Source organism: Ranitomeya imitator, chromosome 1, assembly GCF_032444005.1.
Source record: "Ranitomeya imitator isolate aRanImi1 chromosome 1, aRanImi1.pri, whole genome shotgun sequence".
Classification (NCBI taxonomy): Eukaryota; Metazoa; Chordata; class Amphibia; order Anura; family Dendrobatidae; genus Ranitomeya; species Ranitomeya imitator.
The window spans coordinates 1025395110-1025539288 of NC_091282.1; the positions used below are offsets into that span (position 1 = coordinate 1025395110).

General features: G+C 41.7%; 1 protein-coding gene across 1 annotated transcript; it reads right to left on the minus strand.

Annotated features, from left to right (window-relative positions):
* Positions 1 to 7228: 7228 nt before the first annotated feature.
* On the minus strand, positions 7229 to 118944 carry FREM3 (FRAS1 related extracellular matrix 3). Its single transcript, XM_069743587.1, has 24 exons — positions 113919 to 118944; positions 113027 to 113116; positions 76922 to 77068; positions 67561 to 67791; positions 66998 to 67123; positions 65808 to 66059; positions 55084 to 55233; positions 45448 to 45657; positions 44629 to 44826; positions 43352 to 43516; positions 37912 to 38094; positions 37370 to 37500; positions 37045 to 37203; positions 34850 to 35153; positions 33764 to 33895; positions 33297 to 33628; positions 32269 to 32461; positions 30644 to 30748; positions 30384 to 30511; positions 24048 to 24182; positions 23816 to 23942; positions 13501 to 13688; positions 12147 to 12293; positions 7229 to 10105 (listed from the first exon to the last, which is right to left on the minus strand). Exons 1-24 carry the CDS (start codon positions 118942 to 118944, stop codon positions 9581 to 9583), a joined length of 9384 nt encoding a protein of 3127 aa, XP_069599688.1. The 3' UTR covers positions 7229 to 9580.
* Positions 118945 to 144179: the final 25235 nt, after the last annotated feature.

The following is a 144179-nucleotide window of genomic DNA, read 5'->3' on the forward strand; positions in this document are numbered from 1 at the left end:
GGGGGAGTTGGAGTATGTGGTGAAGATTTTGGATTCTCGTGTTTCGAGACGGAAACTCCAGTACCTGGTCAAGTGGAAGGGTTATGGTCAGGAAGATAATTCCTGGGTTTTTGCCTCTGATGTTCATGCTGCCGATCTGGTTCGTGCCTTTCATTTGGCTCGAGAAAAAAGGAATGTAGTCAGCTTACCGGTCTTAGACGAAATCCCCAGACCTGCCAACGCCCAGCACGGTTCGGGGTGAGCGCCCACAGCAAATGAAGACAAGAAGAGAAATGATCCAGCTGGAGGTGGAGGCAGTTCAGACTTTGTGAGACTTTATTATACAACTAAAGGATCCTCCTCACTGGTGTGCCAGGTGTTGGCTATGTAAAGATTTTTCTTGTGGAAGAATTTTTTATTGCTTTAGTTGTATAATAAAATCTCACAAAGTCTGAACTGCCTCCACCTCCAGCTGGATCATTTCTCTTCTTGTTTTCATTTGGCTCATCCTGGTCGGCCTGGGGGCTCTGGTGAGGGTTCGGTGACCCCTCCTCAAGGGGGGGGGGTACTGTTGTGAATTCTGTTGTCGGGCTCCCTCCTGTGGTCATGAATGGTACTTCGGCTGGTTCTGTCCATGGACTTCCTCTGGTGGGTGTTTCTGAGTTTCCTTCCACAGGTGACGAAGTTAATTCGTTAGCTGGCTGCTCTATTTAACTCCACTCAGATCTTTGCTCCATGCCACCTGTCAATGTTCCAGTATTGGTCTAGTTCACTCCTGGATCGTTCTTGCGACCTGTCTTCCCAGCAGAAGCTAAGTTCCAGCTTGTATTTTTTTGGTTTGCTATTTTTCTGTCCAGCTTGCTATTTTTATTGTTGTCTTGCTTGCTGGAAGCTCTGGGATGCAGAGGGAGCGCCTCCGCACCGTGAGTCGGTGCGGAGGGTCTTTTTGCGCCCTCTGCATGGTCTTTTTGTAGGTTTTTGTGCTGACCGCAAAGTAACCTTTCCTATCCTTGGTCTGTTCAGTAAGTCGGGCCTCACTTTGCTAAATCTATTTAATCTCTGTGTTTGTATTTTCATCTTTACTCACAGTCATTATATGTGGGGGGCTGCCTTTTCCTTTGGGGAATTTCTCTGAGGCAAGGTAGGCTTTATTTTTCTTTCTTCAGGGCTAGCTAGTTCCTTAGGCTGTGCCGAGTTGCATAGGGAGCGTTAGGCGCAATCCACGGCTATTTCTAGTGTGTTTGATAGGATTAGGGATTGCGGTTAGCAGAGTTCCCATGTCCCAGAGCTCGTCCTTTATTATCAGTAACTATCAGGTCATTCAGTGTGCTCTTAACCACCAGGTCCATTATTGTCCTGACCACCAGGTCATAACAGGCGTCATTACTGTGCGCCCTTTGTGCTGAAATGTGCTGCGCTTCACAATACATGCTCAGAAGACTGCAGCATTGGGTGGAATGAGGAGCGGTGAGGATTGTATTTTTTTTCATATCAGTGACTGGTAGCCATAATACAGCATGGATGACCAAGGGGAATGCATGGTAGTCTTTGGAGGATCATGGGGAGTGAATTATATTTCATGGAGGACCATGGGGGGTGCTTTATATTCTGTGGAGGACAATGGGGAGTGCATTATATTCTATGAAGGACCACGAGGAGTGCATTATATTCTATGAAGGACCACAAGGAGTGCATTATATTCTACGGAGGACCATGGGGAGTGCATTAAATTCTATGGAGGACCACGAGGGATGCAATATATTCTGTGGAGGACCATGGGGAGAGCTTTATATTCTATGGAGAATCATGAGAAGAGAATTATGTTCCATGGAGGACCACGGGGAGTGCATTATATTATATGGAAGATAATGGGGGGTGCATTATATTCTATGGAAAACCAGGGGAGTGCATTATATTCTATGGAAGACCATGGGGAGTGCATTATATTTTATGGCGGACCAAAGAGAGTACATTATATTTTATGGAGGATCATGGGGAGTGCATTACATTCTATGGAGCACTATACGGAGTGCATTATATTCTATGGGGGACCATGGAGAGTGCATTATATTATATGGAGGATGATGGGGAGTGCATTATTTTCCCTGGAAAACAAAGGGGAGGGTTATAGGATAGCTCGCCCCCAGCAGTTCACCTCCGGGTACATTTCACCCCCTGCAGTTCGCGCTTGTTTGTAGTTGTGGTTCATGAATTCCCATCCATCATCAATCCAGAGTGCTGCACTTTTGTGACATATTAAATCAACTGTTTCCATCTGACGTCACGGGGACCCGCTAGCCTGCACTCCGGAACCCAAGGAACTGCAGCTGCGACAGGTAAGTATCATCCTGGGGGCCAAATGCTAGGGACGGAATGTGTGGGGGTGAACGGTACCCAGGGGCGAACTGCTGAGGGTGAACTGCTGGGAGCAAAACATCCAAATTCCATATTTTATGGAGGACCATGGTGAGTGCATTACATACTATGGAACACCATGGGGAGTGCATTATATTCTATGGAGGACAATGAGGAATGCATTAAATTCTATGGAGGACTATGGGGAGAGCATTATATTCTATGGAGGACCATAGAGAGTGCATTATATTTTATGAAGGACCATGGGGAGTGCATTACATTCTATGGAGCATCATGGGGAGTGCATTATTTTCTATGAAGGACCATGGGGAGTGCATTATATTCTATGGAGGAACCATGGAGAGAGCATTAAATTCTATGAAGGACCATGGGAAGAGCATTATATTCTATGGAGAACCAAGGGAAGAGCATTATGTTCTATGGAGCACCATGGGGAGTGCATAATTTTCTATGGAGGACCATGGGAAGTGCATTATATTTTATGGAGGACCATGGGGAGTGCGTTATATTGCATGAAGTACCATGTGGAGTGCATTATATGATATGGAGGATAATGGGGAGTGCATAATATTCCATGTAGAACTATGGGGAGTGAATTATATTCTGTGGAGGACCATGGGGAGTGCATTATATTCTATGGAGGACCATGGGGAGTGCATTATATTTTCTGGAGGACCATGGGGAGTGCATTATATTTTATGGAGGACGATGGGGAGTGCATTATATTTTATGGACGACCATGGGAAGAGCATTATGTTCTATGAAGGAGTATGGAGAGTGCATTATATTTCATGGAGGAAGATAGTAAGTGCATTTTATTCTATGGAAGACCATATGAAGTGCATTATATTGTATGGAGGACCATGGGGAGTGCAATATTATATCATATTGAGGACCATCAGGAGAGCATTATATTGTATGCAGGACCATGTGGAATGCATGATTCCATATGGCGGACCATGGTGAGTGCATTATACCATAAAGACGTCCCCGTTGAGTGCATTTTACCATATGGAGGACCATGGGGAGTGCATTATACCATATGGAGGGCTATGGGAAGTGCATTATACTATATGGTGGACATGGGGAGGGCATTATACTATATGGAGGATTATGAGATGTGCATTATAGTCTATATTGGGCCCATTACATTTTATGGAAATCTATGAGGGGCCATTATATTTGGAGGGCCGTGTGGGGGCCATTTTACTGTTTGCAAGCATTACAATGCAAAGCCATTATATTGTAAGGAGGGCTAGTGCGGTCCATTATACAGTGTGGAGAGTTGTGGGGCCATTATACTATATGTAGGCCCATTATACTGCATAATGCTGGGTGGGGGTCACAGTTGGGGGATCATACTATGTTGGAGTCACCAAACTATAGCTTAGTAGTTGAGGTGGGGTACAGAAGGGTCATTATATTATCCATATAGAGGAATTCACCATGGAGGTATCGTACCGTGTTTGGGGGGCACTTTTGTTGGCATCATACTTTATGAGGGAAATGAAAGCCGAATCTAGGACCTCAGCAAGAGGAAAATTACTTTGCAAATGCTGCAAAGTTGTGAAATATGGTCTGCTGCGACCCAGACAAATATATACATATATTTTTTGAGGTGGCCAATTAGAACTTCTGCTATTGGCCCCCATGCTTTCTATGTGCGCCCCTGCCTTGCAGCCATTTCTGTGTGAGAGTAGTGTGCCTAAAAAACATACTCTGCACCCATGTCTGTGCAGGTAGTGTAACTAAAAAATAGTTATACTCTGCGCCCATGTCTGTGCGAGTAGTGTTCCTAAAAAATAATTATACTCTTTAGATGTGTCTGTATAAGTGGTGTGCCTAAGAAAAGTTATACTCTACAGCCGTGTGTATGCAAGCAGTGTGCCTAAAAATATTTATGCTCTTTACCCGTGTCTATGCGAGTAGTGTGCCTAACAAATATTTACACTCTGCACCCCCGTATGTGCAAGTAATGTACCTAATAAATAATTATACTTTGCTGCCATGTGTGTGCGAGTAGTGTTCCTAAAAAAATAGTCATTCCCTGTGTCCATGTCTGTGCAAGTACTATGCCTAACAAAGTTATATTCTGCAGCTGTGCCTGTGTGAGTAGTGTTACTAAAATAGTTTTACACTGCAGCTGTGTCTATGCAAGCAGTGTGCTTAAAAATAGTTATAGTCTGCAGCCGTTTCTGTGTGAGCCATGTGCCAAAGCAATAGTTTTTCTCTGCAGCCGTGTGTGTGTGCAAGTAGTGTGCCTAAAAAATAGTTGTACTCTGCAGCTGGGTATATAGTGTACAGGTAACACACTGATTCACCAGTGACATCTCTTGTTGAAGTCCTTCATATTCGCTTTTCTTCTTCATCCAGTGCAGATCACCATCACTTCTTCCAGCCAGGACTCGTTTCTGCAGAAAATAACACACAGATATCTAGAGCATCACTTCCAGAGTACATGCCCCACTTTTCCCCCAACTTCTACACTACACAGCTGAATACAGTGATGCACCCTCCATTAATATATAATTAGTTAATATACAACCCATGATTCCAAATATAGATTGTAATCCAGCACTGTGCCTTCATACATAGACACTTTCCCCATTAAATTAGTATATAAATTAATTAGCACCTGTACTCTTTCCCCCAATTCAATACCAGTCACACTCCTGCATCCTCAACCCCGACTTTGTACCTTCCACTCCCCGATTCATTATATTTAGATGCCCCCATCCTCCCCAATTCATTATGTCATGTCCTCTCTCCCACCCCACCCTCTATTCATTATCAACTGCCCGGACCCTCAATTTATCATTATTTGCTGTTCTCCAATTCATCCTCATTATCATCATCAACATCATTTGCTGTCCCTCACCCTCAATTCATCATCATTTACTTTCCCCATCCCAAAGTCTCAATGCATCATCATTTACTCCCTCACCCTCAATTCATCATTATTTGCTCTTCCAACCTCCCAAGTCATATTTGCTCTCCCCACCCCACCATCAATTCATTATTTGCTGTCACCACCCCATCTTCAATTCATGATTTGATCTCCCCACACCCCACCTTCAATTCTTCATTTGCTGTGCTCACCCCACCTTTAATTCATCATGTTGTCCCTATCCCCCACCCCCAATTCATCATTATTTGCACTACCCCACTTTCAATACATCATCATTCACTGTCCCCAATCCCACACCTTCAATTCATCATCATTTGACGTCCAAGGGAAAGCTTATTTTGCCGAGATCTGCACCGCCGATGGTGGTGCACTGGCGCACAGCGCCTTGTTGTACTCTAGGGCCCGTTGAGTGGAAGCAAAATAAGGGGTGGCTGGGACCAGGCTCCCACTCTTCTGCTCACTTGAAACCCTACAGCAGTAAGGGCAGAAATGCCCTAATGGCGGCCCTGCCCATGTTATTCAATACGGTTGATCAGATGAATGATTTCTCAGTCCATCTGTGTGCCACTAATTACATCTGAGTTTCATACACAAGTCTATGGGTGGGAGAAAAAAAATTGGATTCCACATGTACCATCCAAGTGGCTTCCAATTTTTATGGAGAGATTTCTATTATAAACCTAGGAAACTGTCATCATGTATATGGTTTAATTTAGTTGTATGAAAATGGATCGCACACAGATATCACATGAACATAAAAACACAGCACACAGATGAAAATCTGATTAAATTTTTTTTTTTAAATTATCCGAGTTTTCTGGAAGAAACTCGGACAATTTTTCATACTCTCTTCTGCAGACACCAATATAAGGAGACAGTGATATTTGAGTTGGAGCCTAAAAGAAGTGAGATAGGAAAGAAGACATATATAAAGTACATTCATATGTTACTTGAAAATGGATGCACATTAAACACACAAAAATGTATATTATATTGTCATCTTCAAATCCTAAAATTGCCATAAATATTCCTGAATCAGTGTTCCCATAGGAGCAGTAAAATACAATACAAGCAAATGCAATGATAGAAATTGCATAAAACACATTGTACAGTAATCCCTGTAAGACGGATTGTAGTCATAAATAGAGATATTGACTAATAAGACATTTAAGAAACACATTTAACAAGAGCATTTTGTTTTAGCACCATTGGCAAAAGAGCATTTTGTGTCTTCAGTCCCAATATATACTACATATCATTTATAAGGAAGAGTCAGCTTTAAATACCATTTCAGATTTGACATCTAGACAGTAGTGTTGAGCATTCCGATACCGCAAGTATCGGGTATCGGCCGATACTTGCGGTATCGGAATTCCGATACCGAGATCCGATACTTTTGTGATATCGGGTATCGGTATCGGATCAATAGGGATGTGTAAAATAAAGAATTAAAATAAAAAATATTGATATGCTCACCTCTCCGGCGGCCCCTGGACATCACGCTGCTAACCGGGAGGCTTCTTTGTTTAAAATGTGTGCCTTTAGGACCTGCGAATGACGTCCCGGCTTCTGATTGGTCGCGTGCCGCCCATGTGACCGCCACGCGACCAATCAGAAGCCGTGACGTCATTCGCAGGTCCTCAATTTCTAGAATTAGGAGTTTAGTGAATGAGAATGACGTCGCGGCTTCTGATTGGTCGCGTGCCGGTCACATGGGTGGCACGCGACCAATCAGAAGCCGGGACGTCATTCGCAGGTCCTAAAGGCGCGCATTTTAAACAAAGAAGCCTCCTGGTTAGAAGCGTGATGTCCAGGGGCCGCCGGAGAGGTGAGCATATCAATATTTTTTATTTTAATTCTTTATTTTACACATCCCTATGGATCCCAGGGCCTGAAGGAGAGTTTCCTCTCCTTCAGACCCTGGGAACCATGAGAATACCTTCCGATACTTGATGTCCCATTGACTTGTATTGGTATCGGATATCGGTATCGGCGATATCCGATATTTTTCGGGTATCGGCCGATACTATCCGATACCGATACTTTCAAGTATCGGACGGTATCGCTCAACACTACTAGACAGTAAAGACTACATACAAAATTGCTAACAATAAATGTTAATATTAGTAAAAAAAAGTTTTGAAATTTGGCATGCATTCTAGCAAGGTGTTGCCATGTGATTTCTGCATTCCTTGTAGAAAAACTTTGGTAGACATTGATAGAATGTAGACTAGTTCCAGTTCATCAGATCTGAGCTGTATTACAAGCTTGGTCACAAGACAAGTATAGGGTAAGAAATGCAATGAGGTTAAGAAATATCATCTACGTGAAAAGTTGTATATTTAAGTTAAAATGACAGTCAAAAGTAAATCTATGTTATGCTTAAAATTTTTTATAGTCATCAATAGGCAAAGAACAAGGGGCTGGTTAGATACTTTAGACCAGTGATTCCCAACTTTTCTGACCTTGAAAGCCACATTCAACTCTGAGAGAGGGTTGCGAGCCACATCCAGCTCCTGCCCCCTCTCAAGGTAGTGGCAACCAAAGACCCTATTATGGCTATAATGATAACCAAGACTTTCCACAGAAATCACTCCGAAGCAGTATACCAAGATCCAGGGGTTTCCTCAATAGCCTCATTCAGTATTCTCCCACCCAGCACTCACAACACACTGTTCCCATTCAGCTTGAAGCACCTCCTCTGACAGGTAATATCATCCTGCTTCAAGTGTACCTTACTTATATTATATCTATACCTCTAAGACCAGTATATTTGCATCCAGATCAGCTCTTCTGTGCAGGGCTACTTACATAATTCACCATTTTGACATGTGCTTTTCACACCTGTTTGCTAGACCTGGAGCTAATGCACCAAGTTGACAGACAGCCACGAGCCATAGTTCACGGGATGTCGAGCCAGATGTGGCTCCTGAGCTACAGATTCGGAACCCCTGCTTTAGTCAATCTCTTTTCTGAAAATAGACCATATGGAAACAGTTGATTGCAAAACCATTCTACTACTGAGACCCCTAAAAGCCCCCAAACACATTATATTGAATCAAAATAGAAATTTGTTGGCTAAGATTGAGTGATCGATTTGACCGACTGATGTCGTCATTTAAAATGAAGTCAGCCAAGTTTGATTTTTTTTTTTTGCCAAAAAGTCGGATAAAAGATGTTTAGTTCAAAGAAAGATCATTCTGAAATATTTTTTCGACAGCCGTTTGTCTATTTATGTTTTGTTGTAGTTTCTTGTACTTTTTACAGAGTCATGGCTTCCCTTCTTCGAGCTAGACATTTTATCTTTATAACTTCCCATGGTCAGGTGTGTGAACAGTTGGACTTGGAGATAGAACCCTCCCAAATAGTCATAGTGGGATGGCTTTCCCACTTTTTTTTTTATATAAAAATAGTGTTAACTAAGTACTCTGTTATTTACATTTACTATTACTATTTTCTTATTTACTTAGCAAAAGATATATGCTCATTTTGTTTTTTTGCTTGGGTTTTATATGTAAGGCCAGATTGAGAGACTATGAAAATGAACTGAAATGTGTGTGGCTGTGTCAACATTACAATAGTTTGTTAAATAACGATTCAATGATCAACATTCACTCTAAGAATAGGTGTACATGGAGGTTCCTGATCAGTTTTTTTGGAGTGGATCAACTTAAAAAACACCTGAAAAATTACTTGAGAGACTCTTTTCTTTCCTATTCTATTGTAAAACAACTTTGCTGATCGTATATAGAGTGTTTTGAGCATTTTTTCTCTCTTCAGGGTTTGAAAATCACCAGGAGGAAGGAAGGAAAATGCATGTCACTTTTCAAGACTGCTAAGGATGAATTAAGGTCCAAACTAGGCACTATCCAATCAAAAGGCTGCAAAAAAACTCTTCAAAATCACTTCAAGAAACTATTCGAGCAATGAAAAACTCCTCCAAAACTCCTGAAAGAAGGAGCGTTTCTTGAAACGGTTTCCACTTGAAAACAAGACATTTTTGAATGCCTAAAGAATTGGCTATTGAACGCCTCAGTAATATACCAATGTGATTAATCTTCCAAAGTTAGAACTAACTGAGAGATTCCTTCCTCTGGCTAAAGAGTGGAAAGGGACCTCCGAAGATCTGCAACAAGTGACAGATAACACAAGAGATTATTAAATCGGTTAAAATTGTTACGCTGCCAATGAGTAGCCCATGTTTCAAATTTTTTTGAGAAATTTGCAGGGAGAAGCAGATATTTTAAAAGGACTTAAAAATATCAAAATGTAAAGGCACATAGAAATCAGAGGTATGTAAACTTCATGTCCGATCTTCTATACCTCAGAGCTGTCACTGCTGCTGTGTCTAGTGGTTACAGTCTCACGGCTATTGCAGTGACTATTGGAGGTAGTCTCTTTCTTAGAATGTGAGAGTTCTCTACGTTTTAGAAGCACAACAACGATAACTGTAGTGCAAATCAGGAGCAACAAAGCAGCTACCCCTCCGATGACTGGCATCAAAGTGCCCTTTGTATCCTGTCCAGTAATTTCTAATGCTGGTTTGTCATACAGTCCACCACCTGGTAATGTGTCCTTGCTGGACACCCTTTTTAAGTGTCTTAGAGTAATGTGCCGGATGTTGGTTCCTCTGTTGTTTTCTGCACCAATATCTTGAGTAAGTGCTATATCATCTTGATTTGCTCTTCGGCTTCTCTTCACAAGCAACTGATCATTTCCAATGGCTCTGCTACTCAGCATGTGGTGGTAATCCACGCTACGCTTTCCAATACCTCTGTTGGCATTTTCTCTAGACCGGACTGTATAGATGGTATGAATGAACCATTCACGGCCAGCAGCCACCTAAGTATAATCAATAGGAGAAGACACATTTTACTTCTTGAATATTAGAAAACATTTTTTTCATTGTTTTAGCTTTACATAGGCACACATCATACTGCTTAAACAACTATAGTTGTGTTTCTGAAGAGTAAAAAAATGGAGATACAGTCATGGCCAAAAGTATTGACACCCCTGCAATTCTGTCAGATAGTACTCATTTTCCTCCTGAAAATGATTGCAATCACAAATTCTTTGGTATTATTATCTTCATTTAATTTGTCTTAAATGAAAAAATGCATAAAGAATTGTCCTAAAGCCAAATTGGATATAATTCCACACCAAACATAAAAAAGGGGTTGGACAAAAGTATTGGCACTGTTTGAAAAATCATGTGATGCTCTGTCCTGTGTCCATGTGTGTACCACATTGAGCAAGGAGAAAAGAAAGAAGACCAAAGAACTGTCTGAGGACTTGAGAAACCAAATTGTGATGAAGCATGAGCAATCTCAAGGCTACAAGTCCATCTCCAAAGACCTGAATGTTCCTGTGTCTACCGTGCGCAGTGTCATCAAGAAGTTTAAAGCCCATGGCACTGTGGCTAACCTCCCTAGACGTGGACGGAAAAGTAAAATTGACAAGAGATTTCAACGCAAGATTGTGCGGATGTTGGATAAAGAACCTCGACTAACATCCAAACAAGTTCAAGCTGCCCTGCAGTCCGAGGGTACAACAGTGTCAACCCGTACTATCCGTCGGCATCTGAATGAAAAGGGACTGTATGGTAGGAGACCCAGGAAGACCCCACTTCTTACCCAGAGACATAAAAAAGCCAGGCTGGAGTTTGCCAAAACTTACCTGAAAAAGCCTAAAACGTTTTGGAAGAATGTTCTCTGGTCAGATGAGACAAAAGTAGAGCTTTTTGGGCAAAGGCATCAACATAGAGTTTACAGGAGAAAAAAAGAGGCATTCAAAGAAAAGAACACGGTCCCTACAGTCAAACATAGCAGAGGTTCCCTGATGTTTTGGGGTTGCTTTGCTGCCTCTGCAGTCCGCTTGACCGTGTGCATGGCATTTTGAAGTCTGAAGACTACCAACAAATTTTGCAGCATAATGTAGGGCCCAGTGTGAGAAAGCTGGGTCTCCCTCAGAGGTCATGCGTCTTCCAGAAGGACAATGACCCAAAACACACTTCAAAAAGCACTAGAAAATGGTTTGAGAGAAAGCACTGGAGACTTCTAAGGTGGCCAGCAATGAGTCCAGACCTGAATCCCATAGAACACCTGTGGAGAGATCTATAAATGGCAGTTTGGAGAAGGCACCCTTCAAATATCAGGGACCTGGAGCAGTTTGCCAAAGAAGAATGGTCTAAAATTCCAGCAGAGCATTGTAAGAAACTCATTGATGGTTACCGGAAGCGGTTGGTCGCAGTTATTTTGGCTAAAGGTTGTGCAACCAAGTATTAGGCTGAGGGTGCCAATACTTTTGTCTGGCCCATTTTTGGAGTTTTGTGTGAAATGATCAATGTTTTGCTTTTTGCTTCATTCTCTTTTATGTTTTTTCATTTAAGACAAATTAAATGAAGCTAATAATACCAAATAATTTGTGTTTGCAATAATTTTCAGGAAGAAAATGAGTATTATCTGACAGAATTGCAGGGGTGTCAATACTTTTGGCCATGACTGTATGTGAGAAAAGCAGTGAATATAAGGACAAACATGAAATATACTGAAATTGAACTATGATAGACTTTAAATGTGCAATCCACTACAAAGCCTATGTTAGTGTTTAATCAAAAAATAATACTCACCTACCAGACTCACTAGTCATCCATACTGCTGCTGTTGTTCCCCGCTATGGTCAACAGCGGGGGCATCAGGTGACAGCTGTAGCTAATCAGGCGGAAGAAACTGTCTCTTGGTTCTTTTTTGTGCTCTTGATTGGCCGCAGCAGACACCTGATGCCTCTCATGGAAGAGGAAGCCAGGGTGCATCCATTTATATAATATACTGGTGTAGTAAAATATAGCATGTGTTATAATAGCACAATTATAACAATTATTCACCTGGAAAAGGGCATCTGACGAGAGACTAAATCCATCCGATCCCGGCTGTTTCACAAGGGGCAGAGCTTCTGGACTATCAGCTGCTAATTTAGCATCGAATGGAACATTTCCAAATATTTTCTCTTGGGTTTCTGGCTGAGCTTTGTCCTGTTATGGAAGTAAGTTAGAAATGAGTCTTACAATAGCCTTTGCATCTTTGAATTATCAGCCTTGTTCTACAGTAAATGCTTGTGCAGAAAGGAGTGAGGTTTTGGACAAGATGAAAGCACTTGGAGGTTACCATAATTCTAATGTGTAATGTCCATGCTTATCCATTCACTAAAACTAACACCGTTTATTTTATTTAACTGCAAGGGCTTGCTTATTTTTCCACATAAGAGAAAAAGTGGTCCTAGTTTCATCACTGGTTTTGTTCAGAGTTTTGGTGCAAGTTTCATCAGTTTTTCTCGGATGTGAAACAAGCAAAAAGAAGTATCTCCACCTCTTCCTATCTAGCAGTCTGTAAAAAATGAACAGCATTCGAATGCTGTCCGATTTTTTTCATGGACCCATAGACTTGTCAATTTTGCTCCTACACACAGATTAAAGGGAACCTGTCACCCCCAAAATCGAAGGTGAGCTAAGCCCACCAGCATCAGGGGCTTATCTACAGCATTCTGTAATGCTGTAGATAAGCCCCCAATGTATACAGTGAAAGATGAGAAAAAGAGGTTAGATTATACTCACCCAGGGGCGGTCCCGGTCCGGTTCTAGTCCGATGGCCGTCACGGTCCGGTCCGGGGCCTCCCATCTTCTTACGATGACGTCCTCTTCTTGTATTCACACTGCGGCTCCGGCGCAGGCATACTTTGTCTGCCCTGTTGAGGGCAGAGCAAAGTACTGCAGTGTGCAGGCGCCGGGAAAGGCTCCGGACTGGACCGCGATGCCCATCGGACCAGAACCAGACCGGGATCACCCTGGGTGAGTATAATCTAACCTATTTTTCTCATCTTTCAGGATACATCGGGGGCTTATCTACAGCATCACAGAACGCTGTAGATAAGACCCTGATGCTGGTGGGCTTAGCTCACCTTAGATTTTGGGGGTGACAGGTTCCCTTTAATATCAGACATGATTTTGAGTGAACCACTCAGTCTGCAAATCTATTCAGCCATGTGAACAGTCTAAGTACCAGTGCGATCCATAAAAAACACGGATAGAACTCTTATGTGAAAATCGCACATCTTAATGAGCCCTTACACTGCTATAAAAATGATCCTATTGACATAGTAACATGTAATTACATTGATTGCACGTTGGGCACTGTAATAACTTCAATAGGTGAGGGAATTCATTTAGATATGCTCCGACATACCAGTATCTTAAACCTATAAAGTAAGGTAGAAGAATCAGCAAGACATCCATATTCCTTGTCATCTGGATTGTATTTGGGTACATAACCATCAGCTCCGGTACACAAAAATACTTTCTCAATGCTGCAGAAGAATGAATCTCCAAGATTTTGTACAGGATCCACCATGACACGTCCATAGATTGTAGACCCTTTATTGAAAGAAGAGAAATAAAAAATTCCTAATAACTCATGAAATACACCATTGTATTAATAATCAAAACAATAAAAATTAAGATAATATAATTCAGTGGGTCTGCTTTGTTTCCAGAGATTACACCATTCTTATCCATGACTGTAAGTGGTACTGGAGCACATACTTAGAGCTGATCTACAATACAGGACATAATTAAGGAACTCTGAAATGACAGTTTAGTAAGAATCAGGCCGGGGTCACACCTAACATATAAAAATACAGTCTGTTTTTTACGGCCAAGATATGCAGAAAAGTTCCTGAACAGTGATCCGTATCCAATTCGAGTATGCGATTTTTTCTCCTAAAACTATACATGTGTCATCCGTATAGCATCCGTATGGCATCCGTACGGTGAGATTTTCTCGCCGGCTTGTAAAATGAACATAGAATGGATCCATGGGCTCAAATATTCGTGAAAACATATATACAGTCTATATATATATATATATATATATATACTAGCTGAAGAGCCCGGCGTTGCCTGGGCATAGTAAATATCTGTGGTTAGTTGTAGCACCCCACTTCTCTTATTTTCCCATCACGTCTCTCATTTTCCCCATCACATCTTTCATTTTCCCTCTCACATCTGTCATTTTCTCCCTCACACCTCTCATTTTCCCCCTCACTCCTCTTATTTTCCCCCTCACACCTCTCATTCCCCCCTAACACATGTAATTTCGACCTCACATCTTTCATTTTCCGATCACTCCACTATTTTCCCTCAATCCTCTCATTTTGCACTCACACCTTTTCATTTTCACCTCACACCTCTCATTTTCACATCAGTATATACATGTTTGTCATCTCCCTTATATATAGTATACACCTGTATGTCATCTCCTGTATATAGTATATACCTGTATGTCATCTCCCCTGTATATAGTATATACCTGCTGTGTGTCATCTCCCCTGTATATAGTATATACCTGTATGTCATCTCCTGCTATATATAGTATATACCTGTATGTCATCTCCTCCTGTATATAGTACATACCTGTGTGTCATCTCCCCTGTATATAGTATATACCTTCATGTCATCTCCTACTGTATATAGTATATACCTGTAGGTCATCTGCTCCTGTATATAGTATATACCTGTGTGTCATCTCCTCCTGTATATAGTATATACCTGTATGTCATCTCCTCCTGTATATAGTATGAACCTGTATGTCATCTCCTCCTCTATATAGTATATACCTGTGTGTCATCTCTCCTGTATATAGTATATACCTGTGTGTTATCTCCCCTGTACATAGTATATATCTGTATGTCATTTCCTCTTGTATTAGACCTCGTTCACACGTTATTTGGTCAATATTTTTACCTCAGTATTTGTAAGCTAAATTGGCAGCCTGATAAAGCCCCAGCCAACAGGAAGCCCTCCCCCTGGCAGTATATATTAGCTCACACATACACATAATAGACAGGTCATGTGACTGACAGCTGCTGGATTTCCTATATGGTACATTTGTTGCTCTTGTAGTTTGTCTGCTTATTAATCAGATTTTTATTTTTGAAGGATAATACCAGACTTGTGTGTGTTTTAGGGCGAGTTTCGTGTGTCAAGCTCTGGGTGTTGAGTTGCGTGTGGCGACATGCATGTAGCGACTTTTGTGAGATGAGTTTTGTGTGGCGACATGCGTGTAGCAACTTTTTGTGAGTCGAGTTGCATGTGACAGGTTAGTGTAGCAAGTTGTGTGCAGCAAGTTTTGCACAAGGCGAGTTTTGCGCGTGGTGAGTTTTATGTCTGGTGCCTTTTGAGTATGTGCAAGTCTTGCGTGAGGCAACTTATGCATGTGTTGCAAATTTTGTGCATGTGGCAATTTTTCTGCATGTGCAAGTTTTGCGTGTGGCGAGTTTTCCATGAGATGAGTTTTGCACTTGTGGCGAGTTTTGCGTGAGCCTAGTTTTTGCATGTGGCGAGTTTTGCGCGTGGTGAGTTTTGAGCGGCGACTTTTGTGTTTGGACTTTTATGTGGCGAGGTTGGTGTATGTGTGGTGAAATGTGTGCTGAGGGTAATTTGTGTTCAAGCATCTGGTAGTGTGTGGCGCATTTTGAGTGTGTTCATATCCCCGTGTGTGGTGAGTATCCCATGTCGGGGCCCCACCTTAGCAACTGTACGGTATATACTCTTTGGCGCCATCGCTCTCATTCTTTAAGTCCCCCTTGTTCACATCTGGCAGCTGTCAATTTGCCTCCAACACTTTTCCTTTCACTTTTCCCCATTATGTAGATAGGGGAAAAATAGTTTGGTGAATTGAAAAGCGCGGAGTTAAAATTTCACCTCACAACGTAGGCTATGACGCTCTCAGGGTCCAGACGTGTGACTGTGCAAAATTTTGTTTCTGTAGCTGCGACGCCTCCAACACTTTTCCTTTCACTTTTTTCCCCATTATGTAGATAGGGGCAAAATTGTTTGGTGAATTGGAAAGCGCGGGGTTAAAATTTCACCTCACAATGTAGCCTATGACGCTCTCAGGGTCCAGACGTGTGACTGTGCAAAATTTTGTTGCTGTAGCTGCAACGCTTCCAACACTTTTCCTTTCACTTTTTTCCCCATTATGTAGATAGGGGCAAAATTGTTTGGTGAATTGGAACGCGCAGGGTTAAAATTTCGCCTCACAACATAGCCTATGATGCTCTCGGGGTCCAGACGTGTGACTGTGCAAAATTTTGTGGCTGTAGCTGCGACGGTGCAGATGCCAATCCCGGACATACATACACACATACACACATACACACATTCAGCTTTATATATTAGATATATATATGTATATATATATATATATATATATATATATATATATGTATATATATATATATATATATATATATATATGTAATTGAGACACATGCAGTATATATATTTACAGTGGGGCAAAAAAGTATTTAGTCAGTCAGCAATAGTGCAAGTTCCACCACTTAAAAAGATGAGAGGCGTCTGTAATTTACATCATAGGTAGACCTCAACTATGGGAGACAAACTGAGAAAAAAAAATCCAGAAAATCACATTGTCTGTTTTTTTATCATTTTATTTGCATATTATGGTGGAAAATAAGTATTTGGTCAGAAACAAACAATCAAGATTTCTGGCTCTCACAGACCTGTAACTTCTTCTTTAAGAGTCTCCTCTTTCCTCCACTCATTACCTGTAGTAATGGCACCTGTTTAAACTTGTTATCAGTATAAAAAGACACCTGTGCACACCCTCAAACAGTATGACTCCAAACTCCACTATGGTGAAGACCAAAGAGCTGTCAAACGACACCAGAAACAAAATTGTAGCCCTGCACCAGGCTGGGAAGACTGAATCTGCAATAGCCAACCAGCTTGGAGTGAAGAAATCAACAGTGGGAGCAATAATTAGAAAATGGAAGACATACAAGACCACTGATAATCTCCCTCGATGTGGGGCTCCACGCAAAATCCCATTCCGTGGGGTCAGAATGATCACAAGAACGGTGAGCAAAAATCCCAGAACCACGCGGGGGGACCTAGTGAACTGCAGAGAGCTGGGACCAATGTAACAAGGCCTACCATAAGTAACACACTACGCCACCATGGACTCAGATCCTGCAGTGCCAGACGTGTCCCACTGCTTAAGCCAGTACATGTCCGGGCCCGTCTGAAGTTTGCTAGAGAGCATTTGAATGATCCAGAGGCGTTTTGGGAGAATGTCCTATGGTCTGATGAAAGCAAACTGGAACTGTTTGGTAGAAACACAACTTGTCGTGTTTGGATGAAAAAGAATACTGAGTTGCATCCATCAAACACCATACCTACTGTAAAGCATGGTGGTGGAAACATCATGCTTTGGGGCTGTTTCCCTGCAAAGGGGCCAGGACGACTGATCCGGGTACATGAAAGAATGAATTGGGCCATGTATCGTGAGATTTTGAGTGCAAACCTCCTTCCATCAGCAAGGGCATAGAAGATGAAACGTGGCTGGGTCTTTCAACATGATAATGATCCAAAGCACACCGCCAGGGCAACGAAGGAGTGGCTTTGTAAGAAGCATTTCAAGGTCCTGGAGTGGCCTAGCCAGTCTCCAGATCTCAACCCTATAGAAAACCTTTGGAGGGAGTTGAAAGTCCGTGTTGCCAAGCGAAAAGCCAAAAACATCACTGCTCTAGAGGAGATCTGCATGGAGGAATGGGCCAACATACCAACAACAGTGTGTGGCAACCTTGTGAAGACTTACAGAAAACGTTTGACCTCTGTCATTGCCAACAAAGGTTATATTACAAAGTATTGAGATGAAATTTTGTTTCTGACCAAATACTTATTTTCCAGCATAATATGCAAATAAATTGTTAAAAAAAACAGACAATGTGATTTTCTGGATATTTTTTTCTCAGTTTGTCTCCCATAGTTGAGGTCTACCTATGATGTAAATTACAGACGCTTCTCATCTTTTTAAGTGGTGGAACTTGCACTATTGCTGACTGACCAAATACTTTTTTGCCCCAGTGTATTTAGATTTCATACAGAGCTAGATAGCATAAAAGCCGGTAATTCAATTTTGCCGGCTTTGCTATCTCCTTATCAAACCCGACAGGATATGAGACATGGTTTACATACAGTAAGCCATTTCATATCCCTTAGATTTTTACATATTCCTCGCTAATAATGTTAGTAGTGAGTGTGTGCAAAATTTGGGAGCTCTGGGTGTTAAAATAAAGGGTTAAATCACAGAAAAAACTGGCGTGGGCTCCAGCGCAATTTTTTCCACAAGAGTGGGAAAGCTAGTGACTGAGGGCATGTATTAATAGCCTACATAGGGACCATGGTTATTGGCCCCCCTGGCTAAAAACATCTGCCCCCAGCCTCCCCAGAAATGGCACATCTGTAAGATGCGCCTATTCTGGCCACTCTCTTCCCACTCCCGAGTAGCTGTGGGATATGGGGTAATAAGGGGTTAATGTCACCTTACTAATGTAAGGTGACATTAAGCCTGGTTAATAATGGAGAGATGTCAATAAGACACCTATCCGTTGTTAATCCAATAGTAATAAAGGGTTAAAAATACACACACACATTATGAATAAAGTATTTTAATGAAATATATAAACACATTGGGTTTTAATATCTTTATTGTATGCTCAATCCACCTGACAACCCTTGTTCTTCTGAAAAAAAGGAAAATAAAAAAACAACAATATCCCATACCTGTCCGCCGTACAGTCATGTCCCACAGGGTAAATTCATCTGAAGGGGTTAAATAAATTTACAACCAGGAGCGCTGCTAATGCAGCCACCCCTGGCTGTAAAAACTGGAGAATGAATGGAATATAGCTTCATTGACTTGCGGTGCTGCGCCCCCTGGTGGCATAAACTCATGTGAACTCTAGCGTGAAAAAATATTCAGAAAAACTCTCACGTTTTCCCACTTTTTTCCGTGATTTAACCCTTTATTTTAACACCTAGAGCTCCCAAATTTTGCACACACACACACTACTAACATTATTAGTGAGGAATATGTAAAAATATAACAGATATGAAATGGTTTATTGTATGTAAACCATGTCTCATACCTGTCGGGTTTGATAAGGAGATAGCAATAGCTGGCAATTGAATTACCGGCTTTTCTGCTATCTAGCGCTGTATTAAATATAAATATACATATATTAGTGATGAGCGAATATACTCGTTACTCGAGATTTCTCTAGCACGTTCGGGTGTCCTCCGAATATTTTGTTAGTGCTCGGAGATTTAGTTTTTATTGCCGCAGCTGAATGATCTACATCTGTTAGCCAGCGTAAGTACATGTGGGGATTCCCTAGCAACCAGGCAACCCCCACATGTACTTATGCTGGCTAACAGATGTAACTCAATCAGCTGCAGCAATAAAAACTGAATTTCCGAGCTCTAAAAAATACTCCAAGCGTGCTCGGGAAATCTTGAGTAACGAGTATATTCGCTCATCATATATATATATATACAGTACAGACCAAAAGTTTGGACACACCTTCTCATTTAAAGATTTTTCTGTATTTTCATGACTGTGAAAATTGTAAATTCACTGAAGGCATCAAAACTATGAATTAACACATGTGGAATTTTATACTTAACAAAAAAGTGTGAAGTAAGTGAAATTATGTCTTATATTCTAGGTTCCTCAAAGTATCCACCTTTTCCTTTGATGACTGCTTTGCACACTCTTGTCATTCTCTTGATGAGCTTCAAGAGGTAGTCACCGGGAATGGTTTTCACTTCACAGGTGTGCCCTGTCAGGATTAATAAGTGGTCTTTCTTGCCTTATAAATAGGGTTGGGACCATCAGTTGTGTTGAGCAGAAGTCTGGTGGATACACAGCTGATAGTCCTACTGAATAGACTGTTAGAATTTGTATTATGGCAAGAAAAAAGCAGCTAAGTAAAGAAAAACGAGTGGCCATCATTACTTTAAGAAATGAAGGTCAGTCAGTCCGAAAAATTGGGAAAAATTTTAAAGTGTCCCCAAGTACAGTTGCAAAAACCATCAAGCGCCAAAAAGAAACTGGCTCACATAAGGACCTTCCCAGGTCTTTTGGTCTGTACTATATATATATATGTGTGTCTCACTGACATAAATATATATATACTATGTGTAGACATTTATTTTAGCTATTCTATTCTAACCTGTCAGTGTGATTTTACTGTACACCGCGCTGAATTGCCGGCTTTTCTATAGAACACCGCTGCGTATTTCTTGCAAGTCACACGCATGGTCCGTGTGTAACCCGTATTTTTCTCGCCCCCATAGGCTTTCATTGGCGTATATTTGGAGGAATACGCTGACAAACGCAGCATGCTGCGATTTTCTCAGCCCATAAAATACGGCCGAGAAATATATGGCAGATAGGAGCTGCCCCATAGAGAAACATTGGTCTGTGTGCAATGCATTGTTTTTGTGCCTCTCCCTCGTCAGTATTCCTCTCTAGTGTGACCCCGGCCTCATAGTTGTCCTCACAGGTAGTCCACAGCATGTTTAGCTGGACCTTGAAACATTCAGTTACATCTTCAGTTGGTGGAATTGGCTGAGCTCATGACACAGACATGAAGGACTTTCTCATATTTTTCTGCTTTACTTGTAACAAGAGACAAATGATTAAATGGGTAGGACTATTTTTTTTTTTTACTATGGGTCTAATGGACTGGCAGGCAGGTAGCTGCTTCACATCAGCAGAGCAGCCCTTCTCCTTCCGGGTTGCTCTGTCAGCGGGAGCTGCTGGCTTCTTGCTGATTGACAGCCGGCGTCCCGCAGTTAGGCATGACATCAGCAGTAACATCCCATCACCAGGACAGAACTTCCAACGTTTCCATTACAGCGTACTATGTATTTTGCAGGGAGGGTCTGTTAAACCTGCTGAAGGAAATTCAAGCATAACACCCAGAGGAGACAGGTTCTGACCCTTTCACTGCCATCATCTGAACTCCAAATGAGTTTGTTCTCATCAATGTGGCTGAAGGCAGACTAATTGACTGGAGAAAATCAGGGGACTTGAAGCCACTTACATGCGTCTTTTAAAGGAATCAAGTCAAGTACGCTAATAAAGTGATTTGCAAAGTTTCATAACTTTCCATGCTGGACAAAATTCTATATTTGTATAAAAAAAAATTGTTGTTCTTTAAGAATTGTGGGGAAATACTTGCTTTTAATATTGGAAGACTACCCTTAAATTGTTGATAATTTCTAACATACAAGTAAATTTGTACCATACAAGTTAACTTTGAATTAATGTATCACTATATATGGTGCAATATTAGTATGGTTGTTCCATGTGAATCATTTTTGGAATATCTATAGTAAACAGTAAATATCCAATAGATAAGGTCCCACCACTGGGGCACTTATCCATCTTAAGAATGAGGCCACATTGCATGCTCTCAGCAATAGAGAGGTGACCATGAATCCGCAGCTCTCTCCAATGGGGAACTTTGAAGATTGCAGAGCGTGTGCTAAAGAACCTCTTCTTAAGATAGATGCAAGTGGGACCTACGGTTATAGGACACTTATGACTAATTATTTTGATATGCCATAAATGTCCCTGATGGCAAAAACACTTTAAAACGCTCTCAGGGAATATATTGATCAGGCCAAAATCGCGGACTCTCCCTTAATATGTATGCTGTTCACTAAAGAATATTGGGGGGCAGCAGAAATTGTTTGTTTTTTCTCTTAAAGGCACCTCTGAATGTGAGATATGTAAGGTTTTCGCATATACGGGTACCTCTCACAAAATTAGAATGTCTTCAAAAAGTTAATTTATTTCAGTTCTTCAATATAAAAAGTGAAACTCATATATTATATAGAGTCATTACAAACAGACTGATCTATTTCAAGTGTTTATTTCTGTTAATGTTGATTATTATGGCTTACAGCCAATGAAAACGCCAAAGTCATTATCTCAGTAAATTAGAATACTTTATAACACCAGCTTGAAAAATTATTTTAAAATCCGAAATGTTGGCATACTGAAATGTATGTTCAGTAAATGCACTCAATACTTGGTCGGGGCTCCTTTTGCATTAATTGCTGCATCAATGTGGCGTGACATGGAGGCGATCAGCCTGTGGCACTGCTGAGGTGTTATGGAAGCCCAGATTGCTTTGATAGTAGCCTTCAGCTTGTCTGCATTGTTGAGTCTGGTGTCTCTCATCTTCCTCTTGACAATACCCCATAGAGTCTATGGGGTTAAGGTCAGGCGTGTTTGCTGGCCAATCAAGCACAGAGATACTGTTGTTTTTAAACCAGGTATTGGTAGTTTTGGCAGTGTGGGCAGGTGCCAAGTCCTGCTGGAGAGTGTGTAAATGACTGCCTTCTGGACATCTGTCAAGTCAGCAGTCTTCCCCATGATTGTGGAGCCTACTGAAACAGACTAAGGGACCTTTTTAAACACTTAGGAAGCCTTTGCCGGCTTCTTTTTGTTAATTATTCTAATTTACTGAGATAATAACTTTTGGATTTTCATTGGCTGTAAGTCATAATCATCAACATTAACAGAAATAAACACTAAAAACAGATCACTCTGTAATGACTCTATATAATATATGAGTTTCACTTTTTGTATTGAAGAAATGAAATAAATTAACTTTCTGATGATATTCTAATTTTGTGAGAAGCACCTGTATGTATTTTCTCCTCCGTGCTCTAATCACTAAAAATAGCTTGCAGGAAAAACACCATAATTTTCAAGAAGCATTATTTTTGACATTTGCAAAAGTTTTGAAAAAAGGAGTCATCATTACTTTAGAGTCACATAAATTGCAACATATTAAAAAAAACTAAAACATTATTCCACACAATACAGTTGCAGTTCTCTATGATACCAAAGGTATGTGCACACATTGTGCTTTTCCGGTGGATTCCGCTTGAAACCCGCCTGAACAAGCGCTGCGAAAACTGACGCAAAAAGTGAACATAATGAACACCGATGTAAAAATTATATTGCTGTTCAGTCTTTTGTTACTTCTTTTAACCGCTTCAAGGTTCAGAAACTGGTTAGTGGTTAGTTAAAAGGAAGTAAAATGTTCATTCTTCGGGTGGAAACTGCTCCCAAGTTATAGTTTAATGAATAGAAAAATGAAAAAAACTACTGCAAATCTGTCAGCAAAGCCGCATCAGGTAAAATACTGCCATCTTTTTCCTAAAACGGATTTGCCTAGGTATACCTCAGTGTCTAAAAGATGTTGTGTGCACGTAGCCCAACAGTAGGAGACTTCTAGTAGCTCAGTAGTTATGTCACACTCAACAACATGGTAACATGGTGTGCCTAAAGGGAACTTGTCATCTGATTCATGCTGCCCAAACGTGGGCATAGAAGAAGTTTTAGGAACGTTTCCCAGATCTGCTTTTTAGGAGAAGCTGGCGATACCAAATATTGCAAAACCATGTATTTTTGCTACTCTTTAACTCACCAGACAACCTGTTTAAAAACAATTACAAAAATACTTGCTGTATGGCAAAGAAAGAAAAACACAAAGAACAAAAATGGAATACTCAGAGGAGCAGCAGGAATTAAATAGGAGCAAAAACTGGTCACTTATGACCTGGTGACAGGTCCTCTGTAAATGGTGTAAAGGCTGGTACTGACATCTCACCTTCAGAAAATGCAACATCTGTTCCTTCACCAAATCCCATTGAGCCATCCGATAACCACAGTTCTTTCTTGGACAGTAAAAACATTAGCGTATTCAGACTGAACTCTGTGGACACGGGATCACTGACCTGCAATACACCAGTATGTGACGTAGATGTGTGTTTGCATTTCTAAACAATATCATACATTTAACCTACCAACATATACTATTTAGGCTGCGAGCTGCCCCTTACCTGCTGAAACCTTATATCGATGTCAAATGTGATAGGCTCACGAGGGTTGCATATAGGAGGTACGGTATATTCTTGGTTGGGAGATGCACTACAAGTAATAAGCTTTACAGTGTATGTTCCCGAGTAATCACGTACCTAAAAAACAGAGAAACCACAATTTAAAAATATAGAACATGAATAATAAAGTATATGAGTAACATAATTATATACAGAAAACAAAAAAAAAGCACAGTATAACCAAAAACACTGTTGCAAAAAAGATCACAGTAGACAGCAAGTGCTAGTAAAAAGATGGAAAAAAACTGGGTATTTGGTTGATACGTTTTTTGCAAAAAATGTATATTAAGCCGCTCTACCAAACGTCAAGGTATACCCAAATCAGAGCAGTCCTAACTAATGTATGTAATCCCTATTTGATGTATTTAAAACCTGGTCATATGTACAATACCTGTATGAGCAGGATCCTGCTAACAATGATATAAACTGCCATACTACAACCGTAGGGTGAATGCAGTAAATGCCCCTATTCATTGCTCCACACATAAAGTCATATACAGCTATCAATGTTGTGCCGTCTCCTACAGACAGGGTGACTGCAGCTTGACTTCCGGCTGGACTACTTGTGGACTGAGGGTGGTTACAGAAGTATGGAAGACTGTGTCAGGGAAAAACACGCTCTTTCTCCTCTGTATAATATAACAGGTGCGCTTTGGTGTATTGCAAATGTATTTCAAGTGCACAGAATATCAGGAGCACTAATGTGAATGTTGTAATATGAATCATTTTATAGACTGTTTTAACTACTGCTGTTGTGGAAGACTCACATGTGCTTTGATAAAGGTGCAATGTGTTAATTTATTAAGGATAAGGTTAGGCGTGGACATCTTGGGGCTACGGGCTGAATTAGGTACAGCAGAGCGTGCCTTTACCACTTTCCAGAAAGGGAAACCGGACTGTGAACCATATCAGAAAGGCGCATCGGAACACATAAAAGCTGCGGAGCCGGACAGAGTATCTCAGGGGCAGGGGCATCCCTATAATGGGGCAACTTGAGCTTGTTGCCTCAGGCGGCGCCACCTGCTGGGCGGCAGTGGGAGCGCTCAGTGCAGGAGACCCAATGCACAAAGTCCTGAGCGTTGCTCCTGTGCAGAGCTGCGTGCCGCCTCCAGCACTGGCTCCTCCTCTGTCTTCTCTCCCCCTCACCCTCTGGCTGATCAGGACATCGGCAGTGAGGGACAAAGCAGGAGGAACTCGGAGCCAGAAATCTCCTCAGTGTGTGACAATAAGGCTACGTTCACACTAGCGTTATGCTAGTGTGCGTCGGGTTAGCGTCAGGCGACGCAGCGGCGACGCACGCGTCATGCGCCCCTATATTTAACATGGGCGCATGCGTTTTTGTTTGTTGCGTTGTGCGACGCATGCGTCTTTTTTGCCGCAAGCGTCGGACCAAGAAAACGCAACAAGTTGCATTTTTCTTGCGTCCGATTTTCGGCAAAAAACGACGCAAAACGCAGCGTTTTTGCGTGCGTTTTGCCGCGTTTTTGCGTGCGTTGTGCGTTGCGTCGCCGACGCAGCGGCGCACAACGCTAGTGTGAACGTAGCCTTACAGGGGCCAGTAGGTGGCAGCGTCACAAATTGATGCTGCCCCCTCCTGGCTCCAGATGTAGGGCTGCTCCCCACCCCAGCCCCCTCCATTCCTGAGACTAGCTGCTGACGCTGCCTGCTGGTGCCTCTTGCACTGTCCCCTCCATAACTCCTTCCTAGTTCCTCTGAGATCACAGGAGGCAGTCGGACCAGAGGAGGAGGAGGAGGGGGAGATCCTGCCTGCACAGACTCCTAGAGGAGGCAGCAGCTCCCTGTGTCCTCTGCCCCTGGTGACCTGGGATGGGGCGAGCAGTGACGGCTCTGCTGCAGCACACGTGAGTATATGAAATGTCATTTATAGGGTATGTAATAGTGTGTATAGTGTCTGCTTTCCTGTGTGTGAATGTATGCAGAGGTTTCTTGTGTATCTAATAGTGTGTAGTGTACAGTATGTGTGTCTCTGTTTATAAATGAGTGTATTTGGCTATACTGCCTGTGATTCTTGAGTATGATGAGGCCTGAACCCACAATTGTCTCTGCTTGGCAGGATCCCACATAATAAATTCCCCCCAATAACAATCATTTGCATATATCCAGCACAGTGTAACCTGTGCACTCCTGAGTATCTGGAGTCCTGTCCAGTAATGTGTTGGGGTGCAGACAGTGTGGTGCTGGTGTATGTGATTTGCGCTCCCCTGAGTATCCGGAGTCCTGTCCAGTAATGTGCTGGGGTGCAGGCAGTGCGGTGCTGGTGCATGTGATGTGCGCCCCCCTGAGTATCCGGAGTCCTGTCCAGTAATGTGCTGGGGTGCAGGCGGTGCTGGTGTATGCGATGTGCGCTCCGCTGAGTATCTGGAGTCCTGTCCCGTAATGTGCTGGGATGCAGGCAATGCGGTGCTGGTGCATGTGATGTGCGCTCCCCTGAGTATCCGGAGTCCTGTCCAGTAATGTGCTGGGGTGCAGGCAATGCGGTGCTGGTGCATGTGATGTGCGCTCCCCTGAGTATCCGGAGTCCTGTCCAGTAATGTGCTGGGGTGCAGGCAATGCGGTGCTGGTGTGTGTGATGTGCGCTCCCCTGAGTATCTGGAGTCCTGTCCAGTAATGTGCTGGGATGCAGGCAGTGCGGTGCTGGTGCATGTGATGTGCGCTCCCCTGAGTATCCGGAGTCCTGTCCAGTAATGTGCTGGGGTGCAGGCGGTGCTGGTGTATGTGATGCTATCAGTGCAGATGAGCGCTGTGCACTCTGGTACCCGGCACCTGTATGTTCTGCAGTTATCGCCCCTCACATTATCACACCTCAGCTAGAATGTCCGCTCTGTGGAACATCTCCTGAAGGTTCGTGCAGGATTCCAGAGCTCTGGTCATTCTAGCAATGGACCTAATAGTCTGGGCAGTGGTGACCACGGTCATTTCACAATATATAGATGTAGTGATGAGTCTGGGTTTAGGTTCCTCTCTGACTGAGAATCATGTCGGTTCTGTGTGGGCGGCTAAAGTCTCCTTTTTTGTTTGACTAAACTATTACAGATAGGACACGCAGGCTGATATCAGATTTCTGTTGAGAACAATATGTATTGCTGACATAGCACAACGACCTAATGACTGCGGTGGACTCTTTTGTGCAGTTCCTCTGTTGGATAATGGTATTAAGTTAAATGACTTTCATCAGAATGTCGGCTTAACCTGGTCCAATAATCTCACGAGACAATCGGAGCACACTGAGGAGAAGATGGAGGAAAGAATTCTCTATCTTCTTTATCTTATCACTTTGCGAAAATCAGACTGCACTCAGATGTCATCAAAGTGCAGTCCAATGTTCTGCCCCCACTCACTGATTTGAATGTTTGCATGCCGTCCAATATACCCTGCTACTCCGCATTCTGTGATTTTTTTTTTCTCCTGACAATTCAGTATGAGAAGAAGACACTAGTCCTCTAGAAATCACATCCTCACTATGGTTCTCCCCTCCGCAGCGTTATTTTAGGTGCAGTGCAGGTTTTGGGACTTCCGCATCACCACAGCATGTTCATTTCATGCTGCGGAGTCAGAAGAGATCGCCATCGGGTGAAAGCGGGGAGAAGATGCAGACCGTGAGTACAGGGCAGCTGTTCACCCGAGGGTTCCCACCGGTCCGGAGACACTGCTTCCAAGACGCAGCCCCTCCAGATGGTGAGCACATACCCCAAGACTATGTTCACACACCCATAGCACGCTGCAAAAGCGCTGAAACGAATTGGTGCTCATTCTTTCCAAATCGCAGCAAAACCTGCGCAGGTTTCACTTTCTGCAAATAAAACCAATGTGCGTTCTCAGCTATAAAACATGCAGGTTCAGATGAGCATAAAACCAAGGTAAAAATGCAACAAAACCTTGCATGCGTGAACACAGCCTAAAGAGGAGGAGAGAGTGGAGAATACAATTTATATACTTCATTCATTGGCCAATAGACCTGTCATAGGGGGGCACCAAAATCTCCTCATTTGCATTAGATGTAAACAATTTTCTCAGGAAATTGTCCTGTTCTAGTCTGTATGTTACCGGAGGTGAGCCCCTTATACCACTATATAGCAGCTTAATATGCATCTTGGGGGTCACTGACTTCCTTTTTACGTAGTGGTGTTACCATTTTTTGGAATGTAGAAATTTGGAAGTGGACAATACAGTACGTGGGCCGGTGGGGTCTAATGCTATAGGGCCCCATCATTTCTATGTACGCCCCAGGTGCAGGATGCATTGCACCATTCACATATGTCTCTGCTGCAGGTCTGACTGGTCATAACTTCCACACCACGTCCAATGTCACCCCTTGGTACATACAGGCATCCAGCCATGTTTCTCCCGAGCGGCGTTTGGTCGGTGGCGCTCGTCCCCCTTCCCGCTCTCACATCCCTCGCCCAACCCAATGGGAAGGCCCCTATTAGCCGCTGACAGCCCAGTGTGTGGCACTTGTGATTGGCTAAGCGTTTCGGGACACGGAGGTGTGGTCTGTTATGGTGACAAACCATTTTTAACCGATTTAAAAAATTTACTACGGGGGGGGGGGGGGCGCCATTTTGCAGTTTACCTCAGGCAGCAGAGAGGCTAGGTTCACCCCTGCTCAGACCAGGAAGGGTTAACTCAGGGTAAAAAAAGACGTGACTGTAACATCTTACTGTGCTGTGACCAAGGAGGAAGTCGGGCTATTCAGTAAAGTTTGGTCATTTGAAAAGGATCCAGTGTCTTCTGTTCAATGTGCGACTATTTCTGGATCTGGAACCGAGGAGTCAGCGATGGATTCCGGCCAAACCATAAGTGTGTAAGGCTGCGTGCACACGTTGCAGATTGGGTGCGTTTTTCTTGCGCTTTTTCTGCGCAGATTTGTGACAAAACATGATGCCAGCAAAATCAATGAGACACTTGCTGTGTCATGTACACGATGAGTATTGTTGACTTGCAGATTTGGTGCAGAAAGTAATCTGCAGTATGTCAGCTCTCTGTGCGTTTTTCACAACTGACTTCACTCAAATCAATCAAAAACGCAGGCAAAAAAATGCATCCAAACCTCATCAACACTGCATGTCTTCGCAGCTGAATTTTTCCTGCCGGGAAATGCAGAAATGGTGCAGAAATTTTACTCAGCGTGTGCACATACCCTTATAACGTACCCACAGCACAAGGATAACGGGACACTATTTACTTGTGGGGTTCCAGGGTGTGGGAACACAGCAGCCCCTCGCCCATGACTACCACCCTGCACACCTTACAAGTAGATAACAATATATGTTAGAATCTTCAGTGATTTCATGTACACATTTTTGGTTGTCTGCAGTTTGGTACAAGTTCCACTAGATGGAGCCCTGAAGCTTTACAGCGCTCAACCAGAACTTACCGCACGTGTCATAATAAGCTAAACCCAATCAGCCACATTCGGCTCCACCCCTGCACTGCCCCTAATAGTATGATAAAGTCTTTCGCACTGTACACACTTATCTTAGTATTATTATTTTAATGATTGTAGATTTTTTTTTAATATCACGATTTATCTTTAGTAAAGTACTAATAATAATGTAGAAATGGAATAGCGCACCATTTTTTATATACGCACCCTTCCCTTCAATAGAGATGTTATAGTATTACAGTATAGGTGCTACTATGATCACGTGATTATTCTTCCTATATTGCCTGGATGTATGGGACCAAGTAATGATTGTTAAAGCGTTTCCGCTCCTGATCATGCTCCCAGTGTGTTAAATATATTAAGAAAAAATTATCCTTATCTCCTGGACTTACTTACATTGCTTTCCAATATTATAAATTGCTTTATGAAGCATAAACTATATTAAAGGGAAACTGACACATTGTACATGCAGTGTGATCTGTGGACAGTCTGGTATAAAGAAGGAGAAGATGAGCAGAATGATGTAGACATTTGTTTGAAAAGATTCCGTATAACTTGTATTTTATTAATTGAGACTCATATGAGTCCTGTAGGCGGTCCTACGCAGTGACTGACAGCTATCACTGTATGTACGTCATACAAGGAAGGCTGCCAGTCACTGAATAGCACCGCCCACTGGACTCCTAAGTATACAAACACCAGGGACTTCAATGAACAAAATGCAAAGTTAACTGAATCTTTTCCTACAAAAGTGTCTATCAACCTGATCAGTTCCTCCTTATCTGTCACATCCTGCCTGTGAATCAGATTCCATTTTCAACATAATAGGTTCATTTTTTGATCACTAGACTTATTTTTTTTTTCCAGCTACTTACGGCAAAGTCTGAAATAAAATTCCACTGCTGCACAGGCTGCCGGAAGCTGGGCTCACTGCGAAGAAGGTTCAAGGTAAAGGTGAGCTCAGGATGGTCAGCAGACATGACCATGGATGTCAGAGAAGTACCTGGGCAAGGAACAGTGACCAATTCAATTAACACCGTACGAACAAGGACATAAATAGTTATTAACAAGTGAAGCAAAAATGGTTCCTGCTTCTTCTCATCAGGCATCCTATACAAGAAGCTAAAGACCTTACCTGGATGAGACATGACTAGCTGTCCTCGGAAGCGAATTTCAGTCTTAAAGTTCACCACCAGACGACCTTCTTCATTAATGCGCATGCTGGTTGGGTAGAGGGATCCTAAGGTATACATGTAATTATTAATTTCCATGTGTGGATCACTGTATGTACATTAATGTATAGACAAATGCTTGGTATAGTGATAGTTGTAGACATTAAAATCTACAGCATGTTCATCATTGCACAGATATTTTTTCTTATTATTTCGCTGCCTCGGAGTAACCTTCAACTCTGCCCTGTCCTTCAAACATCCAAGCTCTTTCCACTTCCTGTCGCCTCCAGCTCAAAAATATCTCCAGAATCCATCCTTTCCTCAACCATCAATCTACTAAAATGCTTGTGAACACCCTCATCATCTCCCGCCTTGACTACTGCAACATCCTTTTCTCCGGCCTCCCTGCTAACACCCTTGCACCTCTCCAGTCCATTCTTAACTCTGCTGCCCGACTAATTCATCTCTCTCCTCGCTACTCCTCCGCTTCCCCCCTCTGCAAATCTCTTCACTGGCTCCCATTCCCTCAGCGTATCCAGTTCAAATTACTAATACTGACCTACAAAGCCATCCATAACCTGTCTCCTCCATATATCTCTGAACTAATCTCCCGATACCTTCGCTCACGTGATCTCTGGTCCTCCCAAGACCTCCTTCTCTCCTCCACACTTATTCGCTCCTCATCCAACCGCCTCCAAGACTTCTCCCGAATATCCCCCATCCTCTGGAATTCTTTGCCCCAACACGTCCGACTATCAACCACATTCGGATCCTTCAGACGGAAACTGAAAACCCATCTCTTCAGGAAAGCCTACAGCCTGCACTGACCCCGCTGCCGCCGTATCACTATCGAAGCTACCGCCTCACCAACACCGGAGCTCCTGCAACCCTCAACCTACTGTCTCCTTCCCCATAATCCTGTAGAATGTAAGCCCGCAAGGGGGGTCCTCGCCCCTCTGTATCAGTCTGTCATTGTTAGTTTGTTTACTGTAAGTGATATCTGTAACTTGTATGTAACCCCTTCTCATGTAAAGCACCATGGAATCAATGGTGCTATATAAATAAATAATAATAATAATTTGCTTCTTATTAAATGCAAAGTTAAGCAACTTTGTCAATAGTCTTCATTATACATTTTCTACCATTTTGCTGCTGCAGAGTTTCTGTAAATCCTTTATCTAGCTGAGTGCTTGGCAAAAAAAGATACAAATCCATCAGAGCGTCTGCTTCTAATTTTAATGGCTCGCTGCTCCCCCACTCTATTCTCATAGTCTCAGAGATAACATCAAAGAGATGTTCCTACACAGATTTTCGCAGCATGGAGAGGGGAGAAAGTATTCGAAGGTAGGCAGGAAAAACAGGTGAAAAAAGGAGGAAAACAAACAAAGTGGAAATAGGTGCAGGACAGAAGCTGTGCTGATATGTTAGCTAATGAAGACCTCAGCACCTTGGCATATTTCCAGCCTATATTACTGAGAGAGACACTTCTTCAAATGAAAACATATGAAAAGTGGATCAGACTGTAAATTGCTTACCTGTGGTGCTGAAAATGAATAAAAAAAAAAGATTATTAAATATTGACTCTTACCTTGTAGTTCTGATTCTGGAGGGCTGCCTATTCCATCATTCCATAAAATGGCCGTATCATATACAAATGTCAACCTCAACTCAGACTGCAGATCAAAGTGTTGCCAGCCACCCACTGCTGCAGGTGAATGGAACACATAAGAGACGTAGAGAGGCACCCGCAGGGTAACATACGACTGGACCAAGTTCAACACCTGTAAAAATATCAACATAACTATAAATATTCCCATGATACGGATTGTTATAGACAACAGTCATATGTTCAATGTCCTGCTTGGTGTATACCGTATAAACGGAAGATTAAAATGGACACTGCCATAATCTTATCTAACAAATTGCAATAAGGGTTCTGGTGGTCTGTACATTTAAGGGATATGATTTGTGTAATGTGATTTGAGGTATGTTCTATTGAAGGGTATTGTCTGGGGTCTGTAAACAGGAATGGTCTACGGTTGGTGAATACATGGGTGGTCTGTATGGAAAAGGGAAGGTCAGGAGTCTAAAAACAGGGGTTTTACTTATGGACTGTTTTTATAAAGGAGGTCTTGTGTGTTTCATATTCAGCTGTCCAGAAGGATAGTGAAATGTTGTTAACATTTAGAATTGATCTCTTCCGTGGGTGTACTCATTTGTCCCTAGTGGGTACTTGACTTAAAAAGGTTAAAGGATACTGTTCTATAGCACCATACAAAGACTCCTACACAATTTCTACAATGTGACTAAGTGCTGATACTTACTGTACCATCATATTCAACCACCTTTTACATCAGTTCCTGTCCACTGTGGGGTTTACTATCTAACTTTTTTAACCTAGTCACACAAGTGACAGTTTCATAATAAACCAATTACCATACTAACAAGTTGTTGTAGTGTTGAAATAGCGCTACGTGGAAAAATCCACATAAAAACATGGAGAACATGCAAACTCTGTACAGCTGTGGTCCTGGGTCAGATGTATGGTAGCAGTGCTAACCACTGAGTCACCATGCTGGATGCAGGTGACCTGCTTAAATATATATTAATACTCACCTGGCCATCAGTTCCTATAGTACCGCTGCAGTCTGTCAGGAGCTCAGACATGTCGTAGTAGCTGTTGAATTCCCAGAGACAGGCTTCCAGGTTGAGGTTTCGGTAGAAACGCAAAGATTTAGATGATCTCAGAGCAGCACTATACTGGTATGGGGATGTTTCACCTATTAGTTCATCATTTTTGGTGTTCTCCGTGATGAATCCGTATTTGGTAGGAACTTCATTGTAGTCCAGGAGGTTTGAACACTTGTGGTTACCAACACGAGTGCCATCAGGACTGAGAGTCAGTTCAAAGTTGGACATGTGTCTAGTTGACACAACCGGAAGCATACCTATGATTTAACAAGGATTCATTAGAGTTTGAACAATTTTTGAACCAATAGCCATACAGTAAGATGTATGCTTATTGTTACCCCTAAATAGGCTGATGGGATATTAAGAACCAATGTACAACATGGAACTCATACCATCCATATGTGGCATTGTTACAGTCAGCTTTATCAGATTAGGATGATCCGTATCTTCAGGGCCAGTGTACCGAATTTTCGCAGAAAAAGGTTCAGCACCTACTGTTCCTGGAACACGTGGTTGACAAAGGCCTTAAAGAACAAATATAATAAATTAATCCTAGTGAAGTTGGCAAAAATGTACAAAATATGAGGTTCATTTTAATCTGTACATAGAAAGTACATCATATTATTGCTAGATCATACGGGGGAACTGTGCTCGAGTTATGGCACAAGTATTTTGTACAGAAAGACGTGTGACTTTTGAACTTTTTACCACTCTTCAACAAAAGGTGGGACAGTGGGAAAGTGCTTGTGCTTAACCTGGTGAGTATGAGGCCAGATTTGTGAATTGCAAAATTTTAAATTTTAAAAAATTTTTAATTTTAAAAAATTCTCACTGCCGCAAGGTTGACATAAAACTGGCAGAAAATCTCTTTATAGAGGTGTTATATTTAAAGATACTGCAAATATATGAAACATTTTGCCTCACTACTCTCTTAGAGTATACACTACCTCACCTTGTCTTCAAAAATAGAGAAGATTAATGGAAAACAGAGCAGAATATCCTGTTCAGGGTCAATGCTCATATAAGCATGGCTTCCAAGTGTTGCCAAATTTGATGTATGACATGAGCAAAGAATAAGGACCATGTTGACTTGCTGCACCTTCTTTTCTTTTTTTTCTGGGTAATATTATTAGTATTTCTATTCCCATAAACCCGCCTTTTAGACATACGGTATAATTCTAGACTTGTGTAATATTTGTACATTGTAGTTTTCTATTATAACTTGTTATAGCAGAAAGCAGCTCCCATAAATATCATTTTTCACTGTCAAAGCATTGTTGGGTCTAATTTGACTAACAATGAAAGGATCAGTCAAGTGGACTACCCTATGCTATACCCAGTGAATCAACGGACAATAAATAAGAGAAGGCAGAAGAGGTTAAAAACGTCTTTGTCTTTCCTCATTGATGTCCCACTTGTCTTGAATCCCAGATCTTTAGCTATATGATTTATAGAATACTATATTGATTTTCACTAACCTTCATCTCTGCTGACGGTGACTATAGGGCTCATCAGTTCTAGACCAGGATCTCCATTAGCATTGACGGCCCTTGAGGCACACTGAACCCTGGAACCGGCATGAAAGTAGATGGAGTCTAAAGTGATTGATTTGGTGTCAGTAAAAAAGGTATTAGAATCCACTTCTCGCATAGGACTGGTTACCCCATCACTGCCACTAGGTGCGCTGACCAACCAACGATACTGAGTAAGCGTGTCGTTAATATTCTCTGCAACGCAGATGGAGCCTGTTTTGTCATAGTCTGAAAATTTTGGATTGCATGCCTAGGAAACAAGAGATGTTACCAGTATGTTAATAAATCAATCAAAATATCAGCTTGTGTCATTGAAGTTACTCAACCTATTATGCAGATTAAAGGGGTTATTCATGACTGCCATATTGGTGACTTGTTGTGATCACTTGAAGTCTGACAACATTGAAGTGAATAAGAGCTGAGCCCAGCACATGGGAATCGTGTACGGAGCTGTGGTGTTCAAACTCTGAACTTCATGTACTTCCAGTGCTATGGGACCTATTAAAAGGTCATCGGTGATCTGGTAATCATGACCTGTCCTAAGAGTAGGTCACCATTGTAGACAATCGCTGTAAATAAATATACACTTTAAAGTAACATGTAAGTACAATTTTCCAGAAATGTTCTATTATATTTACATTTTATTCATATTTTAAAGCTAAAACAGTAGTTTGTCTATTTTTCAAAATAAATACATAGAAATGCATTTGTATATGTGTATAGTTCTAGACAGCATAGTTGTAATTGGGTCGTTATATTTTGGGGGCCATAGTTCCCTCAGCATCCTAATGAAGAATGGTTATAAAGAAGTGTGCAGTGACTACCTAAAGCACCGCTCCAGCGTTGTTTTTATTTCACCAATAAAGTGGTGTCACTAATCTAAGTTCCCTGCCCCAGGAATATACTTAGCAGTCAGTAAGACCAGACCTTACTTTGACTTCCACTGTTAACTGCCTTTTCTTAATTACATTTGGAACAGAGGAAAGGACAACTTGAAAACGCTTTGCTATCTTCTTATTGCCTTCTACAGCTTTGTGGGCCTCCACCATTTTCATAGTGCTAGACACCTGCTTAGAAGAACCCATGGCTGCTCTTTTTTGGGACAAGGTTAGAGGAGGCTGGGTTTTTATAAAGCTGGGAAACTTGCATCACCTGGCCTTTCCTAACGATGATAGTGAACAGGTCATAATTCTAGCAGGCTAATTAAGGTCTGAAACGTTGGTCGAACTTATCTGAGAACACAAATCTCCAAGGGTGCCCAAACTTTTGCATTGGCCGATTTTCCTTTTTGTAATTTTTAAAATGTGAAAATGACAATAAATATATACCGTATATATTTTTTACCTAAATTACAAAGAAAGTGTGTCATCTTTAACTAGCACTTTTAGAGATCATTTGATCTTCAACTAGTTTAACTGTTTACAACAACAGTAATTTTGACCAGGGTTGCCCAAACTTTTACATGCCATTGTAAGCAACTGTACATAGAGGCATTTTCTGTGACAGAGAAGAAAAATCATAGGAGCAACAATTCATAACACTGCTTATACCACCTATAGTAAAGCCCTTGAGGCGAAAAAACCAAGGTGCTGTGCATGCTATGTTAGGCTACTTTCACACTAGCGTCATATGACGCACGTCGCAAACCGTCGTTTTGCAGAAAAAACGCATCCTGCAAAGTTGTCTGCAGGATGCGTTTTTTCTCTATAGGCTTGTATTAGCGACGCATTGCCACACGTCGCAACCATCGTGCAACGGTTGCGTCGTGTTGTGGCGGACCATCGGCACCAAAAAACGTTGCATGTAACGTTTTTTGGTGCGTTGTGTCCGCCTTTTCCGACCGCGCATGCGCGGCTGGAACTCCTCCCCCTCCTACCCGGAGCTCAAAATGGGACAGCGGATGCGTTGAAAAACTGCATCCGCTGCCCCCGTTGTGCTGCGCTTTGACAGCATGCGTCGGTACGTCGTCACGACGCATTGCATCGTGGCGACGTACGACGCTAGTGTGAAAGTAGCCTAAGGCGAAAATGAGAAATAACTACTGAGAAACTGAACTACTTCTTTCCTGTAATTTGTATAAAATTGAAAATCCTTTTTTTATGCAAATTAAAGTAATATCTTACCAGTTTCAATAAACTTACCGTTACACACACTACAGGGTAACCAGTTGGAGGACTTGGATTTTCTTTTGATTTAGTGGTATCGTCGTACATTAAAAGAGAAACAACTTGGGGAACAGCTGGGAAAGTCACATCAGCAACACTATCCATTTCTTCAATGTACACAATAGCTTTGTTCATCTGCAAAGATACGGTATATAACATGACTGGTAATAACTTTGCCCGATACATGGATTTATAATACATATTTGCAATGTATTGTATACTGATTTCCTTCCGCTAGGACTTTTTTAAGCTCAATTCCTCTCTTTTCCAAAAAAAAAAAACAACACTGCAAGGTTCCTACCTGGGTTTCAGCCACCATGTTATCATCCGGTTTTAAATGAACCGTGAAAGCTTCACGCATTTCTCTTTGCCCATCATATAATATTTCTAAGTCAACAAAATGTTCAGCGTCCCCTTCTTTAAACTCAATGTCTGTGGAAAGAAAATGTCTAAATGAAGATCTAATACCAACACAGGGTCTCTTGGCTCCTCCGCCCTCGATGAGCTGTATTGCAGTGTTGTCCCACTTGAGATACTGAAAACAATGAAGAGGATCATTGAATAACATAACTCTTATTAGGAGCATCTAGAAGACCCCTTCCTCTGAAACTAAACATAGACAAGCTGCTTTGGTCCCTGATCTCTAGGCCACATCATTCTTTCAAGATTCATCTTTCTACTTGAATAAGGTTACGAATATTAGGATCATTACTCAGCCTGGAGATACTTGTAGCTCATCTGGTCAGTCAGCTTCCTGGACGACGAATAGGAATAATAAAGTCTCATATTACATTTAATGATTGAGAGGTGATAGCATTGAATATATATAGATACATTCCATACCTTCCGATAATGGGTTGTAGTCTTCACCAGACGTGGCGGACCCATCCTTTGTGTGAACTCTTACAATGGAGACTTTGGAACTGTCACCAACACGCAAGATTGGGATCTTCACAACAGCGATTTTTCCTACTTCCTGAGGCTCTTTAACACTATATTTCACTTCTGAAAATCTAATGATCGGTTCTATAAAATTCCACAGACATCAAAGAAGCAATTATTATACATCAAGCAATGTAACAAACAAGAAGCAATTAAAAGGCTCATACTTGGAAAAAAAACATTGTATGTTAGACATCAACATTTGTGTCCAATTCCATGAAATGGTGAAAAGTTTTTTGTGTATATTTTCTTAATTGAAATAAAGTAGATTCAGTAAAAAAAGAACGCTATAAGCTACTTTATAGACTACATGACTAGGACTTTGTTATCCTAAAGAAGTTATTACAAATGTTGATATTACAACTTATGGTAAAAAAATGAGTTCACTGCACTTCTAATTTTCGATTTTAATTAATACTTTTTCAGCCTAATGGGAGAAACACCAACATCAAGGATGTAATTTACTTGGAGATTTTGTTGCAGATTTCACCAGACTCCATTACAAAGCATTAGGCAGGGTGAGATACACAGTGAAAATTGCACAAGAATGAGCATGGTACAAATGTAAAAATCCCCAGTATACTATTTTTCATGCAGGTTTTATGATGTTTTGAAAACCTTACTCACTGGTGTTATGCTATGAATTACTGTGGATTTTCAGTGTGGAATTTACTCTGTAAATTCTGAAAGTGTGAACATGGCCTAAATATCCCTTCACTATCTGTTAAAATATAGGGGCAATAAAAACGCAACAAAAGCAGCATCTGTGGAAGCATTCTTAGGGCGCAGTATGTATACACAGCGTACTTTCACGAGGATTCTACCTAGAAAAGAGCTTAAAGGGAACCTGTCACCCCCAAAATTGTAGGTGAGCTAAGGGTACCGTCACACAGTGGCATTTTGATCGCTACGACGGCACGATCCGTGACGCTCCAGCATCGTAACAATATCGCTCCAGCGTCGTAGACTGCTGTCACCCTTTGCAATGTACGACGCTGGAGCGATAATTTTATGACGTATGTGCGATGTAGAAGCCGTTGGTGACTATGCGCACATCGTATACAATATCGTGCACACCTTTGTTACACCATGCGATCATGCCGCCACAGCGGGACACTAGACGACGAAAGAAAGTTTCAAACGATCTGCTATGACGTACGATTCTCAGCGGGGTCCCTGATCGCAGGAGCATGTCAGACACAGCGAGATCGCTGGAACGTCACGGATAGATCGCTGGAACGTCACAAATCGTGCCGTCGTAGCGATCAAAATGCCACTGTGTGACGGTACCCTAAGCCCACCGGCATCAGGGGCTTATCTACAGCATTATGTAATGCTGTAGATAAGCCCCCGACGTATCCTGAAAGATGAGAAAAAGAGGTTAGATTATACTCACCTGGGTGGGCGGTCCAAACCGATGGGCGTCGCGGTCCAGTCCGGGGCCTCCCATCTTCATAGGATGACATACTCTTCTGGTCTTCACGCTGCGGCTCCGGCGCAGGCGTACTTTGTCTGCCCTGTTGAGGGCAGAGCAATGTACTGCAGTGCACAGGCGCCGGGAAAGGTCAGAGAGGCCCAGCGCCTGCGCACTGCAGAACTTTGCTCTGCCCTCAACAGGGCAGATAAAGTACGCCTGCGCCAGACCCACAGCATGAAGACCAGAAGAGGACGTCATCTGATGAAGATAGGAGGCGCCAGACCGGACAGCGACGCCCATCGGACCGGACCGGGACCGCCCCTGGGTGAGTATAATCTAACCTCTTTTTCTCATCTTTTAGGATACATCAGGGGCTTATCTACAGCATTACAGAATGCTGTAGATAAGCCCCTGATGCGGTGGGCTTACCTCACCCTCGATTTTGGGGGTGACAGGTTTCCTTTAAAGGGTATTCTGAAATTGTCTATTTAATAGCTCAAAACAAAACAGCCTCCCTAGTTTCTTTATGTCCTGGTTTCTTGCCGGGTGGATCTCCCCCTTGAGTGACGGCTCTGGTGAATAGTAGAACTTTAGTAGAACTATAAAGCTCAGCACAAGTTCTGCTATAACACCTTTGCTATTAATGGTTTGTTCTGAAATCAAAACTGCTATGACTATATATTAACACAGAGATAATTAGGCATTGTAACCCCTTCCTGACAGGACGGTTTTTAGATATTGTGGGTTTTTTTCTCCTCCCCTTATTGCAAGAGAATTTACTTTTTTATTTTTCCGTCAATAAAGCAGTATCATGGCTTGTTTTTTGTGCGATGAGTTGTACTTATGAATGACACCATTAATTTTAACATGTACTATACTGGAAAGCGGGAAAGAAATTTCTAAGTAAATGAAAATAGCGAAAAAGCATAATTCCACAATTGCTCTTTAGTTTTTATTTACAGCATTCATTGTACGGTTAAAATGACATGGAAATATGATTATCCAGGTCAGTGTGATTACGGAGATTCCCAGCATGCAAAGTTTTTGTTATATATTAGTGGTGAAAAATAAATTAGAAATTTGTAAAAAAAACATTTTGATCGTGTCACCATTTTCCAAGAGCCATAACAGTTTAAATTTTCAGTATATGGAGCTTTTTGAGGACTTGTTCTTTGTTCTCTAAGTAGATGTTTCTATTGATATTAATTTGGGGTAGATGTTTTGATCATCTCTTATTACGTTTTTTGTGTTGTAGTGGCCACAATTCTGTCTCTTTGATTTTTTTCTTGTTTCTCCTTTCACCAATCAGACTTTTACAGTTATACAAAATATGGATATTTTTTATTTTTTTATGTTTATTGGGGGAAAAGGGGTTAATTTGAAATTTTATATTTTACTATTATTTCATATTTTTGTAACCCTTTTTTATCACTTTTCTCTGAATTTGTTAGTCCTCCTTGAAACTGCAATCATCTGCTCACTTGTGCTATATAAGTAATGCCACAGTACTGCGGTGTATAGCAGAAATTATGGACTCCTGTGAATGCTAGTCACAGGCTGGCTTTCACAGGAGGCAGGAGGATCATAATGACAGGCACAAAAGGTTTTCAGAAGAATCGTCTGTCATGGCAATGGACTGGTGCCCTGTGATCATGTCACGGCTATGCCCCCCCTGCTTGGTGCCATAAATGTCACTGTCACAGATTAACAACGGGATTTGACAGGATAACTGCCGCAGCCATTAGCTTCTCTACTGGAATGCAACTACTGCGCACTCTGACCGGAGGCTCAGTCCCATGTAAGCAGCTGTACATTATAAAAGATAAAAGCTGTCATTGCAATAGAATAACAACAGGTAAAAAAAGCAAGTCATTTGCAAACTTGCTTATTCTCATGCTGCCCAACTGATTAAAGCAATTTAATTCAGAATACCTCTTTAATAAACATTAAAAATAATGGTCAAAATTATTTACTGTCCATATATTCTGTCTTTTGTACTTTCTTTCAACCATTTCAGGTTTCAAAAACTGTGAAGGAGCTCAAAGAAGGAAACTGACCATTTTTCAGGCATGAACACATTTTCAAATGATAAATACCAAGAGAAAATAATGAAAAGAGAAAAGTCATTTTTTTCATATATAAAATAGTGGTCATTTCCAAGTAAAACATGCCTGAAAAATGATTAATCCCATAGTCCTATATTTACAATGGCTAAAGTCACTTCGACATGGAGCATGAACACATTTTCAAATTATAAATACCAAGAGAAAATAATGAAGTGAAAGAGAGAGTATGATAGTAAAACAATAAATTTATTCAGAATTAGTTCTAAAAAGTGTATTTACACATGGTAAAAAATTAGACAAAAAGCGGGGGGGGGAATGGAAACCTCCAAATACCAAGGGAGGCACACCACCATCTCACACAGTCCTGTGATACTGACAATGATCCAAACAAGCAGCGAAATAGATAAAATAATTTTAACATATGTGTCTAAACCTGTGAGGAATAGCTTAAAGGATCAAAAAGTAGTATGCAGTGCACAGGGTTAACTGACAAATGGTAATGTATAACCTATAACCTTAGAAAGGACGCATACCTATAGGACCATACGCATATGTACCCAGGGTATGGGCATGTATTATGCTCTAAACCATATGAGAAGTGAACTTGGCACTATATATGCGGTTGGAAAATACGGTACAGCGCCAATCAGGATGTAGTGGATCAAGGTAATTTACCTGAGATAAATAGATGTCAGGAACCTGGACGTGACAGCAAGATAGTGTGGAGGCCTCCCGCGCCCGACAAGCGCCGTTTCGCAATAAAGCTTCTTCAAATGGGGCGCGGGAGGCCTCCACACTATCTTGCTGTCACGTCCAGGTTCCTGACATCTATTTATCTCAGGTAAATTACCTTGATCCACTACATCCTGATTGGCGCTGTACCGTATTTTCCAACCGCATATATAGTGCCAAGTTCACTTCCCATATGGTTTAGAGCATAATACATGCCCATACCCTGGGTACATATGCGTATGGTCCTATAGGTATGCGTCCTTTCTAAGGTTATAGGTTATACATTACCATTTGTCAGTTAACCCTGTGCACTGCATACTACTTTTTGATCCTTTAAGCTATTCCTCACAGGTTTAGACACATATGTTAAAATTATTTTATCTATTTTGCTGCTTGTTTGGATCATTGTCAGTATCACAGGACTGTGTGAGATGGTGGTGTGCCTCCCTTGGTATTTGAAGGTTTCCATTCCCCCCCCCCGCTTTTTGTCTAATTTTTTACCATGTGTAAATACACTTTTTAGAACTAATTCTGAATAAATTTATTGTTTTACTATCATACTCTCTCTTTCACTTCATTATTTTCTCTTGGTATTTATAATTTGAAAATGTGTTCATGCTCCATGTCGAAGTGACTTTAGCCATTGTAAATATAGGACTATGGGATTAATCATTTTTCAGGCATGTTTTACTTGGAAATGACCACTATTTTATATATGAAAAAAATGACTCCACATAAATGACAGAGAAGATGACTTAGAAGACGCTTGAGGAAAATCACTGCTCAGGTACTTCTGAAGCGTCATCTGATTCAAAAACTATGTGTATATGCTGGCATCATACCGTTAAGGTGCTCATACACATCTGTTGGCCAAAGGCTCATTTTTCCTACAGCTGTGCCATCCTACCCCCCATATACATGCAGATTCTTGTCAGCCGGGCGTGCAGGTAAAACTAAAGTATTGGGCATTGCAATTTAACATGACTGATCCTTCTTTCCTCTGACATGATTTAGTAAAGGAATGACCTGATTTCTATATGTCTATATATAACTAATAGTTGTATGCTGTGATAAGATAACCACAAGCAGACATTATCCATCAGCGCATAGGAAAAGAGTAACTCACTGTCTTCTACGTCCTTTATCTTCATCAGTGTTTCTTTTTGATCTCCAACTGCAGCTCCAAATTTGGAGTCACTTTTCGGCGTCCCCAGAACTAGTCTGAATTCTTCTTCCTCTTCATAGATTGTATCATCCATTAGTGTTACAATACATGGCTTCTCAATCTCACCTGAGGAAGTATGCCAATAAGATTCCATGTTACTTAAGCGGAAGCTATCATTAGAAAATGACTTACTGTTTAAATCAGCTTTTTCTGTTATATGTACAGTATATATATAAAAAATGGCAATGGTTTTATTTATCATATTATGATGTTTCTTAAAAAAAATAGTATTCTTGCAATTTTCACACTGGTAACTGAGACTTTTTTTGAACTCTTACTTTCTGTCCTTTCAGGAAATATTTATAGCAAGTCTTCATGTTATCATGAGCAGGATTTTAATTACAGGTAACACGTCTTTACACAACTGAAAGCACAGGATCCAGAAAACGCAATAGGTGATATCTCAGATAACCCTGCTCCTCCCTCTCTTCACCGTGGCCTACGCAAAGGCTCATTAGACACTTCATAAAAATGATAAAACCTGAATCCCATCATTGTGGCTATATGCATGTGTTGTTTCCTGAAACAATAGGATGCCAGAGTGGACAATGTGAAAACTGTGAGAGTTCTATTTTCTATTTTTAATGCAGATTGTGATAAAGAAAACTTCTAAAATTAAAAAAAAAAAAAAAAACATTTAGCACAAAACCTCAGATAAACAATCGGTCATTTTCTGATGATAGTTTCTCTTTAAAGAATATAATGACTTTAACATACTAAGGCTAGAACTACAGGCCTATATTTGTCATGGGAGTATGAAATTGCTGTGTCGCATTGCATCTGATGATTTCCCATGTTGTCACATTGCGATCTGCGATCTCCTGCGACACAGAAATGCAAATGTTTACAAGTACGTTGGATTTTCTGTTGCTGGTCAGAAATTACACACACTTACCATAGAATTCAGTGTAAGTCACATGCCACTGAGACTTGTATGCGACTTATCTGCGATTTGGTCATTTTATCACAGTAATATCAGAGCTCTAAAATAGTCGCATGACAGCAAGTCACAGACAGCTTGCACAGATGTTTTTCGTTGCGCGAATTGTCTTAGTATGGCTGTCATGTGACTCATGTCCCCGCGTAGTTCTAGCCATACAGTGTAAAGTGTTAAATGCACAAGTGAATTTGCATCTTATACATAAAAAATACTCTGATAGAAACGCTGTGCAAAGTACCTGGTAGAAATACCACCAAAGAGTCCTCAGTATTTGGCCTTTCCTCATAGTCCAGTGTAACCTGTGCAGAGCCCTGTCGGGTGTAACATCGAACTGAAGATTTTTGGCGGACATCACCACTTCGGTATATGATAGCTGATACTTGCTTATCCTTCTCGTTCACAAAATATACTGGCTCCTTGAACTGCACCTTAGGCACTGCAAGTAATACATTGTTAGGAATTTGATATAATGGCAGTGAAAGTGCTAAAGTGTACATACAGGAAAGGGCATTTAAAAGTAAGATATCAATTTTGGAAATTCAGATATGATATACAATGCAGTAATTGTATCAATTTTGTACCAATAAAGCATCATTCCAGCATTATTTTCTCTATTTCACTTCGGGAGTGGTGTCACTAATATAAGTTCCCTGTCTCTAGTAATATCTTTATCAGCTGCTGTCTTCTACTGTTGTCAGTGCAGCTACTGATGTCTTCTGCAGTTTGTGACCTCACTCCAGTGAATGCTTGTCGAGACAAAGGTCACTTTTCAATGTAAATCTATGAGAGCCAGAACGAGGCCCTCATACACTTACATTGAGAGCTTGTGACTGTTGCCTCTGACTTCTGGATGATGTATCAGGGGAAAAGCGGCACTGAGAAGAGCAGAAGACGGCAGCTGGTAAGTATTTTACTAGGGGGAGAGAACTTATCGATACAACTCCAGTGGCGAAATAAAAAAAGAAAATTATGGAGTAGTGTTTTAATATGTATCATATGGAATCCTCAATTTTTTCAGTATTATACAGAACAGGTTATTTCATGTTAATCAACTTACAGTCCGAGATGGTGTCATTAATTGTGACGGTGGTTTTGCTTGGCTCTCCAAGTGCAGCATTTACAGGCATACGAAGAACTAGTTCAAACTTTTCAAGACCTTCTAAAACAGGTTGGCCCAAGTCATCAAGGATGGTCACTCGAAAACTTTGCACGTTCACACCAGGGGCAAAGTCAAGATTTCTACTAATGCCAACGTAATCTGTTCCGGCTGTATGGTTAAGAGAATTATGACTTATTAAAAAAGCTAATACAACTCGTCACTCCATCTTGTTATATTCACAACATTTTAAATATTATCATATGTAGAACTGGTTCTGGAAATATGTAAAGAAAACAAATTTTCAGAAAATACTTTGCAGATCATAATAATAATAATAATAAATTATAGATGAGCAAGTTGCGGGATATGCAATTTCCTTATTTCGCAAGAATTTTCCCACGAACAGAAAAACGTATGCTTTTTTCAATTTTTTTATAAATCAGTGAGAAGATTTGTTTGCTCCATATTTTTGTGCATGGTTAATCTTTTGGAGTAAACTATGACATTTATAATTGTACACCTACACAAAAATCACTAAAAAAGTTGCACGGACCATAGTTGTTAAAATTGGTGAAAAAATACATTTACTGTTTATTGCAAACATTTTTATTATACATAAAAAGCTAATTTGCACAAAATTTTATATGGCCGTGTTACATTTGATACATTGGCCTCCTACTATTTTTTATGATCAGAGATATAAGATAATAGCATCCCCCAATGGGTGAAAGTGCATCAGCTGTCAGCTGTCCAGTATAGCTGACACCTTGCTGCCAGTAGTTTTAAATATGTTGAGGGTGCTGTTTTTAAAATGGTATCACTTTTTGGGGTTTTCCAATCTAAAAGTCCACCAAAGTCACTTCAACACTGAATAAATCCCTAAAAAATAGGTTTTGTAAATTTCCTTCAAAAATGAAAAATTTGTGCTATATTTTTAAACCTTTTAACATCCTAACAAAATAAAATCACATTTTTCAGATGGTGGTGATGTAAAGCAGACATCTGGAAAAAGTTATTTATTAACTATTTTGTCTGGCATGACTCTCTGGCTTAGGCCGGAGTCACACCATTGTATAATACGGACGAGTGCTATGCTATAAAAAAATCGCATAGCACTTGGACAAATGTTAATCTATGGGGCAGCTCCCATCATCGTTTTTTTCTCGGCTGTATTATACGTGAGAGTGAAATTGCAGCATGCTGTGATTTTCACCATATATCGGCCGAGATTCGCCAATGCAAGTCTATGGGTGCAAGAAAACCACACCACACGGATCAGCAGTGTGACTTGAGAGAATTACGCACCGGTGTCCTTTCCAAAAACCGGCAATTCAGTGCGGTGTACAGTAAAATCACACTGACAGGTTAGAATAGAATAGATAAAATAAATGTATACACATAGTATAATATACCGCTGACGTCACTGAAGCTGCGCAGACTCCCCGCCTGACCTGCGGTGAACTGACAGTGTGGAAAAATGTTCAGAAACTTTCCCACGCTAATGAGTTCATGTCCGGTCAGGCAGGGAGGCTGCACAGGCAGCTTTTCATTCTTTACACAGTGGTTTACAGTTGGAGTGGTAGCATTAGCACCGCTCCCAGTTGTAAACTATTTAACCCCTTGAGATGGATTGCAGTGTGGGACTTGACTGTACCACAGACAGGTATGGGATATTGTTGGTTTTTTATTTTGGATTTTAACAGAAGAACGAGGGCTTCGCTTGGTTGAGAGTGTAATAAAGATGGAAAACCTGTGTGTTTAATTATTACATTAAAAGACTTTATTCTGCATGTGTATGTAATTTTTAACCCTTTTATACTATTGGATTAGTAATGGACAGGTGTCTTATTGACACCTCTCCATTATTAACCCATTTACCCCCAAGGGTGGTTTGCACGTTAATGACCAGGCCAATTTTTACAATTCTGACCACTGTCCCTTTATGAGGTTATAACTCTGGAACGCTTCAACGGATCCCAGTGATTCTGACAATGTTTTCTCGGGACATATTGTACTTCATGACATTGGTAAAAATTCTTTGATAGTACCTGCGTTTGTTCGTGAAAAAAACGGAAATTTGGCGAAAATTGTGAAAATTTCGCAATTTTCCAACTTTGAATTTTTATGCAATTAAATCACAGAGCTATGTCACACAAAATACTTAAGAATTAACATTTCCCACATGTTTACTCTACATCAGCACAATTTTTGAACCAAAAGTTTTTTTTGTTAGGGAGTTATAAGGGTTAAAAGTTGACCAGCAATTTCTCATTTTTACAACACCATTTTTTTTTAGGGACCACATCTCATTTGAAGTCATTTTGAGGGGTCTATATGATAGAAAATACCCAAGTGTGACACCATTCTAAAAACTGCACCCCTCAAGGTGCTCAAAACCATATTCAAGAAGTTTATTAACCCTTCTGGTGCTTCACAGGAATTTTTGGAATGTTTAAATAAAAATGAACATTTAACTTTTTTTCACAAAAAATTTATTTCAGCTCCAATTTGTTTTATTTTACCAAGGGTAACAGGAGAAAATGGACCCCAAAAGTTGTTGTACAATTTGTCCTGAGTACACCGATACCCCATATGTGGGGGTAAACCACTGTTTGGGCGCATGACAGCTCGGAAGTGAACGAGCGCCATTTGACTTTTCAATGCAAAATTGACTGGAATCGAGATGGGACACCATGTTGGGTTTGGAGAGCCACTGATGTGCCTAAACATTGAAACCCCCCACAAGTGACACCATTTTGGAAAGTAGACCCCCTAAGGAACTTATCTAGAGGTGTGGTGAGCACTTTGACCCACCAAGTGCTTCACAGAAGTTTATAATGCAGAACCGTAAAAATAAAAAATCATATTTTTTCACAAAAATTATCTTTTCGCCCCCAATTTTTTATTTTCCCAAGCGTAAGAGAAGAAATTGGACACCAAAAGTTGTTGTACAATTTGTCCTGAGTACGCTGATACCCCATATGTGGGGGTAAACCACTGTTTGGGCGAATGGGAGAGCTCGGAAGGGAAGGAGCGCCGTTTGACTTTTCAATGCAAAATTGACAGGAATTGAGATGGGACACCATGTTGCGTTTGGAGAGCCACTGATGTGCCTAAACATTGAAACCCCCCACATGTGACACCATTTTGGAAAGTAGACCCCCTAAGGAACTTATCTAGAGGTGTGGTGAGCACTTTGACCCACCAAGTGCTTTACAGAAGTTTATAATGCAGAACCGTAAAAATAAAAAATCATATTTTTTCACAAAAATTATCTTTTTGCCCCCAATTTTTTATTTTCCCAAGGGTAAGAGAAGAAATTGGATCCCAAAAGTTGTTGTACAATTTGTCCTGAGTACGCTGATATCCCATATGTGGGGGTAAACCACTGTTTGGGCGCATGGGAGAGCTCGGAAGGAAAGGAGCGCCGTTTGACTTTTCAATGCAAAATTGACAGGAATTGAGATGGGACGCCATGTTGCGTTTGGAGAGCCACTGATGTGCCAAAACATTGAAAACCCACACAAGTGGAAAGTAGACCCCCTAAGGAATTAATCTAGATGTGTTTTGAGCGCTTTGACCCACCAAGGGCTTCACAGAAGTTTATAATGCAGAGCCATAAAAATAAAACAAAAATTTTTTCCCACAAAAATTATTTTTTAGCCCCCAGTTTTGTATTGTCCCAAGGGTAACAGGAGAAATTGGACCCCAAAATTTGTTGTACAATTTGTCCTGAGTGTGCTGATACACCATATGTGGGGGGGGGAACCACTGTTTGGCCGCATGGGAGGGCTCAGAAGGGAAGGAGCGCCATTTGGAATGCAGACTTAGATGGAATAATCTGCAGGCATCATATTGCGTTTGCAGAGCCCCTAATGTACCTAAACAGTAGAAACCCCCCACAAGTGACACCATTTTGGAAAGTAGACCCCCTAAGGAACAAATCTAGATGTGTGGTGAGCGCTTTGACCCACCAAGGGCTTCACAGAAGTTTATAATGCAGAGCCGTAAAAATAAAACAAAAATTTTTCCCACAAAAATTATTTTTTAGCCCCCAGTTTTGTATTTTCTCAAGGATAACAGGAGAAATTGGACCCCAAAATTTGTTGTCCTATTTGTCCTGAGTACGCTGATACCCCATATGTTGGGGTAAACCCCTGTTTGGGCACACGGGAGAGCTCGGAAGGGAAGGAGCACTGTTTCACTTTTTCAACGCAGAATTGGCTGGAATTGAGATCGGACGCCATGTCGCGTTTGGAGAGCCCCTGATATGCCTAAACAGTGGAAACCCCTCAATTATAACTGAAACCCTAATCCAAACACACCCCTAACCCTAATCCCAACAGTAACCCTAACCACACCTCTAACCCTGACACACCCCTAACCCTAATCCCAACTGTAAATGTAATCTAAACCCTAACCGTAACTTTAGCCCCAACCCTAACTTTAGCCCCAACCCTAACTGTAGCCCCAACCCTAACCCTAACCCCAGCCCTAACCCTAGCCCTAACCCTAGCCCTAACCCTAGCCCTAACCCTAACCCTAACCCTAATGGGAAAATGGAAATAAATACATTTTTTAAATTTTTCCCTAACTAAGGGGGTGATGAAGGGGGGTTTGATGTACTTTTATAGCGGGTTTTTTAGCGGATTTTTTGCGTTACCACATTTTGAGAGCTATAATTTTTCCATATTTTGGTCCACAGAGTCATGTGAGGTCTTGTTTTTTGCGGGACGAGTTGACGTTTTTATTGGTAACATTTTCGTGCACGTGACATTTTTTGATCGCTTTTTATTACGATTTTTGTGAGGCAGAATGACCAAAAACCAGCTATTCATGAATTTCTTTTGGGGGAGGCGTTTATACCGTTCCGCGTTTGGTAAAATTGATAAAGCAGTTTTATTCTTCGGGTCAGTATGATTACAGCGATACCTCATTTATATCATTTTTTTATGTTTTGGCGCTTTTATACGATATAAACTATTTTATAGAAAAAATAATTATTTTTGCATCGCTTTATTCTCAGGACTATAACTTTTTTATTTTTTCACTGATGATGCTGTATTGCGGCTCGTTTTTTGCAGGACAAGATGACGTTTTCAGCGGTATCATGTTTATTTATATCTGTCTTTTTGATCGCGTGTTATTCCACTTTTTGTTCGGCGGTATGATAATAAAGCGTTGTTTTTTGCCTCGTTTTTTTTTTTTCTTACGGTGTTTACTGAAGGGGTTAACTAGTGGGCCAGTTTTATAGGTGGGGTCGTTACGGACTCGGCAATACTAAATATGTGTACTTTTATTGTTTTTTTTTTTATTATTTAGATAAAGAAATGTATTTATGGGAATAATATTTTTTTTTTCATTATTTAGGAATATTTTTTTTTATTTTTTTTACACATTTGGAATTTTTTTTAAAAACTTTTTTACTTTGTCCCAGGGAGGGACATCACAGATCGATGATCTGACAGTTTGCATAGCACTCTGTCAGATCACCGATCTGACTTACAGTGCTGCAGGCTTCACAGTGCCTGCTCTGAGCAGGCTCTGTGAAGCCACCTCCCTCCCTGCAGGACCCGGATGCCGCGGCCATCTTGGATCCGGGTCTGGAGCAGGGGGGAAGGTAGAGAGACCCTCGCAGCAATGCAATCACATCGCGTTGCTGCGGGGGGCTCAGGGAAGCCTGCAGGGAGCCCCCTCCCTGCGCGATGCTTCCCTATACCGCCGGCACATCGCGATCATGTTTGATCGCGGTGTGCCGGGGGTTAATGTGCCGGGGGCGGTCCGTGACTGCTCGTGGCACATAGTGCCGGATGTCAGCTGCGATAGGCAGCTGACACCCGTCCGCGATCGGCCGCGCTCCCCCCGTGAGCACTGCCGATCGCATATGACGTACTATCCCGTCGAGGGTCAGATAGGCTCAGGGCACCTCGACGGGATAGTACGTCTAAGGTCAGAAAGGGGTTAACTGGGCTTAATGTCACCTTACAATAGCAAGGTGACATTAACCCCTTATTACCCCATATCCCACCGCTACAGGGCAATGGGAAGAGAGAGGCTAAGTGACAAAATTGCCGCATCTTACAGATGCGCCTTTTCAGGAGTGGCTGGGGGCAGATGTTTTTAGCAGGGGGGGGCAATAACCATGGTCCCTCTCCAGGCTAATAATATCTGCCCTCAGTCACTGGCTTTCCCTCTCTGGCGGAGAAAATTGTGCGGGAGCCCATGACAGTTTTTTCCGCGAATTAATCCTTTAAGTTAACACCTACAACTCCAAAATTTTACACACACACTACTAACATTATTAGTGATGGATGTATAAAAAACGGATATGCAATGGTTTACTGTATGCAAACCATGTCTCATATCCTGTCGGGTTCTGTAATGATATTACAGAATCCGACAATGGAATTATCGGCTATTCTGCTTTCTAGCTCTGTATGAAACATATATATATATATATATATATACAGTATATATATATATATATATATATATATCGTATATACTCGAGTATAAGCCAACCCGAGTATAAGCCGACCCCTCCCTAATTTTGCCACAAAAACCTGGGAAAACTTAATGACTCGAGTATAAGCCTAGGGTGGAAAATGCAGCAGCTACCGGTAAATGTCAAAAGTAAAAATAGATACCAATAAAAGTAAAATTAATTGAGACATCAGTAGGTTACCGTATATACTCGAGTATAAGCCGACCCGAGTATAAGCCGACCCCCCTAATTTTTCCACAAAAAACTGGGAAAACTTATTGACTCGAGAATAAGCCTAGGGTGGAAAATGCAGCAGCTACCGGTGAATTTCAAAAATAAAAATAGATGCTCCATACCATTCATTATGGCCCCATAGATGCTCCATATAAAGCTGTGCCATATATAATGCTCTGCACCGTTCAGTATGGCCCCATAGATGCTCCACATAAAGCTGTGCCATATAGAATGCTCTGCACCGTTCAGTATGGCCCCATAGATGCTCCACATAAAGCTGTGCCATATAGAATGCTCTGCACTGCTCAGTATGGCCCCATAGATGCTCCATATAAATCTGTGCTATATAGAATGCTGCTGCTGCAATAAAAAAATGACATACTCACCTCTCTTGCTTGCAGCTCCTCAGCGTCCCATCTTGGCATCTCTCTGCACTGACTGTTCAGGCAGAGGGCGGTGCGCACACTAGTACGTCATCGCGCCCTCTGACCTGAACAGTCAGAGCAAGAGGACGCGGAAGACGGAGCGGTGCCCAGCGGGTGGAACGTGGACAGGTAACTATGACATACTTACCTGCTCCCGGCGTCCCTGGCTCCTTATCCCGGACAGCTGGTCTCCGGGTGCCGCAGCCTCTTCCTCTCAGCGGTGCGGTCACTGTTACCGCTCATTAGAGGAATGAATATGCGGCTCCACCCCTATGGGAGTGGAGTCCATATTCATAACTTTAATGAGTGGTACTACGTGACCGCTGAACAGAGGAAGAGCTGCGGCACCGAAGACCGTGGGATGGGCAGGGGGAGCGCCAGGAGCGCCGGGACTAGGTGAGTATGCGACAGTCCTCTCTCCCCATCACCCGCCGACCCCACTGCCGATCATGACTCAAGTATAAGCCAAGAGGGGCACTTTCAGCCCAAAAATTTGGGCTGAAAATCTCGGCTTATACTCGAGTATATACGGTAAGTGTTTTTGAATATCCATATTGAATCAGGAGCCCCATATAATGCTCCATAAAGTTTATGATGGCCCTATAAGATGCTCCATATTAAAATATGCCCCATATAATCCTGCATAAAGGTTAATAATGGCCCCACAAGATGCACCATAGACACATTTGCCCAATATAATGCTGCACAAATGTTGATTATGGCCCCATAAGATGCTCCATAAAGATATTTACCCCATATAGTGCTGCACAAACGTTGATCATGGCCCCATACAGACACTTGACCCATATAGTGCTGCATAAACGTTATGGCCCCATACAGACACTTGCCCCATATAGTGCTGCACAAACGTTATGGCCCCATAGAGACACTTGTCCCATATAGTGCTGCATAAACGTTATGGCCCCATACAGTGCTGCTCAAACGTTATGGCCCCATATAGTGCTGCACAAATGTTATGGCCCCATATAGTGCTGTACAAACGTTATTGCCCCATATAATGCTGCACAAACGTTATGGCCCCATATAGTGCTGCACAAACATTATTGCCCCATATAATGCTGCACAAACGTTATGGCCCCATATAGTGCTGCACAAACGTTATGGCCCCATACAGTGCTGCACAAATGTTATGGCCCCATATAGTGCTGCACAAATGTTATGGCCCCATAGATGCTCCATAAGGACACTTGACCCATTTGCTGTTGCTGCGATAAAAAATAAAAAAATCACATACTCACCTCTCCGTCGCTCAGGCCCCTGAAACTTACAATATTCAACTGCTCCTCATTCCGGCACTGCTCCATCTTCAGCGTCTCCTGCACTGACGCTCAGGCAGAGGGTGTGCATTAACCACATCACCGCGCCCTCTGACCTGAGCGTCACTGCTGAAGACGGAGCGGTGCCGAAACGAGGAGCAGGTGAATATCGCACATGCTACCCTCCCCGTTATACTCACCTGCTCCTGGCGTGGTCCCTGCGCATCTGTTCCCCGGCACCGGCAGCTTCTTCCTGTACTGAGCGGTCACCGTTACCGTTCATTACAGTAATGACTATGCGGCTCCACCTCTATGGGAGGTGGAGCCGCATATTCATTATTGTAATGTGAGGTACCATGTGACCGCTCAGTACAGGAAGAAGCTGTCGCCGGGGAAAAGACGTGCAGGGACCGCGCCAGGAGTAGGTGAGTATAATTAGACAGTCCCCGCTCCCCCTCCCCTGCGACCCCTGGGTATGACTCGAGCATAAGCCGAGAGGGGGACTTTCAGCCCCAAAAAATGGGCTGAAAATCTCGGCTCGAGTATATACGGTATATGTTTTCACGAATATTTGAGGCCATGGATCCATTATATGTTCATTTTGCAAGCTGGCAAGAAAATCTCGGCAAACGGATGCCATATGGATGTCACACACATGTCACACAGATGCTTACATGCGAGAAAATCGCATCCTTGCATTGCATGACATACGGATGACTGTTCAGGGAACAATTCTGTGATTCCGTGTAAAACGGACAGATTTTTTATACGTTGTGTGTGACTCCAGCCTTTGGGTGCGCTCACATCTGTGTATAAAAAGTAGCTGAGATTCTAATCAGAAAAGTTGGAGAGTGTCATGCATTTTTTTCTCACCTAGTCTCACTTATGATCCACTTCACTTACAAGTGCTATGCGAGTGTGTGTTTTTTCCCTACAGGGTTAAAAAGGCCACAATTTACCAAAATGTTGCATTCACTTGCTGCATTTGGTACAATGGTCAGTCTCTTATCTAACATTGGAAGTGTACTACGGTATCATGCTTAAAAAGTGCTGTCATAAATTTTTCATTAAAATACAACATTTTAAAACATAGTGGCAGAGTAGAAGTTAGCACACTGTAGGTTTAACTCAAATTATGATTTTTATAAATGTGGGCCCATATTTTCATTCTTACCATCTGCAGACAGTGGCTCGGTTTTCCTGGAGCGAACAGTAATCGTTGCAGCTTTGGAGAGATCTGTTCCTGTTCTCCACACCCGAATTTCCACATACCCAGAACTTTCATCAACAAGATAATCAGTGTCAGCAAAGTAGAAAGCTGGCTCTAGAATAGAATGATTTTACTTTAAGATACAGGAAAGATAAATATCTTAGTACCGTGTTAGCCAGTAGATAGAAAAATATTTAGAATTGAGAGTCCTCAGTGGTTGATCCCTTTCAATGGCTAACTGAAAAGATGGTAACAAATTGCAAGCTTTCGAGACTACACAGGTCTCTTCATCAAAGACTAAAACAAATTCTGAAGAATCACATATTTATACACAACACAGCACAGAACTGTCATTATGGGAGAGTGATAAGTGATAAACAGTTGTGTCCATAAATATTGGAAAGTTCCTAGACTAGGAGTGAATGTTTTATTATCCTCTGATTGGGGTCTGGTTCTGTTATGATGACCCCACATGATCTGAAGTGCAAATTCCGTAATTGATGTAAAAAGACATAAATCCATGCGACACATTCATTCCTGCACTAAGTGTGTCAAAGGTCAATGGCGACCAGAGGAAAGATGGCCTGCCCATGAGGGCTCACATTCTACAGAATGTATTGATACTTTGATATCATCCCATATAGGTATATACATATATACATAAAAGTGCTAAGACATAATTCGCTGATAGCATTATAATATGCTAATCTCAGTGCAATAGAGTAGTAGCTAAAAAAAAAAAGTTCATGTCTGAGACATATTGTAATAAGGTCTAAATAGTGTAAAGGATGAATTAGAAAATAGGAAATTAAACTGATATAAGTTTTCCATGTTAAAACTTCACCAGACAGCAATAAGGGAACAGGTTGCCATCAAAATATTTTAGAAGTGTAGTCCTAGAATTAAAGGGAACCCGACAGTTGGTACATGTTACCCGATCCAACGATAGTATGTATTAGACCTTGGTTGCATGATTTCAGCCATGTATGTTTAACTCTGAAACGCTTCGGCAACAGTGGATCAAGCCGTGTTGGTGACTGTCAGGACAGAAAAGTACCTGGTGGCTTCTCCCCACTCACTGTCTCTGGAGTGACAGGTCTCTCTCTGTGTGTGTATAACTCCACCTACCATTAAACTATGTTTTTTCTTTAAAATCCTGCAGTATTTCATAGTTAAACATTAAATCAGCTGAAATCATGAAGCCAACATATGATACATGCTGCCCCTGAACTGGGTACCATGTGTAAGCTGTTAGATTCCTTTAAGGCCTATAACTTCATGTGCTCAGAATTAAAAAGCATCTATACTTTCAAACAATATTTCAGAATAAGCTATTCTCTGTGAATATGAGGAATAATATTATTACTGTGCATGATATGATTTGTATCCTGCATTTTCACCATTTTCTTCCTCTATAGGCATTACCCTTAATTTACAATTGACTCTGAGCTGGTGGAAACAGACTGGCTGCTATAAAGTTTACAATTCACTGTACAGCACACAGAGAAGAATTCCTGCTCTTTGTGCCTTAGTTATCACATAGACAAATACATCAGCATGGTGGAATCGAGCTCTGGGGTGAGGCAAAGGACTTGTTAGAAAGCTCTGCATGATCTTTCTATTTCTCCCTCTGTCTGTTTTCTACTCTGCTCCTCACTACTCTCCCTGGCTGTATAACATCATAATTCATTGTATTGGCAGACCATCTTGTCTTGAGCAAGAGTTGAGCTGTTGTTTCAGAGTGGATGACAAATTCAGGATGCAGGGGCAGGTGAAGAAGTGGCTCATACAGTATGTGGAGAAAGAAGCAAATTTATCTGATAATAAATATTACAAAGTTACTTATATTTTCAAGTACTGTTGCTTTATGCAAAGTTTGTTAAAACTATAGTTTCCTTTTAAAGTAAGATGTGAAGATTAAATTGGTTATGTCAGAAACAACATGCATGATCATTGAGGGTCTGATCACTGGCATTGGGACTGATCTCTAGAACAGGGTTTATACAATTCTATGTGTGCATAAAAAAGTAGTGGAAATCTGCCACCACTAATCTATTTGCTCCTACAGGATTCACCGGGATAGTTAGTCAAATGTTCCAGCACATTCCAACAATCGAAAAGCTAAGCTATTCCTTCAGCTCATGCAAAGAGGAAAGGAAATTGAATTCTACCTTTCCCCCCCTATATTCATGCTGCCAAAACACTTAACTAGTAGCATAATGCTTTCTTAGTGCTGGTCTTTCTCCCAGCACTATATCTTGTACTTATCTAAATACTTTCATAGGATAAGAGGATTTTGCTCCACAGTACAAGGTTTAGTTTGTACAGATAATTAGGCTGATGTTTCTTAGACAATTTTCATTTTGTACTTTCTAGTTACCGTAAGTTACCACCTATGAGGGCTGACATAGCTCACTAGCTCACTACCTTCAGAGATGGATCTTTATGGTTTTAGCCTCAGAGATGAAACTTTATTGTTTTGGTCTCAGAAATGGACCTTTATGGTTTTATCCTCAGAGATGGACCTTTATGGTTTTATCCTCAGAGATGGACATTTATGGTTTTATCCTCAGAGATGGACATTTATGGTTTTATCCTCAGAGATGGACCTTTATGGTTTTAGCCTCAGAGATGAAACTTTATTGTTTTAGTCTCAGAAATGGACCTTTATGGTTTTATCCTCAGAGATGGACCTTTATGGTTTTATCCTCAGAGATGGACATTTATGGTTTTATCCTCAGAGATGGACATTTATGGTTTTATCCTCAGAGATGGACCTTTATGGTTTTATCCTCAGAGATGGACCTTTATGGTTTTATCCTCAGAGATGGACATTTATGGTTTTATCCTCAGAGATGAAACTTTATTGTTTTAGTCTCAGAAATTGACCTTTATGGTTTTATCCTCAGAGATGAAACTTTATTGTTTTAGTCTCAGAAATGGACCTTTATGGTTTTATCCTCAGAGATGGACATTTATGGTTTTATCCTCAGAATGTACCTTTATGGTTTTATCCTCAGAGATGGACATATATGGTTTTATCCTCAGAGATGGACATTTATGGTTTTATCCTCAGAGATGGACCTTTATGGTTTTATCCTCAGAGATGGACATATATGGTTTTATCCTCAGAGATGAAACTTTATTGTTTTAGTCTCAGAAATGGACCTTTATGGTTTTATCCTCAGAGATGAAACTTTATTGTTTTAGTCTCAGAAATGGACCTTTATGGTTTTATCCTCAGAGATGGACATTTATGGTTTTATCCTCAGAATGTACCTTTATGGTTTTATCCTCAGAGATGGACATATATGGTTTTATCCTCAGAGATGGACATTTATGGTTTTATCCTCAGAGATGGACCTTTATGGTTTTATCCTCAGAGATGGACCTTTATGGTTTTAGCCTCAGAGATGAAACTTTATTGTTTTAGTCTCAGAAATGGACCTTTATGGTTTTATCCTCATAGATGGACCTTTAATGTTTTATCAAGTTCTTTTTACATGCTAGTCCTGGTACAAAAGATGGGAAATAGATGCAAATATGTTTTTATTTTTAAAGGATTTCTCTGGGAATAACCAAAATGTAATAACTAAAGTAAATGTCATTAAAAATAAATTACTAAATATTGTTGATCAGCAAATCACATAAATTTTATCTAGGGAGGTAATTACTACAGAGTTACAATGGACGCCATACTGTCATACTGAGAGAAACCTGTCTGAGAATATTAAGACTAGGCACAGGCTCCTGTCCTACTAAAGTGCTAGGACACATTCCTGTCAATGTAACAGTGCAGTGGCCATTTTAATACTAGACTCATTACCTTCCTAGACCAAATGATTGTGATTTGCTAATTACAATTATTTAGGAATTTATATGTGATGACATTTTATTTAATTATCATTCTTTATATTTCAGGAGAGCTCCTTTAAGTGAAAGGAAAAAAACATTTCCCAACCAGGGCTTAATTGTATATTTCAATTTTTGGAATACTCCCTTAAAACAAAAAGCAATTTGGTACTTTTCTTTAGCCTGGCGTGTGCACTCCATCTAGTCAGCCTAGCAACAACCCTGTAACATCTTTTCTTAAAATTGGGAAAGATTTATCAAAACTTGTGTAAAAAAAAGAATAATAGTTAGCCAATGATATCCAGCTATTTTCTTTATTAAGGGACAATTGAAAAATGATTGCGAGAATCTAATTGGTTTTCATGGGTTTTTATAGCTTTTCTCCAATATGATACATACCGTAGATACTATATCAGTCATTCTTGATGATTTTTTGTTAAACACATACTTTGATTCCCAATACTATTTATCTGGTCGTTAGGCTGATACCCCTCTTCCACCCATTAATCCGTCTGCCTCAGTGATATCAGTCATCTACCCATGTTCTCATTTTACCTTGTTGTTTCTGAAAAAGGGCCACTTACACTAATCCTCAAAGGAGCCCGTGAAAGCAGCCTAAGAAAGCTTACCTTTGTTGTGTGTCTACAAGGGAAGTAAACCTTTTATTTTTTACCCCTACCCTTCAAGTCTTTGTACATTGATTGTGTGCATAGGATACAGCATGAGCAGGAAATTTATGATTAGAGCAACAATTCATGAGATCATGTTCCCATGCCCAGGTGCTTCTTGAGCTGTCTTAAAGGATACGAAAAAGACTAGGTCCCAGATAGCCAAAATGTAAAATAGATGAACAATGGCACTAGTCTACTTCCCTCACCATGTAACTGGCAGTTTGAAAAGACCTATTCACCCATGGCATCTATATGGGTGGGATTTGGGGGATTTTATTTTACTTTGACCTAATCCACTTGAAATCATGTTTAAATTGAGGATGAATCGAAATGAAATGAGAGAACTTAAAGGGGTCGTCTGGCCAAAGCGGATAAGTCTGCAGTCACTCCGTGCGCTGCGGGGATTCGCCGGTTTCAGACCTGCTACTGGAGGGAATCTATGAGTTATACATACTCCCGGCCATACTCATACAGTGGGGCAAAAAAGTATTTAGTCAGTCAGCAATAGTGCAAGTTTCACCACTTAAAAAGATGAGAGGCGTCTGTAATTTACATCATAGGTAGACCTCAACTATGGGAGTGAAACTGAGAAAAAAAAATCCAGAAAATCACATTGTCTGTTTTTTTAACATTTTATTTGCATATTATGGTGGAAAATAAGTATTTGGTCAGAAACAAACAATCAAGATTTCTGGCTCTCACAGACCTGTAACTTCTTCTTTAAGAGGCTCCTCTTTCCTCCACTCATTACCTGTAGTAATGGCACCTGTTTGAACTTGTTATCAGTATAAAAAGACACCTGTGCACACCCTCAAACAGTCTGACTCCAGACTCCACTATGGTGAAGACCAAAGAGCTGTCAAAGGACACCAGAAACAAAATTGTAGCCCTGCACCAGGCTGGGAAGACTGAATCTGCAATAGCCAACCAGCTTGGAGTGAAGAAATCAACAGTGGGAGCAATAATTAGAAAATGGAAGACATACAAGACCACTGATAATCTCCCTTGATCTGGGGCTCCACGCAAAATCCCACCCCGTGGGGTCAGAATGATCACAAGAACGGTGAGCAAAAATCCCAGAACCACGCGGGGGGACCTAGTGAATGAACTGCAGAGAGCTGGGACCAATGTAACAAGGCCTACCATAAGTAACACACTACGCCACCATGGACTCAGATCCTGCACTGCCAGACGTGTCCCACTGCTTAAGCCAGTACATGTCCGGGCCCGTCTGAAGTTTGCTAGAGAGCATTTGGATGATCCAGAGGAGTTTTGGGAGAATGTCCTATGGTCTGATGAAACCAAACTGGAACTGTTTGGTAGAAATACAACTTGTCGTGTTTGGAGGAAAAAGAATACTGAGTTGCATCCATCAAACACCATACCTACTGTAAAGCATGGTGGTGGAAACATCATGCTTTGGGGCTGTTTCTCAGCAAAGGGGCCAGGACGACTGATCCGGGTACATGAAAGAATGAATGGGGCTATGTATCGTGAGATTTTGAGAGCAAACCTCCTTCCATCAGCAAGGGCATTGAAGATGAAACGTGGCTGGGTCTTTCAACATGACAATGATCCAAAGCACACCGCCAGGGCAACAAAGGAGTGGCTTCGTAAGAAGCATTTCAAGGTCCTGGAGTGGCCTAGCCAGTCTCCAGATCTCAACCCTATAGAAAACCTTTGGAGGGAGTTGAAAGTCCGTGTTGCCAAGCGAAAAGCCAAAAACATCACTGCTCTAGAGGAGATCTGCATGGAGGAATTGGCCAACATACCAACAACAGTGTGTGGCAACCTTGTGAAGACTTACAGAAAACGTTTGACCTCTGTCATTGCCAACAAAGGATATATTACAAAGTATTGAGATGAAATTTTGTTTCTGACCAAATACTTATTTTCCACCATAGTATGCAAATAAAATGTTAAAAAAACAGACAATGTGATTTTCTGGATTTTTATTTCTCAGTTTGTCTCCCATAGTTGAGGTCTACCTATGATGTAAATTACAGACGCCTCTCATCTTTTTAAGTGGTGGAACTTGCACTATTGCTGACTGACTAAATACTTTTTTGCCCCACTGTATGTCTGCAGTCACACAGAGTGACTGCAGGTTTATCGATTTTGACCGGACAACCCCTTTAACTGTACTGAGAATTGAAAAATAAAACCCAAAACGAGAATTTAGTAAGAAAGCAACCATTTATATGAGGTCATACCCCATTTTGAGCTATAAAAAGCAACACATAGATTTCACTGGTTATTCCCGTTACATTATTGTGGATCACTGAAATATAGATAAGTGCTTGATATCCATTTGCATACCCCAAAAAGAGGGAAAACTAACATTTGGGGGATTTTACTGGTACAGGTTGCTGCTCATCCTATCGTACTGACAGTGCCACAGAAGCTGTGACCTTCAGAACTTTTGGTCTTGGGTGGACGAACCACAATGCATGGTATGTCTGCGGGACCCCAGACCCGAACTCAAAAGCCGCATAAGCATTTATAACGCTGTTGAGTTCAGGTCGCGAGACCCACGGACAATCCGTTTATTATGGTCCGAGCTCAGACTTAGACCCAGAGACGTCTGAATGAGCCCTTAATGTTACTAATTTACTTCTATTGTATGTATTTTCATTTGCACCTTCAACAATTTTACAAAAATTGTGTATACTTAAAGGGAACCTGTCACCCCGTTTTTTGAGATTGAGCTATAAATACTGTTAAATAGGGCCTGCGCTGTGTGTTACTATAGTGTATGTAGTGTACCCCGATTCCCCACCTATGCTGAGAAATAACTTACCAAAGTCGCCGTTTTCGCCTGTCAATCAGGCTGGTCAGGTCGGGAGGGCGTGTTCACAGCGCTGGTTCTTCCTCAGCTTTACGTTGGTGGCGTAGTGGCGTAGTGGTGAACAAGCAGCGCGCGATCTGCGCTGTCATCCCTTTCGTCGGTGGGGGCGGCCATCTTCCTGGGGCCGCGCGTGCGCAGATCGAGTGCTCTGCTGCACGGGGCTTCAGGAAAATGGCCGCGGGATGCCACGCGTGCGCATTAGAGATCGCGGCGGCCATTTTCCCAAAGCCGAGTTTGCATCTCGGCTTTGGGAAAATGGCCGCCGCGATCTCTAATGCGCACGCGCGGCATCCCGCGGCCATTTTCCTGAAGCCCCGTGCAGCAGAGCACTCGATCTGCGCACGCACGGCCCCAGGAAGATGGCCGCCCCCACCGACGAAAGGGATGACAGCGCAGATCGCGCGCTGCTTGTTCACCACTACGCCACTACGCCACCAACGTAAAGCTGAGGAAGAACCAGCGATGTCACCACGCCCTCCAGACCTGACCAGCCTGATTGATAGGCGAAAACGGCGACTTTGGTAAGTTATTTCTCAGCATAGGTGGGGAATCGGGGTACACTACATACACTATAGTAACACACAGCGCAGGCCCTATTTAACAGTATTTATAGCTCAATCTCAAAAAACGGGGTGACAGATTCCCTTTAAAGGAAATCTGTCACCAGGTTTTTGTCACCTAATCTGAGAGCAGCATGGTGTAGAGATAGAAAATTTCATTCTAGTGATGTGTCACTTACTGGACTGTTTGGTACAGGTTTGTTAAAATCCCTGTTTTATTAGCAGGAGATTATCAATAGAGGACTAATAAACCTGATGCCATGTTGTCCTGCATATTTATGAGCTCTGCATAACCCCACCTCCATCACTTAGCTTTCTGCCTATGCACAGTGTGCACAGAAAACTGCCAATCAGTGGTTTTACAGAACTCAGCATTCAGAGAACTGCTAGATCTGAAGCAGATTAAACAGTGATTGTATGAAAACTGCAGCAAGCAGCCCACTAAGTGATACATTACTGGAATTAGTGTCTCTGTCCCTACATCATAATGCTCTCAGATAGGGTAACAAAAGCCTGGTGACAGATTCCCTTTAAGGAAAAAAAGGTTAGAGTGAGTTACCTATATTTAAATATTTACTGAATGGCAGGAACCTTACCTAGGATAACACTAATATGTAACCTCTCTGGGTAAATAAAACATCAATTATGATGACAACATACAGGTGCTTCTCACAAAATTAGAATATCATCAAAAAGTTAACTTATTTCAGTTCTTCAATACAAAAAGTGAAACTCATATTATATAGAGCAGTTACAAACAGAGTGATCTATTTCAAGTGTTTATTTCTGTTAATGTTGATGATTATGGCTTACAGCCAATGAAAGCCCAAAAGTCATTATCTCAGTAAAGTAGGATACTTTATATCACCAGCTTGAAAAATGATTTTAAAATTCGAAATGTTGGCCTACTGAAATGTATGTTCAGGATATGCACTCAATACTTGGTTGGGGCTCCTTTTGCATCAATTACTGCATCAATGCGGCGTAGCATGGTGGCGATCAGCCTGTGGCACTGCTGAGGTGTTATGGAAGCCCAGGTTGCTTTGATAGTAGCCTTCAGCTTGTCTGCATTGTTGGGTCTGGTGTCTCTCATCTTCCTCTTGACAATATCCCTTAGATTCTCTATGGGGTTGAAGTCAGGAAAGTTTGCTGGCCAATCAAGCACAGTGATACTGTTGTTTTTACACAACATATTGGTACTTTTGGCAGTTTGGACAGGTGCCAAGTCCTGCTGGAGAATGAAATTTCCATCTTCAAAAAGCTTGTCGGCAGAAGGAAGCATGAAGTGCTCTAAAATTTCCAGTAAGAAGGCTACGCTGACTTTGGTCTTGATAAAACACAGTGTACCCACACCAGCAGATGACATGGCTCCCAAACCATCACTGATTGTGGAAATTTCACACTAGACATCAAGCAGCTTGGATTGTGGCCTCTCCACTCTTCCTCCAGACTCTGGGAACTCGCTTTCCAAATGAAATGCAAAATGTACTTTCATCTGAAAATAACACCTTGGACCACTGAGCAACAGTCCAGTTCTTTTTCTCCCTGGCCCTGGTAAGACGCTTCTGGCATTGTCTATTGGTCATGAGTGGTCTGACACAAGGAATGCGACACTTGTAGCCTTACATGTCCTGGATACGTCTGTGTGTGATGGCTCTTGAAGCAATGACTCCAGCAGCAGTCCACTCCTTGTGAATCTCCCCCAAAATTTTGAATGGCCTTTTCTTAACAATCCTTTCAAGGCTGCGGTTATCCCAGTTGCTTGTGCACCTTTATTTACCACACTTTTTCCTTCCACTCAACTTTCCATTAATATGCTTGGATACAGCACTCTGTGAACAGACAGCTTCTTTAGCAATGACCTATTGTGGCTTACCCTCCTTGTGGAGTGTGTCAGTGACTGCCTTCTGGACATCTGTCAAGCCAGCAGTCTTCCCCATGATTGTGGAGCCTACTGAAACAGACTAAGGGACCTTTTTAAATGCTTAGGAAGCCTTTGTAGGTGTTTTTTTTGTTAATTATTCTAGCTTACTGAGATAATGACTTTTGGGTTTTCATTGGCTGTAAGCCATAATCATCAACATTAACAGAAATAAACACTTGAAATAGATCACTCTGTAATGACTCTATATAATGAGTTTCACTGTTTATATTGAAGAAGTTAAATAAATTAGCATTTTGATGATATTCTAATTTTGTGAGAAGCACCTGTATAATCGAAAATGTATAGACCGATGCAACAGACAAGGAAAATAACTCAGCACAATATTTACACATTGTGAAATATTGCGCTAAATTAAACTGCTATTCCGGATGCAGTAATTCAGTAACATGCGTCCTGCACCTCGACCACATTGGTTGTATTTCCACCCCTACTGCTTCCTCAAATGTGAATAAAAGGCTAGCTTCCCAACAGGCTGGGATTTTTAAATGCTTGTTGCAAAACACATATATGATAATATTAAATGAGAATGTAATGTGTGCAATGTAAAGTTGGATACTTTTATCGGTCATTATTAATGGTAAAAACTGTATACAACCGGATAGTAATTTCTTTTAACAGGACTGAAAGTGCAGTCTCCTACGTCTCTCTTACATGTAAAAATCCAACATCCAGATGCATTTTTTTAAAACTGCAGTGACTAACATCAGGATCCAACAGTACAGACATCCATAGCACAACTTTTATTTTTCTTTTGAAGTATGTTATTCTATGTTTTCATTTTGCCTTATATCAGGATTACAGTTTTCTCTTACCGTCGTCTGTATCTGCCAGGATAACCACTTTAGCAGTAGAGAATTCATTCCCCACTCGTCCACCCATTGGCATGCTAAGAGTGACATTGAAGAACTCGTCTTCTTCATATAGAGAGTCATCTATTATGATGATGCGACAGTTTTTCTCTGTTTCATCTTTGTCAAACCGAATAATGCTGGTGTGGTCATCCGGACGAGTGATGTAATCAGAATAGGACAAAACTGATGACGGGACAGTTCCAGTAGCTGTGCCTATGGGAATTCAAGAAGAGAGTAGTTTAGCATCTTCTGAAAATCCAAAATTACAGATCATACCTAAAAAGTTACATAAGGATAGGAGGACCTTTTACTTGTTCACCCTGCCTTCAACACACCCACTGTATGAACAAAAGGTGGCACAACCCTCACTTACTTAAACTAGAGATCATTTAAAGAGTAATTAGAGTCCATGTTTGAGCCACTCAATGGGAAGAGGGATTAGACCAACCTAAACATGGGTACCTTGAAAATAATGAGATATGTCTCACAGTTTAGGCAAAACTTCAATCACCGGCTGCGTACTAAGTTGACTATTAGTGGTATTCAGAGCTGTATATATGTCTATAAAGTATACACAACTACTCTGTAGATACACTTATAGAACCAAAAACACATGGGCTACTTGCATAGTGAACAAGTTTGTGGAGCAGATTAACATACATTTTTTTTGCAAAAAAACGTATTAACTAAATATCCTGTATTTTTTTCATTTTTTGGCTAGCACTTGCTTATTTACTGTGACTTTTTTACAACAGAGTATTTTTGACCTGTGCGTTTTTTGTGTCTTGTGTAGATACACTGTACTTCCTACTTATTTTATTATTTATTTATTATGCTGACTGATATAGTGCAATCACTGTCCCCATGGGGACTCACAATCTAAATTCCCCATCAGTATATATTTGGAGTGTGGGAGGAAACAGGAGAACCTGGAGGAAACCCACGCAAACGTGGAGATCATATAAACTTTTGCAGATGTTGTCCCTGGTGGGGTTTGAACCCAGGACCCCAGTACAGCAATTACCATTGAGCCACTGTTTTACTATAGGGATCACTTATTTTTCTATGGCAAAGATGAGACAAATTTACAGATTTCCTTCTACAGCGAATATATGTAATGTTCTAATATTCAAAATTCTTAATTAATTTACCTTGGTTTGTTGAACAGACTACCATAAGTTCTTGGCTGATATCCCCCGACCGTCTAATGGGAATTAGCAGTTCCCCAATGTCTTCTTCAATTTTATACTCTGACTGTCGAATGTATACCATAGATTCTAGGAAGAAACAAGGAACACTTAATAAATAGTACCGACCACTAATATAGTATAACTTCTACTATAGTGCTAAGACTACATGGTCACTTTATGGATTTATATGGTAACTACACTTTTTTTTATAAATCAGTAGTACAAGAGAAGATAAGAAAGTACAGTATGGTGCATGTCTCTTGTCTGAGAAATGTACTTTTTCAATGAATCAGTCATTTTTTTGTCTTCTACACTGTTCATTCACTCTCAAAAACTTCTTAAAGAATAACAGTCATTTTAATTTTTATTTCATTTCAAGTGAATAGAATGGTACATATGAAAATAAGAAAGTTTGTAATATATGGATTGATCTTTTCGGAAAACCAGCTGAAAGTTCAGTTTTAATTTTTGCATTCTCTAGTATAGTGTCAATGAATGATTATTTATTACTGATATAAACATACCATCACCAGGATCCACAATCTCAACAATCGCCTCATTGGGAAATTCTAGTGCAGCCATGACAGGTTCAGATAGTATTATCTGGAAAGTCTCCGATTCTTCATATTCGTCATCAACTATTATCTTGACTTTCCATGTCGCTGTTGTTTGACCTGGATTGAACTGGACTTGCTTCTGTGTTTTTCCTTTAAAGTCTTTGTCTGCAATTGCTGCTCCATCCTTTGTACTAATACCTTAATGAGGCAAGTGAACACAAGAGGTTAAGAGATGTCCCTCAAAGAAACAAGCAGACCCTTCTGTGTGGCCTGACCAGAAGTCTTTTAGGCATGTAAAACAAGCTTAAAGGGGGATTCAAACTTGCTGTTGCTATCATAATAAGTTAGGATTGGATCATTATCCTGGCATCCTAACAGCGGTAATACCTCTGTGGGCCATTGTTACTAATGCATTGAAAATTCTATAGAACTGAAGATCATGTTGGCTCGTGTTAGCGTAAAGAGCTTCACTGATTTTTCATTCCACTCTAGTGCTGCATCCACTTTAGTTCCAGCATGCTCTGACACACTTGAACAAACTCAACAGGACTGTATGTAGTACTAATACATATATTAATATATCATTTTATAATACGATACTATATCAAGGGGTATTCACATCAAAAGTTATGATACATCTCTAGGACATCCCATAACATTGTGATCAGGGAGTATCTTATATCTTTTATTTAAAACCAATCAAAAGAACAAACGGTTAAAAGAAACCTACATAATGACATTTTTAGTCACCTTTGTGTAGGGATTTTCCTTACAGCCCCATTAAAATGAAGCAAGCATAAACTGAGAAAGCTTACTTGTGTTGTAATCCCTTTCTTCTAAGGATAGGTGAAGGTCCTGGCAGATAGTTAATCTTTGTTAGTAAGTAATGGCATATTCTAGTGAGATTCCATCACTTACCATATTATTATTACCATAACAACAACTGCCAACCAATTACTGGGGAGGAAAGTGCTTCTTCAGGCCAAGTCCATATTGTGTTTCACTCCCTGTAAGGCCACGTTCACACATTCAGTATTTGGTCAGTATTTTACATCTGTATCTGTAAGCCAAAACCAGGAGTGGAACAATCAGAGGAGAAGCATAATAGAGACATGCCACCACTTCTGCATTTATCACCCACTCCTGGTTTTGGCTTACAAATACTGAGGTAAAAGACTCACCAAATACTCAAGGTGTACACATGGCCTTGCTGACTCTATCCGGGTCTTCTATCCAAAACCCAAAGAGCACAAACATTACAAGGATGTATCCCTATTTATATCTGGTTAAAAAGAAGGACACCACCAGAGAAAAGGTTAAACATAGTCCAAAGCAGTACTGAACTGGTCAACCAGAGGTCCTTCTAGTGGGCCTAGGCACTGACAGATGCAATGGCTACCACCTGGTGGAATATGCTGTCAACTTTTGACATACTTCCAGTATGTATGGTGTCAGACTCGGTCAGACATATAGATTGTCAGGATCCAGTAGGTGGAGGGAAGGGGGTGAGGGGAATTAATTTCTACTATAAAATACTAATTTATGATTCTCAAAACCCAGCTTTTACCCCCCCCCTCCCACTCCCAACTCCACTGATCTGTATATAACTTCCCAGGATTCCACATTTCAGGCTTTCAAGAAAAGCCAAGCATTTAAAAGAGGTATCATGTATATTCTTAAATATTCTTAAATATTTCTGGCCAGGAAGATGCCTAATAATTACAAGTCAATGGGAAGGCTAAAAAGATGCCTGCAAGATATGAAACATGGAAATTGCCTCTTCAGAGAGGAAGAGGACTTGAACTCTATAGTGCCACCTATTGGAAGCAATGATCCTAGAAGTCACTGTCAACGCGTTAACGAGTCTTGCAATATGACTTAGAATAAAAACCAAATCAGCAACATGAAATACTAACTGAACAGCCATTGTACAAAAATAAACATTTTCCACAACTCTTTCAGCAAGAGTATTCCAAACAGTCTACATCCTCTTAGAAGTTGCCTTCTATCTTCAGTAAACAATCATGAAATGGGAGCAGAAGTCAACAAGTGACTAAATTAAGGCTATTGCCTGCTGCTCTCCTTCAGCAAATCTGTGAGGTTCAGGTTGTGTTCACACCTGCATTTGAATATCCTATTTGTCATACGTGCAGTATAAGGAACAGACAAACTGAATAAATGTCCAAAGTGGACCTGACGCACAACTGATGCAAATTGAAGGACAGGGATCGAATTGATTATTATCGATTCTCTCTGGATTCCTATGTGTCCATTTCTAGTATGAAAAAAAGGGTAGCATGCAGATTTTTTTTTCCTTTCTAAAACCTGAAACATAATGGAACCCAAATGTAATCAATAATGATTAATGGGGTCTCTCTGCTTTCATTTGAATCAACTACGCAACAGATCCATTTTGACATGAAATATGTTTATAAAAATGGGACAATTAGAATCTCTAATTGCAAGTGTCAATAAATTTACTGAGTTACCTACATTTTTAGCATTGCAGGAAAATGGCACTTGAGAACGCTGAGGCCAGCTTGATTTAAGACAATAATCTTGCAAGAACAAAAAAAGTCTGCAATAGATGGATGACCTTCCAATCAATTGCTCTGGTAAACCAAGTTTCATGTTTCTGACTCAATTTGCTTACACTCCCGATTTTTTGAGATTTGGATGGAGTTAGCAATGTGAGGAGAAACCCGATGTGAACGCGAGCAGACCCGTATGTGCCACTAGGCATTGGGGTCCGGTGCCTGTGATTCCATGCTAAGGGGGCAATGCCAGTGCCCTAAGCAGGGATTAAACAGCAAAGCTGAAAGCTGGTTACCATTTAGACAGGCCAAAAATTGTCTATTGGCCAATGGAAATGCACCTTAAAGAGTTACTAAACTTTTAGGAGTTTTTTCTAAAAGTTTTAGGCCCTTTAATTCTGAGCAGATCAGTGAGGGACTGTGTCTTGAGAACCAGACCATTCCCTCAAAAGACCTTTCAGAAGTGCAAAGCTATTGAAACAGGAGAGCACATACAGCAGAGTGCAGATGCAGTACAAAGTTATAGGCGCCTATCCCATAAGCAGCACACTTCCAAGAGGTCTTTTGAGCAATCTATGGAGGTCACAGGACATAGACACCTTGATCTGCTCAAAATTAAAGGTCCTAAGGCAAACAGAATATCTTCTAAAATTTAAGTTACTCTTTAAATGTTTATTGATACTGTCTGCCTGTGTATAATCGATACTGTAGTTCCTGTATAATGATAGCTGCTAAGAAAAAATCCCATTATCTACTTACTGTTGTTTATTTATCTATTTTACTCACTTATATAGTGCCATTAATTGGCTAACTACTGAACAATCTTGCTGCCCATTGTTAATGTCATACTGGGAGTTGCAGGTTCATGCAATATAAATGTATATGGCAGAGGCTGACATGACATTGCAATTTATCAATGTACTAAGCTTGGTGCTGTAAGCATATACTGATGACAGTTCTGGTGTCATATTCATGTAATCATGGTGGTTCTGATGCTGTATTCATGTACTGATGGTGGTTCTGGTGCTCTACTCCTGTACTGACGGTGGTTCTGATACGTTTTTCCTGTACTGAGGGTGATTCTGGTGATGTACTGATGTACTGATGTTGGTCCTGGAAATGTATTCATGTAATGACACTGAATTTAGTGTTGCATTCATATACTGATGATGGTTCTGGTACTGTATTCCTGTACCGATGGCGTTTTTTGTGATGTATTCATGTACTGATGGTGGTCATGGTGTTCAAGGGATGTAGATGTAGTAACCCTTAAAGGGAACCTGTCACCTTGGAAAACACTATTTACTTGCTGAGATAGAGTAAATCTACAGGTAAATAAGACTCCAATGGTGCCCAGCCGGCTTAATGAATGTGTGGCTACTGAGAGAAAATTAATTTAATTTCTCTAAGAAACCACTGGTTTTCAGTCATAGGGGTGTTGCAGGGAGTGAATAAAGTCACTGTCCACAGCGCCACTCCTTATACTGTGAGAAGCAGCTGTAAGTCCAACCATGCACTTTGATTGATATCTGGCTCTACATAGATGCGCCGTGGTTAGACTAATGTACGTGGGAGCTTTAATTACTATCTAAAGAGTATGGACATTTTTAGACTTACCGATAGGTCCATGACCACTTAAGGTACCGTCACACATAACGATATCGTTAATGATATCGTTGCTTTTTGTGACGTAGCAACGATATCGTTAAGGAAATCGTTATGTGTGACAGCGACCAACGATCAGGCCCCTGCTGGGAGGTCGCTGAGGAAAGTCCAGAACTTTATTTCGTCGCTGGACCTCCCGCAGACATCGCTGGATCGGCGTGTGTGACACCAATCTAGCGATGTCTTCACTGGTAACCAGGGTAAACATCGGGTTACTAAGCGCAGGGCCGCGCTTAGTAACCCGATGTTTACCCTGGTTACCAGCGTAAACGTTAAAAAAACAAACACTACATACTTACCTTCAGCTGTCTGTCCCCGGCGCTGTGCTTCTCTGCACTCCTCCTGCATCCTGTGTCAGCGCCAGCCAGCCGGAAAGCACAGCGGTGACGTCACCGCTCTGCTTTCCGGCTGACCGGCGCTGACAGTGCAGAGGAAAGCAGAGCGCCGGAGGACAGACAGCTGAAGGTAAGTATGTAGTGTTTGTTTTTTTAACGTTTACGCTGGTAACCAGGGTAAACATCAGGTTACTAAGCGCGGCCCTATTTATAGGGTTTCTGCTGATGCAAGAATGTTGATAGATTAAAAGTACAAACACATTGTATAAACTTTTATAGGGACATACAGTACAGACCAAAAGTTTGGATACACCTTCTCATTTAAAGATTTTTCTGTATTTCCATGACTATGAAAATTGTACATTCACACTGAAGGCATCAAAACCGTGAATTAACACATGTGGAATTATATACTTAACAAAAAAGTGTGAAACAACTGAAATTATGTCTTATATTCTAGGTTCTTCAAAGTAGCCACCTTTGGCTTTGATGACTGCTTTGCACACTCTTGGCATTCTCTTGATTAATTCAACAGTTAGTCACCGGGAATGGTTTTCACTTCACAGGTGTGCCCTGTCAGGTTTAATAAGTGGGATTTCTTGCCTTATAAATGGTGTTGGGACCATCAGTTGTGTTGTGCAAAAGTCTGGTGGATACACAGCTGATGGTCCTACTGAATAGACAGTTAGAATTTGTATTATGGCAAGAAAAAACCAGCTAAGTAAAGAAAAACGAGTGTCCATCATTACTTTAAGAAATGAAGGTCAGTCAGTCTGAAAAATTGGGAAAACTTTGAAAGTGTCCCCAAGTGCAGTGGCAAAAACCATCTACACTACAAAGAAACTGGCTCACATGAAGACCGCCCCAGGAAAGGAAGACCAAGAGTCAGCTCTGCTTCTGAGGATAAGTTTATATGAGTCACCAGCCTCAGAAATCGCAGGTTAAGAGCAGCTCAGATTAGAGACCAGGTCAATGCTACACAGAGTTCTATCAGCAGACACATCTCTACAACAACTGTTAAGAGGAGACTTTGTGCAGCAGGCCTTCATGGTAAAAATAGCTGCTAGGAAACCACTGCTAAGGACAGGCAACAAGCAGAAGAGACATGTTTGGGCTAAAGAACACAAGGAATGGACATTAGACCATTGGAAATCTGTGCTTTGGTATGATGAGTCCAAATTTGAGGTCTTTGGTTCCAACCACGTGTCTTTGTGCGACGCAGAAAAGGTAAACAGACGGACTCTACATGCCTGGTTCCCAACGTGAAGCATGGAGGAGGTGTGATGGTGTGGGGGTGATTTGCTGGTGACACTGTTGGGGATTTATTCAAAATTGAAGGCATACTGAACCAGCATGGCTACCACAGCGTCTTGCAGCGACATGCTATTCCATCCGGTATGCGTTTAGTTGGACCATCATTTATTTTTCAACAGGACAATGATCCCAAACACACCTCCAGGCTGTGAAAGGGCTATTTGACCATAAAGGAGAGTGATGGGGTGCTACGACAGATGACCTGGCCTCCACAGTCACCAGACCTGAACCCAATCGAGATGGTTTGGGGTGAGCTGGACCGCAGAGTGAGGGCAAAAGGGCCAACAAGTGCTAAACATCTCTGGGAACGCCTTCAAGATTGTTGGAAGACCATTCCTGTTGACTACCTCTGGAAGCTCATCAAGAGAATGCCAAGAGTGTACAAAGCAGTCATCATGGCAAAAGGTGGCTACTTTGAAGAACCTAGAATATAAGACATAATTCCACATGTGTTAATTCATAGTTTTGATGCCTTCAGTGTGAATGTACAATTTTCAAAATCATAAAAATACAGAAAAATCTTTAAATGAGAAGTGTGTCCAAACTTTTGGTCTGTACAGTATATATTCTGTCTCCTGAAATAAACTTGTGTTAGGTATATGTCTCATCCCACAACCACAACAATGCCATAAGTCGGTAGGGTGACTATAAGAATATCTTGTAAACTGCATAGCAAGTTTCCAGCAGTATTGGGTTACTGAGTATTGTCTAAAAGAATTAAAGGTAAAGGACTAGGGGCTTGACACTGGAGATTATAGAACACTTTACTTGCTCTTTACAAGTTTTAAAGAGCTTGTAAAAGTTTAATTTTGGCAGTGTGAGCCAGAATGTAATACTTTGGTTAACGCTAGTGTTAAAGGAGTGGTGTCCATCCAAATATAGAAATGAAAATTCAAGTGCAGGAAGAGGTAGTATAGTAGACTATACTACACTACAGCAAATAGAAAGTAATTATTTTTAAAGAGAAAAAAACATTATTCCAATGAATGATCAGATATTTTAGCTTTCTTTTCTTTTTTAGACATGTTGGTTGATACATTTAAAGGAAACTGATCATCTGATTCATTCTGCCCAAAATGCGGCAAATACTCTGATTCATGCTATCCACAGTTTGGGCAGCATAAATCAAGTGACATGTTCCTTCAAGGGATTGTTTCACCCTCAGCAAATAGATCACATTCACTGTAGAATGAAAATATAGCAATTCTTCTCTGTAATATATATTGGGCCTAATGTATTAAAGAGGTTGTCCACTAATTTTATTGATGGCCTTTCCTTTGGATAGGCCATAAATATCTGACCGATGGGGGTACGACGCCCCCCGCTGATCAGCTGCTACCGATGGCCACCAGAAATTCTCAGATGATGTAAGAACACAGCAGCTCTATCAAAACTATAATGGTCGTGGAAGGGTCAATCAGTTCCACTCCGTGTTTAAGTGAATAGGGGGTGACTCTGCCATACCTAGCCACAGCCACTGTAGAACTAATGGAGCTGTTGTGTTCCGGCAGCATCTGAGAACTCCTGGACAACTTTGAGTTTCAGACATTTGTGATATTTCAAGGTATTTTACAAGAGAATTCTAGTGTAAAAATCTTGATGAACGGTCCCTTTAATTTTTCTTTACCTCGGCTTGATATTTTTGAGTAGAACATGAATAATTTAATTCAAGGGCTGAAAACAGCAATGGACAAAAAACTAAACTTTTCTTATAATTTTTTTTCATTTAGACAGTTTGCTGTGTCTTTATAACTAAGGCTACATGTACACATCCAAAAATGGAAAAAAATGTTGCATCAAATATTATAATCCGGCCACAGGACTAAAAACTAAAGCTCTCCAGCATATCAGTTACTGAGAACTGATGCACTGGACAGGTGGATATTGGACAGGTATTGAAAACCCATTCTTTCATAAGTTTCTATCAGGCAATTTAGTAAGATACTAGAAAGAAAATAGAACTGAAGGCCAGCTATACATGCATCAGGGCAAAGCACCAATGGTTCACTTTCCGACAGCAAACACAGGGTTTGATAGCTCAAAATGCTCATTTTACAATATGTTTTACCCACATAAAACATTATGTATAGCTCTAGCCTGGTAAGACAAAAGTATATTAAATCCACAATATTTAGGCCTAATTGTAAAAATGACAGAAATAAACCAAAAGTAGAAAATACTTACATTTAAAAAATACTTTAAGTTATGATTAATAAAACAAAAAGTAAACATACATTTTTAAGTTAAACTCTCTTTCCATTATAGAAGAAAAAATACCACAAAACTTCCCCTGAAGAACCTGGTGCAAAAGGCTAAAGTAGAATGACTAGATCTCAGTATGATAGGTGTCGAGTTCTCGCCTCTGCACAGGGGGAATCTCGAACCATCTCCGCTGCGGTCTCCCATTCTTCTCCAGCCGCAGTGGAGTCTGCTCAGCAGAGACGTCGGTCCCAGCATCTAGCTCAGGCTAATACTGGATGACTGGTTACTACTGCCCTTCCAGGCTCTGTTCTTGTAGCCAGCAATGTTCAGCAGCGAGCAGGTCTTTCTGGGACTAAGTCCATATTTTCCCTTTCTGAGCATGCCCACGGGATGACCTCCCATTGGAGGTCGGGGGTCACATGCTTAGATACTGCAGCTAATCTCATTGGTCCTCTAGGAAGGTCCTAAAGGTGTTCTTCTTCTGTGGCAGACTCCCATTGGTCCTTCTCAGAAGGTCTTGTACTTGCTGCAGCTATAAAAGGCTTGCATGGCCGCACGGCCATGCGCTAGTATACAATTGTTATCGTGTGTGTGTTTATGAGTGCAAGTCCTTCCTTAAAAAACCCATCCCTTGTGTATGACTGTTCGCGTAAGGTGTATGGCTGAAATCTTGCACCCGGCTGAACTCACAGCTTTAACACACGAAACAGCGTCTAACTGCTGTGACCGCCAGTGCAGCGCTGTGTGCTATTAGAGCGCTTACCTTACCCAAGTCTGGGTGGTTAGTGGCGTCCGCTAGTGTGGCACAGCATGCACTTCCGTGCATATTAGTTATCTCTGATACCCCAATTGTGGTGTCGATCGCAAGAGGTCTACACTAACTCTAATCCTGTGTCCTGGGATAGAGTTCTGTGGTTCCTTGCTTGCGCTCTCAGTGCGGTACCGCGACCCTGTGACTTAACAGGGATCGCTTTCTTCATACAGGGTGAAGTTAACCCATGTGTGTATCCTCATTGTACCACCATATAGTCCGTCATTACTTAGCAGCAGGTTCCATCTCTGCACGGTGGACCCCGGGCTGTGAACGCACCTTATTTTATCTATTTAATTATTTGGTGCGTTCCGCTAGCCCTAACACAGTAAAACCAGGTGGTCTTCATGTATCAAACAAAAATGAGAAAACTTTGTGTGCCCTTTGGCAACCAACCAAACAGCTACTGGTTACATAGCTACTTTGAAGCTAAAAATGTATAAAGTCAAATTTATGAAGATACTTACTAACAAATGAAGTTTCTCCAAGATATCCTCTACGCCTTAGGGTCACTTCTAAGAACTTGGCATCTTCATCTATAGTATATTGATTTCTCTCCAGTGAAATCCAGGCCCAGTTAAGACGGAAAGGCTGATTACTTAGTTTATTGCCACCTAAAATGTGAAGAAATATTACAAGAGAAAGCGATGGTGAATAGAACATCAACAGAGATATTACAGGTATGTATTAATTTCACAAATCCTACTCTTGTGAGGTTACAGTTCTGCATTGGATTCATAAATCCCAAATATTTCAGCAGACAGTAAGTTAAAAAACACATCTACTTTGACAATTAAGTCCAGCTCATTCTTGAGTTTTATGATGTGTCTGATGTACAAGTTTTTTATAGGACAACCCTTGTAAGTTAAAATGGCCTGGTGCCAAGTAATCCGATACAGCAATGTCTACCAGCTGAAAAATGTTAGCTAGAAATTTATACCATATAATACTACTGCCAACATACATTTTCGGGATTCCTTCTCGAATAAAGCAAAACTATTTATAAATCATCCAACCCATAAAGAAGACTTCTTTCCTTACATCACTCTCTCTGAATCTATAGTATACCTTCACATGACATCACTAAAGGCCACCCATGAGAGCTGACTGATGATGGCTTGCCTCTTGACTGATGCATTATATTGCACTAATGGCACTGAAAACAGGATCTTTGGAAGTGTTCTTAGTATTAGAGACTGTGTCACAACCAATGTGCTTTTCACTTCTTGTGGTTGTACCAGATTTCAGCACAATGCTAAATAAAACAATAAGCAAGCATGGTCTTGCTTGTTTGGAGGATGTCTTAAGGAAGTTGACAGATCTAGAACACAAGATTAATGAGGGATACTCCAATGAGATGTTACAGTTAATAGAGGTGCTGAATGGTCTTTCTGAGTGATTAAATACACGTGATCTCTAGGATCCAAGGTGGGTGAAAAGATCATGAAAATTACGTTATATTGTATTAAAAATAGGGAACCTTTTAAGATAACAGATAAGTAGGGTAGCACAGGTCATATTCATTAAATGAAATCTGTCATATGATTCAAGCGACCTGAACCACAGGCAGCATGAATCAGAGCAGCGCTGCACTATTGTAGCCAGGTATAGTTTTCTCTGGAATGCCGGAGTTTTGGCCAGGAACCATGTCCAGGGAAGAGACTAGTCCGGCGTCGCCTGAGGCTGGCTTTTCACTATGGGAGACATCTGTCAATCACCAGGAGTAGTTCTAGGAGAAACCAGCAAAGGACAGAGTTGGACTAGTCTTTCTCTGGCGATGGCCCCAGTCAGAATCTCTAAAGTATATACTTTTTTAATTACTCTGGTGTTTCAGAGAGTGGTTTACCTGGCTGCAATAGTGCAGCAATGCTCTGATTCATGCTGCCCGGAGTTTTTGGAGCATAAATCACATGACAGGTCACTTTTAAAGAAGCACTCCTGTCAAAGTTTTTATCTCCTTAATATATTGCAATCATCATATTATACAGAACTGTGAACTTACAATTGCTCATTTTGCCTTTCTACCCAGTTAATTATTCCCTTTCTCTGCTCTATGCAGAAACAGGAAGTCTCTTGTCTCTGTAGAAATCATTCAGCTCTTCTACTCTTGACCCAGCTGCTCTCTCCTCCCCACTGCCAGAGACTTTTGCAGTGATGACTCATGTAGGAAAACTGACTTCCTATTTCTACATAGCTACTGTAGAAGGATTCAGGTAGTCAGTTTTTAATCACATGATGTCATAGATGTAATGAAAAAGAGTAGAATTAAACGGGAAGAAGGGCAAAATGAGCAATTGTAAGTACACAGTGCTATATAATATGATGATTTCAATATATTAAAAGGATACAAACTTTGATTTTAGTAGTTCTTTAACAGAAATGTGAGACTTCTTTCATAGTTTCTGTCTTATATTTCCATTTGTATATACATTTTTAATTATGTCATATTAGACTCACCTGGTATATATGAGTAGAGTGTTTTTGTCGTTTGCAAATACTATCATTAAATTCACCAAGTAGTAGCTAAACATAATCTATAAAACAGAAATGACCAGACTTCTCATTGTAGGATTAAAGCAAAATACATCTGTGGTGCTTATTGCCAAAGAGGTATCAATCAGCCACTCTACCTTGATCAGCAAAGCCTAGTTGCCACAAAGTTATAGAGGGCAATGTAAGAAGGCTGTGTCAGTGTTGCAACATATATATGATTCTATCACAGCTGTTATTTCCAGCGAACACGGTTTACAAACCTTCACACACTTATGAAATATTTAATATTAAAAAATAATATGCTTCTCTTACATGCTGGGGCCATTGTAATCTTGTAGCCAAGAGTTATCAAATTACACTTTGGGTACCTGACACTTTATGGATGGGATTAATTGTTAGACTTCACTTTTTGAGTACAGACAGGACTAGGTTGCAATTTCTATATACTGAATGTGCAATTATTTTTGATAATGGGTAGAACTATGGAAGTAATAATGTATCGGTAAAGTGGTCGTAGTAGTTTGTTACCCATCTCAACCCAATATCCAGGGAGTTTCAGTTGTGTAAACGTCTCCAATTTCAGAGCAGTGTGAAAAGTATATAAAGGACGGAGATTATTGGAACCCTCACCGATCACTGATAACTTGTTCCACTGATGAACATACAGATAACCTATATCTGAATTAATATAATTCTACCTCTATAAACACATGGTTATTTTATCAACCACTTTAAGACACATCACCATGTTTGCGGTACGAGTGGAATGAAGGAGCATCCTGAAAGAAACTAGTCAATGAGTTAACCTCAATTGAGTTATTGGTAAAAAAAAATACATATATTGTGTATATATCCTGTAGGGATTAACTCGCTTTCTGGCTGCTGGTAGCGTTAACAAAGGTACAAAGTCTCCTTTGTGGGTAAACAGGAAGTTTTATTGCTTTTCTTCAAACTTCCAGGAAAAATGAAATAAACTGCCTTTCTCTGGCATAAAAGTGAAAATAAATGAAAATAAAGAGTCCATACAGAAATATGATATACAGAGGTGTTCAGCTGTAAAGTCCGATAATCAGACTCTACCAGAGTCTGAGGAGCACACAATAGGACTTTCCACCTTGCACGCACAGATCCAAGTCCCAGAGGTGTTTCCACCTCTACTCCCAGACACTTGTAGAGCAGCTCAGCTATCCTTTAACCCAGCTGCACCTCCTGGATTGGAAAATGGCAATGTCGAGTCCTGCCAGCTCTACAAGTCGTTCCTAAGACCCAGACCCAAAATTCCGGGTCATTAACAACCCTCTTTGCACCTATAATTTAGGAACCTGCTCTCAGGGTTTCACATCGCCAAGGGTAGGCACTTTGGAGACATATACACTCCATCCAGTACCTGCCCAGCTGCAAACCTACAATTCATATATACTGTATCTGCTCTGGGCAGCATTGTGAGTCGTTATTTAGCACTGCTGCCCTCCTGTGCTTGGGTCCACGCAAGGGAAACCTATGCATTAAGTTTGTATATCTTCCTCATGTTTGCATGGACACTACAGTTCAGTGTTGCCAAGTGCCCAGAAGTGAAGAAAGGTCACCCCCACCCACGATCTCCGGTCTGTAAAGCAAGAAAAAAAATTGATGTATGCCTTATTTTTTTTAACCTGGAGGAGTTTGAATATTATGATTGTAATTACTGTATATCCTTTTTACAGGTCACAGGTGAAGCTACTAGGGTGTTTATATCAATACGATGGCCTGTACATATATATGATACAAAATATTAATGATTTATTATGGATTTCCCATGTACCGTAACCATAAAAAAAGTCTGTCTGTGATTTTTAGATAAGTTGACCAGGAGAAAAAAAAATGATGGTCGCAGCCCTTCTCCAGTTTCCTCCCATACATAAAAAAACATACGTTTAAATTAATTAGGAAATGAGATTGTAAGCTCCAATAGGGACTGCCACGGATGTGAGAGATGACAATTTCTGTACATTATTTCAGAAAAAGGTGGTACTTAAATACATAAAATACATAAATTATAAGTAGGAGATACTGTAATATATTGTTCTTTTTTTTTAGCAACCTGCTAGACATCCATTATGGTTGCCAGTCATGAAATCCTGAATGGTAAAACTACGGTACTTATGCAACGATACTGGATTAGGGCATCAATGGTTGCCAGTGGCATGACACCATCATTGTACTACCATATAAAAGAGGCTGTGAGAAAAACTGTTGGACAATTCACATGGGAATTATATAATTATAATTTTCTTTATTTTTCACAATGGCTGGCAGAAGCTTAAAACTTCACCTTGAAACACCAGACTGTGTGGATACCTAATTATGGCTGTGGAGTATTTGCTGGGTGGCCACCAGTGAAATAATCTTCTTAAACTTTACCTCGGTTTGATGGGGCGGGCGTTGTTTGAAATACTAATGAGTTTGCAGCCAAGTGTAATTGATTAATTGGATTGACGAGAATGGAATTCCTTTTCAAAATAATTACTCTGATAGGTGACATTTTTGTTCTATGTAAATCAAGAGCAACAATGGTGAGTTATACAACGGGAATTATTAGTAGGGGCAAAAATAGAAAGGGCCCCTGTACAAGGGCAGTGCACTTCTCTGTCTATGACAGAAGCTTTTTGCTGCCTTGGAGGTAGAAGTGGCCCCCTTACCTCTTGGGCCCCTGTGCAATTGCATAGATAGCACCAATGGCTTATCTGCCTGAGTATGTAGGAACACTCTGATTACAGAGCTAATGTTCTAATAGTATGATCAGAGATTTGTCTCTCAACCTAGAGCTCTTATTAATAATAATAATAATCTTTATTTTTACATATTTTTTTTGTTTTACACACATTATCATCGCTGTCCCCAATGGGGCTCACAATATAAATTCCCTATCTGTATGTATTTGGAGTGTAGGAGGAAACCGGAGAACCCTGAGGAAACCCACGCAAACACAGGGAGAACATACTAACTCCTTGCAGATGATGTCCTTGGTGGGATTTGAACCCAGGACTCCAGCGCTGCAATGCTAACCACTGAGCCACCGTGCTGTCCTGCTAATTCTCTCGTTTCACTGCAGTTGTAGTACAGTTTAATCTACTTATCGCATTACAAGGTGATCCGCTTTCGATAAATTCTTTTAGGTAGAAGGGTGTCCTAAAAAAGCTGTACATACGATGCTTAGCTATTCGTACCCTCAACAATAAGTTGTAGAAATCCTGGTAGTACATGATCAAATATCCTGCAATGTGACCATTTGGCCAAGTAAAGGGCTATTTGTATCTCAAACATTTTTGGTATATCAATAGGATATTCCATGTATGTCTGATCAATGTGACACACACCAATCTTGACAATGGAGGTGTTCCATCTCCCATCTCATGGTCACTGTTAGTGCAGTGGTGGCTGCTCAAGCGCAGGTCACTCTGTTCACTTTTCTAGGATTTCTGAAAAAAAACCCAGATCATTTAGGGTACATCCCGAGGACTCCTATAAAAGTCAATGAGAGTCCTGTGGACATGCTCTAAATGTGAACTGTTATGATGAGGATACTCCTTTAGACACTGCATGATGCTCATATATGTCACTAAGGCTACGTTCACATTTGCGTTGCGCGCCGGTGCGTCGGCGACGCAATGCACGACGCACAAAAAACGCGCGCAAATTGCGCGCAAAAACGCTGCGTTTTGCGACGCGTGCGTCGTTTTTTGACGAAAATCGGACACACGAAAAATGCAACTTGTTGCATTTTCTTGCGTCCGACGCTAGCGTCGGAAACGACGCACGTATCGAAAAACGCGACCAAAAAAACGCACGCGTCCCCTATGTTAAACACAGGGGCGCGTCGCCGCTGCGTCGCCGACGCAACAGCGACGCACATTAGCGTAACGCTAATGTGAACGTACACTTAGCCATTCATATATGGATGCTTTCCATTCAAGCTAAGTACTTGGAAGTTCAGAACAAGGGACTAAGTCAGAATGCTCTTATCCTATGTTTACATGTTCAATTGATATTTCCAGTTTTCGATCAATTTTATAATAACAAAAACAAAAATATAATGATCTCGTAGCATTGATGTCTATGAGATATTGATCATAACCAATGGTCAGCTGTTATGTTTTCCCCTAAGGTATGTTTTTTTAGCAGTGCACATGCCCAGAACACTAGAGTTGTTCAAAGATTCAGGGAGTAAAAACAGATCCATTACAAATGAAGCAAAAATTGATGCAAAATGGAAACAAAAGTCTGCATACATTTCTGTTCTATTTGTAATGGATCCAGTATTTTGTATCACTGGACATGTGGACAGATATTTTGAGGGTTTTTGGAAATAATTTTAATAGGACTGCATAATTGCGTGATTGATTATATGATGTCATCATTGAGTGATGTTGTGATTTGGATGATGAAGTAATTGTGTGATGACATGATTAAGTGATCAAATGACGTTAATGTGATTCTGTAACAATGCAAGTGAGGAATGACATGATTGTGTGGCGGCATAATTAATGACATATTTGTGCAATAACATGGTTGTGTGCTAACAAACTAATGTGACTGCGATTATGTGATTGTGTAATGACATGGTAATATGAATGTATTCATATGCTTGTGTGACATCATAGTTGTCTAATGCCTCTGAGCTATTCTCATTACATTACATATTTGAGATTACTGTGATGTTATATACTTTATTTTATCATCTCAATAAAAAGCTATTGCACCATAATAGTTTAATACCATGATTATGTAATATGATTATAATATGACGTAATTGTGCAATGATGTAATTATGTTCATATAACAGTGAAGAGCTAAAATATTATGTACAGAATGCAACAATTGATTAAGTGAAACTTTTTATAAAATAAAAAGTTGCCAACATAAAGTTTCATATTCAGTCATTTTGACCCAAGAAATTCTGCCATGTTCTTAAAGAAAGAAGTAACTGATTCATTGGATTTGTACTTGATATCATGTGCAGTTGTGCTCAAAAGTTTACATACCCCGGCAGAATTTTTGCTTTCTTGGCCTTTTTTCAGAAAATATGAATGATAACACCAAAGCTTTTTCTCCACTCATGGTTAGTGATTTGGAGAATCCATTTATTGTCAAACTACTGTGTTTTCTCTTTTTAAATCATAATAACAACCCAAAACATCCAAATGACCCTCATCAAAAGGTCACATACCCTGGTGATTTTGGCCTGATAACATGCAAAGAAGTTGACACAAATGGGTTTGAATGGCTACTAAAGGTAACATCCTCACCTGTGACCTGTTTGCTTGTAATCAGTGTGTGCATACAATCTGAGTGAGTTTCTGTGATCCAGACAGACTCTTGCATCTTTCATCCAGCCACTGACACTTTTGGATTGTGAGTTATGGGGAAAGCAAAAGAATTATCAACAAATCTACGGGAAAAGGTAGTTGAACTGTATAAAACTAGAAAGGGATACAAAAAGATATTCAAGGAATTAACAATGCCAGTCAGCAGCATTCAAACTGTGATTAACAAATGAAAAGTTAGGGGCTCTGTAAAAACAAAACCACGGTCAGGTAGACCAACAAACATGTCGTCCGCAACTTCCAGGAAAATTATTTGGGATGCAAAGAAAAACCCAAAAATAACATCATCTGCAATGCAGGGCTCTCTGAAAACTAGCTGTGTGGCTATTTCAAAATGCACAATAAGGAAACACTTGAAGAAAAATGGGCTGCAAGGTCGAGTCGCCAGAAGAAAGCCATTACTGTGCAAATGCAACAAATATCTCTCGTACAATATGCAAAACAGAACAGAGACAAGCCTCAAAAATTCTGGAACAAGGTAATTTGGAGTGATGAGACCAAAACTGAACTTTTTGTCCACAAACATAAATATTTGGAGAGAGGTCAACAAGGCCTATGATGAAAGGACCACCATTCCTACTGTAAAGCACGGAGGTGTATCGCTGATGTTTTGGGGATGTGTGAGCTACAAAAGCACAGGAAACTTGGTCAGTGTTGAAGGAAAGATGAATGCGGCATGTTATCAGCAAATACTGGAGGCAATTTTCACTTATCAACCTGGAAGCTGCACATGGGACATACTTGGACGTTCCAACATGACAATGATCCAAAACACAAGGTCAAGTTGACCTCTCATTGGCTACAGCAGAACAAAGTGAAGGTTCTGGAGCAGAAATCTCAGTCTCCTGATCTCAATATCATTGTGCCTCTCTGGGGAGATCTCAAGCCCGCAGTTCATGCTAGAAAGCCCAGGAATTTACAGGAACTGGAGGCTTTTTGCCAAGAAGAGTGGGCAGCTTTACCATCTGAGAAAATAAGCTACTACAAAAAACTTCAAGCTGTCATTGATGTTAGAGGGGGCAATACACAGTATTAAGAAATGGGGTGTGTAAACTTTTGATCAGGGTCATTTGGATGTTTTGGGTTGTCATTATGATTTAAAAAGAGAAAACACAGTAGTTTGACAATAAATGGCTTCACCCAACCACTAACCATGAGTGGAGAAAATATTTTGGTGTTATCATTCATATTTTCTGAAAAAAAGGCCAAGAAAGCAAAAATTCTGCAAGGGTATGTAAACTTTTGAGCACAACTGTATGTTCAATTACTTATAAAATACATTCTAATTGCATATATTAGTTGCTTTATTAGTTTTGTTTTACAACTGGAAGAAGATAAATTTTGCTTTTACCCAAAGCTCTATTGTTACTTCTGTATGATGTGAGCAGAATTATTAGGTATTTTGACCAATCATGAAATTTATGCAGATTTTTTAAACTCCAACCCATATAAACTTGAATGCTTATTGGATGAAGCAAATCAGATATGCAGAATTACTAGGCAGCTTGTTTTCCTCAGACAAAATGGACCAAAAAAAGAGATTTATCTTACTCTGAAAAGTCAAAGGTTATTAAAATTTTTACAGAGAGATGCAGCACTCTTGGCTAGATATTGTGACGTTATCACAGAACCATCAATAGTTTTGTTGCAAATAGTCAGTATGGTCGCAAGAAATGTGTTGAGAAAGAAAGATGTAAATTAACTGCAAAAAGATTTGAGAAGAATCAAATGTGAAGGTACCAGGAAGCCATTATCCTCCAATTCTGTCAAATTCCAGAACTGCAACCTCCCTGGAGTGTCCAGAAATACAAGGTGCTCAGCCATCAGAGACATGATCAAGGTAAGGAGGCTGAAACCTGACTACCACTGACGAAGACACGTAAGTTAAAATGTCAAGACTGGGCAAAGAAATATCTGAAGATATTTTCAAAAGTTTTATTGACTGATGAGATAAAAGTGACTCTTGATGGACCAGTTGGATGAGCCAGAGGCTGTATCGGTAACGGGAACAGACCTCCACTTTGACTCAGACTCCAGGAAGGTGGGGGTGGGGTACGGTTACGGGATGCTATTATTAAAGATGAGCTAGCTGGACTTTTCAGGCTGAATATGGGCTCAAAATTAACCATTAAACCTACTGCCAGTTTTTAGAAGACACTTTCTTCAAGCAGTGGTACAGTACAAAAGTCTGCATCTTTCAAGAATATCGTGATTTTTATGCAGGACAATGTTCCAATGGATGCATACAAGTCTCCACAGCTTGGCTGTTGTAAAGACCATAAAGATGAAAGAATAATTACCTGGCCCCTGCCTCACCTGACCTCAACCATACTAAGAACTTGTCGGCCTGTCTTAAATATGATATTTATGGTGAAGGAAAAGAGTACACCTCTCTGGACAGTGTCTGGGAGGCTGTGGTTGGTGCTTTCCAAAAAGATGATCGACAAAAGATTACGAAACTGACAGACTCAATGGATGGAAGGTTTATTCTTATTGGAAAAAAAGGCTGCTCTATTGGTCACTGATACATTTTAAAATGTCAGAAATGTATTTTGTACATTTTGAGTAATTTGGTTATTATTCTCACTTTAGGAGATGAGAACAAATGGGAAAATTTACATTTTTCATTTAGCTTCATAATAATTCTGCTTACTAATAGTTGCCCACTAATTATGCAGACATATTCTCCTAAGATAGACAAACCATCACTGTTACTTTCTTATATCAAATATAGAAATATACCGCACACTCAATTCAGGTATGTTGCAAAAAAAAGGAAGGTTTTGTTCCAAATTTATTCAAATATAGAATACAAAAAATTGCCACATTGAAAACGATAGAGAGAACCCAACGTTTCGACCCTCCCGGGTCTTATTCATGGGGTTGCTAGGAAAGTAGAAAAACAACAGTATAAACAATTTGTCTGAAAAACAGTAACATTATATACATAGGTGACAAAATGAAAATAAAAAATAGCGCAAGTTAACAAAAGCAAAATAACAAAATAACACCAAAAGAAATATAAAAGATATAAAGAAACAGGCAGCCAGAGATCATGTGGGACTGGCAATAGGAAGCGACGGGAATCAGCATCTTTAGAAATGTTGGATAAGGTGAGACATACACATGTTAAAGTAATAGTCATTTAAGTTACCTCAGATTCTTGTTATAGCTATATACAACAGTGGCAGTAGTAGAGGCAAACTAAGCGATCCCTTCCAGATAAGACCTGTCATTATGATAAGATCTGTATTAGACTATAAGGGTTTACAATATGTATGCAGAAAATCATGTTGGTATTTAGGAAAAAAAGGCAACCCAGAGGGGTCATAAGTGTGTAAAACTAAGGAGAATGTATGAAGTAGGAGTTCCCATATAGGTGGTCCCGTTAGAGATAAGCTAGGAACCAAAAGGAAAGGTCCCATGGGGTATGTCACAGAATGTGGTAATAAAAGAAAAAAGAAAAATAGGTCTGTTGTCTAAGTGTCGGGTCCATATAATGTGTCCATAATGTAAAAGGGAGGGATAGTAAAGGAGAGGGAGGGAGGAGGAAGCTCCAAATAAATACCTTTGTATAGGGCCAGATAAAGTCTCTGTGTCCCAGGTGTGTGGAGCCTGACAGGGAAGGCCGTCTCACTGTGGAAAGGTCCATCAGTTAGGGTGTTAAACCAACATATAGAATGCAGGGCAGGTGGTTAAAAAACGGCTAGCTGTAGGGAATACCCGTACCTGTAGGGGCTGTGAACCTCATGCATCAGCGGCGCTCCCGCGCCCTGCTGTAGGAATGTGTGGAGATAGGAAGCGGTACTGCCTAAAATACCGCCGTACCGGAAGTCCCGGACCGGAAATGGCGCGCTGTATATCGCGCGTGCGCAGTTAGCGCAAGGCGCTCGTATGGGCAAACCTGCCCAAAGGGGGGGAGTATACTACAGGGCGTATAACATCCTGCTCTAGGTATCAGATGGGAACGGGCCGAGGGTGGGGGCGCTGAGAGCGGAAAAAGCGCGGTCAGAGTCGCGCATGCGCGGTTCGTGCTAGAAGATAGGAAGGGCAGCCTGCCCAGAAGAGGGAGTGTCCAGGCGCTGTGGTTATAGCGTTAGGGGAAAAAAAGGGTCTATATGAACGCTGGTATTAAAAGAAAACCAACTGCGCTGTGGGCAATATAGAGTCTGGAGATAAGTGGACAACATTAGGTATGGTAAAAATAGAAAAATTATGAATATTAAAAAATAGCATGAGGCGGGTAAAAATAATAAACGGAAGAAGCTAGAAACAAAAAATGGTAATAAAGAAAATGGAAGATAAAAAAATAAAAAAAGATGCAAAAATAAATAAATAATTGCAAAAATAAAAAACAAAAAGCAAAAGTAAAAAAAGGGGGGGGCAAAATGGAGAACTCACCTATAGTGACATATAGTCACATATAGTGTAGGGAACTCAACGTGTCTGGAAGAGAAAAGGGAGAAATTGAAGTAAAGTTATAACAACCAATCTATTTCCCTATTAAGACCTTTTGGGGTTAAGGTCCCAAGTTTATGAATCCAAAAAGTTTCCCTGAGTTTCAGTTGTTTGACATGGTTACCACCTCTTCTGGGTCTGCGGACCTGTTCAATTACTTGGTATTTAAGTTGGGCCACAGTATGTCTCATTTTGGTGAAGTGTTCGGGGATGGGGAGCCAGGTTTTATTACAGCGTATGGTGGATTTGTGGCTCGCTATACGGTCCTTTATGTGTTGAGTTGTTTCTCCCACGTATAGAAGGCCGCATGGGCATTTTATAACATAAATGACAAAGTTAGAATTGCATGTATGATATCCCCGGATAGGATATGTTTTGCCTGTTCTGGGATGTGTTACACAGTCGGACTTAATTACATTTGAGCAGGAGGCGCAGCTAAGGCAGGGGAATGTCCCTTGGCGGCGTGGAGCCAGTACACTTTGATTTAAGGTGGGGCGTGTGCTACCGATATCCGCTCGAACTAATTTATCCTTGATGTTAGGGGCCCTTCTATTGCACATCAGGGGTGGTGCTGTGAAGCTTGTTATTTGGGGATATGCTCTTGCTAGGAGGGACCAGTGTTTGTTGATGACTGTTTCTATTTTTGGCATAAACGGGTGGAAGGTGTGGACAAAGGGTATCCTGTCGTTGGCCGAATTTCTCGGGGCTGGTGATTGCGGTTGAAGAACCCTTGATTTTTCTTGATCAAGGAGGCGCTGGGGGTACTCCCTCTCCCTAAATTTTTCAGACATAGTGTCTAGACGTGTGGGGAGTAGGGCTGGGTCAGAGACAATCCTGGCTACCCTAGTAAACTGGGAGCGGGGAAGGCTGTTACGAGTGGCCTTTGGGTGGCTGCTGGAATAGTGCAAGAGACTATTACAGTCCGTAGGTTTGGAATATAAATCAGACGAGAGGTGGCCCTCATTGTTTTTCAGTATTAGAGTATCCAGAAAAGAAATCCTATTGGTGTCATACTGCATAGTGAATTGGAGTTCAGGATAGACAGAATTCAGGGTCTGGTGGAATGTCTGTAATACAACAACTGGTCCAGTCCAAATGAAGAAGATATCGTCTATGTAACGAAGATAGTTGTTAACGTACTGTTTGTATCTGTCGTCAGTGTAAACAAAAGTTTCTTCGAACGAATTCATGTACGCGTTTGCATATGCCGGTGCGACGTTAGAGCCCATCGCGGTCCCTTGGCGCTGTACATAATACGTGTCCTCATAGAGGAAGAAATTTTCGTAAAGGACTAGTTTAAGCAAATCCAAACAAAAATGTATGGAGTTGGTGGGTCTGTCAGAGTTCTCCAGCAGTAGTTTGGACGCTGTGATGCCCTTCTCATGGGTGATAGACGTGTAAAGACTATTTCTTTTCTGGATACTCTAATACTGAAAAACAATGAGGGCCACCTCTCGTCTGATTTATATTCCAAACCTACGGACTGTAATAGTCTCTTGCACTATTCCAGCAGCCACCCAAAGGCCACTCGTAACAGCCTTCCCCGCTCCCAGTTTACTAGGGTAGCCAGGATTGTCTCTGACCCAGCCCTACTCCCCACACGTCTAGACACTATGTCCGAAAAATTTAGGGAGAGGGAGTACCCCCAGCGCCTCCTTGATCAAGAAAAATCAAGGGTTCTTCAACCGCAATCACCAGCCCCGAGAAATTCGGCCAACGACAGGATACCCTTTGTCCACACCTTCCACCCGTTTATGCCAAAAATAGAAACAGTCATCAACAAACACTGGTCCCTCCTAGCAAGAGCATATCCCCAAATAACAAGCTTCACAGCACCACCCCTGATGTGCAATAGAAGGGCCCCTAACATCAAGGATAAATTAGTTCGAGCGGATATCGGTAGCACACGCCCCACCTTAAATCAAAGTGTACTGGCTCCACGCCGCCAAGGGACATTCCCCTGCCTTAGCTGCGCCTCCTGCTCAAATGTAATTAAGTCCGACTGTGTAACACATCCCAGAACAGGCAAAACATATCCTATCCGGGGATATCATACATGCAATTCTAACTTTGTCATTTATGTTATAAAATGCCCATGCGGCCTTCTATACGTGGGAGAAACAACTCAACACATAAAGGACCGTATAGCGAGCCACAAATCCACCATACGCTGTAATAAAACCTGGCTCCCCATCCCCGAACACTTCACCAAAATGAGACATACTGTGGCCCAACTTAAATACCAAGTAATTGAACAGGTCCGCAGACCCAGAAGAGGTGGTAACCATGTCAAACAACTGAAACTCAGGGAAACTTTTTGGATTCATAAATTTGGGACCTTAACCCCAAAAGGTCTTAATAGGGAAATAGATTGGTTGTTATAACTTTACTTCAATTTCTCCCTTTTCTCTTCCAGACATGTTGAGTTCCCTACACTATAGGTGAGTTCTCCATTTTGCCCCCCCCCTTTTTTTACTTTTGCTTTTTGTTTTTTATTTTTGCAATTATTTATTTATTTTTGCATCTTTTTTTATTTTTTTATCTTCCATTTTCTTTATTACCATTTTTTGTTTCTAGCTTCTTCCGTTTATTATTTTTACCCGCCTCATGCTATTTTTTAATATTCATAATTTTTCTATTTTTACCATACCTAATGTTGTCCACTTATCTCCAGACTCTATATTGCCTACAGCGCAGTTGGTTTTCTTTTAATACCAGCGTTCATATAGACCCTTTTTTTCCCCTAACGCTATAACCACAGCGCCTGGACACTCCCTCTTCTGGGCAGGCTGCCCTTCCTATCTTCTAGCATGAACCGCGCATGCGCGACTCTGACCGCGCTTTTTCCGCTCTCAGCGCCCCCACCCTCGGCCCGTTCCCATCTGATACCTAGAGCAGGATGTTATACGCCCTGTAGTATACTCCCCCCTTTGGGCAGGTTTTCCCATACGAACGCCTTGCGCTAACTGCGCACGCGCGATATACAGCGCGCCATTTCCGGTCCGGGACTTCCGGTACGGCGGTATTTTAGGCAGTACCGCTTCCTATCTCCACACATTCCTAAAGCAGGGCGCGGGAGCGCCGCTGATGCATGAGGTTCACAGCTCCTACAGGTACGGGTATTCCCTACAGCTAGCCGTTTTTTAACCACCTGCCCTGCATTCTATATGTTGGTTTAACACCCTAACTGATGGACCTTTCCACAGAGAGACGGCCTTCCCTGTCAGGCTCCACACACCTGGGACACAGAGACTTTATCTGGCCCTATACAAAGGTATTTATTTGGAGCTTCCTCCTCCCTCCCTCTCCTTTACTATCCCTCCCTTTTACATTATGGACACATTATATGGACCCGACACTTAGACAACAGACATATTTTTCTTTTATTACCACATTCTGTGACATACCCCATGGGACCTTTCCTTTTGGTTCCTAGCTTATCTCTAACGGGACCACCTATATGGGAACTCCTACTTCATACATTCTCCTTAGTTTTACACACTTATGACCCCTCTGGGTTGCCTTTTTTTCCTAAATACCAACATGATTTTCTGCATACATATTGTAAACCCTTATAGTCTAATACAGATCTTATCATAATGACAGGTCTTATCTGGAAGGGATCGCTTAGTTTGCCTCTACTACTGCCACTGTTGTATATAGCTATAACAAGAATCTGAGGTAACTTAAATGACTATTACTTTAACATGTGTATGTCTCACCTTATCCAACATTTCTAAAGATGCTGATTCCCGTCGCTTCCTATTGCCAGTCCCACATGATCTCTGGCTGCCTGTTTCTTTATATCTTTTATATTTCTTTTGGTGTTATTTTGTTATTTTGCTTTTGTTAACTTGCGCTATTTTTTATTTTCATTTTGTCACCTATGTATATAATGTTACTGTTTTTCAGACAAATTGTTTATACTGTTGTTTTTCTACTTTCCTAGCAACCCCATGAATAAGACCCGGGAGGGTCGAAACGTTGGGTTCTCTCTATCGTTTTCAATGTGGCAATTTTTTGTATTCTATATTTGAATAAATTTGGAACAAAACCTTCCTTTTTTTTGCAACATACCTGAATTGAGTGTGCGGTATATTTCTATATTTGACTGACCTGGACCACACGGTCCGTTTTACCAGCACCTCCGTGTCCCAGACTCGAGTGCACACCATTACCCCTACATTACTTTCTTATATCTTCAGGTTTTAGGTTTTTTAGCCTTTTATAATGACTGATAGCACTACAGTTGTTCAAAAATGAAATCATCATCAAAAATACAAATTTCCTAATAATTGTGCACACAGTGTAGAACAAAATAGAATAAGGTCATGTTCATACAATAATGCTCTGAGAAATGTTTTTTTTAACCAAAAAAAGTGTCATCTTCGTGCATTGACTCCTGGATTCAATCTTTTTGCTTTCACTCTTCGATCCACTCCTGAATTTAAGTAAAATGAAATACATGCAAACATTTCCTATGAGAAGTCGTGTGGTTAAAATACTTGACATTCTTCTCAATATTGTTAAATTATTTTAGCTATTGAAGTATTTTTTGTTCCATATAATACTAAATATTTTAAGTGTAATGCCTCATTAAAATGTCACCCTTTATTATAAAATGTCAACCATTGCTACTCTTAGGTTTTTGATATCTGATATATTCACTGACTGATTTACTCTGGGTGTTACATTGAAGAGATTTAGACATCCTCACAGAGGATTTATTTTCAAAAGAAAAGTGATGATCGCGAAAATTTTAAACCAAGAAATATTTTCCCCCCAGACAGCCAGTCTGCCTGCTGACACAAAGCCATGATCTCTGGATCTCTGGATCTCGCATATAGGAATGTCATTAAACCCACAGAAAACAAAAGTTCCTTAAGTCTCAAGTTTTCAAGAGCATCAGGTCGGTTTAACACAATCAAGAAAACTATACTGGATATTTTTATACAACCACTATTTGTGGTTCTAGTTAACCATTGACAGGATATACAAATATCATATACTGTAAGTACAAGCCGCAGAAATAATAGGATTTATTTTCTGTTACATTGAGAGCTGTAAGGCACCGCTCCAGGCACTTTAAAGGGCCACTGTCACCCCCCTCCAGCCGTTATAAACTAAAAGAGCCACCTTGTGCAGCAGTAATGCTGCATTCTAACAAGGTGGCTCTTTTAGTTTTAGGTTCAAGTATACCCCAAATAAAGCGTTTTTATACTTAGCCACAATTCCTGTCTCTAGCCAGGGAGGCGGGTCCTCACTCCCCAGCTCTAACCGCTCCTCTGCCGTAACTCAACTCTTCCTGCGCTTTCGGCGCCGCCCCCTCAGCGCTGTGTACGTTTCAAAACCGGCGCCTGCGCAGTGTACTGCTGTGCTGCGCAGACGCAGTAAGCTCTGGCCGTCTGACATCCCAGCCAGGCTTGCAGACTGCGCCTGCGCGGGCATTGCGGTCAGCACCTTTGGAATCCCCGCCCCGCACTGTGTTATGCATTATGCACAGAGAAAGGCTCAGTCAGAGCCGAAACGTCGCCCTGAACAGTGGGTTGATTAAATCCTGCACGTTTATACTGCAATGATGGAGTGCTGCCTCTTTTTTGCCATATATTGAACTACCTGGATACACGGACTTTTAACCTGGTGCCCTGCACCCGAAGATAAGTAGACATTTTGCTGTTCCCTTTATATATATATATATATACAGTGGGGCAAAAAAGTATTTAGTCAGTCAGCAATAGTGCAAGTTCCACCACTTAAAAAGATGAGAGGAGTCTGTAATTTACATCATAGGTAGACCTCAACTATGGGAGACAAACTGCGAAAAAAAAATCCAGAAAATCACATTGTCTGTTTTTTTATCATTTTATTTGCATATTATGGTGGAAAATAAGTATTTGGTCAGAAACAAAATTTCATCTCAATAGTTTGTAATATATCCTTTGTTGGCAATGACAGAGGTCAAACGTTTTCTGTAAGTCTTCACAAGGTTGCCACACACTGTTGTTGGTATGTTGGCCCATTCCTGCATGCAGATGTCCTCTAGAGCAGTGATGTTTTTGGCTTTTCGCTTGGCAACACGGACTTTCAACTCCCTCCAAAGGTTTTCTATAGGGTTGAGATCTGGAGACTGGCTAGGCCACTCCAGGACCTTGAAATGCTTCTTACGAAGCCACTCCTTCGTTGCCCTGGCGGTGTGCTTTGGATCATTGTCATGTTGAAAGACCCAGCCACGTTTCATCTTCAATGCCATTGCTGATTGAAGGAGGTTTGCACTCAAAATCTCACAATACATGGCCCCATTCATTCTTTCATGTACCCGGATCAGTCGTCCTGGCCCCATTGCAGAGAAACAGCCCCAAAGCATGATGTTTCCACCACCATGCTTTACAGTAGGTATGGTGTTTGATGTATTCAACTCAGTATTCTTTTTCCTCCAAACACGACAAGTTGTGTTTCTACCAAACAGTTCCAGTTTGGTTTCATCAGACCATAGGACATTCTCCCAAAACTCCTCTGGATCATCCAAATGCTCTCTAGCAAACTTCAGACGGGCCCGGACATGTACTGGCTTAAGCAGTGGGACACGTCTGGCACTGCAGGATCTGAGTCCATGGTGGCGTAATGTGTTACTAATGGTAGGCCTTGTTACATTGGTCCCAGCTCTCTGCAGTTCATTCACTAGGTCCCCCCGCGTGGTTCTGGGATTTTTGCTCACCGTTCTTGTGATCATTCTGACCCCACGGGGTGGGATTTTGCGTGGAGCCCCAGATCGAGGGAGATTATCAGTGGTCTTGTATGTCTTCCATTTTCTAATTATTGCTCCCACTGTTGATTTCTTCACTCCAAGCTGGTTGGCTATTGCAGATTCAGTCTTCCCAGCCTGGTGCAGGGCTACAATTTTGTTTCTGGTGTCCTTTGACAGCTCTTTGGTCTTCACCATAGTGGAGTTTGGAGTCAGACTGTTTGAGGGTGTGCACAGGTGTCTTTTTATACTGATAACAAGTTTAAACAGGTGCCATTACTACAGGTAATGAGTGGAGGAAAGAGGAGACTCTTAAAGAAGAAGTTACAGGTCTGTGAGAGCCAGAAATCTTGATTGTTTGTTTCTGACCAAATACTTATTTTCCACCATAATATGCAAAAAAAATGATAAAAAAACAGACAATGTGATTTTCTGGATTTTTTTTTCTCAGTTTGTCTCCCATAGTTGAGGTCTACCTATGATGTAAATTACAGACGCCTCTCATCTTTTTAAGTGGTGGAACTTGCACTATTGCTGACTGACTAAATACTTTTTTGCCCCACTGTATATATATATATATACATTATTAATTATAATTTTTATTTATATGGCATTTGCATCTATTACCTGATGACAGATTCCCTTTAAAGGAACTTTGTCAGCACAGAATGACTTTTCAAGAAAAAAGTATAGGCGCTCAGTGCATTATGTTGGAGCCAAATATTTACGGTAACTACATTTTCCCATCTTCTTGTGTTCCCTCTATCTCCACCCCCCTCTTCATTGATTGACAACTCTGACTTGATAGAGACAGAAAAGAGTGGAGATAGAGGGAAAAAAGTGTGAAGGTGTATATAAATGAGTGGCCTCGCCATGATGAACCGAGTGCCTGTAATTGGTTTGAACAATCATTCTGTGCTGACAGAGTCTCTTTGTAGCAGGGACAAGCTATAGATAACAATAGATTGAAGCTGTTCATTGACTTGTTTAGGGGAGGTTGTTTTTAGCATGCCCTGTGATCTGTGCAGACGTCCCTGTGCAGGAAGGAGGGTGGATATGAGCTTTGACCAACACCTTTGGAAATAGTGGATTGCAGCCAAAGTCATCTTGTAGCCCTGAACTTGCTGTAGAATGCTAAGCTAGGTCAATATCATGTCAAACCATTATGTTTACTAGGACTTTTTGGAATGTTTGCCTCAGATGCATGCAATGTCTGCCGTTGAAAGGCTCTTATTTCAGTCACGTTGGAAATAAACATAAACTGTGCAGCAGTCAAGCACGATTTTCAATACAAGTCATTCAAACACATACTATATGAGCCAAATGTATTGGAAAAGGTCTCTTTCTTCACAACTTTGGCCAACAATAACATTATTATTTGCACAATAAATAATTCATATGAACCGATTCATAGGCAATAATAATGAAATACTGGCTTCTTACAAACAAGATATATTTTCTTGCTCACATAATAAACCATATATAGTTACTCGCCCCCATTACAATTTACTTGTCATTTCGTCCTCGCAGATTATGGACACAGACAGTTCTAAAATCACATTTTTTGCTGCACTCGACAGGATAACAAATCCTGATTGACAACGAGATTACATGTGAGACACGGGAGTGAAGACACAGCACCGATTAGCCCTTTTATTTTTTCCACATTGCTGACACAAAAGCAAAAAGTAAACTAGAAAAGTTAACTATTCTGATGCCTATTCATAAAGGATGGGAGGATTGAAGCAATAGGTATAGAAGAAAGTAAAATAAAACTTTTAATATGTGTATAAGTAAAAGTAATGTACACTCAATAGTCCGTAAGTACAAACATGAGGAAAAAAAAATAAGGCTGTTTCCACGGTCAGTAACCACTGCGGGATTGACGCCACGTTCATCCACAGCGTCAAACCCGTAGCGGCCAGGTGTTACAGAATAGTGGAGGGGATTTCAAGAAATCCCATCTCCACTATGTGTTAAAAGACGCCCGCGGCTCCCTGCGTAAATGGACATGCGGCAGACCAGACGCAGCATGTTGATTTATAAATTTCTCATTCAGTATCATTAGATGCGGTAAAACAGCATCATCTTTATAGTCACATGCGTAGTAAGTGCAGAAACGCAGCTTACTGCGCATGTGAACTAATTTAAATAATGTCTTACCTTGTGCCACAGCCGGAACTTTGCGTCCACTGCAGTTCTCGCGATGAAATCAGCTGACCGTGAGAACTGCCATGCACGTGACCGCCGGGGTTATCTCCGGTTACTAGCAAAGTTCTCACTGTAAGCTGATCAGCTGATCGTGAGAACTGTAGTGCAGGTGACCACCGGAGACCGAGTTATCTCCGGTGGTCATCTACAAGCTCTGCTACATCTGGATGTCAGGCTGGATGGTGGCATAATGCCACCATTCAGCCAAAGGCATCCAGATGTAGCAGAGCTGGACTCGTCGTGGGACACTCGGTAAATGGACTGCGTCAGACAGGGAGTATTTGTGTTGGTTTATTATTTTATTTTTTTGCAGGAGATCGAGGGATTCGGGGATTAGGTGATGTTGTAAATATGGTAAATTAAGATTATTAAAGGACTTTATTCTGGCTGTGTGTTTATTGACCCCCATTACTATAGGATTAGTAATGGATAGTAAAACACCAAAAGAGAAAAAAGAGCAGCACAGCTCGCAGACCAGAGAAAATCAACTGTGGCACATCAGAAATGTATAGCAGTCCGAGAGATAAATGGAGGTGCTACTTGCGTGAAAAAAGTCTGAGAGAAATCCAAAAAATAGAAAAATGCAAATGCACTCACCAAATATGCAATTTCAAGTGTCCTTTATTGTAACACCAAGCGGTACATCTTCACGGCACGGGGGAGTGGAAAGCAACGGGTGGGAGTGCGGCAGACGAGACCGCACTCCCGCCCGTTGCTTTCCACTCCCCCCGTGCCGTGAAGATGTACCGCTTGGTGTTACAATAAAGGACACTTGAAACTGCATATTTGGTGAGTGCATTTGCGTTTTTCTATTTTTTGGATTAGTAATGGATAGGTGTCTTATTGACGCCCCTCCATTGGCCATGGACTTCATGTCACTTGACAATACACAGGTGACATCAAACCCACAAATATTACCCCACTTGCCGCTGCTGCAGGGCAAATGGGAAGAGTGGCAAAGTGCCACAATTGGCGCATCTTTGGATGTGCCAGTTGTGGGGCAGCTGCAGGCTGCTATTTTTATGCTGGTGAGGGCCAAAATCCATGGCCCTTGCCAGCCTGAGAATACCAGGCTACAGCTGTCTGCTTTTTCCTTGGCTGGTTAACAAAAATAGGGGAACCCCATGCTGTTCTTTTTTTTAGGGGATCCCACTATTTTTGCTAACCATCCAAGGTAAGCAGACTGATGTGGCCTGGTATTAGCAGGCTGGTAAGGTTCATGGATATTGGATCCTTACCAGCCTGAAATACCAGTCCCGGTAGTCTGTTTTTCTCGTCTGGTTAACAAATATAGGAGGACCCCACGCTATTTTTTTATTAATATTATTTATTTATTAAAAAGGAGGGGACCTCTCTCTGTGCTTTCCTCCACTTTCTGTGTCATGTACGTCCGGCTGTGTCACAAGATTCAACGTTATGTAAATTAGTACACATGAGTAGTAAGCTGCGTGCCAAACTTAATACGCATGTGGCTAGGAAGATAATGTGGTTTTTTCGCATCTAATGAAAGTGTATGAGTAATTTACGCAGCGGAGACGGAGTGTCTCTAATTCATAAATTGACATACTGCGGTCTGGAAAGACGCACCGCATGTCCATCTCTGCGGGTGAGCCGCGGGCATTGGTGCCCACATTTCTTGAAATCCCATCCACTAAGCTGTAACAGCTGGATGCTGTGGGTTGGATGCTGCAGATGTACGCAGCATCCAATCCGCAGCGTTTACTGACCGTGGGAAAATATCCCAATATATCTGCAAACAGGAAATCACTTTTTTTCCTTCCCAGAAGACAACTTTCAATTAGCTTTATTTCAAGTGACAAAAAAAATCACATGCATTGAAAAAACGCATCAAAAACGCATGTAAAAATGCATCAACAACGCAGGTGACCTGCCAGTGAACTCAGATGCAGATTTGGTGCAGATTTTACCTGCGTCAAATCCTGAGCAAATACTGAGCTGTTCCTGACCGTGGAAACATACTCTAAGGGTATGGTAGTAGTGGAAGAAGCTGTGGCCTCGTCCATCACTCGTCAGTCATTTGCATATCTGCCCTATCAGAGGCAGCAGAGTTGGGACCCCAGACAAACTGGTAACAGTGGTGGGATCCATGCGACCCCCCCCTCCGGCTCTTACCTGTAACATTATCTATCTGCATTGAACCAAAACATTTTACACATGACCACCACTAGCACGAGTGGCACATCCTATTGTAGGTCAGAGTCTGATACCATAATAAGGGCCAGTAAGTGCAAGAATTGACTACTTAATCTAAAGCAAATCACTTAAAGGGAACCTGTCACCCCGAAAATCCCGGGTGAGGTAAGCCCACCGGCATCAGGGGCTTATCTACAGCATTCTGTAATGCTGTAGATAAGCCCCCGATGTTACCTGAAAAAGGAGAAAAAGACGTTAGATTATACTCACCCAGGGGCAGTCCCGCTGCTGGTCAGGTCAGATGGGTGTCTCCGGTCTGCTGCGGCGCCTCCTATCTTCTTTCCATGACGTCCTCTTCTGATCTTCAGCCACGTGAATGAGAGTTCCTAGGAATGCTTGCTCATGATAACTGTGCAGGCTGAGCAGGAGGTCAATTACCCAAAGAATGAACAAAATGCTCATTCTTCGAGGTGAAATTATCTTTTGCTTTGCCCAAGAGAATCTTGTTGTTGGTGGCTCAGGACCTGCGCTGCCAAGAGCAATGGCAGCCTATGCGCATACAACCGTCTATTACTAATCTATTACTGATTGCGCATCTCAAGTGTGGTCATCTTCTCTAAACAGGCTATCAAACAACTGCCATCTGAAAAAGATGTTTCTGGACAGTTGTCATTTAACATCATGCAATGTAACCATTCCCTTACAATGCGCAATTATTGTTATTGATTCTTACCATAGACACTGTTTTCATGATAATCATGCAGTCTAAGCAGGCTGATGATCACCTCAAGAACAAGCAAAACTCTTGTTTGATGGGAGAAATGATCTTTTGTTTTGTCCAGGAGATCATCATTCTCAGCAGCGCATCGTCCTCTATAAACATGTTACCAATTGGCAGTCATAAATGCACCCTTACTCCTGTGGTTTACCACATTTTATACAGTTCTTACTCATTTTGTTTGCCTGCAATGATAACACTGCAATTAAAAGGAATCTTTCACCAGGTTTTTGCTCCCTAAACGGATAGCAGCGTAATGTAGAGACAGAGACCCTGATTCCAGCATGTGTCACTTACTGCTTGCTACAGTTTTCTTAAAATCCCTGTTTTATCAGCATGAGATTATCACTAGTGGACTAGTAAAGTCCTTCTTATTCAAGAGCTCTGTATAACACCACCCCCAACACAGATTGGCAGCTTTCTGGCTATGCACAGTGTACATAGAAAGCTGTTAATCAATGGTGTGGGCGAAGTTAAACTGAGCACAGGATTCTGAAAACTGGTAAATCCGAAGCAGACAAAACTTTTAATCAAAACTGCACCAAGCAGCCCAGTAAGTGATACATCGCTGGAATGATACTGACCTTAGATGTGGTAGTGAGAACCTGGTCCCAGATTTCCCTTACACTGTACAATTTCTTTAAAATTGGAAAATGGGTCTTTGATATAATTTCTAGCAACTCAGTTCAAGATTGATGTATGCACTGATTCCTTAGTAGTGGATAGTAAGAATAATGTTAGGACTTTGATACCTAAAACATTTCCTAAATGATGAATAAATCTCCCTTGTAAGTATTCTAAATGAAGATGGAAGACGTCTCCAGGGCAGGACACCTGCACATGTCAAGGGGCAAAGGTTCTCTAAACTCCACACAGTAGGTAAGTCCTCCAGGCGTTCAGAGAGTGTTTAACGATATCATATCCGAGAGGAAAGGAAAGCGCTTGGAATGCTGAGATGTCTTTTTGGTTATGGCACTAAAGAGATCTATGGGCAGTCCTCTAAGTACTATATTACATGGGCATTTAACCCATTTACGACCTATGACATATAAACACGTTATATGTCGCCTCCCCCTCTTTGTTGCGGGTTTCGGTGCTGAGCCCGCATGTTTATAGGCACATGACAGCTGATCTGAACAGCTGACATGTGCTTCTAACAGCTGCAGGTGGAATCGTGATCCACCCGCGGCTGCTGACATGTTAAATCTCATTTCAGTTCTTTACTTCCTAATTCTAACCATAACATTTTTCTATAAAGCTTTCTAACAGCATCCCGTCACAGCCACAAATTGATGATTGGCTTCTATAAGGCAATCTTTCTCTAGCTGTCCTGTAACCTGGGTCGCCGATGCCCTCATCCAGGTATGTGTAGTACATTCCTCCGCTCACATGTCACATCAGATCCCTCCTTCCTTCTACCTTCTCTCTGATGAATGAAATTCCTTTCTGCTTAGGAAATGAAGATAATCGCCTGTAGAGGAAAACATTTTCTAAAGCTCAGACAATTAAAGTCAATTTGTGGAATATAAAGGAGCTATAAAATATCATGATTGTGAAATGCTTGTGTTTTTATCCCTTCTTTATTATTATATGACCATTAAGATTTTATGTGAAATTATGGGTAGTTTCTTAGCATTATTTTCCTACATGGGTTTAGGTTGTTCTGTGATAACTGATAACCCAACAATCACTGTAAGTCAACAGTGTCATCAGAAAGCGAGGTGAAATGATAAGCTTCTGTCTAGATCAGTAGACGTAGTCATCCTTTCTTTTACCATAATTATACATTCTTTTTATATACGGTGGTTATTTTTCTATTAAAAAGAATAATTAATTAAGGGGAAAAAATGCCAACATAGAAATCCGTCCCAAAATACCAAAGTTACAGCTTTTACCTAAAGTATCACAATGTAATTTTCCACTGAAGCAGTTTTAGGAACTTGCAAACGTGAATTATTCTGAATGATAGGGTATAAAAAACAAAGCTGATAATGAATACATGTGAGCTCATTTGGGTAGATTTCAATTTTAATTTGCAGTGGCTTGCAAAAGTATTCACCTCCCTCTGGCTTATTACCTACTAGATGGTGGCCCGATTCTAACGCATCGGGTACTCTAGAATATGCATGTCCACGTAGTATATTGCCCAGCCATGTAGTATATTGCCCAGCCACGTAGTATATTGCCCAGCCACGTAGTATATTGCCCAGTCACGTAGTATATTGCCCAGCCACGTAGTATATTGCCCAGTCACGTAGTATATTGTCCAAACACGTAGTATATTGCCCAGCCACGTAGTATATTGCCCAGCCACGTAGTATATTGCCCAGTCACGTAGTATATTGCCCAGCTACATAGTATATTGCCCATCCACGTAGTGTATTGTCCAAACACGTAGTATATTGCCCAGCCACGTAGTATATTGCCCAGTCACGTAGTATATTGCCCAGTCAGGTAGTATATTGCCCAGCCACAAAGTATATTGCCCAGCCACGTAGTGTATTGTCCAAACACGTAGTATATTGCCCAGCCACGTAGTATATTGCCCAGTCACGTACTATATTGCCCAGTCAGGTAGTATATTGCCCAGCCACGTAGTATATTGCCCAGCCACGTAGTATATTGCCCAGCCACATAGCATATTGCCCAGTCACGTAGTATATTGCCCAGTCACGTAGTATATTGCCCAGTCACGTAGTATATTGCCCAGCTACATAGTATATTGCCCAGTCACGTAGTATATTGCCCAGTCACGTAGTATATTGCCCAGCCACATAATATATTGCCCAGCCACATAGCATATTGCCCAGTCACGTAGTATATTGCCCAGTCACGTAGTATATTGCCCAGCCACATAATATATTGCCCAGCCACATAGCATATTGCCCAGTCACGTAGTATATTGCCCAGTCACGTAGTATATTGCCCAGCTACATAGTATATTGCCCAGCCACGTAGTGTATTGTCCAAACACGTAGTATATTGCCCAGCCACGTAGTATATTGCCCAGCCACGTAGTATATTGCTCAGTCATGTAGTATATTGCCCAGCTACATAGTATATTGCCCAGCCACGTAGTGTATTGTCCAAACACGTAGTATATTGCCCAGCCACGTAGTATATTGCCCAGTCATATACTATATTGCCCAGTCAGGTAGTATATTGCCCAGCCACATAGTATATTGCCCAGCCACGTAGTATATTGCCCAGCCACGTAGTATATTGCCCAGTCGCATAGTATATTGCCCAGCCACATAATATATTGCCCAGCCACATAGCATATTGCCCAGTCACGTAGTATATTGCCCAGTCACGTAGTATATTGCCCAGTCACTTAGTATATTGCACAACCTGCGTAGTATATTGCACAGTCCACAGTATATTGCACAGCCCGCGTAGTATATTGCACAGCCCGTGTAGTATATTGCCCAGCCCGCATAGTATATTGCCCAGCCCGCATAGGATATTGCACAGCCCGCGGCGTAGTATATTGCACAGCCCGCGTAGTATATTGCACAGCCTGTGGCGTAGTATATTACACAGCCCGTGTAGTATATTGCGCAGCCCACGTAGTATATTGCCCAGCGCGCGTAGTATATTGCCCAGCCACGTAGTATATTGCCCAGTCACGTAGTATATTGCCCAGCTACATAGTATATTGCCCATCCACGTAGTGTATTGTCCAAACACGTAGTATATTGCCCAGCCACGTAGTATATTGCCCAGTCACGTACTATATTGCCCAGTCAGGTAGTATATTGCCCAGCCACAAAGTATATTGCCCAGCCACGTAGTGTATTGTCCAAACACGTAGTATATTGCCCAGTCACGTAGTATATTGTCCAAACACGTAGTATATTGCCCAGCCACGTAGTATATTGCCCAGCCACGTAGTATATTGCCCAGTCACGTAGTATATTGCCCAGCTACATAGTATATTGCCCATCCACGTAGTGTATTGTCCAAACACGTAGTATATTGCCCAGCCACGTAGTATATTGCCCAGTCACGTACTATATTGCCCAGTCAGGTAGTATATTGCCCAGCCACAAAGTATATTGCCCAGCCACGTAGTGTATTGTCCAAACACGTAGTATATTGCCCAGCCACGTAGTATATTGCCCAGTCACGTACTATATTGCCCAGTCAGGTAGTATATTGCCCAGCCACGTAGTATATTGCCCAGCCACGTAGTATATTGCCCAGCCACATAGCATATTGCCCAGTCACGTAGTATATTGCCCAGTCACGTAGTATATTGCCCAGTCACGTAGTATATTGCCCAGCTACATAGTATATTGCCCAGTCACGTAGTATATTGCCCAGTCACGTAGTATATTGCCCAGCCACATAATATATTGCCCAGCCACATAGCATATTGCCCAGTCACGTAGTATATTGCCCAGTCACGTAGTATATTGCCCAGCCACATAATATATTGCCCAGCCACATAGCATATTGCCCAGTCACGTAGTATATTGCCCAGTCACGTAGTATATTGCCCAGTCACTTAGTATATTGCACAACCTGCGTAGTATATTGCACAGTCCACAGTATATTGCACAGCCCGCGTAGTATATTGCACAGCCCGTGTAGTATATTGCCCAGCCCGCATAGTATATTGCCCAGCCCGCGTAGGATATTGCACAGCCCGCGGCGTAGTATATTGCACAGCCCGCGTAGTATATTGCACAGCCTGTGGCGTAGTATATTACACAGCCCGTGTAGTATATTGCGCAGCCCACGTAGTATATTGCCCAGCGCGCGTAGTATATTGCACAGCCCGCGTAGTACATTGCCCAGCCCGTGTAGTATATTGCATAGCCCACATAGTATATAGCAATGTGGGCATCATATCCCTGTTAAAAAAGGAATTAAAATAAAAAATAGTTATATACTCACCTTCCATGGATCCAGGAAGCATTTACCGCTGCTCCTCGCGCGCTCCGGTCTCAAGAGTGCATTGCGGTCTCGCGAGATGATGATGTAGCGGTCTCGCGAGACCACTACATCATCATCTCGCGAGATCGCAATGCATATACCGGTCACCGGAGCGTCGCGAGGAGTGGGAAAGGTGCCGAAAGGTGAGTAAATGATGATTTTTTATTTTTTTGTTTATTTTTAACATTAGATCTTTTACTATTGATGCTGCATAGGCAGCATCAATACTAAAAAAGTTGGTCACACAGGGTTAATAGCAGCGTTAATGGAGTGCGTTACACCACGGCATAACGCGGTCCATTAGCGCTGCCATTAACCCTGTGTGAGCGCTGACTGGAGGGGAGTATGGAGCGGGCACTGACTGCGGGGAGGAAGGAGCGGCCATGTTGCAGCCAGACTGTGCCCGTCACTGATTGGTCGTGGCAATGGTCATGGGCGTTTTGCCACGACCAATCAGCGACTTGGATTCCATGACAGACAGAGGCCGCGACCAATGAATATCCGTGACAGACAGAGAGTAGGACAGACAGAAAGACGGAAGTGACCCTTAGACAATTATATAGTAGATTTTGTTACATTACAACCTGTGTTTAAACATTTTTGTAATCCAATTTGTGTGTGAAGCACCAGCGCTAAATGGTCTAAGTTGGTGAAGAGAAGTGAGAAAAATATAGGCATAAATTAAAATTCAAGTTCTGAATTTTCTAATTATAAATATATTTTATATGTCCTAGAAGTAATATTGTAACTCCCCAAAAGGTCTGTGGATACTGGATACAATACCCTGTATTGCCTGTCCTAACAAAAAATTGCATATATCGGGATAGGTTTTTTATATATTATAGTAGATGTATTATCACCTAAAAATCTTGACTAGCGAGCGTATCTGCATATATTAAATTACCCTCTTAAGTACTGATCAAGGGACTACAAGAATTGTGTCTGTGAAGAACCGCAACTCGCAGCCCCATCTGATGTCACTAATACATTGTGAGGTCACGTGGCATAGTCTCACCACTTTCACCAATGTGATGTTTCGCACTGCCCCTGGGATACATATTGTCAGCTTAGAACAGTTTTGCCAGTTTTACACAAACACCCCCTGTCCGCACGAGCACAGGGAGGCATGGGGAGTAAGATGGGGTGGCCCACATGACGGCCGGAGTGGCACAACACTGACAGGCCGAAAGACTCCTTTCACTGGCACCCGTGAAAGAGACAGCCGCTTGCTCCTCGTTAGATATAAGCCCGCTCCGTTAACAAGATTATATTAGACCAGAAACCAGTCCTGGTAGGATGTGAGAATAAACTGAGAATGCGCACGTGTGGATTCGTGGATCGAGAAAAAACAGCACCCCAAGGTTTAATTACATAATTATTCGCCTTAAGAGCAGACTAAACAAAACACTATATGCACAATGAATTTACATATACAGTGGTCAGATGTGCAAATACAGGTAGTACTACAATAAGAATAAGCAGATGATACAAAAGTCAGATGGCTATCAGTTGGTCGTTAGACCTTGATGCTGGCAGCCACATGTGATGTGTGGGGGTGCCAGCTGTTTCCGGTTTCTTCCAACACAATTTACGACATGACCTCCCTTATATAAGAACAAGGGCCACAGCCTTGCCTGAAAATTTACCCCTTGGTCAGTCACTCCCTTTCCCACACACTGGAGTGATCCAAGTTTCCCTTCCGTCGTGTCTGGTACCTGAAACTCCAAAACGAGGGATCATAACTTCTCAACAAACGCTCATAGGAAGGCAGATTTACCACCATCAGATCCGGCCAGGGCCCCCGTTACACTTGGACACCAACACGGTTTGCTACCTGGTTTTTACTAGCAGTTCTAAAAAAACTCCCCACCCCTGTGTGCTAGAATGGGTAGAGACCCTGTTGTTTGTCCCATTTCCGAGATCTGGAAAATGTAACCGGTATACGGCTGGGACGTATGATAACTCCATTACTTCAGAAATTAAGTTTCTCTGGGGTAGATCATTGAAGCAGTTAAGCAGCTTGGGCTCCCAGCAAGGGTTCATCCTGCCAGAAAGGCCTTGGTACCAACTAGGCTGCTGGGGGTGTGAGCTTTTCCACTTGGAGCTTTTGAAGCTGGACCACCAACTGAACCAGTTCTCCTGTCTCAGCTTCACACTTTGAAAGAGGTCTATAATCGATTGGCATGAAATTATATCCCCACATTCTTCACAGTGCCCAAATCCTTGCCTCTTAGGCCTCACTCATACATTTATTTTTCAAGTACCCATTATAGTCTATGGTGGTGTTCACATGTTCGTGTTTTTTGAAGACTGAATGGTCACAAGTAGAGATGGACGGACCTCTGGATGTTCGGGTCAAGTGAATTCGGCCAAACAGTTAAAAAAAGTTTGGGTTCTGGTAGCAGAACAGTACTCGGACCTGAGCCTGAACCAGGACGCCATTCACTTGAATGCAGGGTCTGGACATCCAGTGTTTGCCACACTGGCATGTGCATGACAATGCTGCAAATACTGCTTCTGATCGGCGGTAAAATCATTACCGCCTGTAAGAAAGCTGCGGGTCCTGCGCTGTCAAATGACAGTGTGAGCCTCCAGCTGTTGTCGGAGGTAAAAAGTTTACCTCTGGTCACTGGAATCGGCACTGTTTTTTTAAAATAAATAATTTGCTCTCACTGTTATTAGCGGCAGTAGGCGCATGCTGATGGAAGCAGTATTCCCATCAGCAGAGGCCAGTGACCGGAGGTAAACTTTTTACCTCTGATCACAGCTGCGGGCTCACACTATCATTTGACAGCATAGGAACCGCGGATGTCTGACCGGCAGTGATGATTTTACCGCCGATCAGAAGCAGTGTTTGCTGTGCTGCCATGCACATGACAGGGCGACAAACATCCAGTGTTCGGAGGGGCTGAACCCGAACAGTAACGCGGACTTCCTGGTAAAGTCCGTGCCCGAAAAGTAGGTGTTCAGTATGGACGCCGAGCTTTACTGTTCGGGTTCGCCCATCCCTAGTCACAGGGTCTAGTGTAAATCCATACTAACTTACCTCCACACAGTCTTTGTGAGGCAATCAAGAGAAACAAAGAAATTTCAGTTCCCACAATCCAATGGAGTAAAGGTCGGCTTTATTAAATAATCCATGGAAAACATGAAAGACGCTAGTACAAAAAATGCAAAATGTTTCGGATCACTTATGATCCTTTTTCATAGCAACACCAGGTTCAGTACTATGATGAAAGATCATAAGTGATCTGAATCGGATTTCATTTTTTATACTGGTGTCTTTCCTGTTAGCCATGGATTTTTTAGTAAAAGCTGGCATTTACTCCATTGTATCGTGAGAGCTGGAATTTCTTAGTTCCTTTTCAATGGCCACAGGCACTTGTCCTGTTTTGATCTGAGTCAAAGATCAAAATTACCCATTTAAGTTGGTTGAGCTGGTGAAGTCTCTGCACTTTTTTGCCAGATCCTGCCTGGCACATACAGATAATTTGTCCCATTAGTTTATTATCTGATACTACAGTAGCTAATACTAAAGATCATATTAATTATGAGAGGATGACATACCGAGCATCTACAACCAAATGAATAGTTAAAGTTTTCTAAACTTTCAACTGTATCTGTCATCGGGTAACTTGACATCCCCGCACAGAAATCAGTGGAGAGTGCTGTGAATCTGTGACCTGACACTTGTGCAGACCTGTCTATGGGACGGAGCACCTCAGGGCGTGTTGAGGTGCTTTCTTCTGAAAATTCTTACTCCCATTAAGTGTCGGATGTGTAAGACATTTAGCAGATCACAGGTCCTGAGTTACTTTCATATGCCTTTAGATTGTTAAAAATAGATTACATGTATTCAGATTTTCATGCTTAAAGGTGTTGATCAAGATTTAAAGGAGTTATCCTACAAATGGAAATAAATAAATACATCTCTGGAGCAATGAATATCATTAATTTAAATATATCAATGCCAACAAATCACATAAAAGCACCACACGGCAGTGAGATTTCACCACATTCTGCATCTTCATTCACTCCTGTGTGGTTTTGGTCCATTATCTTCCTCAAGGCCGGGGTCACACTTTCGAGTGCAATGCAAGAAACTCACACTAGTCTCTCTTATCAATACCCGGCACTGCTGCCGGCACTCGAGACTGGAGCCTTCAGCTGCATAGAAATACATGCAGCCGCACGTTCTGGTCCCGAGGGCCGGCGGCAGTGCCGGGTATTGATAAGAGAGACTCGTGCGAGTTTCTTGCATTGCACACGCAAGAGTGACCCCGGCCTAAGTCCGGGCAGCAGCTTGTCCCATGTGATAGGACAGAATTTCCCAGGAGTGCAGTTGACTAATCGATAACCCCTGATCTTATTCCCCTAGTGATAAACAGTTACTCTCCTGTCTATCATCTACTTCACATATGTCTATATGTCTGCATTAATCTACATATCTTTCTCATCCCTCCTTGTTACTGCACACACTGCAGTTCTTCTCTTAATACCACATAGTGTCGGCCTCTTCACGCTCAGATCCTACATCATGAGCAGGGACAGAGCAGGGAAGCTACTGAGCATGTGTGTCCACCACTGACGGTGACTCTACACTCCAGCTACAGCGCAAACGGCATGGGACTCTATTACATATGACAGGTACGATTTTTGCTACATACTTCTGATTTTCTAACAACACTTCCTGAGACATGCCCTTTTAATATATACAGTAATAATCAAAATTGTTCGACCCCCATTGCAACTTAGTTTTATTAAGAAAATGTACAACTTTCTGCTGTTTCCAATAAACCAACAAGACAAGAATAATTTATATGAATTAACACATAGTGGAGCACATTTGGCTGCTATGACCAGCTGCACACATGAGGCATGGCCAGGCATCAGCCTATGGCACTGATCCTTAGGAAGCTTAGCGCATTCCCCATTGGCAATGGTCTGCAGCTCACTATTAGTCTTGGGCTGTCAAGACAGTGGTCCAAAAGGTTAAAGGGGTGGTCCGGTACCTACAATGTATTTTTCTAACTATCTGTCCTTACACCTTAACCCCTATTGTAATTTCTTCCTTACACAATGTGATACACTTTTCCCTATCTATCTATTTCTTTACTGGACTTCCTTTCCTGCAATCACTTCCCGCACTGTGCATCGCTCCTCCTGGAACAGGACGTCACCGGGGGCTGCGCTGCAGTTACTCATTAATTTCTTCCATCACCACCCCCTATGAAAGATGTCCTGCTTTCAGGGTGGTGGATGTTGTGGGAGATGTGAGTGCAGTGCTAGCACTCTGCTTCTATCTCCACTGCCGCCGTAGCTTCTTACTGAAAGAAGACGTCATTAGAAGGCAGAGAAAGAAGCAGTGAATGACACCAACATCGCCCTCCAACAAACTGTCATCAGGTGGTGTCATTCACGGCTTCTATCACCGCCCCGTGCTGACAATTAATTATAGAACAGTGCTAGAATCTATGTGACGGTGCTAACGTCTCTCATTGTATGTAGCTCTGCCCATGCTGATGTCTTTGACAGTTAGAAGCTATGGCGGCAGCAGAGATAGAAGCAGAGTGCTGGCACTGCACTCACATCTCCCACAACATCCATCACCTATTATCCAAGAAGGGACAGCGATGCAAAAAACTGATGAGTAACTGCAGCGCTGCCCCGTGATGTGCTGCTCCAGGAGGGGCAATGGAAGGGGCGGGTAGTAAGTGCAGCCCAATCCTCCTTTGACATCACGATTAAGGCTACTTTCACACTAGCGTCGTTCGATGCACATCGCAATGCGTCGTTTTGTAGAAAAAACGCATCCTGCAAAGTTGTTTGCAGGATGCATTTTTTCTCCATAGGCTTGTATTAGCGACGCATTGCAACGCATTGCCACACATCGCAACCGTCGTGCGACGGTTGCGTCATGTTGTGGCGGACCGTCAGCACCAAAAAACGTTGCTTGTAATGTTTTTTGATGCGTTGTGTCCGCCATTTCCGACCGCGCATGCGTGGACGGAACTCCGCCCCCTCCTCCCTGCATCTCACAATGGGGCAGAGGATGCGTTGTAATAATGCATCCGCTGCCCCCGTTGTGCTGCGTTGTCACAGGATGCGTAGGTACGTTGGCCCGACGCACTGCGACGGGCCGACGCTTACGCTAGTGTGAAAGTAGCCTAAGACTCTTCTCAAACGAAATGTCACATTAAGTGCAGTCATAAAAACACATTTAGGGATTAGCTAGATAGGGAAAAGTGTGGGGTATTGTGTAATAAAGCAAATTAAAAGTGGTAAGGGTGTAAGCTTCGATATTTTGAAAATAAATTTTAATCAGCTTTTAATACTTATGCACCTTTTTGCAAGTAATGACGAAGACTAGTCCAATGTTATTCTTTTATTTCTTTAAGATCATAACCTTCAAAAGCAGCTTCTATTTGTATGTAATTTATTATGATGAGTTCAACTGTGTGCTCCCAGAGGGAGCTGATGGGTAATGTGACCCCTCTAAAGAGCAAGGTTAGAACATCCCATCATGTCCTAAAAAGATGTTGGCACCTTTATGCAGCTGTACGGCTGCAGTGCTTTCCCAATAGCTGTATGTTATCATGGTCTAGCTTTGTCTCAAAATGGGTTTGAATTAGCTTAACAACTCGTGCTATTATTGTGATGCCAAATTGTGTATTTCCTCATACAAATAGTGTAATCTAATGGGAAGGGAGACATAGACATGATACCTAGCTTCATAAACCTCGATTGGTTCTCAACAACTTCCAGCAATAAATTATATTTACAGCTTTGGCAAAAATGAAGAGACCATCACATCAAAACCCTGTCATGGGCAGCCCAATCTCCAGACCTGAACCCCATTGAAAACCTCTGGAATGTAATCAAGAGGATGATGGATAGTCACAACAAGCCATCAAAGAAGAACTGCTTACATTTTTGATCCAGAAGCAATGTGAAAGACTGGTGGAAAGCATGCCAAGACGCATGAAAGCTGGGATTAAAAATCATGGTTATTCCACAAAATATTGATTTCTGAACTCTTCCTGAGTTAAAACATTAGTATTGTTGTTTCTAAATGATTATTAACTTGTTTTCTTTGCATTATTTGAGGTCTGAAAGCACTGTTTTTTTTTTTATTTTGACCATTTTTCTTTGTCAGAAAAAAAATACAAAATTTATTGCTTGGAAATTCAGAGACATGTTGTCAGAAGTTTATAGAATAAAAGAACAATTTACATTTTACTCAGAAATATACCTGTAAAGAGAAAAATCTGAGAAACTGAACATTTTGCAGTGGTCTCTTAATTTTTGCCAGAGCTGTGTATGCTGGGAGTTGTATTTTGGAAACAGCTGAGAATCACAAGTTTAGTGGTGACCTCTAGTTCATGGGTTTCTAGAATCAAAAGTGCATACATTAAAAAATTAGAAAACTTACCATTATCTTCTACTGAGAAGCGAATGATGTCACTTGTAGCATTCTCACCATCCTTCAAGACATAGCAGACTTTTACGTCATCAATGTCAGCTGATAAAATCAGAAAGGGAGGAATACATGAACAAAGCAAAAACAAATATGTCAGTCTTTAAATTACATTGCTGTGAATTACTTGAACTTATCAATACTCTAAATTTAGTAGTCAATGTGGTCTGATGATACATAATGGCACTGATCCATAAAACAGTTTTTCCAGAATTATGGCGTAAAACTGTTTGAAATTTTAGTGACTTTTGACATTTTAAAACAGCCCCGACTTGTTACGCTAACTTTTTGAAATGTGGGCGGAGCCTCACCAAAGGAGGCGTGGTCAAATATGGCCAACAAATTCCTCGCTTGCGCTATAAAAGTGGCATTAATTACAACAGAATTCTACTCCAATCATTGACTTAGAGAAGTTAGCACACCGCTCATCAAGCGTGGCATGCAAAACGCCAGTCTTGTTGAATGAGGGCCAATGTGCACAGTGATGCTGTGTACCAATAATTTGGCTATTTGTATAATTTCTTTAGAACAATTAATTGAAGCAAAGTTTGTTAATATATAGGGCCCGATTCATCAAAACCAGTGTTGTTCACACTGGTCGTGATGAGGGGATGTGCAGGAATCAAACGCTCCTGATTCATGCACTGAAGTGAGATTTCGGGTGTAGAGAACTCCACATGTTGTCATGAATTAACTGTGGCAACCCTTCCTCTCCGCGCCTCCATCCCACCCCATCTCTGGAATTACATTTTATGAATTTTCAGAGCTTTTACACCAGAATCTGGTGTGAAAGCTTTGATGAATTGGGCCCTTACTTTTGTTCATAACAATAAGTTTTAGTACTCACCCTGGGTAAATGTTCTTGCTGTGCCATTGCCATGCGCCATGTTAATAATGACTCCATGCTTTGGACCATCGGTGATTCTGTATTTCAGCAGCTTGTTAGGACTGTCTCGGTCTTCCGCTCTCAGTGATTTACTAGTGATAAGAAATCCAAGATGTCCAGTAGGTAGGATCTTTAATGTAGCAGCCCCTTTATTGATGATAATTTGAGGGATTCCATTATCCAGTGAATTTATTCTAACTTTTAACATTTGAGGTTTTCGTGTCTCAAAACTAGTATCAGGGAATACAAAAAATTCGATGTGTGTCCCGTCAGTTACAGTGAAAGAAAAACTATCTTCTGTAGATTCACTCCCATCGTGCCTATAACTGATCAGATTTTCATTCAGATCTTGCTTGGTGAAGGAAGCGACTGGACGACTGTTATTAAACAGAATGCTACCATGCACTGGTACCTGAGTGATTGTAAATCGCAACAAGTGGTCAGGAGTGTCCATGTCCTCTGCAGTTAGTTCAAAGGGAGTAATCAGTTTGTTTTCTCCTTCAATTGCCACCAGGTCATGGATTGAAAGAACTGGTTTCTTATTGTCCACATCAGTTATTGAAATCCTGAATGTACGAAACACAGGATTGTAGCCATCTGTAACTTCAAACTCAAAACTGTCCATCTTCATCTCATCTTCAGAGGTATGAATATAATAGACTTTGTTCCCTGCCAGTTGGAGTTGGGTGAAGGTTGTGATAGGAATCCCAGGCTGATCTGTACTCTCTAAATGTCCACGGCTTGGTGCTCTAGTAATGCTAAATCTTAAATTCTCATCTGGACTGTTGATGTCACTTGTGCTTAGAAGGTCTGTAGTGAGTGTTACTTTCCCCCCCTCCTTGAGTGTGACTCCTTTGTTAATTACATCTGGGAAAGCGATATCAATGCTACCAATGCTAATGTAAAAGTACCTGTCAATGAATGGGTTAATTCCGTCAGTGATATCAAATTTTATAAGGTCGCGTATACCTTCTTGGCCTGTGTGAGTGTATTGAATAAGTTGTTTGTCGATTTCATCCTGTGTAAAGTTCATTCCTACTGTGATGTTCCCCAGGAGTGTTCTATCAAGGTCAAGTCGCTGCAGCAGCCCTTGGTTTGGGCCAAATTGAACTACATACGTTAGAGACTTATCATCTGAATCTAGATCTGTGGCTTTAAGCACTTTGTTTGTAATGAGCATTGTTTCTCCTATTTCAATTTCTAGTCCATCATTGATTGTCATTCTTGGGGTCTCATCATCTACAGGAATAACCATCACAAGTATTTTTTTCTCTACGCTGTGTTCTCCGTCAGTTAGAAGAATAGTAAAACTGTCCTCCTTTGTTTCTGAGTCGTCATGCTCATAGACAATGCTAGAACTCTCTTTTATGTCTTCCAAGGTAAAGTTTGAGACTAAAGAGGTGCTTTGCTGCAAAATTACTCTACCATGTTGCGGGGGGATGGTAATAATGAAGAGCAGCTCATCTGCAGGTTGATCTGCATCTGCAGCATTGAGGATTGGAGTGTCAATCACAAGACTCATTCCCTCCATAACAATGAACTCCCGTGTGAAAATTTCTGGTTTCTCATCGTTGGTTGGGATTATAACAATAGAAAAGAAAAGGGGCTGAGAAGAACGTATACCATCTGAGCATCGAAAAGTGAATCTATCTTCTACAGGCTCCACTTCCTGGTGAATACTTTGAACATAATATATATGACCAAGACGAATATCTCTTATAGTGAATGCACTAATAGGAATCCCAGATCTAGAGCGTTCAGAGCCTGGAGCAGGGGAAATATTTTCCAGATATCCAGAGTTAGGCTGTACAATAATTGTGCACAGTATTTCATCTTTTGGCGTATCAGCATCTTCTGCATTGAGATTTTCAGGCGTTATCGCATTTTTACCACCTTCCAATACCGAGAACTGATCTCCCAGCTTCACTATAGGGGTCTCACTATCCACAGGCAGGATAGTGACATGTACCTTCACACCCTGCACTTTGTTTCCACCTATCACCCATTCATCAGAAAGATCTGATATTGTTAAGTTAAAGAAATCCTGCTGCTGTTGAAGCCCTATCTCTTCAGAATGATGTGCATACCTGACATCTCCATTAAGAAGATCTTGCTGAGTGAATCTTTCAGCAGGCACACCATTTACCAAGATCTCCCCTCTATTAGGAGGGTCCTCCACAATAAAAGTAAGCATTAGGTCATCAGTGTCAGGATCAGTGCCTTGGATAACATTGGTAGTGATCTCAGTTTCCCCCCTTTCCAGAACTTCTAAAGAAGATCCCAAAAGGCCACCAGGAAGCATTAAAGTTGGGGCCTCATCATCGACTGGCTTAATAAGTACCCTTACTGTAACAGGGACTTCATGAATACCATCACTAACTACCAAGGAAACAGAATCACTGTTAGATTCATCCCCATTATGGACATAAGACACATGACCTAGTTCTATGTTAAGGAGTCCAAATGAATCTCCCAATGACATTGACTCACCTTGATAGAGAAACTGACCATGTATGGGGGATTGAGAAAGGCTGAACTTTATGTTCTTTGTGTCAGTGTCCTGATCTGTTGCATCAAGTTCAGTTTTTGTAAACCTGAAAGAACCCCTTTCCTGGACAGAAAAACCTGTATTGATAATTTCAGGTGGTTTGTTGTCTACAGGTTGCAAAAATATAGTAAATGTGCCTTGTACAGAATTACTTGAAGCATCTTCTACAGTAAAGTTAAACTGCAATACTTTTGCAACAATTCCTAGTTCTTTCTCTGGAGGCCTGTAAGAAATCTTGTGATGGTTAGTCTGGGCTTGAGTAAAAGAAGACACCTGAACATCTGGTCGGTCTGTAAATACTATATGTCCAGTCAGAACAGGGTGGTTGGGGTCAGTGTCTCTTGGATGGCTATGTATGGTATACTTAAGGTTTCTATCATCTGTATCCATGTCTGTATAACGAAGGTGCTTTCTTTTGAAAGATGTCACCTCATATTCCTTAACAGTCATATGTAAAGTTGTCCCTTGAAATAATTCAGGAGGAATGTCATCAACAGGTTCGATCCGTACAGTGAAAGCCTGGAGTCCAGACTGGTTAGGTGGATCATTATCATCCAGCACCATGAGCAGCACCTGATCTAACACAGACTCAGCATTATGTGGCCCCACATGCCTATAGTACAGTTTTCCATCTACAATGTCTCTTTGGTACCACTCACTTACCACCTTTTCATACAGCTCTTCCTCAAGAAGGTGTTTCCATTCTTCACCTTCGGCAGGGGGTTCACTTTGTCTGAGCACTAATTCTCCCAAATGGCTAAGAGGTTCTTGCAATACAAAGAGAATAGTGGAGTCTTCTGAATCAACGTCAGTGGCACTGAGCATAAAGGGTGAGATAAGAACCATACTTCTCTCTGCCAGGCTAAGTCCAGTGTTGGCATTGAGAACTGGGGGTTCGTCATCTGCAGGAGACACAGTGATGGGGTAAAGTAGCTCCACCTGGTGTTTTCCATCATCCAGCCTAAGAATTAAATTATCACTGTAAGTATCACTACCATCATGCTGATAAATGACAAGTCCAGAGTGTAACTCTTGTGGCGAAAAGTTGAAGCCATTCCCACCACTGTTAGCTGAAATGGTCCCATGTGCCAAGACTAGATATCCATGTTTGAGTCCACCTACAACACTCACTTTCACTTCCTCTAGATTATCCTCATCACTGAGTACCAGATTGTTCATTCCAGACCCTGCACCAGATAAAGGTCTTGACTGTCCCTCTAAAAGCCACAGTCCAGCATTGCGAGTAGCAAGGGGTGCCAATGTGTTCATAGGCTTCACCACAATCATGAAGGCAAACGTTTCAGAGGAGGCTCCCTCTGTGTCTATCACCTGCATCTCCAGCTGCAGGATCCTCTCCAGCCAGGACTCACTAGATGGGGGCTGGAAAGCTATCCTAAGCTCAGTTAAGTCCCTTTGATAAAATGAAGTTATGGGTAAATTCTGGTCATCAGTGCTTACCAAGTAGCCAGATGTTTCTGCATCTAGGTGGCTTGTCAAGTTAAAGATGAGATCCCCAGGATCAGACTCTAAATCCTCTGCTGCCAGCATCTCTGGAGTGAGAGCAGTCAACACAAACTGGCTGACTTCCATCATGAGCATGGATACAAAGCTGGGACGAGGAGGGGTGTTCTCAGCACCTTCCTTAATTCTGACAGTCAAATGAAAGTGTTCTTGCCTTGTTACCCCATTTGCACTGGTCAGATCCACTCGCATGGGTAAGTAGTCTCTGTTTGGGGAGTTATGAGGTGCTGTGTGCAAGTAATGGTACCCAGAACTGGTAAAAGTATGACAGTCAATGCCCTGCTGATGGCTAGTGCTTATGTTGACTAAGTGACCATACCTTGGTAGCCCACCTGTGCCAAAGAGTGGAGTGATTCTGCAAGTCTCTTTAGCAGGGTCATAGGTGAAACCCATCACTTTCTTATCGATGGGAACACTGAGTCCATGTATCTTCTCCACCACCAGGGGTAAAGTCCGGGTAACGATTTGGAGTTGCTGGAATATCACCTCCACCTCCAGGACAAGTGGCACAATGAGGGTCTCTGTAGGGGAATCGTATCTAATCTGCAGCCTGACCCTGTCCTTCAGGGGGCTGCGGGCGCCCAGGTGAGTGTATCGCACTTCTCCCTGGCCAAAGTCACAAGGGAACTTCTTAGGGGTCAGTGATCCAGGTCTCTGGGACAGGGGGTCATTGTCCAGCACGTTCACCACACACTTGTCTCCAGGCTGCACTTGTAGGACCAGGTCTTCTACCGGATCCACAAATGCGGATCTTCCGAACGGGACCCGGACTCCTCGGCTGCTTCCCACGATGTGTTCTGGATGCAGTGACCGGGAATCAGGCTGCGCTCGTCCACAGGAGAGGAAAGTCGCCATGAAGAGGTAGGTGAGGTGTGGGGGTCTTCTCTGAGGGGCACGGGACTGCAGCCACCCCGCCATGTTCCTGCCCTGTGCTATGGGATCCCGCTGTGAGGAGCTATTGCCCGGGCAGAGTGCAGAGGAGGAGGAGGTCAGGACACCCAGCTCTACCGGGAGACGGCAAGTGCGAGGTGGGACAGTGAGGTGCAGGTAGTCTCTGCTGGGAGGGGCTGGCTGCCATGTCCGGGGACCCCTCTGCCCCTCCTCACTACTCACCCACACTGTGCAGTGCAGCCCCTCTCTGTGCCCGTCTCCTCTGGTCCAGGCTAAGTAATGTGAGAGCCATAGCCCTGTGTCTATATACAGCCGTGTACGGTGTCTATATACAGCTGTGTGCAGTGTCTATATACAGCTGTGTGCAGTGTCTATATACAGCCGTGTACAGTGTCTATATACAGCCGTGTACGGTGTCTATATACAGCTGTGTGCAGTGTCTATATACAGCTGTGTGCAGTGTCTATATACAGCCGTGTACAGTGTCTATATACAGCTGTGTACGGTGCCTATATACAGCTGTGTACAGTGTCTGTATACAGCTGTGTACGGTGCCTATATACAGCTGTGTACGGTGCCTATATACAGCTGTGTACAGTGTCTATATACAGCTGTGTACGGTGTCTATATACAGCTGTGTACGGTGCCTATATACAGCCGTGTACAGTGTCTATATACAGCTGTGTGCAGTGTCTATATACAGCTGTGTACGGTGTCTATATACAGCCGTGTACAGTGTCTATATACAGCCGTGTACGGTGTCTATATACAGCTGTGTACAGTGTCTATATACAGCTGTGTACAGTGTCTATATACAGCTGTGTACAGTGTCTATATACAGCTGTGTGCAGTGCCTATATACAGCTGTGTACAGTGTCTATATACAGCTGTGTACAGTGTCTATATACAGCTGTGTACGGTGTCTATATACAGCCGTGTACAGTGTCTATATACAGCCGTGTACGGTGTCTATATACAGCTGTGTACAGTGTCTATATACAGCTGTGTACAGTGTCTATATACAGCTGTGTACGGTGTCTATATACAGCCGTGTACAGTGTCTATATACAGCCGTGTACAGTGTCTATATACAGCCGTGTACAGTGTCTATATACAGCTGTGTACAGTGTCTATATACAGCTGTGTACAGTGTCTATATACAGCTGTGTATAGTGTCTATATACAGCTGTGTGCAGTGCCTATATACAGCTGTGTACAGTGTCTATATACAGCTGTGTACAGTGCCTATATACAGCCGTGTACAGTGTCTATATACAGCTGTGTACAGTGTCTATATTCAGCTGTGTATAGTGTCTATATACAGCTGTGTACAGTGTCTATATACAGCTGTGTACAGTGTCTATATACAGCTGTGTACAGTGTCTATATACAGCTGTGTACAGTGCCTATATACAGCCGTGTACGGTGTCTATATACAGCCGTGTACGGTGTCTATATACAGCTGTGTACAGTGTCTATATACAGCTGTGTATAGTGTCTATATACAGCCGTGTACGGTGTCTATATACAGCTGTGTACGGTGTCTATATACAGCTGTGTACAGTGTCTATATACAGCTGTGTATAGTGTCTATATACAGCTGTGTGCAGTGCCTATATACAGCTGTGTACAGTGTCTATATACAGCTGTGTACAGTGCCTATATACAGCCGTGTACAGTGTCTATATACAGCTGTGTACAGTGTCTATATTCAGCTGTGTATAGTGTCTATATACAGCTGTGTACAGTGTCTATATACAGCTGTGTACAGTGTCTATATACAGCCGTGTACGGTGTCTATATACAGCCGTGTACGGTGTCTATATACAGCCGTGTACGGTGTCTATATACAGCCGTGTACGGTGTCTATATACAGCCGTGTACGGTGTCTATATACAGCCGTGTACAGTGTCTATATACAGCCGTGTACAGTGTCTATATACAGCCATGTACGATGTCTATATACAGCCGTGTACGGTGTCTATATACAGCCGTGTACAGTGTCTATATACAGCTGTGTACAGTGTCTATATACAGCTGTGTACAGTGCCTATATACAGCTGTGTACAGTGTCTATATACAGCCGTGTACAGTGTCTATATACAGCCGTGTACAGTGTCTATATACAGCTGTGTACAGTGTCTATATACAGCTGTGTACGGTGTCTATATACAGCCGTGTACGGTGTCTATATACAGCCGTGTACGGTGTCTATATACAGCTGTGTACAGTGTCTATATACAGCTGTGTACAGTGTCTATATACAGCTGTGTACGGTGTCTATATACAGCCGTGTACGGTGTCTATATACAGCCGTGTACAGTGTCTGTATACAGCCGTGTACAGTGTCTATATACAGCTGTGTACGGTGTCTATATACAGCCGTGTACGGTGTCTATATACAGCCGTGTACGGTGTCTATATACAGCCGTGTACGGTGTCTATATACAGCCGTGTACGGTGTCTATATACAGCCGTGTACAGTGTCTATATACAGCCGTGTACAGTGTCTATATACAGCCATGTACGATGTCTATATACAGCCGTGTACGGTGTCTATATACAGCCGTGTACAGTGTCTATATACAGCTGTGTACAGTGTCTATATACAGCTGTGTACAGTGCCTATATACAGCTGTGTACAGTGTCTATATACAGCCGTGTACAGTGTCTATATACAGCCGTGTACAGTGTCTGTATACAGCCGTGTACAGTGTCTATACACAGCCGTGTACAGTGTCTGTATACAGCCGTGTACAGTGTCTGTATACAGCCGTGTACAGTGTCTATACACAGCCATATACAGTGTCTATATACAGCCGTGTACAGTGTCTATACACAGCCGTGTACAGTGTCTAACACAGCTGTGTACAGTGTCTATATACAGCCGTGTACAGTGTCTCTACACAGCCGTGTACAGTGTCTATACACAGCCGTGTACAGTGTCTATATACAGCCGTGTACAGTGTCTGTATACAGCCGTGTACAGTGTCTATATACAGCCGTGTACAGTGTCTATATACAGCCGTGTACAGTGTCTATACACAGCCGTGTACAGTGTCTATACACAGCCGTGTACAGTGTCTATATACAGCCGTGTACAGTGTCTATACACAGCCGTGTACAGTGTCTATATACAGCCGTGTACAGTGTCTATATACAGCCGTGTACAGTGTCTATACACAGCCGTGTACAGTGTCTATACACAGCCGTGTACAGTGTCTATACACAGCCGTGTACAGTGTCTATACACAGCCGTGTACAGTGTCTATACACAGCTGTGTACAGTGTCTATATACAGCTGTGTACAGTGTCTATATACAGTTGTGTATAGTGTCTATATACAGCTGTGTACAGTGTCTATATACAGCTGTGTACAGTGTCTATATACAGCTGTGTACAGTGTCTATATACAGTTGTGTATAGTGTCTATATACAGCTGTGTACAGTGTCTATATACAGCTGTGTACAGTGTCTATATACAGTTGTGTACAGTGTCTATATACAGCTGTGTACAGTGTCTATACACAGCTGTGTACAGTGTCTATTTACAGTTGTGTACAGTGTCTATATACAGCTGTGTACAGTGTCTATACACAGCTGTGTACAGTGTCTATACACAGCTGTGTACAGTGTCTATATACAGTTGTGTAAAGTGTCTATACACAGCTGTGTACAGTGTCTATACACAGCTGTGTACAGTGTCTATATACAGTTGTGTATAGTGTCTATATACAGCTGTGTACAGTGTCTATATACAGCTGTGTACAGTGTCTATATACAGCTGTGTACAGTGTCTATATACAGTTGTGTATAGTGTCTATATACAGCTGTGTACAGTGTCTATACACAGCTGTGTACAGTGTCTATACACAGCTGTGTATAGTGTCTATATACAGTTGTGTATAGTGTCTATATACAGCTGTGTACAGTGTCTATATAGAGCTGTGTACAGTGTCTATACACAGTTGTGTATAGTGTCTATATACAGCTGTGTACAGTGTCTATATACAGCTGTGTACAGTGTCTATATACAGTTGTGTATAGTGTCTATATACAGCTGTGTACAGTGTCTATATAGAGCTGTGTACAGTGTCTATATACAGCTGTGTACGGTGTCTATATACAGCTGTGTGCAGTGCCTATATACAGCTGTGTACAGTGTCTATATACAGCTGTGTACAGTGTCTATATACAGCTGTGTACGGTGTCTATATACAGCCGTGTACAGTGTCTATATACAGCCGTGTACGGTGTCTATATACAGCTGTGTACAGTGTCTATATACAGCTGTGTACAGTGTCTATATACAGCTGTGTACGGTGTCTATATACAGCCGTGTACAGTGTCTATATACAGCCGTGTACAGTGTCTATATACAGCCGTGTACAGTGTCTATATACAGCTGTGTACAGTGTCTATATACAGCTGTGTACAGTGTCTATATACAGCTGTGTATAGTGTCTATATACAGCTGTGTGCAGTGCCTATATACAGCTGTGTACAGTGTCTATATACAGCTGTGTACAGTGCCTATATACAGCCGTGTACAGTGTCTATATACAGCTGTGTACAGTGTCTATATTCAGCTGTGTATAGTGTCTATATACAGCTGTGTACAGTGTCTATATACAGCTGTGTACAGTGTCTATATACAGCTGTGTACAGTGTCTATATACAGCTGTGTACAGTGCCTATATACAGCCGTGTACGGTGTCTATATACAGCCGTGTACGGTGTCTATATACAGCTGTGTACAGTGTCTATATACAGCTGTGTATAGTGTCTATATACAGCCGTGTACGGTGTCTATATACAGCTGTGTACGGTGTCTATATACAGCTGTGTACAGTGTCTATATACAGCTGTGTATAGTGTCTATATACAGCTGTGTGCAGTGCCTATATACAGCTGTGTACAGTGTCTATATACAGCTGTGTACAGTGCCTATATACAGCCGTGTACAGTGTCTATATACAGCTGTGTACAGTGTCTATATTCAGCTGTGTATAGTGTCTATATACAGCTGTGTACAGTGTCTATATACAGCTGTGTACAGTGTCTATATACAGCCGTGTACGGTGTCTATATACAGCCGTGTACGGTGTCTATATACAGCCGTGTACGGTGTCTATATACAGCCGTGTACGGTGTCTATATACAGCCGTGTACGGTGTCTATATACAGCCGTGTACAGTGTCTATATACAGCCGTGTACAGTGTCTATATACAGCCATGTACGATGTCTATATACAGCCGTGTACGGTGTCTATATACAGCCGTGTACAGTGTCTATATACAGCTGTGTACAGTGTCTATATACAGCTGTGTACAGTGCCTATATACAGCTGTGTACAGTGTCTATATACAGCCGTGTACAGTGTCTATATACAGCCGTGTACAGTGTCTATATACAGCTGTGTACAGTGTCTATATACAGCTGTGTACGGTGTCTATATACAGCCGTGTACGGTGTCTATATACAGCCGTGTACGGTGTCTATATACAGCTGTGTACAGTGTCTATATACAGCTGTGTACAGTGTCTATATACAGCTGTGTACGGTGTCTATATACAGCCGTGTACGGTGTCTATATACAGCCGTGTACAGTGTCTGTATACAGCCGTGTACAGTGTCTATATACAGCTGTGTACGGTGTCTATATACAGCCGTGTACGGTGTCTATATACAGCCGTGTACGGTGTCTATATACAGCCGTGTACGGTGTCTATATACAGCCGTGTACGGTGTCTATATACAGCCGTGTACAGTGTCTATATACAGCCGTGTACAGTGTCTATATACAGCCATGTACGATGTCTATATACAGCCGTGTACGGTGTCTATATACAGCCGTGTACAGTGTCTATATACAGCTGTGTACAGTGTCTATATACAGCTGTGTACAGTGCCTATATACAGCTGTGTACAGTGTCTATATACAGCCGTGTACAGTGTCTATATACAGCCGTGTACAGTGTCTGTATACAGCCGTGTACAGTGTCTATACACAGCCGTGTACAGTGTCTGTATACAGCCGTGTACAGTGTCTGTATACAGCCGTGTACAGTGTCTATACACAGCCATATACAGTGTCTATATACAGCCGTGTACAGTGTCTATACACAGCCGTGTACAGTGTCTAACACAGCTGTGTACAGTGTCTATATACAGCCGTGTACAGTGTCTCTACACAGCCGTGTACAGTGTCTATACACAGCCGTGTACAGTGTCTATATACAGCCGTGTACAGTGTCTGTATACAGCCGTGTACAGTGTCTATATACAGCCGTGTACAGTGTCTATATACAGCCGTGTACAGTGTCTATACACAGCCGTGTACAGTGTCTATACACAGCCGTGTACAGTGTCTATATACAGCCGTGTACAGTGTCTATACACAGCCGTGTACAGTGTCTATATACAGCCGTGTACAGTGTCTATATACAGCCGTGTACAGTGTCTATACACAGCCGTGTACAGTGTCTATACACAGCCGTGTACAGTGTCTATACACAGCCGTGTACAGTGTCTATACACAGCCGTGTACAGTGTCTATACACAGCTGTGTACAGTGTCTATATACAGCTGTGTACAGTGTCTATATACAGTTGTGTATAGTGTCTATATACAGCTGTGTACAGTGTCTATATACAGCTGTGTACAGTGTCTATATACAGCTGTGTACAGTGTCTATATACAGTTGTGTATAGTGTCTATATACAGCTGTGTACAGTGTCTATATACAGCTGTGTACAGTGTCTATATACAGTTGTGTACAGTGTCTATATACAGCTGTGTACAGTGTCTATACACAGCTGTGTACAGTGTCTATTTACAGTTGTGTACAGTGTCTATATACAGCTGTGTACAGTGTCTATACACAGCTGTGTACAGTGTCTATACACAGCTGTGTACAGTGTCTATATACAGTTGTGTAAAGTGTCTATACACAGCTGTGTACAGTGTCTATACACAGCTGTGTACAGTGTCTATATACAGTTGTGTATAGTGTCTATATACAGCTGTGTACAGTGTCTATATACAGCTGTGTACAGTGTCTATATACAGCTGTGTACAGTGTCTATATACAGTTGTGTATAGTGTCTATATACAGCTGTGTACAGTGTCTATACACAGCTGTGTACAGTGTCTATACACAGCTGTGTATAGTGTCTATATACAGTTGTGTATAGTGTCTATATACAGCTGTGTACAGTGTCTATATAGAGCTGTGTACAGTGTCTATACACAGTTGTGTATAGTGTCTATATACAGCTGTGTACAGTGTCTATATACAGCTGTGTACAGTGTCTATATACAGTTGTGTATAGTGTCTATATACAGCTGTGTACAGTGTCTATATAGAGCTGTGTACAGTGTCTATATACAGTTGTGTATAGTGTCTATATACAGCTGTGTACAGTGTCTATATACAGCTGTGTACAGTGTCTATATACAGTTGTGTATAGTGTCTATATACAGCTGGGCTCAGGGACACCAGCAATGCTGTTCAGCTACAGAGATTCTAAGTCATATCTAACATAAGCAGTATATATGTATATTACATGGAAGTGGCTAACATCAGTAGTGTATATGGGAGAACTGTATCCATACTCAATGTGCTGCTCAGTTTATTATGATAGACTTTCAGCCATACATGGACATTATGTAGTGCTAATATGCCTGGTTCTATCGTTTGTTATACTTTGCTGCCATCTACTGGCCGTTTGCTATATCACTGTAATATTTGTTATGGAATTTTCCCACAACACCTTTCTGTCTTTAGCTCCTCCTATCTTTTTCCTTCTCTTCCTGTTTTGTACTCCATGCCATCTTGGATCCCACATGTGCTGCAGAGCTGGAGAAAGGATTCTCTTGTTACCTCTAACCTGAAGCTTCTATTATCTCTATCTGGTGATTCTGTAACAGCTCTAACCTACAGTCCTCACTCTCACCAAGGTACTGTAAATAAACCTGTTGACGGTATCACTGCATCATCCTTCCGGATCACCACGCGCGGCTGATAGAGACTGGCGGCACAGGTTGGCGAGTAACACTACCTGCCATTGTTTATATAGCGATTTGTGATCACATCCCTCAGACACATCTCATCCACATATATCGGTGGCAGAATAGTAACAAGAGACCTAAGTCTACAGTGTCTGTGTGCATATGCATTGTCTGCTAGCAAGTCTTAACCGTCCGCCATCTTAGCTAAAACATGTCCACAAAGGGCACCGTGGACCCATCTGCAAGTGAAGCACATCAGGTTCCCGACACCATAGATGCTGCAGGAGCAGAGTCCACACTTACTGCAGTGCAGGACGTACGACCCAAACGTGTAACCAAGCCGACACAAAAGGCCAGAGAGAACTTTGAGACTACTAGAGACGAGTTCCATGATAACTCAGAACATTTATGGGGCAGAGTTGATCACTATTTAGCAGCTTTTCCACGCTATCACAGTGACGCTGCAGGTTTAATAGCCACATTGAAGAGTTTATCTGCCGCCTATGATCGCTACCAGAGACTGTCTGCAAAGTACATCACATTCCTGAGTAACTGTGACATAGAAGATGCCCCAGCAGAAGTAACTGAAAGGGAAACTCTTCTCCAAGAAAAGACCTCATTAGTGCGAGATGCCCAGGATAAAGCAGAACTCCGCATTGCTCACCTCCAAGAGGTTAGGTCACATCGCACAACATCGACCAAAATCACAGCTCGGTCTTCCAGATCATCTCACTCCAGGAAGTCAACATTGTCCGACAAGCTACTGGAGATCCGTGCAGCTGCAGAGGAAGCTAGAGTAAAAAGCTCCTTTGCTAAAAGGGAGGCTGAAGTGGAAGTGGAAGCTCAAAGAAACAAAGTGGAAGCTCAAAGAAATGAGATGGAAGCTCAAAGGAAATTAAAAATACTCCAAGCAGAAAGGGAAGAAGCAACAGCCCTTGCTAAACTGAAGGTCCTTGAACAAGCACTGGGACAAGATGATAATCCGGACTGTCTTATTCCAGAAGAAATGGAAGACGCAGCTGATCGAACTTCAGACTACGTGCTAAGACATGTAACATCTGCACCAGCACCACCTCCAGTTTCTAACACGGATGCGCCCGCAAGTCAAGAAATGTCGCCACCTACTGCCGACAAGGTAAGTTCCAGCACTAACTCACAATTTAGGCCACAGCCAGCAGATCCTATAGAGACTAAACCACAGTTTAACCCTTATGCCGCATCATTTCGTCCTGATTTGTCGCAGTCATATAAGCCAGAGAACTTACATTCCCTACGGATACCACAAGTTCATCCTGCAACAATGACCGGGAGATCGGATATGTCTGACTTCGCCAGATACATGATTCGCCGGGAGTTAATAAACATTAGTCTCTCAAAGTTTGATGATCGTGCTGAGAATTATAGAGCCTGGAAATCCACCTTTCAAGCAGTGATCCAGGACCTTAATCTCACCGGCAAGGAACAACTGGATTTGCTTGTTAACTGGTTAGGCCCTGAATCAGCAGAGCGCATAAAGACAATAAGGGCAGTTCATGTGGACTATTCAGATGCAGGTCTTATTGCAGCCTGGGAGAGACTAGAACAAACCTATGGCAGCTCAGAAGCTATAGAATGTGCCTTATTTAAAAGACTGCAAACCTTCCCAAAGATAACTAACAAGGACAATAGAAAACTTCAAGATCTGAGCGACCTGCTAAAGGAAATAGAATTGGCAAAATTAGACCCACGTCTCTCAGGACTGAGCTACCTAGATACTGCTCATGGCGTTAATCCAATAGTGTCCAAGTTGCCACACGGCATGCAGGATAAATGGGCAGACCACGGCTCACGGTATAAAAGGCAGTATAATGTGTCCTTTCCCCCCTTTTCATATTTTTCCAGGTTCATCAGTGACCAAGCTCGGAAGAAGAATGATCAAAGCTTCGACTTCACTGAGCCTACTCCACCAGCATCATCATCATCTACAAGGTATGATAATATTGCCAAACGTAGAGATTCAAGGAACACAGTATCTGTGAGAAAGACTGACGTTCCACTTACTACACCTGCCTTCACTAAGACAAAAAATGTTGCTCCTAAAGTCATGGACAGTAACCGTATGTGCCCTATCCACAAAAGGCCTCACCCACTTAAAGAATGCCGTGGATTCAGAGCAAGGACTTTGCAGGAGCGTAAAGATACCCTCAAGGAGCTTGGGATATGTTATAAGTGTTGCACCTCCTCAGACCACCTCGCTAAGGAGTGTAAGGCCGCCATTAAGTGCACTGAATGCAGCAGTGATAAACACGTCACAGCCATGCATCCCACGCCAGCTCCATACAACTCACAACCTTCTGCAGCATCTAACCCTGCTCAAAAGCATGGCGGGGAGCCACAGGTCCCTGACCCAACTGCAACCGCTGTTTCCTCCTCATGTACTGAGGTATGTGGAGAAGGGACTGATCCTAAATGCTGTGCCAAGGTATGTCTGATTAAGGTCTATCCAGAAGGACAACCCGACAAGGCCTCCAAAATGTATGCCATAATAGATGAGCAAAGTAACCGATCTCTAGCAAGGCCCAAATTCTTTGAGATCTTCAACATAAAGGGACAAACGACTCCATACATCCTCAACACCTGCTCTGGTCGTGTTGAGACTTCTGGCAGGAGAGCCTCTGGGTACATAGTCTCTTCAATCAAGGGAAACGTGCATATACCCTTGCCAACCCTAATTGAATGTGACCAGATACCTGATAACAGGGAGGAGATTCCCACTCCGGAAGCCGCACTTTATCATCGCCACTTGAGGCACCTGACTAATGAAATTCCTCCTCTGGACATGAATGCTGATATTCTAATCCTACTCGGAAGGGACATTCTGAAGGTCCACAAGGTACGCCAACAATGCAACGGCCCAGATGATGCTCCATACGCCCAAAGACTCGACCTAGGCTGGGTAATCGTGGGCGATGTATGTCTGGATAGGAGTCACAAGGCATCCGAAGTCAACGCCTGTAAAACGTATGTGCTCCAAAATGGTCGCGCACCTCACTTTAAGCCATGCCTTCATCACTACGAAGTGAAAGAGAGGTTCTCTGATTCCATCCAGGAGCCTGACATCATTCCCACTCCCTACGGTGATGACTTAGGGAGAACAGTGTTTCACACAACAAAAGATGACAACAAAGTCGCCTTATCCATAGAAGACAAGGAGTTTCTTAAAATCATGGACAGTGGATTCTTCAAAAATGAATCTGACCGCTGGGTTGCTCCCTTACCCTTCAAGGCTTCAAGGACCAGGCTTCCTAACAACAGAGAACAGGCCTTATCTAGATTCATCTCACTGCAGAGAACATTAAGGAACAAGCCTGAAATGAAGGAACATTTCATAGCTTTTATGGACAAGATATTTCGCAATGATCACGCAGAGCCAGCTCCACCATTGCAAGCTGATGAAGAATGCTGGTATCTACCTTCCTTTGGAGTGTATCATCCAAGAAAGCCGAAACAAATCAGGGTGGTGTTCGATTCAAGCGCCAAACATGACGGCGTATCTCTGAATGACGTTCTCCTCACTGGTCCGAACCTGACTAACAACCTGGTTGGAGTGCTCATGAGATTCAGAAAGGAACCAGTCGCCATTACCGCCGACATCGAACAAATGTGCCATTGTTTCATCGTGCAACAAGATCACAGAAATTATCTCCGTTTTCTATGGCACCGAGACAACGACACCAACAAGGAAATGATCGAATACCGCATGAAGGTGCACGTTTTCGGAAACAGTCCTTCTCCTGCAGTCGCTACCTACGGCCTACGTAGGACCGCCTCCGATGGTGCAGCAGAGTTCGGGAAGGATGCCCAACAGTTCGTTGAAAAGGACTTCTACGTGGACGACGGTCTTAAATCCCTGCCCACGGCGGAAGAAGCCACAGATCTGCTCAAAAGGACACAAGGTATGCTTTCTAAAGCTCATTTAAGATTGCATAAAATTGCCTCCAATAGTGCTGTTGTCATGAAGGCCTTTCACCCTAATGATCATGCCGCAGAATTTAGGGACTTGAACCTAGGCTCAGACAATCCACCAGTACAGAGAAGTCTAGGCCTGAGGTGGAACTTGCTAAATGACTCCTTCAGCTTTCAGGTTAGTGGTGCAGAAAAAACATTTACTAAGCGTGGGGTTCTGTCAGTGGTGAACAGTCTATATGATCCACTTGGGTTTGTCGCACCCCTGACTATACAAGGCAAGCTCCTGCTGAGACAACTCTCAGAGTACATTAAGGACTGGGATATACCACTCCCTGCAGACAAACAACTAAAGTGGAAGTCATGGAGAGAATCTCTTTGCGCCTTGGATAAGATCCACATACCACGTTGTTACACTCCAGCATCCCTAACTACAAGTCAAAGGAAGGAGATTCATGTATTCGCTGATGCCTCCACTGAAGCTATTGCCGCTGTCGCTTACTTGAAGGTTGTAGACTCTAATAATGAAGCCCATGTTGGATTTCTGTTTGGAAAGGCTAAACTGGCTCCTAAACCCGAGCACACCATACCCAGACTCGAGCTCTGTGGGGCTGTACTAGCCATAGAGATTGCAGACTTCATACAGAGCGAACTAGCTATTCACGTGGATGACACAAGATTCTACACAGACAGTAAGGTAGTTCTGGGCTACATATACAACCAGACGAAACGCTTCTACGTCTATGTCAGTAACCGAGTGGAAAGGATCAGGAAATCCTCCAAACCCCAGCAATGGCAGCACGTCCCATCCCATCTTAACCCTGCGGACCTTGCTACTAGACCAGTGTCTATTGGTGCCTTCGCAAGCTCTTCTTGGTTGACAGGACCGGAGTTCCTTCACGAACAGTGCAAAGAGACTGCCGTTGAAGACAGCTTCAGCCTTGAGGATCCAGATGTCGACCCAGAGATCCGTCCTGATGTCAGCACCTTCATCACCAAACTCAAGGAGGAGGTTGGCTTGGACTGTCGGCGTTTTGATCGCTTCTCAAGATGGAAGAGGCTGGTTCGTGCCATTGCAAGGTTAATACACATTGTACAATGCTATCGCAATAAGGACAGTAACACTGATTGTCACGGTTGGCATATCTGCCATAAGCCTCTCTCTGCAGAAGACATTGCTCTGAGTGAACTCATTGTGATACGCAATGTGCAGCAGAATGTTTTTCACAAGGAACTGGAATCTATGCTGATGGATAGTGTTGAGCATTCCAATACCGCAAGTATCGGGTATCGGCCGATACTTGCGGTATCGGAATTCCGATACCGAGATCCGATATTTTTGTGATATCGGGTATCGGTATCGGAAGTGTAAAATAAAGAATTAAAATAAAAAATATTCTTATATTCACCTCTCCGGCGGCCCCTGGACATCTGCGCGAGGAACCGGCGTCCGGCACGGCTTCTTTCTTCAAAATGCGCGCCTTTAGGACCTGTGGTATGACGTCCCGGCTTCTGATTGGTCGCGTGCCGCCCATGTGACCGCCACGCGACCAATCAGAAGCCACGACGTCATTCCTCAGCTAAAGTCCTAGAATGAGCGCCTTTTAGGACCTGAGGAATGACGTCGCGGCTTCTGATTGGTCGCGTGGCGGTCACATGGGCGGCACGCGACCAATCAGAAGCCGGGATGTCATTCCACAGGTCCTAAAGGCGCGCATTTTAAAGAAAGAAGCCGTGCCGGACGCCGGATCCTCCCGCTGATGTCCAGGGGCCGCCGGAGAGGTGAATATAACAATATTTTTTATTTTAATTCTTTATTTTACACTTTAATATGGATCCCAGGGCCTGAAGGAGAGTTTCCTCTCCTTCAGACCCTGGGATCCATGAAGATACATTCCGATACTTGATGTCCCATTGACTTGTATTAGTATCGGATATCGGTATCGGCGATATCCGATATTTTTCGGGTATCGGCCGATACTATCCGATACCGATACTTTCAAGTATCGGACGGTATCGCTCAACACTACTGATGGACTCAAATCTTTCAAGACTCACTCACGAGACCTTGACCACTTCCTTAGCAGAAGTCTCTGCTATAGTAAACTCAAGACCTCTTGTACCCATATCTACGGATCCAGAATCTCCTACAATTCTCACTCCGGCAACTCTCCTCACCCAGAAACTTGGAACTGTTCCTAACCCGCCTGAAGACTCTGTGTCCGGTAACAAATATCAGAGACGGTGGAAATATGTGCAACATCTGGCTAATTGTTTCTGGAATAGATGGAAGAGGGAGTACCTGACACTTCTCCAAAAACGAAGAAAATGGCAACAAGTAAAGCCAAATTTACAAGTAGGAGATATTATCCTCATGAAAGACCAGAAGGAGGAAAGAAACAAATGGCCTATGGGACTTATATCTAAAACCTTTCCAAGTGACGATGGCAAGGTACGCAAGGTAGAAGTGACAGTTACTAAGCAAGGTGACCCCAAATCTTTCATTAGGCCTATATCAGAGATTATCTTACTCATACCGGTTGAGGATTGATTATCCATCCAATCAGTAGGAACTCTTTCAAGGAACTTCAACCTTTGGATTACAAATGGGTTGGAGACAGTTTGGCCTAGCGCGGCTTCTCCAATCCGAAGATGGGTTATCCTTTGGATTACTTCAAGAAATCGTTCTAGACTTGTTATTCAATATGTTATTGTTGCATTGCATGCGTTGTTTTTATCTTACAGGTTGAGGTATCCCTCCATGCACTTCTGGTGAACACTCCCAATTCGAGACTTATGGTATAGTGAAATCCAAGGATTTCAGACGGGGAGTGTGCTGCTCAGTTTATTATGATAGACTTTCAGCCATACATGGACATTATGTAGTGCTAATAAGCCTGGTTCTATCATTTGTTATACTTTGCTGCCATCTACTGGCCGTTTGCTATATCACTGTAATATTTGTTATGGAATTTTCCCACAACACCTTTCTGTCTTTAGCTCCTCCTATCTTTTTCCTTCTCTTCCTGTTTTGTACTCCGTGCCATCTTGGATCCCACATGTGCTGCAGAGCTGGAGAAAGGATTCTCTTGTTACCTCTAACCTGAAGCTTCTATTATCTCTATCTGGTGATTCTGTAACAGCTCTAACCTACAGTCCTCACTCTCACCAAGGTACTGTAAATAAACCTCTTGACTGTATCACTGCATCATCCTTCCGGATCACCACGCGCGGCTGATAGAGACTGGCGGCACAGGTTGGCGAGTAACGCTACCTGCCATTGTTTATATAGCGATTTGTGATCACATCCCTCAGACACATCTCATCCACATATATCGGTGGCAGAATACTCAAATATGCCTAAGCTGTATGATACAATATACACTTTCATCTGATATACAGTACATATACATACAGTTATTTTAATATGTAAATTATGCACTAATATATCTAATATCCTCTTCACCCAGAAGTATATAATATCTTTATGGAGTCCAAAGGTAAGTAATATCTGTATCAGATAAACCTATCAAATGTGTATATCCCACAGTATATGACGTTGTCATACATACGTTCTTCACATATCTATATAAGGGCTCACTCAAACATCAGTGATTTTTACACCAAAACCAATAGTGTCTCCAAGCACAGGATTGCTGTCAATCTTTCATAGTTTTTCTCTGTATGTTTCACTCCTGGTTTTGGCAATGATGGAAAATTGAAAATTGATAAAAACCACTGATGTCTGAATGAGCCCTTAGGCTATGTTCACACGTTCCTGATTTCCCTCCTTTTTTTTCAGGACTAAAAACCGCAGCTCTTGGCAGAAAACGCAGGTCCTTTTTTTGGTGCTTTTTTGGTGCGTTTTTTGATGCGTTTTTTGATGCTTTTTTTATGCAGTTTTCTATGCAGAGTCTGTGTGTTTTCTAGGAAGTTTTTTAGGGTTAAAATGGCTGAAAATACCCTAACCCTACCCCTAACCCTAACCCTACCCCTAACCCTACACCTAACCCTAACCCTACCCCTAACCCTACCCCTAACCCTACCCCTAACCCTAACCCTACCCCTAACCCTAACCCTACCCCTAACCCTACCCCTAACCCTAACCCTACCCCTAACCCTAACCCTATTCTAACCTTAGTGGAAAAAAAAAATTCTTAATTTTTTTATTGTCCCTACCTATGGGGGTGACAAAGGGGGGGGGGGTCATTTACTATTTTTTTTATTTTGATCACTGAGATAGGTTATATCTCAGTGATCAAAATGCACTTTGGAACGAATCTGCCGGCCGGGCACACTGTGCATGCGCCCGCCATTTTGCAAGATGGCGGCGCCCAGGGAGAAGACGGCCGGACGGACACCGGGAGGCCGGGTAAGTATAAGGGGGGGAGATGAGGGCATGGGGGGGGCGTCAGAGCATGGGGGGTGGCATCGGAGCATGGGGGGGTGGGATTGGGGCACGGGGGGCAGCCACACTGCAGCGGTTCTGCACTACAAACCGCAGTAAAACCCGCAGATATTTTTTTCATCTGCGGGTTTTACTGCGGGTTTGACCTCACAATGGAGGTCTATGGGTGCAGAACCGCTGCAGTTCCGCAAAAAGAAGTGACATGGTACTTCTTTTTTACCGCGGCTATTCAGCGCGGCTTTTTTCGCGATTTTCCGCAATGTGGGCACAGCAGTTCCTGTTTTCCATAGGGTACATTGTAATGTACCCTGCATGGAAAACAGCTGCGGACCCGCAGCGGGAAAATCGCGGCGATTCCGCATTAAAAAAAGGATGGTGTGAACATGGCCTTACAAAGAAATAGAACTATCTGTGACCCACAAATACGACCATCATATGTATCATACATGGTGTTGATACATAGACATAATTGAATATGATATTACTGTCATTGTGTCACAGACAATACTGTGTGTTTGCTGCGTATTTTTGGTTCATGTGAGTATGATTTAGGCGGCGTTCACATGTCTGTGCCGACATTCCACTTGTCTGTTCCATTTTAGGAACAGAGATACTGGATAAGTGACCCATTACATCAGTTCTGTAGATTGACGCAGAGGAGCCCATTGATTTTTATAGGATTATTATAGGGTTGTGTTATTTGGAACAAAATAAAATGTTTTGCATGCGGTACTTTCTTTATGCTCTAAAAATGAAAACCAAACATAACAATTCCCCATAATAATCAATGAGGCACTTCCGCCCTGTTTGCATAACGAATGCAACATAACAATTATTCTGCTTGTCTGATCTTAAAATGGAATACAGACACCCAAACAGAACTTCTGACATTAGATATCAATGAAATAAATATGCAGCTTTGATTAAAAATGTCCCAGCATTTTGGGTTTACAGCTCCAATACAGATTTGTGTATCTCCATGGTTACCAACAGCAAACAATCCCTGAATAGTCTGCTCCTCATACTCCATTAAGTCTGCCCCCTATTTCTTGTTAACATACATTTGATTAGTAAGGAGACAGGCGGAAGAGAAAATAAGGGCAGGGTCAGATTACACAGGGGTTATTTCCAGTCTGTTACCATGGAGACACATCGATCTGCATCGGAGCTGTACATACAAACGGTGGGATATTTTTAGTGGAGAATATTTGCAAAGTTGCATTTTTTCTTTATAGACAAACGTGATTTCAGTGGGGATCATATGGACATATCCTTTAAAATGAATCTGTCAGCAGGATTTCACATCCCAAACTATTTATCTGCACATGTAGCTCTTTTAAAGAGAAGTCCAGCAATCTCTTTACATGGCCAGTCCATTCCTCTGTTACTGAGAAATCAGCGATTGAATTGATTTTCAAATAAGGCTGAAGAGCTATGGTAGATCTGAAGCCTTTGTCACTCCTGCTCTATTCCTGCCCAGCGCTGCCCCCTACTGCTTGACTCACAGCTTTGATGCTGTTCCACTTCAGGCAAAGGAACTATCTGTCAAGCAGATGGAGGCAGCGCTAGTTGAGGAATAGAGCTGGAGTGACAGAGACTTCAGATCTAAAACATCATTTGTATATCTATTCAAATGCTGATTTCTCAGTAATTGTGGACCGGACCGGCCATGTTAACCCCTTTCTGCTATTAGAAGTACTATTCCGTCCATGTGACCCAGGCCCTACTTCCAATGAATGGAATGGTACGTCATAGGGGATCGGCCACGCTCCCCCCGTGAGCGTGGCCGATCGCCGCCGGGTGTCAGCTGATTATTACAGCTGACATCTGGCACTCCCGATACATTAACCCCCGGAACACTGCGATCAAACATGATTGCAGCATTCCGGCGGCATAGGGAAGCATCGTGCAGGGAGGGGGCTCCCTGCGTGCTTCTCTGAGACCCTCGGAACAACACGATGTGATCGCGTTGTTCAGAGGGTCTTCTACCTCCTCCCTGCAGGCCCCGGCTCCAAAATGGCTGTGGGGCTCCTTTCGGGTCCTGCAGGGAGGTGGCTTTCAAGCGCCTGCTCAGAGCAGGCGCCGGAAAGCCTCCTTGCAGTGCCTGTCAGATTGCTGATCTGACACAGTGCATTGCAAAGTGTCAGATCAGCGATCTGACACTATGCCATGATGTCCCCCACCTGGGGCAATGTTACAAAGTAAAAAAATATATATTTACATTTGTAAAAAAAAAAAACCTAAATGAAGAAAAAAAAAAATATTGTTCCAATAAATACATTTCTTTATCTAAATAATAAAAAAAGAATAAAAGTACACATATTTAGTATCGCCGTGTCCATAACGACCCCACCTATAAAACTGTCTCACTAGTTAACTCCTTCAGTGAACACCGTAAAAAAAAACCAGAGGCAAAAAACAACGCTTTATTGTCATACCGCCGAACAAAAAGTGGAATAAGACGCAATCAAAAAGACGGATATAATAATCATGGTACCGCTAAAAACGTAAACTTGTCCCGCAAAAAATGAGCCACCAAAAAACATAATCAGCGAGAAAATAAAAAAAGTTATAGTCCTCAGAATAAAGCGATGCAAAAATACTAATTTTTTATATAAAATAGTTTTTATCGTATAAAAGCGCCAAAACATTAAAAAATAAATAAATGAGGTATCGCTGCAATAGTACTGACCCGAAGAATAAAACTGCTTTATCAATTTTAAGAAAACGTGTAACGGTATAAATGCCCCCCCCCCAAAAAAAAAAAAAAAAATTAATGAATAGCTGGTTTTTGGTCATTCTGCCTCACAAAAATCTGAATAAAAAGCAATCAAAAAATGTCACGTGCCCGAATATGGTACCAATAAAAACGTCTACTCGACCTGCAAAAAATAAAACCTCACATGACTCTGTGGACCAAAATATGGAAAAATTATAGCTCTCAAAATGTGGTAATGCAAAAAATATTTTTTGCAATAAAAAGCATCTTTTAGTGTGTGACAGCTGCCAGTCATAAAAATCAGCTTAAAAAAACGCTATAAAAGTAAATCAAACCCCCCTTCACCACCCCCTTAGTTAGGGAAAAATAATAATATTTTTAAAAATGTATTTATTTCCATTTTCCCATTAGGGTCAGGGTTAGGGTTGGGGCTAAAGTTAGGGTTGGGGCTAAAGTTAAGGTTGGGGGTGCAGTTAGGGTTGGGGCTACAGTTAGGGTTAGGGTTGGGGCTAAAGTTAGGGTTAGGGTTGGGGCTAAAGTTAAGGTTAGGGTTGGGGCTAAACATAGGGTTAGGGTTGGGGTTAAAGTTAGGGTTGGGGCTAAAGTTAGGGTTAAGGTTGGGGCTAAAGTTAGGGTTTGGATTACATTTACGGTTGGAATTAGGGTTGGTATTAGGGTTAGGGGTGTGGTTAGGGTTATGGTTGGTATTAGGGTTAGGGGTGTGTTGGGGTTAGGGGTGTGGTTGGGATTAGGGCTTGGGGCACGTTCAGGTTAGGGGTGTGGTTATGTTTATGGTTAGGGTTAAGGGTATGTTTGGGTTAGGGTTTCAGTTAGAATTGGGGGGTTGCCACTGTTTAGGCACATCAGGGGCTCTCCAAACACGACATTGCGTCGATCTCAATTCCAGCCAATTCTGTGTTGAAAAAGTAAAACAGTGCTGAAGTCCGAGCTCTCCCATGCGCCCAAACAGGGGTTTACCCCAACATATGGGGTATCAGCGTACTCAGGAAAAATTGGTTAGGTTTTTTTGGGTCCAATTTCTCCTGTTACCCTTGGGAAAATACAAAACCGGGGGCTAAAAAATAATTTTTGTGGAGAAAATTGTTTTTTTTATTTTCACGGCTCTGCATTATAAACTGTAGTGAAACACTTGGGGGTTCAAAGGTCTCACAACACATCTAGATAAGTTCCTTGGGAGGTCTAGTTTCCAATATGGGGTCACTTGGGGGGGGTTCTACTGTTTAGGTACATCAGGGGCTCTGCAAATACAACGTGACGCCTACAGACCATTCCATCTAAGTCTGCATTCCAAACGGCGCTCCTTCCCTTCTGAGCTCTGCCATGCGCCCAAATGGTGGTCCCCCCACATACGGGGTATCAGTGTACTCAGGACAAATTGGACAACAAACTTTGTAGTCCATTTTCTCCAGATTCCCTGGGGAAAATACAAAACTGGGGGCTAAAATATAATTTTTGTGGAAAAAAAAAAGGTTTTTTATTTTCACGGCTCATTATAAACTGTAGTGAAACACTTGGGGGTTCACAGTTCTCACAACACATCTAGACAAGTTCCTTAGGGGGTGTACTTTCCAAAATGGTGTCACTTGTGGGGGGTTTCAATGTTTAGGCACATCAGGGGCTCTCCAAATGCGACATGGCGTCCCATCTCAATTCCAGTCAATTTTGCATTGAAAAGCCAAATGACACTCCTTCCCTTCCAAGCTCTGCCATGCGCCCAAACAGTGCTTTACCCCCACATATGCGGTATCAGCGTACAACAACTTTTGGGGTCCAATTTCTCCTGTTACCCTTGATAAAATAAATTGGAGCTGAAGAAAATTTTTGTGAAAAAAAGTTAAATGTTCATTTTTTTAAACATTCCAAAAATTCCTGTAAAACACCTGAGTTCATAAACATCTTGAATATGGTTTTGAGCACCCTGAGATGTCCAGTTTTTAGAATGGTGTCACACTTGGGTATTTTCCATCATATAGACCCCTCAAAGTGTGATGTGGTCCCTAGAAAAAATGGTGTTGTAAAAATGAGAAATTGCTGGTCAACTTTTAACCCTTATAGCACAAAAAATGTTGGTTCCAAAATTGTGCTGCTGTAAAGTAGATATGTGGGAAATGTTATTTATTAAGTATTTTGTGTGATATACCTCTGTGATTTAAGAGCATAAAAATTCAAATTTGGAAAATTGCGAAATTTTCGCCAAATATCCGTTTTTATTTTTACAAATAAACGCAGGTAATATCAAAGAAATTTTACCACTATCATGAAGTACAATATGTCATGAGAAAACAGTGTCAGAATCATCAGGATCCGTTGAAGCGTTCCAGAGTTATAACCTAATAAAGGGACAGTGGACCAGAATTGTAAAAATTGGCCCGGTCATTTACGTGCAAACCACCCTTGGTGGTCAAGGGGTTAATGTACTGCTGGACTTGTCCTTGAATGAGCTACCTTTGCATATAGTTTGGGGTTTGCAATCCTGCTGATAGACTCCCTTTAAGTCAAGGTCAGTAATGTCTGTACTCATCTTTACACTGTATTACAAACTGAAAATCATTGCAGAATGTGCGTAAGCTTGAATAGGTGAACAGGTGAATTCCATCAGGTGAAACAAGGATAATATTATTTTGCGTCTCTGAATATAATAGAAGTGATCATACGTAAACTGTTCTGCTAGACATTATTACAAGTAGCAGGCACAGCAAATGATATACATTTAATTAATAAGAAATAGCTACCTTAATGTCCGAAGAAGCCGACGTATGATAAAGCTCCTTTGATTGTCTGATAGATTAGAACAGGAGCCTGCTTATGAAAGCATAATAGCTCTTCAGATCAAACAGCATCTTCACGCAGCGACATAGCCATTATATATACTTTGGACTTTTAAAGCTTCTTCCTGAAAGCTTTTATTGTATTCAGCCTGGGCTGTGTGTGCTCAGAGCAGCCGGAGGAGGATGTGCCGCTGAAGTGCCGCTGCTGCAGGAGAACTGCACTTTTTTTAAACCATTCCCCTTCTATGAATGATACATGTCACCCCCCAATAATACTTGTCTGCGTAAGTCACTGAGACGTCCTCTTGTGTTTAGCAGTTCTTACATCTTATTCTCACAATGCCATTAGATCCTGTATAAAGTTTATCACCCAGCTTTCCTAAAGCACTGAATGCCGAACTGAGTGACAGTCCCTAGGGTGGGCAGCACTTGACTCCATCCCTGTGGACACTTTTGTTGTGTTTTCTTAGGCCGGCGTCACACTTGCGAGTTTTTCGGACGTAAGAGCGCAGAAACTACGTCCGTAAAACTCGCAAAACATACGGCACAATTATTCTCTATGCCCCTGCTCCTATCTGCCGTATTAAACTGATCAGTATTATACGGCTTTCTACGGCCGTAGAAAATCGCAGCATGCTGCGTTTGTCACCGTATTGCGCAAATAAAACGTCAATGAAAGTCTATGGAAGCCCCAAAAATACAGATTACACACGGACCAGGAGTGTGACTTGCGAGGAATACGCAGCGGTGTTAGAGAGAAAAGCTGGTAATTCAGTGCGGTGTACAGTAAAATCACACTGACAGCTTACAGTAGAATAGGTAGAATAAATGTGTACACATAGAATATATATATATATATATATATATATATATATATATGTCCGTAGACACATATATGTATATATATTATTATTTCATCCAGCGCGATATAGCAGAAAGCCGGTAATTCAATTACCGGCTTTTGCTTTCTCCTTTCTAAACCCGACATGATATGAGACATGGTTTACATACAGTAAACCATCTCATATCCCCATTTTTTTTGCATATTCCACACTACTAATGTTAGTAGTGTGTATATGCAAAATTTGGCCGTTCTGGCACTGCAATACTTATGTGTGACAGTGTATTTGCTTGGCATTAATCATGGAATTCTCAAGCCAAGTACTGCCTATCGCAAGGCTTAATAGATGCACCAATATGGCGACCCTGTGGGCCTTTATTAGACTCTCAGCTGTCATAGCGAGATTGCACCTCAAACGGGCGAAATAGGGTGATATTTTTCTCTTATTCCCTAAGTTTCCCTTATTTTTATTAATAATAATAATAATAATAATAAAAATATTATTATTTGCCTTCAAATAGCAATAACAACAAAAAAAAACCACCAGACTGTCAGATATACTTGACCTGCAATTATAGTTTTGAACCCTAGAGGTCCCTGTTGAGCTCCTTTCCAGTCTTGGCAATTGTTATCTGATTACAATTTTTAATATTACTTTATAAATTAGTACATATGGGAGGAATGTCATGGACCTGTATTACAAAGGAGCTACAAATAACAATTGACACAATAAGCTGTTACAGTTTTGCTTTTTATTACTGTTATTATTTTGCTTTACTTTGTGTGGGATTTATCAGGAAATGATTGGGTTCAGAAAATTTATGTGTAAGAGATGTATATATTTCTACATATTACTTTTTATTTAGGTTATATGTATTATCAGATGAAAATAAATAATTAGCATTGATGACCTACAGTGGCTTGAGAACGTATTCACCCTATTGACATTTTTCGAGTTTTGCTACCTCACAACCTGGAATTTCATTTTTTTTTACGGTTTGCATCAGTTCATGTAGGGAACATGCCTATACACCCCCCACAAGTCACTTCTTTTTAGAGCCTCCTTCTGCAGGAATTCCAGCTGCAGGCCAGTTTGGATAAGTCTCTATGAGCTTCCCACATCTTGCCACTAGGATTTTTGCCCATTCCTTAAGGCAAAACTGCTACAGCTCTTTCAAGTTAGACGGTTTCCTCTGGTAATGCAATCTTTAATTCTGACCACAGATTCTCAATTGGATTAAGGTCTGGGCTTTGACTAGGCCACTGCAAAACATTTACGTTTCCTCTTAAAGGGAACATGTCACCCCGTTTTTTCAGTATGAGATAAAAATACTGTTAAAAAGGGCCTGAGCTGTGCGTTACTATAGTGTATTTTGTGTACCCTGATTCCCCACCTATGCTGCCGAAATAACTTACCAAAGTCGCCATTTTCGCCTGTCAGTCAGGCTGGTCTGGTCAGATGGGCGTGGTGACATCGCTCTTTCTCCCCCCAGTTCTTGCATTCATTTCCGTTGGTGGTGTAGTGGTTTGCGCATGCCCAACTTCTGAATCCACTGCACAGGCGAAGAAAAAACGCGCGATCGGCGCTATTTCCCTGGTGATCGGTGGGGGCGGCCATCTTCCTGAGGCCGCGCGTGCGCATATGGAGTCCTCTGCTGCCCGGGGCTTCAGGAAAATGGCCGCGGGATGCCGTGCGTGCGCAGATGGAGATCACGGCGGCCATTTTCCTGAAGCCGAGTTCGCATCTCAGAATCAGGGTACACAAAATACACTATAGTAACGCACAGCTCAGGCCCTATTTAACAGTATTTTTATCTCAAAATGAGCCTTACAATTTGTGTGTAAGTAAAGGCTTTTTTCTGCCCACTCTTTCAAAAAGGCCAGCTCTATGGATTGTATGGCTTATTGTGGTCATATGGAGAAATACTCCAGTCTCTGACTGGAGACTCTGCAGTTCCTTCACGGTTACTTCAGGTCTCTGTGCTGCCTCTCTGATTAATGCCCTCCTTGCCCGGGCCTGAGAGTTTTGGTGGGTGGCCATCTCTTGGCAGGTTTGTATGGTACCATGTTCTTTGTGAGCAAAGTATAGTGGTGATATTCTTACAATCCTAAACGTTATGCAGAGTGCAAAGCCTTCCAGAAATTACAAGCAGTGTCATCTATACACCTTTGAAGGCAACAAATGGACGGCCTCATTAAAATATTAAAAAAGTGTACACCTGTAGCAGGGCAAATTTGTTTTTTATTTCAAACCAACCAAATTTCACACAAAGCAGATTCTACAGTATATATGACAATAGTACCTTTTTTGACCAAAAATATTTTGTGAACTTTAACAGGTTATGCGGTTTTTAAAAATTTTAACCCCCCGTATTTTTACAGAAAGCACATAAACTATATGATTGAATCATTGAATCATAAAAAGGGTGAGTTTAATATACCAGCAAAATGTAACAAGAACCACATTACAGTGGATGAATCCTTGAATCCTTTAAAAGTTTTGGAAGCTTTTTTTATAGTTTAATATAGAGTGTATGGATGACTAA

Coding starts and splice junctions, on each gene's coding strand:
- FREM3 (XM_069743587.1), bottom strand. CDS start 118,944: ATGGCGGGGTGGCTGCAGTCCCGTGCCCCTCAGAGAAGACCCCCACAC. Junction 67,124..67,560: donor GATTGTGGATCCTGGTGATG/GTATGTTTATAT, acceptor GTTTCTTCCTAG/AATCTATGGTATACATTCGA. Junction 38,095..43,351: donor GATAAAGGACGTAGAAGACA/GTGAGTTACTCT, acceptor GGAATTTTATAG/AACCGATCATTAGATTTTCA.